This window comes from Garra rufa, chromosome 14, assembly GCF_049309525.1.
Source record: "Garra rufa chromosome 14, GarRuf1.0, whole genome shotgun sequence".
Lineage (NCBI taxonomy): Eukaryota > Metazoa > Chordata > Actinopteri > Cypriniformes > Cyprinidae > Garra > Garra rufa.
The window spans coordinates 11,032,102-11,176,280 of record NC_133374.1 but is presented as its reverse complement, the minus strand read 5'-3'; the positions used below and the strand labels follow the sequence as shown (position 1 = coordinate 11,176,280).

At 36.0% G+C, this 144,179-nt stretch overlaps 3 protein-coding genes across 3 annotated transcripts; 1 reads left to right on the top strand and 2 right to left on the bottom strand.

Moving 5' to 3' along the window:
* Positions 1-39,161: 39,161 nt before the first annotated feature.
* Positions 39,162-78,632, bottom strand: irs1 (insulin receptor substrate 1). The gene is made up of 2 exons (XM_073818107.1): positions 74,801-78,632; positions 39,162-42,308 (listed from the first exon to the last, which is right to left on the bottom strand). Exons 1-2 carry the CDS (start codon positions 78,054-78,056, stop codon positions 42,304-42,306), a joined length of 3,261 nt encoding a protein of 1,086 aa, XP_073674208.1. The 5' UTR covers positions 78,057-78,632; the 3' UTR covers positions 39,162-42,303.
* Positions 78,633-80,603: 1,971 nt separating this feature from the next.
* Positions 80,604-87,166, top strand: rhbdd1 (rhomboid domain containing 1). Its single transcript, XM_073818223.1, has 8 exons — positions 80,604-80,746; positions 82,200-82,352; positions 82,531-82,810; positions 83,263-83,395; positions 83,532-83,620; positions 86,094-86,150; positions 86,308-86,508; positions 86,593-87,166. The coding sequence occupies exons 1-8, from the start codon at positions 80,744-80,746 to the stop codon at positions 86,691-86,693; spliced, it is 1,017 nt and encodes a 338-aa protein (XP_073674324.1). The 5' UTR covers positions 80,604-80,743; the 3' UTR covers positions 86,694-87,166.
* A 4,559-nt stretch (positions 87,167-91,725) lies between these two features.
* col4a4 (collagen, type IV, alpha 4) lies at positions 91,726-135,540 on the bottom strand. Its single transcript, XM_073818362.1, has 44 exons — positions 135,511-135,540; positions 135,242-135,313; positions 123,677-123,811; positions 123,551-123,595; positions 123,342-123,458; positions 123,138-123,206; positions 121,596-121,631; positions 121,405-121,467; positions 120,926-120,967; positions 119,890-119,970; positions 118,007-118,069; positions 115,718-115,762; positions 115,561-115,614; positions 115,392-115,452; positions 115,131-115,235; positions 114,946-115,038; positions 112,186-112,248; positions 111,438-111,527; positions 109,330-109,490; positions 109,094-109,166; positions 108,698-108,804; positions 107,542-107,725; positions 107,214-107,282; positions 106,744-106,851; positions 106,337-106,555; positions 106,028-106,189; positions 105,787-105,954; positions 104,710-104,853; positions 104,481-104,588; positions 104,218-104,399; positions 103,486-103,549; positions 102,873-102,947; positions 102,640-102,747; positions 102,443-102,550; positions 102,270-102,341; positions 102,044-102,172; positions 101,053-101,160; positions 100,416-100,571; positions 100,215-100,322; positions 99,975-100,115; positions 98,269-98,385; positions 97,896-98,075; positions 95,532-95,824; positions 91,726-95,420 (listed from the first exon to the last, which is right to left on the bottom strand). Exons 1-44 carry the CDS (start codon positions 135,538-135,540, stop codon positions 95,163-95,165), a joined length of 4,866 nt encoding a protein of 1,621 aa, XP_073674463.1. The 3' UTR covers positions 91,726-95,162.
* Between the last annotated feature and the right edge of the window lie 8,639 nt (positions 135,541-144,179).

The window sequence follows — 144,179 nt, the reverse complement described above, 5'->3', positions numbered from 1 at the left end:
ATGTCTTATCTAGCGAAAAAATGTCTAATTTTCAAAAAAAAAACAAAAAAAAAACCGTAACATTTTATATACTTTTTTAACCACAAATCGTTGTGGAAGCACATCGCAGAGCTAGTGTGAGATGAGTTTTTAATTTTTTTAGAAAATGACTCATTGTTTCGCTAGATAAGACCCTTATTCCTTTGCTGGGATTGTGTAGAGCCCTTTGAAGCTGTACTGAAACTACAATTTGGACCTTCAACCCATTGATCCCCATTGAAGTCCACTATATGGAGAAAAATCCTGGAATGTTTTCCTCAAAAACCGACTGAAGAAAACATCTTGGATGACATGGGGATAAGTAAATTATCAGGAAATTTTTATTCTGGAAGTGAACTAATGCGTTAAATGCTATAAAGACGAAAAGCCAAAATGGGAATATTCAGGTTTCTGGGGGAATCTGAAACCATTTACATCTTTGTATTGTGAGTTTAGAACAGTTTGAGATCTTAGTAGCAGACGTATATCACTCAACACAGTTAGTGATTTCCCAGAGTCACATTCATGGAACCTGAAATGAAGCCAGACAGGTTCTAGAACACTTGTGATGCAAATGTTCTTTGATGCATTCTGATTTCTGTCGTGAAATGTTCTAGAATACGGGTTTTCGTGGCATACCTTGAGAATGCTTTGGGGGTTTGTTCTTTTACCAACCTACAACGAAAGAGCCAATTATTGTTCCTCCAGAGTCATTTGCAGTAATTTTTCCAGTGCACTTATATTTTACCCATACAAAGGGATCTTCTGACTTACAGTATGAAATGTTTAGTTTCCTAGATGTTGGAGAAAAAAAATAAGAAAATGATTCAGTATGTATACATCATAATTCAAAAGAATGAAAAAAAAAAAAAACATTTAAAATAGTGGCTGACACAAACGCTCTCATTCACACACAATCTCTTTGCAGTTTTGGATTTTTGCAGTGTGTAAATATTCTCTAGTTTAATCAGTGGACGCATTCGTTGCACTATGAAAGTGTAACATAAGCACAGTGGTGTCCGAGTGTGTGTGCGTATGTGTGTGTGTCTCTTTTGCACTCAGAGTGTTGCAGTCTTTACCTTTTCTAGTATTTTTATTTTAGAATGTCAAAAAAAGAGAACAAATGAAAAGAGTATGCTTATTGTATCACTGTCTTTCTTTTGAATTATTTACAGAGTATGACAGAAATAAATACATATGTTTTTGCATATCGCTGTTGTATGTCTGGTCATTCAAGTCTCATATGCTCACCAAAGCTGCATTTAATTGATAGAGTAAAACAGTAATACTGTAAAACATTATTAAAATTTTAAATAAGTTTTCTATTTTAATATACACTACCAGTCAAAAGCTTTTTGAACAGTAAGATTTGTAATGTTTTTTAAAGAGTTCTCTTCTGCTCACCAAGCCTGCATTTATTTGATCCAAAGTACAGCAAAAACAGTAAATGTTTGAAATATGTTTACTATTTAATTATTTTAATTTTTGACTGGTAGTGTATTTAAAAATGTAATTTATTTGTGCTGAATTTTCATGATTTGCTGCTCAAGAAACATTTATATTATTAATATTTAAATCAGTTGTGCTTCTTAATAATTTTGAATACTTTTTTTCAGGATTCTTTGATAAATATAAATGTTTAAATAAATAACATTTATTTAAAATCAGTTGTTGTTTTTAATCTATATTTAGCTCAACATCATAACATTCTAACACTGAAACTAATATAATAATAATCAATATCAACAAGCACACTTCATATAAAAATCTACAAGGGTTCTATAACCTGATACCACAGGAAAATAATTGTATAATCTTATTTTTCACTAGTTCTCTATTAAACATATCTGTTGCTTATCAATAACAGGGAAAACAGGCCTAAAAACAATACATGTTAACAACAGAAATCTGTGAGAATCTACCAACCTTGTGTGGACAAGAATTATTCAATATTTCATCTCCAGTTATGTCCATATTCAGCAGGTGTTGTGTCAAACCCATTTAGATCCTCACTAGCAGACTAAATGTCTTTGGGTACTTTATTCAGTGCCTGAAAAGAAACCCCACAATATCAAGGCGTTATCAATCGGCCATATTGGCGGCACAGAATGTAAACAATGCCACTCAACAAAACTGGCATATTTTGCTGATTAATTCTGCTGAAAATGGTCAGTTATTGTCATGTCTTGGGCTGTACTAATCGGTCGGAATGGCAAAAACATCTGGAGTGCTACAGACTGACAAAAGTTACAACAAATCAAGAAGAAGAGAGCGAAAAACTGTCTGAGGAACAAAAGGTGAACAAAAAACTGAATCAGGATTTCCAGAGCAAAAATCTTGACAACATTCATGTTTGTTCTTATCATTTTCGGTCAGGTAGGAGAAAAATTAGGCTAATATCTTAACTAATACTGCTTGTGCGTATCTTTACCACCTATTAACTTTAGTTTGTCAAAATATTGCACCATTTCCCGCTTACTAAGTCCTTCTCTATATGATTTAGCAGCTTCCCCATGCTTTTTTTTTTTTTTTGCCTTTCTTCCGCTTAGACAGCATAAATTAGTAGAAAAACATTTTCAGTAGTACATTAACCATGCAATCCATGCTGTTGTTTACATCCGAGTATCGCCAATATGGCCTCGCATCTTGGTAACTGACCAAATCGTGATGTACAAACTCTCTATTACAGTGAAAACAGGCCTAAAAATGACAACAGAAATGTCTCAGAATCTACCAACCTTGTCTGGGCAAGAATTATTCTATATTTCATCTCCAGTCTTGACCATATTCAGCAGGTGTTGTGTCAAATCCACTGAGATCCTCACTGGCTGATTAAACGTCTACTATTCGTTGTCTGAATAGAAAGCCCCCAATATTACTTAAGCATATATGTGACCCTGGTCCACAAAACCAGTCTTAAGTCGCTGGGGTATATTTGTAGCAATAGCCAAAAATACATTGTATGGGTCAAAATTATTGATTTTTTTTTAATGCCAAAAATCATTAGGAAATTAAGTAAAGATCATGTTCCATGAAGATTTTTTTTGTAAAATCCCTACTATAAATATATCAAAATGTAATTTTTGATTAGTAATATGCATTGTTAAGAACTTAATTTGGAGAACTTTAAAGGTGATTTTCTCAGTATTTTGATTTTTTTTTGCACCCTCAGATTCCAGATTTTCAAATGGATCTTGGCCAAATATCGTCCTGTCCTAACAAACCATACATCAATAGAAAGATATGTATATATCTCAGTTTTGTAAAATTTAACCTTATGACTGGTTTTGTGGTCCAGGGTCATATGTTGTCCTACCCAATAAAATGTGACCCTGGACCACAAAACCAGTCATAAGAGTCAATGTTTTAAAATTGAGATTTATAAATCATCTTCATAAGCTGAATAACTAAGCTTTCCATTGATGCATGGTTTGTTAGAATACCTGAAGGTGCTAAAAATTAAAAAAAATATTGAGAAAATCGCCTTGAAAATGAAGTTTTTAGCAAGTACAACTCAAAAATTAAGTTTCGATATATTTGTGGTAGGAAATTTACAAACTATCTTCATGGAACATGATCTTTACTTAATATCCTAATGATTTTTGACATGAAAGAAAAATCGACAAGTTTAACCCATACAATGTATTTTTGGCTATTGTATACCCGCTACTTAAGACTGGTTTTGTGGTCCAGGGTCACAGATATGACAGTGTTTTATATCACATTACAGTTAAAGCAATTATCTTTTCAGAATTAGGTTGTAATAAGCTAGCTAATTAGCCTGTTAGCGTAGCATATACAGTTAATGAGTAGCCTGCTAGTTTAATAAAGAATTAGCCTGATTATCATCACATTAAATTAACTGCCTGATTGCTTAGCTTATCGCTAACGAAACCCAGCTTTATGTCAGTAACGCATAAATGTTTTAAATTATATAACTACTTTATAAACGTTACATTTATAGTCTATTTATAAATTATTATATCAATTTACCCCCCCCAGAAACTATATTTACTTTGTATTCGCGTCAAGAAGGTGAATGTTTTGGAGAATCAACACTGCCGCGATGGAACACAAGATGGCGGTGTACTTTATCAAACAGCATAATTCTCAAACGTTAGAAGCTATCGCCACAGTACAAACGCATGTGAAGCGCGAAGTGTGCGCTAGTGAGCGTTCGTGCATGCAGTCCGGTGCTGATATGACCACCAGGTGTAGGTTACATGGAAAATATCCTGTCAGCGATCACATACCAGCATGCACTTTTAACAGCACACGCTTATTTCCCTCCACAGACCGAGTGTTTCCACTGTAAGTGCAGAAAGTGTGTGCGCGGTCCCATCAAATGCGTGTACCTCAGGGCAAAAGCCTGTTATTCACTTTATAAGGGCATTCCTTCGCTTACACCTCCACCAGGAGAAGCTATTCATACATTCTCCCATACGTTACCTCTCTTTCTCATTCTCTCTTCCTTTCTTTTTGCTTCTGACCTCTCACAGCATGTCTGTCTCCATCCCTTTCTTCTATTATTCATCTCTCTTTCATTCATCACTCTCTCCATTTTCTACTTCGGCGTTCATACCCCCTCCCAAGTCCCCAACAGCAACTCAAAAACCCCATGCGAGTAGAAAAAAGTGAGAGAGTTTAGGGCAACATGAGGCAAGGGACCGTTTCCCCCCTCCAAACTTCAGTTCTGAACCCACTGACCCCCTCATACCCGCCCCACACACACACACACACCCGGCGGACTAATCCAGGCATTTATCAGCCCAAATAGAGGCACAGATAATCATTCCACCCCCATGAGATCACCTCGCTACCACCCCTGCGAGTGTGTGTAGATGCATTTGTGTGTTTGTCTTCCCCTCGAAACTCAGAGCGCCACACAAAGGACACAGGAAAAGACATGACATCTCCCTAAAACAGAGCGCTGGGCCTCCAAATGAGCCTTAGACTCCTGTAGGAGTCTGCAGAGAGAGACTATAGAACAAAGACGTGGCTTATTCACTGAGAGTTGCAGAATTCTGAGTGTCTTACAGCATTGAGATAATATGAAGACTCTATCTTTACTCCCTGGATACAACATAATCTTAGCCTACTTTTGTTTTTGTTTTGTTTTTCTTACTTCATTTTTCCCCCTTTCTTCAAACTTACATTTGTTTTCTAAATCAAACAGTTATAACAAGCTAAATTTAACGTAAATGCAAAACTGCATAAGATATTACTGAGACTTTTCAGAGATACATGTGTTTTAAGTGATATAGTGTATTTTGTCTTTCGTTTTAATTTAGATATATAATAAACACTGATGAGTGTTATTCATGCAGGAAAATTTCAGTAAAATGTATTTATGTTTATCTAATTAATATGATTTTTTTGCAAATTACGTAAATAATCAATTGTAAATATTTTGTATTTTTAATATTTATTGTTTTTAATTAAATTAATTTTAATATCCATTTTTTTTGCAATTTATGATTTCTTTTATTTATATTTTTGTAAATATTTTGTATTTTTAAAAAAAATTTTCATAATTATTTTTACTTTTATTTAATTTTATAATTATTATAATGAATAATACTAACGCTCATCATAACCACAAACAAGCTAAATTTATTTCACAGTAAATATGGCCACTAAAACTGAATTTTGGTTAAAAATAATAGCAAAAATCACTCAAACATTCATTATTTTGTGTGTTTATTTTTCATATTCATTATTTTAAGTGTCTTAAGTGTCCTTAAATGTTTCAATTTAATGCTATTGCTGTCAATGAAAAACAATTTAAATATGAAAAAAAAATTAGAATTATTTTTTTATAATGCGTTTTCAAATTTTCATAATTCTAATTTCAATTTTCTCATTCAATCGTAGGATTTGTTGTAAGCATTAACCTTACAGTGTTGCTTCTTTTGTAATATACAAAACACATAGTATATAATTTTAAAATGCTACATTTATTTATTTACATTTTATTGTACATATTATTGTGCTACTGTCCAACAGGGAGCATGGACAATGAAAATGTTTAATTTTATTGAATAATATCCATTTAATAATATCACACATATTTTTTTTTATTAATTTTAAATATACATTTATTTTGATTATTATATTATATTATAATATACAACACAAATACATATTTATTAGATTTATTTTATATTTATTTTATTAATTTTTTTTTTTAATTTTACATTTACTGTACTGATTAATACTACCTTTAATCCTAACCATAAAATGCAGTTATTACCTTACTTAAGTAAATTATTTATTTTATTTTACATGTATTGTAATGATTAATACCAACTTTAATCCTAACCATAAAATGCAGTTATTCCCTCACTAAAGTTATTTATTTATTTATTTATTTTATATTTATTGTAATGATTAATACTAACTTTAAACCTAAAATTAAAATGCGGTTATTACCTCACTAAAGTTATTTATTTATTTATTTATTTCCGTTTTTATTTAACATTTATTGTAATGATTAATACTACCATACTACCTTTAATCCTAAAAATTAAAACGCGGTTATTACCTAATTGAAGTTATTTAATTATTTATTTTATTTTACATTTATTGTAATGACTAATACTAACTTTAATCCTGACCATAAAATGCAGTTATTACCTCACTAAAGTTATTTATTTATGTATTTATTTTATTTTTATTTTACATTTATTATAATGACTAATACTAACTTTAATCCTAAAAATAAAATGCAGTTCTTACTTCACTAAAGTGATTTATTTATTTGTTATTTATTTATTTATTTTACATTTATTGTAATGATTAATACTAACTTTAATCCTTAAATTAAAATGCAGTTATTACCTCACTAAAGTAATTTATTTATTTTTATTTTATTTTTTTATTTTACATTTATTGTAATGATTAATACTACCTTTAATCCTGACCATGAAATGCAGTTATTACCTCACTAAAGTTATTTATTTATGTATTTATTTTATTTTTATTTTACATTTATTATAATGACTAATACTAACTTTAATCCTAAAAATAAAATGCAGTTCTTACTTCACTAAAGTAATTTATTTATTTGTTATTTATTTATTTATTTTACATTTATTGTAATGATTAATACTAACTTTAATCCTAAAAATGAAATGCAGTTATTACCTCACTAAAGTAATTTTTTTATTTTTTTTTATTTTTTTTTTTTTATTTTACATTTATTGTAATGATTAATACTACCTTTAATCCTGACCATGAAATGCAGTTATTACCTCACTAAAGTTACTTATTTCTTTATTTCTTTATTTTATTTTTATTTTACTTTACATTTATTATAATTACTAACACTAACTTTAATCCTAACCATAAAAAGCAGTTATTACCTCGCTAAAGTTATTTATTTATGCATTTATTTTATTTTATATTTATTGTAATGACTAATACTAACTGTAATCTTAACCATAAAATGCAGTTATTGCCTCACTAAAGTTATTTATTTATTTTTATTTTATTTTACATGTATTGTAACGACTAATAATAACTTTAATCCTAACCATAAAATGCAGTTATCTCACTAAAGTTATTTATTTATGTTTTTATTTTATTTTTATTTTACATTTATTATAATGAGTAATACTAACAGTATCCTAACCATAAAATGCAATTCTTACCTCGCTAAAGTTATTGAATTGATTTGACATGTATTGTAATGATTATTACTAACTTTAATCCTAACCATAAAACACAGTTATTACCTCACTAAAGTAAATCTGGACTTAAAACCACCATTAAAACTGACTTTGTGACCGTTTAGTAATAATTGCGAACAAATCTCAGAAAAGTTAGTTCTGAGCAGATGCCACTTGGTTTGCACCAAAATTCAACTGGAAGTTGTCTTAAGTGTCTAAGTACTTTTTAACCCACCCTAGCCTACAGATGTGAACCGCTAGCTGAGAAAGAGCTATAAAACACATTAACCTTAGACAAAAGTCAGCAAGACAGTGAGCATGTGTGTCTGAGTAAAACGATTGAGAGAAACACTAAAGGTTTTACTTCCACACAAACAAGTCTCTCTGTCGCTCATAAACACAGACACTTAAAAACAAAAACACTCAGCGTTGCCAGCCAGAGGACTCGGTCCTTTGTAAGTCCTCTCTGTCATCTGCTGGCAAACTCCCTGCCTCGACATCACATTTTATTAGACAAAGCTAACCCCCCTCACGCAAACCACACACACACACACACACTGTTGAATGGTCTGCCTGCGCTTTGATCTGTTAGGCTGTCAGTGCCACTTGTCCAGGGTTATGGGTGGAAGTAATGACCACAGAGAGTTCACTCCAGGAAGGGCACCCCTCCGCCCCATCCACACACACTCACATCAGCGGGGTCATACGGGACAATGGGGTCAGCCCTACCACATCCACACACACATACACACACACACCGACTTCCAAAACATGGAACTGACTCCCTATAAAAGAGGCTGCGGGCCGTGATGAGGAAACTCGTCAAACACTTCCAGATCCCACACTGAGTCACACACAATCTCTTTATCTCATTATGGCCAATAACTGATACAATGAATGATTTTATTCAAAATGTATGGTTTTGGCCTCATAGTGAAGCTGTGATCTAGGATTGTACATGATTTCAGTGAAATCAGGAATAATAACATGATGTAGAAAAGATTAATGGCTGTTACTAACTGAAATTAAGTAATCAAATACTATGATGAAAAAACACTAATACTGGCCAATACAATCATTTAAAAGCAATGATTCTAAGTAAAACAAAACTAATGTTAATCAACTAATGTTCATGTACATGTCAATATCAATTAATAAAAACTCTAATATTAATTTTATATTGACAATAACTAAAAAAACAAGTAAATGCACCAATTCAGTAATTAAAAACATTAATATTGACCAAAGGCAAAAACACTAATTTGGTCTAATTCTGGTTATTTTAAAAAGCACTAAAACTGACAGGTATAATAATAAAAAATAAAATAAATATATATATATTGACAAATATGAAATTAAATACCAATCATTTCAAAAAGCACTAAAATTGACAAAAAACATTCGTTAAAAAACACAATGCTGAACAAAATGAAAAATTATATATATATATATATATATATATATATATATATATATACACTTTGTAAAAAACACACCAATAATCCTAATAAGCAGTAATATTAACAAACAGAACATTAAAAATAATAATAATAATAATAATAATAATAATAATAATAATAATAATAATAATAATAATATTTATTTATTTTTACAATAAAAAAAACACAAATATTAACCAATACCAATTATTTACAAAAACAAAAAAACCTGAACGGTATAATAACAATAATAATAAAAAAATAATATTGACCAATATGAAATTTAATATCCACAATTTTAAAAAGCAATGAAATTGACAGAACATTCATTAAAAAACACACAAAAATAAACAAAATGTAAAATTAAAAGACCAATACTTTTAAAAAACACAGAAATTGACCAAAAATATTAATTAAAAAACACAAAATACTGAACAAAATGGGAAAAATATATATTAACATTTAACATTGATTGGTACAATTATTAAAATATAAAAGACAAATATTGACCAATACCAATTATAATATATATATATATATATATATATATATATATATATATATTTTTTTTTTTTTTAATTTTTTTTTTTAATAATATACACCAATAATTGTAATAAGCAATTATTTAACAAACACATTCATTTAAAAACACTAGTGAGCAAAACAGAACATTAAAAAAATACTAATGTTGTTATTACAATAAAAAACTTACAAAACAACAAATATTAACCAATACAAATTATTTACAAAAAAACTCAAAAAACAACAACAACTGACCAGTATAATAATAATAATAATAATAATAATAATAATAATAATAATAATAATAATAATAATAATAATAATAAACTAATATTGACCAATATGAAATTTAATATCCACAATTTTAAAAAGCACTGAAATTGACAAAACATTAATTAAAAAAACACAAAATACTGAACAAAATGGAAAAAAATAGTAATATTGATTGGTACAATTAATAAAATATAAAATAGACACAAATATTGACCAATACCAATTATTAAAAAAAACATTATAAAACAGACCAATAAACAATAAATAAAACATAAACACTGACCAAAATGGTATAAAAAACATTAATATTGTTGAAAAATACTAATAATTGTAAAATGCAGTAATATTAACAAACACATTAATTAACAAAACACTACTACTGAACAAAACAGGAAGTAAAACAACATTAATATGTATTATTACAATATAAATTAAATATTTATCAATACCAATTATTAAAAAAAACACTAAAACAGACCAATTAATAATAAATAAATCATGAATGCTGACCAATGTTATAAAAAAACACTAATATTGACAAATACCTTTGTACAAAGCAGTAATATTAATAAACACATTCATTAAAAACACTACTACTGAACAAAACAGAAAATAAAAAACACTAATATTTGTTATTAAAATTACTCTTTAAATACACTATAAATATTGACCAATATGAAATTTAATACAAATAATTTTAACAAGCATTAACAATGACAAAAACACTAATAAAACACACAAAAAAAGTAAAAAAAAAAATAATTTTTATACTGATTGGTACAAATATTAAAATATAAAAGAGACACAAATATTGACCAATACCTATTATAAAAAAAAAACATAAATAAATCATAAATAAAACATAAATACTGACCAATATGTTATTAAAAACAATAATATTGTTGACAAATACCAATAATTGTAAAAAGCAGTAATATTAACAAACACATTAATTTAAAAAACACTACTTAACAAAACAGAAAATCAAAAATACTAATATTTATTAATAATAACACAAACAGACCAATAAATACTAATATTGACAAATACCAAAAATTGTAAAAAAAAAGTAATTACCAAAAACACATCAAATAAACACTACTACGGAACAAAACATAAATAAAAAATACTAATATTTATTTAACAATAAAAAATACTTACAAACAAAACATAATAAAAACACTAATATTTATTTAACAATAAAAAAACAAATACTTACCAGTAACAATTATTAAAAAAAACACCACAAACAGACTAATAAATACTAATATTAACAAATACCAGTAATTGTATAAAAAAAGTAATATTACCACAAACAATATAAAAATAAAATAAAAAAACGCTTCTGCTGAACAAAACATAAATAGAAAACACTAATATTTATTAAACAATAAAAAACAAATACTTACCAATACCAATTATATTTATAAAAACCCACCACAAACAGACCAATTGTAAAAAAGTAATATTAACAAAAACACATTAAAAAAACACTACTACTGAACAAAACATAAAAAACACTAATTAATAAACCCTAATAAATAAACACTAATAAATACTAAATAAATGACAAATACTGACCAATTGTCACGCGGGTGTGCAGGACGAGACGAGACGATAGACGAGATTAACAATCAACAATAAATTTAATAGAAATCTCCAAGATGAACAAGGCAGGAACAGGCAGGAACACAGAGGGCTTTCACACACATCCAGGAAACGTTAAAGACCGACCAAAGACTAAACTCAAAGACAGACTTATAAAGGGCAACTAATTATCAAACACAGGTGACACAGATGACTAATGATACAAGGACAGGTGAAACAGATAATGGCTAAACACAGGGCTAAACCAAATGAACACAGAATGGCAGGGGAAGACAATGGGAGAAACCAATGACAGACGGGGTTGTGACATCACGCCCCCCTCCGGAAAGGCGCGTCCTCGCGCCGTGGAGAAAACGAGAGGGGCGGAAGAACAGAGTACATAAGGGAGGAGGCTTGGGCGGAGGACGGTACCCCTGGAGGGGGACAACAAACAAAGTCAACAGAGTCCAGGGGGGCGACGAAGGTGGGAGGAGCCAGGGAGGAAACAGGAGGGACCTGAAGCAGGAAGAACTGACCCAGACCACAGCCATGATGACGGCCCACGGTGGAGCCGACGGAGGGAGGAACCATGGTGGAGGAAGGCGTGCCGACTCCATGGGGCCGACCGACAGAGGCGGAGCAGATGGTGGAGGAGCCCGAGGCGGAGACGGAGAGCCGATGATCCGGGGTGACGCCGAGGATCCGGAGGGCCAAGGTGGAACAGGCTCTGGCGCCCGAGGCGGAGGCGGAGTCCCGGAGATCCGCGGCGGAGCCGGAGCGACAGAGGATGGAGGCTGTGCCCGCAGGAAGGAGGAGTCCCAAGGAGCCGGTGGGACGGCGCGACGAGGCACAGCCGGAGGAGCAGAGTCCTGAGGAGCCGATGGGGTGACGACTGACCAGGGCGGAGCCGGAAAGACGATGGAGCCCGGTGGAGCTGGTGGATCGACGGGCGACGGTGGAGAGGAGGGCGTCGAGAGCCGAGGTGGAACCGCGGGGTCGAAGGGCCGAGGCGGAGTCCAGGACTCGGAGGCTGGAGGCGGAGCTGAGGAATCCTCCAGCCGAGACGCCGATGGAAGCTGGCAGTCCCGCGGCGAGCCCACTGCACAGGTGGATGACTGAGGGTGAGCAGGGGGACTGACAGGTGATAGCGGAGATTCAGGAAGGCTGGGCGAAATCAGCGATGACTCTGGACGACTGGACGGAACCAGCGGAGATTCAGGACGGCTGGACGGGACCAGCGGAGATTCAGGATGGCTGGACGGGACCAGCGGAGACTCAGGATGGCTGGACGGGACCAGCGGAGACTCAGGCATAGGCAGAAGAGGGCGGGTGGGTGGGAAGTTCAGGCAGGTCAGTGGTTCTGTGGAAAAGTCTATTAAGTCCCCAGAGTGTTGCTCATTCTCACCCCCAGTGGTGGTGCAGTGGGCAGGGCTCTCTGTAGCCCTCTCTTGCTCCACGTCACACTCCACCGTCGCGGATGTAGCAGTCGGCTCTCGCACCTGGTCCGATGGGTCCGGCTCTGGCTCTGTCGCTCTCGGCTCGGGCTCTCCATCGTCGGTGGGCTCGGGCTGCAACTCCGCTTGTCGGGGTGATGTTGGGCTGGGTTCTGGGTCTGGAGTGGGGCTGGTGTCATCCTTCGCGGTCAACGAAGCTCTGCTGGACACCAGCACCCACTCGATGTAGTCGGCGAGGCTCTCTCGAGGACCCTCCCCGGACAGCTGCCTCTGGATGTTATCATTAAGTCCCACGCGGTAGAACGTGCATAGGCAACTGTCCGGGTAGTGCGTAAACGGGGCGAGGAATATAAAGTCTCTGGTGTGGTCCTCGAGAGAGCGGTTCCCCTGCTTCAGGAGGAGGATGAGGACGGCGGGATCGTTCATGACGGGGGGGAAAAAAAAAAAAAAACTAAACACTGATACAAAAAAAACGGAAAATAAACGCAGGGGAAGACGCCGTGAATTTTTTTTTTGGGTCGGTCTTTCTGTCACGCGGGTGTGCAGGACGAGACGAGACGATAGACGAGATTAACAATCAACAATAAATTTAATAGAAATCTCCAAGATGAACAAGGCAGGAACAGGCAGGAACACAGAGGGCTTTCACACACATCCAGGAAACGTTAAAGACCGACCAAAGACTAAACTCAAAGACAGACTTATAAAGGGCAACTAATTATCAAACACAGGTGACACAGATGACTAATGATACAAGGACAGGTGAAACAGATAATGGCTAAACACAGGGCTAAACCAAATGAACACAGAATGGCAGGGGAAGACAATGGGAGAAACCAATGACAGACGGGGTTGTGACACCAATACAATAAAATCGTCTGATAATATAATACTGACTAATAAAATTAACAAATAATAGTAATATTGACTAACAACAAAACTTTCAATAAACACTAATCCTGGTAAATAAATTAAATTTAAAACAACTCTAATACTGAACAATATAAAAAATGACCCCAAAAAGCACTAAAATTGATCAATGCTGACCAATACCAAATTAATGAATGAATAAATACAACACTCATTGACCAATAGTAGCATGGTCATCAATATTTCATGTTTCTCTTCTCTTTGACATTTGAAAGCAGTAGAGTTTGTCTACAGCAACAGTTTCTCTCTAGAAAAAGATCCAAGCGGAAGACTCCAGCAACTGCTGTCACAGAGAAACAACTAAGACACCAAATGTGTCTTTTCTCTGGGACTCTGAAACTTTCTCGACCCTAAAGTATCTACAACTTTAGCTAACATTTTCTCTTCAGTCCTTAGCTTTTCCCATGGTCAAAACCTTCTAACATGTGTCCTCAAAAGCTCCGTGATTCATGTGCTGAATTACAGATATTAGAAAACACAGACACACCTTCACAAACACACAGACACACATAAATTATGTGTTCCTGGACTTTCCGTTTCGGTCACATACACACACACACACACACACACACACCGGTTGGATGCTCTAAAGTAGTGTGCGTTATGTAAGAGCGTGTGTGTGTGTGTGTGTGTGTGTGTGTGTGTGTGTGTATGTAGGTCAGTTGTAGCCCGTCTCCACACGGCGTCAGACTGTGTAATGAGTCCTGCTGTTCTGTCTGTACTGGGCATTACATCATCCCAAGCTAAGCGGCCACACACAAACAGCTCTCCAAACAGACTTGCTCATGTCTGCTGCGCGTTCATACGTCCAGTAAACAGGACGGCACTTGTTGTTTTACTATTAAAAGAGTGACGCTTGCTCTTGAACCTCGATTGGCGATTACGCCGTGACGCACAACGACACGCAATCGCACCGCATATACCCTCATGTTTGGATTTATGTGTATTTATTTGTAAGAATCCAGAAATGAAGGTCGTTTAGTGAGCTTGCGCATGCATGCGTATGAGTGTTTGACTACTTTGAAGCAAAACACATGAAAATGAATGTCAGAATTAGGGTCAGGGTTCAGAGGTCATAGGTGATGGGGCACGGCAGGTCTTTGATTACTGTTTCTATTTGAAGCGGCATGTGAGAACGCAGAGGAAACTCACACATCCACACACAAATAGACACACAGACACATAAACATTCTTTTCCCATGCTTTCATTGTGGAAGAAAATCACTTAATAGACAGTTTCATATAATTGGCAGCCTTCAAATTCTTTTTTTTTTAAGGTGCTTTATGAAGTTTCCGAGGTATTAGTGGCACCAAGAGTCCCAAACCAAAATATAACATTAAAAAGTGTATAAATCACTAGTTTTTCAAAAGAACCATTCTCCAACAGTGACACCAGCAGGTAAAGTTACAGCGGGAGTCGGGGAGTTCGGCTGTGATTGGTTCATGCAATAAATCCCGCCGCTTGTGTTTGTGTGCGTTCCGTATTCGCAAATCAGTCTGAATGAACAATATAATGGTGTTAATGGGAAGGCTAATTTAAAAAAGTAAGTAAACAATTCACACACTTAGATATAACCACTTTGTTGCGTCAAAATAAGAATTGAAATGGCATGATCTGTGGGAGTCTTTAGTGAGTAATCAGCTTGGTAAAATTTAAAATGAATCTCCATGTCTGTGACCAATATTTGTCAAGATTTAATGACTGATGAGCTGAAAATTAAAAAAAAAAAGTTAAAAGTTAATTATTAAAAAGAATAGCTGAACATTAAGAATGCTTTTGAGATCCATCTTTTCACACTGAGGACAACTGAGGGGCTCATATGCAACTACAGTTTTTTTTAATTGGTTTGGCGCAGTTTTCACAAGCAATTGGTACATTTTCAAAACTCTTAGTACTTATATCACAACAGATCATCAAAAGTGCACTTTTTTCAAACATTTAAGCATATTTTCAATTGTGTTAGCACAATACACATAATCACAAAATATCCTTTTCACTACACAAAATACGTGTTTCATCTAAATAAATGTTTCATTCACAGTAACTGCCTTTCATAATGTTATCACTATCAAAGTTTTGATTTTCATCTCTTATCATTCAGTTGAATACATTTGTCTGTCATTTAATTCAACTGATCTTAATGTTTAATCAATGAATCATTCATTATGTCCATGCATTTTCAACTTGACTGATTGTTGTCTTAAGTCTTAAGTCGCTGGGGTATATTTGTAGCAATAGCCAAAAATACATTGCATGGGTCAAAATTATTGATTTTTCTTTTATGCCAAAAATCATTAGGGGATTAAGTAAAGATCATGTTCCATGAAGATTTTTTGTAAAATTCCTACTATAAATATATCAAAATGTAATTTTTGATTAGTAATATGCATTGTAAAGAACCTAATTTGGACAACTTTAAAGGTGATTTTCTCAGTATTTTGATTTTTTTGCACCCTCAGATTCCAGATTTTCAAATAGATGTATCTCGGCCAAATATTGTCCTATCCTAACAAACCATACATCAATAGAAAGCTTATTTATTGAGCTTTCGTATGATGTATACATCTCAGTTTTGTCAAATTTAACCTTATGACTGGTTTTGTGGTCCAGGGTCACAAATGTCAGGGCATGTCAAAACTTCTGCAGGACCCCAAAACACCCTCAGACTCCAGAGGGTTAACACCTGAAGTGGTCATTTTGTAGCCAAAGGTCCTGAAATTTACATTTTCCTGGTATGTTTACCTAAGTTAACAGGTACAGCCTGGTGACTGAATTTGGCCAAAGTGATTGCCAGTTGACAAGCGGGAAGGGAATAAAATGGTGCTGAAAAAGAGCCTAACCATAACAATAGGCCAAACGCGTGAAAGTGCGATGTAAGTGCAAACCCTCTATATATATATAGACATTACTAAATTTGCAGTAATACATCTATAGTGCACATATGCTTTCCCAGACTCACATAATCCAAATAGTATAAAAATCTGTGTATAAAAGAAATAATAATAATATAATAATAACAATAATTAAATAATTTAAACAAAAATTTACCTAAAATGACAAAATGCTGAAAATGTACTCACCCTCATGTAGTTTATGCAAGATATAGACGAGTTTGTTTCTTCATCACAACAGATTTGGAGAAATTTACCATTACATCACTTGCTCACCAACAGATCCTCTGCAGTGAATGGGTGCCGCCAGAATGAGAGTCCAAACAGCTGATAAAAACATCACAATAATCAACAAGTGATGCACACATCTCCAGTCAATCAATTGACGTCTTGTTAAGTGAAAAACTACAAGCTTTGCTTTCTCCAGTGAAAAAGTCGTCTCATCTGAATCAGAAAAGAAATATGCACAGATCAAGCACTGTTTACAAGCAGAAATGGATTTTGATGTGAGCGACAACAGGTGATGAACTGTTTCACTGGAAGAAGTGTTTTTATGGATTACAGACTTCATAGACATCCAGTATTTTAACTGGAAGCAATGACTTAAAGTTAAAAAGGTCTTCATAATGCATTTGTTTATTACAAACATGCAGCTTTTCACTTCAATTGTTCAATTTTGGGGGAACTATTTCTTCAAACATTTAAGGGGGTTTATATAATACAAGCTTCAAGAAATAAATCAATGTTTTCAAATGTACTTTTCTCAAAAGGAGAAAAAAGCACTTGTGTGGGCCCACTAATAAGTCATAACGGCAAACACCAACATTTATTAACAGTACTTAGCAGTATTTATATAACTGCTTGAGTAAAGACACATAGTGAAATCATTGTGTTTCTAGTAATTTGCTGACCGTGTCCCTCCACGGGTCGCGGCCCCGCATGTATTAGTCCATTTATTGAATTCTAACTGTGTGTTTGTTTTTGAGTGGACATGTGAGCGTGTGTGCGTACGTGCTGGAGGAAGTGTCTCCACCAGGAACGTGTTAAAGGGTTAAAGAGCCGGACTGTGTTGTTGGCATGGAGGTTGTCGTGGTAACAGGAGTGGAATGTTGAGACCCGTTGTCCCTGGTGGGGCCGCACTCAGAGCAGCCGTTTGTGTGGGTGTATGTGTGTGTGTGTGTGTGTGTACGTTACTGAAGTGCACAGGCCAGGGGTAACACATGCCTGGCGGTCGTCCTGGAAATCGTCCCACCATCCCGAAGGACTCCCGAAGGACTTAAACACACATACGCATTGATATTGCATTCGCAGAACATATACACTCACAGTTGAGGAAAGAAAGCATATTTAGTATTTCCTTTTGTACTTTTTCAATATACCTTTCTTGGGAGGATTAAACAGACAATGTTAAAACATATGCAGAATTCTACATAAAGCTCTAAACCTGTAAGAGCTTCGTACATCTTCGGAACACTAATTAAGATATTTTTGATGAAATCCGAAACTTTCTAAGCCTGCACAGACAGCAACGGAATCACGTTCAAGGATCAGAAAGGTAGTAAGGACATGGTTAAAATAGTCCATGTGACATCAGTGGTTCAACCTTGATGTTATGAAGCTATGAGAATATATGCAAAGAAAACAAAAATTATTTTATTCAACAATTTCTTCTCTTTCGTGTCTTCAAAGCACATTCAAGAGGCTTTAATTGAAAACAAGGCTCTCGGATATCATCAAAAATATCTTAATTTGTATTCTGAAGATGATTGAAAATCTTACAGGTTTGGAAAGACATGAGGGTGAGTAATTATTGACAGAACTTTCACCAGTCAAAAGTTTTTGAACAGTAAGATTTTTAAAGTTTTTTAAAAACGTCTCTTCTGCTCATTAAGCCTGCATTTATTTGATTCAAAGTACAGCAAAAACAGTAAAATTTTGAAATATTTTTACTATCTAAAATAACTGCTTTCCATTTGAATACATTTTAAAACTTCATTTATCGTGATCAAAGATAAATTTTCATCATCATTACTCCAGTCTTTAGTGTCACGTGATCCGTCAGAAATCATTCTAATATGCTGATTTGCTGTTCAAGAAACATTTTTTATTATTACTATCAATATTTATAACAGTTGAGTGCATTTTTTCAGGATTCTTTGATAAATAGAAAGATCCAAAGATCAGCATTTATCTGAAATAAAAAGCTTTTGTAACATTATACACTATACCATTCAAAAGCTTGCAGTAAGTTTTGGGGAAGAAATCATATAAATTAATACTTTTATTTAGCAAGAATGCTTTAAATTGATCAAAAGTTATACTAATTAGACATTTATATTGTTACAAAAGATTTCTATTTCAAATAAATGTTGTTCTTCTGAACATTCTATTCATCAAAGAAACCTGAAAAAAATTCTGCTCCACTTTTTTTAACATAATGATTATAATAAATGTTTTTTGAGCGGCAAATCAGAATATTAGAATGATTTCTGAAGGATCATGTGACTGGAGTATTGATGCTAAAACATCAGCTTTGAAATCACAGGAATAAATTACATTTTAAAACATATTCAAATAGAAAAAAGTTATTTTAAATAGTCAAAATATAAAAAAAAATGTTACTGTTTTTGCTGTACTTTGGATCAAATAAATGCAGGCTTGGTAAGCAGAAGAAACTTTACAAAAAAAAAAAACATTACTGTTCAAAAACTTTTGACTGGTAGTTTAAAGGCAAAGTCAAATTATCTTACACCGGATTTTAATTTTCTTTTAAATGGAAATGAGTGTATGCAAACAGTTCTATTCCCATTAAGATTTAGGATTTCTAATCACATCTTTAACATATGTTGAATAGTATTTTGAATGTCACTAATGAATTTTCCTCGTGCCATAGATTGGCAGTTATACACAATGCAACTATTATGAATAATAATATAAATTACATTCATTATTATGAAAACGGCATCCAGAAATGTGTGTAAATAGAAAACAAATATATCACAGATACCATCATAATGAAACAAAAGAATAGCCTAATATATTTACACATAACTATAAAACATTCAACATGTTCAAGTCGACCGCATTACTCTGGCAACATTGTTGTTTGCTCTATTCTTTGTACTAGCTCCTCCTTTCCCTGAGGGCACTATTAAATGTTTCCCTGTTCTTTCTTGTTCTCATGACACCTTTTTACCTGTCATGAACAGAGGAGTTGCTATAAGAATTGCTATAGACATGCACTGCATGGAGGGGAGTTTAGAATAAGCTTGATTCTTATTGCTAAAGTCTTAAACCCCATGAAATCGAAAAATGCGTTTTGTTATGGTTAGACCTTGTTATCAGTGACTTTTAGACCACGTCTGTTAGCTCAGAGGTCGTCTATATGCTAGCGTAGTCTTAAAAAGTTGTCAAAATAAAAGCTTAGCATCTACACACGCAAGCGAAATTGACATCCTTTGTCTTCCAAGAAAAATGGACCAAAATATTGATAATTCTTCCTCACGGAAGTGTACAAATATTTTCCAATGGAATGTTCTCTAGAACAAGGACATGCTTTTTATATATATATATATATATCCTACCCCAAACATTCTGCTTTAATAGGAAATACTTTAAAATAAATGATATAAATTCTATATGTGTGTGCTCGTATGTGCTTACGCTCATTATGGCTGCTTATATTTGATCAAAAATGCAGTAAAAATTGTAATATTGTGAAATATTATTATAATTTTAAATAACAGTTTTCTATTTAGGTATATTTTAAAATTTGATTCATTCCTGTGATGCAAAGCTGAATTTTTAGCATTCATTACTCCATTCTTTAGTGTCACATGGTCCTTCAGAAATCATTCTAATATGCTGATTTGCTCAGGAAACATTTATTATTATCAATGTTGAAAAAAGCCATGCTGCTTAATATTTTGTGGAAACCATGATACTTTTATTCAGGATTATTTGATGAATAGGAAGTTCAAAACAAAATAATTTTGAAATAAACACTACAAGTCAAAAGTTTTTGAACAGTAAGATTTTGAATCTTTTTTCTTATCTTCTGCTCACCAAGCCTGCAGTTATTTGATCCAAGCAAAAACAGTAAAAATTTGAAATATTTTTTTCTATTTAAAATAACTGTTTTCTATTTGAACCTATTTTAAAATGTATTTATTCCTGTGATTTCAAAGCTGAATTTTAAGCATCATTACTCCAGTCACACGATCCTTCAGAAATCATTGTAATATTATGATCTGCTGCTCAAAACCCATTTTTTATTATTTTTGTTAAAAACAGCTGAGCAGATTTCGTTCAGGTTTCTTTGATGAATAGACAGTTCAGAAGAACAGCATTTATCTGAATCTTTTGTAACATTATAAATGCCTTTATCTAGGGCTGGGCGATTTGGTCTAAAATCAAAATCTCGATTAATTGAACATTTTAACCCGATTACGATTAATGAACGATTATTTTATTCATTAATTAAATTATATTAAATTATATTTAAATAATTTTTTTTTTTTTTGCCCTCATAGTTCACTGACAAGTTTTGTACAGTAAATATGTGCACATATTACAAGTGAGAGATTTTTGAATGAAGGGTTTACACAATATCTACTATCTATGATTATTTATTGAACATCAGTGTTAAACAACTGAAATTAAAGCACACATTGCTTAAAATGAAAAGTCACAAAAATAAATAACTTGCACTTTTGGAAACAAAATAAATTATTTATAAAATAATAATAAATATTAAAAGTAGAAAATAAGCAGTATCTCTTCTAAATAAAATTACTCTTGTATATCCTGTAAATACTTTTTACTGTATAAATACTGTTTAAGCTCTCCATCGACATGTCTGCGGAATAACGCAGCGTAACAGAGCGGGGTCACGTGACTGTTTTTAAAGGGAAAGTAATTGAAATAATTGACCTGGAAAAATTTGATCGATTATAGGTTCTGAATGTCGATTTCGATTACTTTTCGATTAATCGCCCAGCCCTACCTTTATCATCACTTTTGATCAATTTAAAAGCATTCTTGCTAAATAAAAGTATTAACTTTGGATCTTTCTATCCATCAAAGAATCCTAATCAAATGTACTCGGCTGTTTTAAATATTGATAATAATAAGAAAACTCTTAAACAGCAAAGCAACATATTAGAATGATTTCTGAAGGATCATGTGACACTGAAAACTGAAGTAATGCTGAAAATTTAGCTTTGATTACAGCAATAAATTACATTTGAAAATATATTCAAATAGAAAGCAGTTATTTTAAATAGTAAAAATATTTCACAATATTACTGCTTTTGCTGTATTTTAGATCAAATAAATGCAGGCTTAGTGAGCAGAAGAAAAAAACATTAAAAATCTTGAACCCTTGATCAACTTAAATGCATCCTTGCTGAATAAAAAAAAAAATATATATATATATATATATATATAATTTTTTTTTTTTTTTTTTTGCATAGTAGTGCATAAACCGTATTATAAAACGAATCTAAATATTTTCCCTGTTACAATTTACACACTATTTATATACTGATTTATCTCATGAAACTAGATATGCAACTAAATCTTGCTGAAGTGTTTTGCAAGAGTGTGATGTATAAAAGCATCACTTCTGCTGGCCTGGCTTACCCATCAGTGACTCAAATTACCCTCATGCCGTTCGACCACAGCTGTCAATCAAACACACCCACAAGCTTATACTAAAATTCCCATCTCTTTCTCTGTCACACACACACACATATTGAGGTGTGGAATGTGGCTTGTGATCAGATCAAAGCCTTTACACTCTCGCTCAACAACACACACTACAGTGCTGTATGTGTTTGCTCATACGCGTGTCTGTACTTTCTAACATCGTGACCCAGAGAACGCAAAGGTCAGTAGATCACAGCCGTTATACAACTCGCACGCAACATGTTTATCAGAGCGAGCGTGTATATTAGTTCATGAAATGTCAAAGGCAGTGTAACATATCCTAAATGTCACTGTGTGTGTGTATATGTTTATCTATGAAGGCTCAGACTCAATGTTAAAGTAATATTTAGCTAATGATATACGGCAACACATAGTGCCAAGAATAACAGCATGCTGCATACGCTCATATACGTACGCTGTATATACCTTGCATTTTTATGACATCACTAGGGCAAAGGTCAGTGACTTCTAATGCGGCTCTGTTGCGTCATAACTTGAAAGGCAGCAACATGTTCCCTTGTGGTTTTGTAACGTTTAACGTTGGCTACTTATGCCTGTGTATATTAACATATAAACAAACCTAGATTATGATTCAATCCAACGTCATTATCCCAGTTGCGCAACGGATGCGTGCATCAAACGCAAGCAGTTGAGAACATGCAGGTTTTGTTTTTAGCTCTAACTATTGCAGATACTTGATTTCTGTAAGCTATTGTGATGTATTGAGACTTGGGATTCTTAAGGAGTTAAAGCAGCTTCTGTCTGCAACAGTCACCCCTCTTTCTGTCTCTGACAATTTCTCTTTGTTCAAGAGTGAATCTTGAGTACAAAAATATCTATACCTGTTGTAGTAGTGTTTACTCATATTCCACTGAATGAAAACACAGGCAAGTATTTTCCATACAAGGATAACCTTGGTAAAAATAGTTTCTGCACTGAGAAAGCTTGATTCAACCTGCTTCAGAACTTTTTGAATACAGTCAACTTAACAATTAAAGTTGGTCTGTGCTTTCATCAAACAGTCATCAGTCCTCTATATAACAATAATTTACTTATGAATCCAAGCTCAGTAAGCTTGTAATTTAAATTCATCTTAGCATTAACATTGCATTAAAAATGAACTCCTTTGGTTATAACTTGCAAACTGAAATAGATCTATAAAAATGTAAGTGCATCAAGAGTGATCAAACTGAGCACGTTCAGCTCAGTTAGTTAGACCCACACCACTGCAAATTTAATTTAATTTTGAATGCAATGCCAAATTTTTCTACATTTGATAGTTCAATGAACCTTTAAAATAGAGGGTTTGCACTTGCGTCATGGTTTGGTCAGTTACCCAGATGCACAGCCATATTGGACATACTCAGATGTAAACAACAGCATGGATCGTATGGTTAATGTACTACTGAATACGTTGTTCTTCGAATTTATGTTGTCTAAATGTGTGGAAGCTGCTAAATCATATAGAGAAGGACTTAGTAAGCAAGGAAGGGCGCGGTATTTTGACAAACTAAAGTTAATAGGTGGTAAAGATACGCATGAGGAGTATTAATTAAGATATTAGCCTAATATTTCACCTACCTGACCGGAAATGATAAGAACAAACACAAATGTTGTCATGATTCTTGCCCTGAAAATCCTGGTTCAGTTTGGCCAACCACAAACGCCTTCTTCCCTCAGACAGCCTTGTGCACTGTTCTTCTAGATATGTTATAACTTTTAGCCGTCTGTAGTACTCCCAATGTTTTTTCCGGTCCGACCAAATAGTACAGCCCGAAACGTGACAATAATGAACCATTTTCAGCAGCAGGAATCAAATTTGCAAGTTCCATTTGGCTCAGTGGCATTGTTTCCATTCCATTTCGCCAATATGGCCGATTGATGACGCGTTGTGAAAACAGTACATTTACTTCAGAAAAAAAAAAGGTGACAAATAAGAAATATATCAACTAAGAAAGTGCCAGACCATTTAAGGACTTCAATACAAACAACAAAACCATAAATTTAACTCTGTATCTTCCAACCGATTGAGAGACACAAAAATGAATGTAATGTGTTTTCGTCTACAGACTCCAGCTAAAAATCTGGCTGCGGCATTTTGAAGCATTTGAAGCAGTAACAGGGAAGACTGTGGTAATCCAACGTACAGTTGAGGTCAAAAGTTTACATCCCCCTTTCAGAATCTGCAAAATGTAAATAGTTTTAGCAAAATAAGAGGGATAATATAAAATGCATGTTATGGTTTATTTAGTACTGACCTGAATACGATGTTTACATATAGTCCACAAAGAGAAAATAATAGTTGAATTTATAAAAATGACCCGGTTTAAAAGTTCACATCCCCTTGATTTTTGATTCACAGCTGTGTTTTTTTGTTTAGCGATAGTTTCTCATGGGCCCCTCGTTTGTTCTGAACAGTAAAACTGCCTGCCATTCTTCAGAAACATCCTTTAGGTCCCACAAATTCTTTGGTTTTCCAGCATTTCTGTATATTTGAACCCTTTCCAACAATGACGGTATGATTTTGAGATCCATCTTTTCACACTGAGGACAACCGAGGGACTCATATGCAACTATTACAAAAGGTTCAAATTCTCATTGATGTTCCAGAAGGATAAACGATGCATTAAGAGTCTTAAAACATAAGAGCAAATTTAACTTATTTTGTCTTCTGGGAAACATGTATGTATCTTCTGTAGCCTCTGAAGGGCAGTACTAAATGAAAAATACGGTATTTAGGCAAAATAAGAAAAATGTACACATCTCCATTCTGAAGGGGGATGTAAACTTTTGACCTCAACTGTACAAGGAGTTACAATACTCCAATATACATCCAAGATCTTATATCAGCTAAACATGCAAGCGAGGTTTCTAAACCCTTCTTTCCATTGTATTTCAAAGGTAAATAGATTTAGAGTCATCTGCGTAAAAAAAAAAATATATATATAAAAAAACATAAAACATAAAAAAAACACTCCATGCTTCCTAAAAATTGAACAAAGAAGACAAGATGGGAGGCAAAATAGAGCCTTGAGGAAAACCACACAAATGAAACCAGTGACCAATGCCTACTAAAAAGGTTCTGTTAGTAAGATAAGATCTGAAGTCGATAGGATTGTGAAATGTCATTTAATACTTTTAAAAGAGCAGATTTAGTACTGTGATTTTTCATTAAAATCAAGAATACTGTTTGTGTCCATAAAGTATGCAAGGAATGGAACAGGGCATCTGTTTACTGACTCACCATGCCATGTTGCATCCAGTGTAGACAGAATCATTGATTAAAGAGGAAGATACAAAAAGATCTCTTCCCTAAAAGTATTTCACATGCTGTTTACAGTCACATCTTATTCTTAACAGACTATGGTTCAGTAATGGAGCCGTTACCTTCGAGGACTTCACTGGCATTTCTACTGCAGCACAAACACATTCACACAGATGATTTATTGTGCGCATGGCCTACACTGACTCGACACCCTGTGTGCCCGGTAAATCTCTATAGCTCACAACCGCTGAGGAATCCTTTGACATTACAGAGCTCAGAGAGGAAGTCCTGTGAGGACAGAAGGTCTTGGGTATTAGCAGAAGTACAATGTTCTTTCAATGACCCTTAACCAACTGTAAGATAAACACATAACAGCCTTATCACAGAAGGTCTGCTATAAATCTCAAAAGTGAAGCTGAGAGAAAGCAACTCAGTGTGTAATCTGCCTGTATAGAATTGCATACTAGTGTTCTTTTCGTTCACATAATTTCACAATGATGCCACAAAGCATGCTACTCTGTTTTTCTCTGCACTGGTTCTAGTCTTTATCAACTCACCTTTTTGCATAAACTATAAGAAACCATAAAGAAACTAGTTCATCTAGCTCTAAAAAGAAATGTTATAAAGGAGGATTCATTTGTGACCCTATCATCACAAAACCAGTCATAAGGATACATTGAAATTTTCATTTTAAATTAAAAGACAGCTGAATAAATAAGCTTTCCATTGATATATGATTTGTTAGTATAGGACAATATCTGGAATTTCAGGGTGCATATTGCAAAAATCTCCTTTAAAGTTGTCCAAATTAAGTTCTTAGCAATGCATATTACTAATTAAAAATGACATTGATATATATTTGATATATCTACAGTAGGAAATTTACTAAATATCTTCATGGAACATGATCTTTGCTTAATATTCTGACTTTTGGCAAAAAAGAAAAATCTATCATTTTGACCCATACAATGTATCGTTGGTTATTGCTACAAATATACCCATGCTACTTATGACTGGTTTTGTGGTTCAGGGTCACATTTGTGAAACAGACATCAGTACCGTGTACTGTATTTCTGCAGTATCTAGTATGCATATTGTGCTTTCATGTAAAAATTGTTGTATGCACAGATTGGCTCACATTTCTTTGTGATGGAGAAACCAGAACAATAATAAAAACAAAACAGATGAACTACCATGACATAATTCATTTAGATTATACAAAATTAAATATAAACCCCCCCCCCAAGATAATAACACATTATGTGACAACAAATTTGCATACGTTTATCATTGCATAAAACACACTGTTTTACAAAGTATGTGTGTTTAAATATAGCTCATATAGTTGGAGTCATAATTCATATATTGCATCTGCCCTGTTTACTCATTTGGTGCAAAAAAGAAAAGAAAAGAAAAGAAAATCTAGGGCAATTCTACAGAATTGGTCCAAAGGCAGAGTTGGAAACTCTTCAAAAAAAGTTTTGTCTTCTTCCAAAAAAAAAAATGCATATATGCAAATTGTATAATATCCAAGGTACACATTTCTAGTAATGGCCATTAATTCTCAATTATTTATGTATTTTCAGAAAGTTTTGGAATATTTATCCTCTCCCCAAATTTGTCACTAACAAAACAGAGTAATATATAGTTTAATTAGAAGCATTATATTGACCTAGTAAGATTTTGCTTACATCTACATTGTTTTTTTTTTGTTTTTTTTTTGGTATTTTATTAAATTTTTTTCATAGGCGAATCAATAAAAATGACATTTTAAAAATTTGTTGTATTTTGAATCACTTTTTCTTTGTAAAAGGCAAAGTTGATCATACCGAGCAAAGTTAAGGATTTATTATTTTAAATATACATTGAACCAAAAAATACCATAACATTTTAGTTGATAATTCAGTATACTGTATACTTTTAACAAAACATCCCATGTCTCGGTAGTGACCGCACATATTTATTCAGTAGTGACAGTAATGCTTTGGTAGTGACCACATCACATTATAGAATATTAACTTGCAACCTAAAACACTGCTTAAGCATACTAAAATACACAAAAAATGCATAACTGTACTAATATTGTATTTATTTCCCCCAAATATGAGGATTATGTGTTGCCTTTTGTCACTACCGAAAAAATCATGACATATTATGGTCGTGACTGTTTTGGTAGTGTCAATGTTAGAGAATAACACCCAAAAAAACAAAGATGTCCCTACCAAAACTCCACTAAATGTTTCGGTAGTGACAATTTTAGATACTTCTGAATCCAGCTCAAAGATGCCAATCAGCACATGGTTAGCTAGCACAGTTCTGAACAGTTGCACACATATAAAAACAAAATGTTATGCAAAAACTCCCAAAAAATTCATTGCAGAAAAAAAGGTGTTCGGTAGTGACTTTCCTTAAAGTTACACTCAGATTTTTCAGACCTTTAACACATTTACCTCAAAATGATGGGGCATATCTACTCACACCTTGTAGCTATGAGAGAGGGGGACACAGGAATATTTGATGATCATAAATTTAGGGGTTTAGTTAAAATCAGTCTCAGCCAACTGATTAAAACATACACGATTTCAGTAGTGACATGAAAAACACGAGACACTTTTTTTGACATGAAGTTTCCTAATTTACAAATTAATAATTTTGAAATTCACTTTTTAAAACAAGCAAAAAGCTACTTTTAAAAACAACAATGAAAAAAATAAAATTTCAATATTATTTTCATAAGTTGAAATTTAAAGGTTAGGGTTTAGGATAGCCACCTCTCAATTGAAAGTACCCAATAAATTATGCTTTTAATTATATTAAGCTTTAGCCTGGGTGTCCCCATGCTGCCTTCCGCGCAGCGCGATTTTATTCACGCTGGAAGGCAGCAAGGAAACCATGGACCAAATTTTCACCTCAGATAGGGAACCAATCACAGAACGGGGAGGGAGCAGCAAGACGATGACGCCTTCTATGCGACTCACCGAAGCAGTTTGTTTATAACTATGGATCCAGCATGGCAGCAAGTTATCATTCGATGCAGCCGTTCACATGTCGTGCCTAAAAACGCGTGGAAAACGCTAGGCGCGTCGCTTTCTCCTTTCCAAACCGCTCTGTAGCTTGCGCATGGAAAACGCAAGCGCGTCGCAAGCGCGTCGCTTCCATTATGCGCGCGCATACCGCGCGTCTACATTTGAAATAACGCAAAAGACGCGACATGTAAACGGCCCCTTAGATAATGTTCTAAGTAGTTTAGAACGCAAGTTTATTTTGAAAAAAGAGCAACTTTTGGCGTTAAACCATCGCTCTGTATACGTCATCCGGTATGATTGAAACGATTGGCTATGAGCTACGCACAGGCGCATTTGATAGACATTCGTAGCGCCCAATAAACGCCTCTGGGCATTCGTAAACCACGCCTCAAATACGAGAAAATGAACATGTTAGTGATGGGAAGTTCGGATCATTTTACCGACTCGGATCTTTGAGTCTCGTTCAGCAAAATGAACGAATCTTTTTTCGAGTCATTTCGTTCATTTTACCAAAATATAATTAAAAAGCTACGTGTTACTTCCATAACACATGTACTGCTTGTACAAACGTTGATTACACTACAAACAAGACAAAACTATAATACTATTAGAAAAAGAAAAGTTTAATTCATTGTTTACCTGGGTCTTCAGTCTATGATTAGCTCCCTCACCTCTATCTGTACAGGTTTGAGTCGTTCGTTTATTAGTTCATCTCTCGAGTCATCGGGTTTGAGTCGTTCGTTCATCACGTGACAGCCCCATACGCTTTACCTATGCTGCCTGAGCCGGAAACAGAATTGATTAGTTCATTTCTCGAGTCTTCGGGTTTGAGTCGTTCGTTCATAGTTGCGCAATTGCGCATGCGCGACTGAACAAATCACTCCCCGAGACGACTCGTTCTTCCCGAGTCACATTAAAGATTCGTTCAAAATGAACGAATCGTTCAAGAACGACCCATCACTAGAATATGTGGTTCCCAGACCACGAATCATGACGAAGTCATAACATGGTCTGGCGTTAGCCAGGCTAATTAAGCTTGCTAATATTTAAAATATTATTGTGGGTTTCAATATATAATAGAAGGATCTTAGGAAATATCTACAATTTGAATACGTCAATGCTTTTTAAATATATTTTTCACTATTTCTGTAGAATGGGCCATTAATACTATAATTATTCATTGGCTTGACTAAAGAGATTTTTTATTCAAAAGTCATGTGACAAGTCAAAATTTATTACTGCATAAAACCTGCAGTTTTGCACGCTATTAAAAAAAAAACTATTGCACAGAGTTCATACTGTGCAGTACAGCAATATTTCATTCTTTCATAACTAGAAACTTGAATGACCTCTGTGTGCAGTTGCCTATTCATCCCTCATAATGAAAGAAATTGGCTAATGTCATACAGCAGGCAGGGGTTTGAGGTCAGATGAGTCTTTAGCTTCACACAGGATGTCTTGGATTAAGCGGGATCATTTTGTTTCTCTGACCCTGAAAGGTGAAAGAACATCCCGTCTCTAGCAAATAAGCGACTTCTCAAACGCTGTCCTCAGTGCGATACATATCACCTTTTCAGACCACGCACTAATCCCGTGTTTACGACTTTGAGCTGAATGCTTGCATTCTACAGTGTATCCCTTACCTAATCTGAGTCACACACGCTGAAACTGAATTACCCCTGAAACGTCCCGCGTCCTGCTTCAGATGAGCGCCGCATGACCGCCGCAGTATTTTTGGACTGTTTGTACCCAAAACGCCTGATTAGCATCCGAGTTCACCGAGCTATATTTAGAGACAAGCACACAGAAAAGGGAGTTTGACTCAAAGATCACGAATGGGTTGAGGGAAAGCAACTTCGCGACCCACTCCTCCTCCGAAGAAACCACATCTAACGTCCATTCAGAGAAAAGCGGCAGCGAAATTATTGGCGTGCGCGCAGCTGTTTCAACTGTATGTATCAAAATGATTTAAAACGCTTGACAGCGTGGCTCGGCTTCCAACCAAAATTGTTTTTGTTCCCGCTATTGAAGTGTGCTTTAAAACTAGCAGAGGCCTGCCTCTAAATACGTCTGATTATTCCGAAGTTTCATGTGGCTGCAAACCGATCGCTCCAAACGTTTGGACTTTTAAAGCTATAGCTAAGGAAGCTAGCTGTCAGTGCAGAGATCGGGGCTACAGTCACCGCTTAATGACTGTTTATCAGTGGTTTCGGCCTTACTGTTAATGAAAGGGTGGCCTACCACCTCAAGAGCCTTGTCATCTCCTCTTGGCCTCTGATAAAAGCACCCGACTCGCTGGGCTTTGATAATTTTACCCTAAAAAAGCTAAAAAGTAGGACTTGGCAGTCAAAGAAGCTGCACAACAGACTTTGTCAGACCACTTGTTGTGCCTTCAGGCTTGAAAGGCGTTTTAAGAGGCCAGATACTTGGCTGAATTAACGGTGCGTTTGGTGTCGAGCCTTTGAGGTGACCCACCGACTTACTGGAACTGGCTTTCCCCCTTTTCACGTTTAATTAGCAATTAGCACATTGGGAATTCTTTGGAATTTTGATCCGCTGTACAATTATGTAAAGCCTGATCCTGAAACGGTCAGTTGGTCGTAGACAGACACACACGGTATGAACGTTCTCCCCTCCGTCTGAGTTCAGCGCTACCCTTCTCAGAGTCAGATAAGGACACATCTGCTGAGTATTATCCCCCAGACTGCCGTGGGGCCCCTTTATACATCAACCCTTCACATACTGCACACACACATACATGTACACATGCTCACACCCCTTCGTGGTTTTCTTCCACACTTCTGGTCTTTGTTTTCTCCATCTTTTTCTGGTCTTTTAGCCTTATTTTTTGATTATCAGAGCTTTTGCTAGTGAGCTACCCTTCTCTGGTCACTTTTCATTTTTCGCTCATATGTCCTGCCTTTAGGCCTGGAGGTCTAGGATAGCCCTGGCCCACCCAAAAAGGAGTTCGACCCACCCTGATAACTACCTCCTTATCTTACCAAAAGTACTGTACCAGTGGCACCATGGTGCAATGACAAAAACAGAGTAGTGCCATGGCACTTTAGTTTCCTATACTTTTTTATACAGCTCTCCTACTCTGAATCCCTCCTGTTGCATATTAAATACACTCTTTTTTTAATTAATCATTCTTGCATTAAACTCCGTTATAAATAAAAAATATGGTAAATATGACCATAAATTAGCAAATTAGCATTTCCAGTTTTGTGATTGTTAACTAAAACTATTTAAATATTTAATATTTTTATTTTAAATATTTACATTTTAAATATAAGATAAAAATTTTACTTGAAAAACTCAAATTTTCTAACGATCATTAAAATGTTGCCATGTTATGTGAAATAAATTAAGTTAAAGGGATAGTTCACCCAAAAAGGAATTAACTCACCCTCAAGCCATCTTAGGTGTATAAGACTTTCTTCCTCTTCGAATACAATCGGTGTTGTATTAAAAAATTCCCTGGCTTTTCCGAGCTTTATAATGGAAGTGAATGGGTGTTAAGATTTTGAAGCCCAAAAAAGTGTATCCATCTATCATGAAAAGTAATCCACACGGCTCCGGGGAGTTAATGAAGGCCTTCTAAAGTAAAGGGAAGCATTTGTGTAAAAAAAAAAACATATTTAAAACTTTATAAACTATAATCTCTAGTTTCCACAAACTGTCCTATGCATGTTCATGAGAGTCTCCTCTTGGCTTACATAAAATCCTCCATCATTTTTCTTTACAAATCATGAATTAGAAGTACAAAGCTAGAGATTAAAGTTTGAAATATGGATATTGTTCTTACAGAAATGCATCGCTTCACATTAGAAGGCTTTATTAGCCCCCCAGAGCCGTGCGGAGTACTTTTTATGATAGATAGGCGCACTTTTTTGGGCTTCAAAATCTCAACACCCATTCACTGCCATTATAAAGCTTGGAAGCTTTTGTATATTTTTTATATTTTAATATAACTCCAATTGTATTCGTCTAAAGTGTAAAGTCATACATACCTAGGACGGCTTGAGGTTGAGTAAATCATGGGGTAATTTCCATATGTTAGTGAACTGTCCCTTTAAACTGACTAAAACTAAATAGAAACTAAATAAAACTTAAACTAAATTAAACTAAAATTAAAAAAAGAAATGAAAAATAAAAGCTGCTTCAAAATTTTCCTTAATACTATAATAGCACATAAATAATACTAAAATAACACAGATAGACACTAACAGGAAAACAGACTCAGAGTCTTTCCGTTGGAGAGTGTAAACTTACACAGCTGATTTCTGATACGAGTGCTTTGTGTTTATCTGCTGGATAATGTAAAGCTAAATAGAAAGATGATTTTGACTGTCCTGGCTCTTCCAAGCTTTATAATGGAAGTGAATGGGTGTTAAGATTTTGAAGCCCAAAAAAGTGTGTCCATCCATCATAAAAATCAATGCATTTGTGTATCTGTGTGCACTGATTTGTGACCAGGTTTTGTTTTGCTCTGGTTTATGGTTTATAAAGTTTTAAATGTGGATATTTTTCTCACACAAACACATCGCTTCAATTCAGATGGCCTTTATTAACCGCCTAGAGCTCTGTGGAGTACTTTTTATTATGGAGAGGCGCACTTGTTTGGGCTTCAAAATCTTAACACCCATTCACTGCCATTATAAAAGCTTAGAAGAGCCAGGACATTTTTAAATATAACTCCAACTGTATTCATCTGAAAGAAGAAAGTCATATACACCTAGTATGACTTGAGCGTGAGTAAATCATGGGGTAATTTTTATTTTTCGGTGAACTATCCCTTTAAACTGTCTATAATTACTCAAACTAAATCCGAATTAAATAGAAATAATTGAAAAAAAAAACAAATAAACATTAAATTAAAATGACAACTGCTTCAAAGTATTCATAGATACTATAATAGCACATAGGAAAAACAGACTCTGAGTCTTTCCGTTGGAGAGTGTAAACTTACACAGCTGATATCTGATACAAGTGCTTTGTGTTTATCTGCTGGATAATACGAAGCTAAACAGAAAGCTGATTTTAACTGTGTTTAGTTTAACAGCTGGGACCCTCTGCTCTCTGAGTGCTTTAAAACCTGCTGGATTCTGCAGAGTAAGTGTGTACGCTTGTGATGGAGATGAAACTTTACCATAGCAAAGCAGAGAGATCCGATTATACCACCCTACAACAAAGACAACACTGAAAATGTGCGCTTTAAAAAAGCCATTGTGTGTTTGCACGTTCTGGTATTGGACCCCTGTCATTCTCTTTGCCTAATGAGAGACCATGACTACATGTCTGGCATTCCTGTCAGTCAGCTACCTGGTTACCTATAAACACTTTATAAACCAGGTGTGTGTGTGTCTGCAAGGAGGAAGGGTGGTGGTGGTGTGTGTGTGTGTGTGTGTGTGGGGGGGGGGGGTTAAAGACTTTAAAAGCTTGCTTTGTTACTGCATGTCGGTTTCATTGTTTCAATATTGTTCATTGTGCTTTGTCAAATATTTATGGCCATTAGCCATGCTGTGCCATTTGTGCTACAAAGATGAATGTGACCCTGGACCACAAAACCAGTCCTAAGTCGCATAGGTATATTTGTAGCAATAGCCAACAATTTTTCTTTTATGCCAAAAATCATTAGGATATTAAATAAAGATCATGTTCCATGAAGATATTTAGTAAATTTTCTACCATAAATATTTAAAAACATATTTTTGATATATGCATTGCTAAGAACTTCATTTGGACAACTTTAAAGACTTAATATTTCGATTTTTTGTGCAGTTGTATCTCAGCTAAGTATTGTTTATAATATTATCCTAAAAAACATACATCAATGGAAAGCTTATTTATTCAGTATAAATCTCAATTTCAAAAAACGTCCCTTAAAATTGACCCTTATGACTGGTTTTGTGGTCCACAAATGATGCCTCAAATCAAGCGGTTTGTTAAGGTGTGCTTTTATCTTTCAAGTGATCAGACTTTTTTCACAAAGATGATAACAAAACACACTTAATATAAAGCTGATGCCACTGAACCGAACAAAACTCACATATATTGCTGCTGAAAATGGTTAATTATAGTCATGTTTTGGGCTGTACTAATCGGTCGGACCAGAAAAAATGTTTGCAATACTATAGACTGCCAAAAGTTAGAACAAAGGAAAGGGTGCAACAAAAAAAATAAAAAATAAATAAATAAATAAAAAACTGTCTGAGGAACAAAAGGCGTTTGTGGTTGGCTACACTGAACCAGGATTTCCAGGGCAAGAATCTTGACAACATTTGTGTTCGTTAATTCTTATCATTTCCCGTCAGATAGGTGAAATATTAGGCTAATGTCTTAATTAACACTGCTTGTACGTATCTTTACCACATATTAACTTTTTACTTAGTCCTGGTCTATATGGTTTAGCAGCTTCCAAGCGTTTTTTACGTGGTTTAGACAGCACAAATTAGCAGAACACTGTGTCTATAGACTAATAAATACATATAAAAATCTGATTGTGAGCTCTAAACAACCACTGAAAACACCATTGCAAACGCAGCAACTCGCTAAAAACACTACAAACACCTTAACTCCGTAGAAAATCTCTAAAAACCCCTCTGAACACCCTTTAGGGCTGAGTAACGATTTTGATCGACCCTCATTTTTACGAAATATGTGCTTTGTTAGCCTACTTTTGATATGAAACAAGTCTCAAATTATGTCATCATTATTCAAACAATAAATGCCGTTTTGGCGCTGTTTAATGTGGAGTTACTGACCTGTAGCGCCTCAGTTCAAGAGAAGCGCTTTAAAACCAGTTTTAGCACGAAATAAACATGAATAAACATCCAACAATAAGTCAAAAGAAAGTGTGCAATTTACCAAAATCCGCATCTTGTCTCTTGTAATCGCTTAATCAGTGTTTCAACCGCGAAAAAACGTCAATATGTAAACAATACGTCACGTAAAGTCAAATTTACCACAGAAAAAAAAAACATAAACTCGTTAGTCAGCTAGACAAATGGTCTCTAAAGAGGAGCATTTTGCTAAATATATGCACCATATAACAACATTCACGATCATTTTCACGGTTCTTCAAAATCCAATTTAGTTATGTTTGAATCCTATGACAGCCAGCCACCAATTAAATATTAAATATTTCAACCAACGAACTAGAGTAGAAATATAATTATGTAGTTGTAACTTTATTATCATGAAAGCTTGAGTGTAATTTAAGCGTTTGCATACAAATCAGTTAATTTTAAACTTAGCTATTATAGTAATGCAGTTCCAACTAATTCTCATGTATATTTTACAGCTTAGTTGAGAGTTTTTTTTCCTTGGGAAAATCTGGTATGTACTGTACCTGATATATATCCTAAATATTGATATCGAATTGAATTGCAAGCTTTTGATTTACAATTTTGTCAAAACCCAGCCCTACTTGCAACTGCAAAGCAACTTGCTGAAAACCACTTTGAACCATTAACTGCTCTGCAACTTTCTAAAAACCCTTCTAAACATTTTAGCAACTTCATAAAAATCACTCTATCAGCAAATAGTGACACCCTGGCAACATGGCAAGTTTTGTACGAGTGAATACCAAATACATTTTCCTCCTATAGTGTGAAAATGTAGCATTTCCCTACCTTGCAATACTGAGTAAGGTGAACGAATGGAAGTAAAGTAATTATTTTTATTTGATTATACTAACACAATACACATAAGCCAAGCAATTTAACAACAGTTGTCAATCAGTCTGAAGTACATAAGTTTCGCTTCTGTTCACAGTTGCTTTAATATGTCTGAACCTGCGCATCACTAATCTGAAACAGTGAATGGCACACAGACGAGTTTACTGAGGCTAATTGAGTTAAAGGGGAGTATCCGAGGACAACCGTCCCCAGCGAGAGCGCTTACAATCTGGACTGGTGAAAGCAAGGACACTGCCTTGTCATGCGGCACTTTTTGTCAGGCTGCATGATCTAATCTCATTAAATACTAAATACAATCAGGGTAAAATCCCAAGAGCTAGCAGGTTAAGGTCTCAAGTGTGTGTATATCTACCTGAGTTCCTCCAAATCCCACACAAATTGACCCCGTATACACACACACACACACACACACACACACACACACACACACACACACACACACACACACACACAGTAAGGAGATCCTTTTGTCTGCTGCTGGCCCGTCACTGAGCTCCTGCTGAAGGAATGTCTGTGGAGAACTTCACTGATGAGGTACAACCTCATGTCATTCTTTCCTTCTCCACATTCTGAAAGACTTTCCATATGTTGCAGGCCTCTAGAGTCTAGTCTACGTGCCACAAATCCAGACTCTCCCGTTGAGCACCTGACTATGGAAACAAAAGCCAAGAAGTAGTAAAATACAACTAGAGGACGGATGTATAGGTAAAAACACGAAATTATGAAACCACTATGCAAAAGTTTTTAACGAACGTCACAACCGAACACCTTTTTTCTGCAATTAAGCCCACTTTTTTGGGTGTTATTGCATAAAATTTAGTTTTTACGTGTGTACAACTGTTCAGAACTGTGTTAGCTAGCCATGTGCTGATTACCATCTTTGAGCTAGGTCAAAAGTATGTAAAACTGTCACTACCAAAGCAGTCGCAGCCTAAACATTTGAAGTTTCGGTAGTGACATCAATGTCTTTTGTGGGTGCTATTCCATAAAATTTAGTTGTTATGTGTGTACAACTGTTTAGAACTCTGCTAGCTAACCATGTGGTGATTAGCATCTTTGAGCTAGGTTTAAAAGTATCTAAAATTGTCTCTACCAAAATAGTCACAACCAAAATATTTGCTGAAGTTTCAGTAGAAATGTAGTTGTTATGTGAGTACAACTGTTAAGAACTGTGCTAGCTAACCATGTGATGATTAGCATCTTTGAGCTAGATTCAAAAGTATCTCATATTGTCACTACTGAAATATTTGGGTAGTTCTGATGCTGGTTAGGTATGTTTTGATGCTGGTTTAACACTGGTCCTGGTTGTTTGCTGGTCCTTGACCAGCACATGACCAGCATAAACCAGCAAAGGACCAGCATAAACCAGCATCAAAACCTACCCAACCTGCATCCCAGCATCAAAACCTACCTAACCAGCATATGCTGTTTTTTTCAACAGTGGTAACATCGTTTTTTGTGTGTTATCCCATAAAATTTAGTTTTTATGTCTATACAACTGTTCAGAACTGCTCCGGGTGTGTGTTCACGGTGTGTGTGTGTGTGTGTTCACTACTGTGTGTGTGCACTTGGATGGGTTAAATGCAGAGCACAAATTCCTAGTATGGGTCACCATACTTGGCCTCACTTCACCTCCTTTCCTTTCCTTTCCTTTCCTTTCCTTTCCTTTTCCTTTCCTGTTCAGAACTGTGTTAGCTAGCCATGTGCTGATTAGCATATTTGAGCTAGGTTCAAAAGTATCTAAAATTGTCACTACCAAAATAGTCACGACCAAAATAGTTGGTGAAGTTTCGCCAGAGAGTCCATTGGTTTTTGGGTGTTATCCCATAAAATTTAGTTTTTATATGTGTATAACTGTTTAGAACTGTGCTAGCTAACCATGTGCTGATTAGCGTCTTTGAGTTAGGCTCAAAAGTATCTAAAATTGTCACTACCGTAACAGTCACAACCAAATCATGTCATCATTGTTTCGGCAGTGACTAAAGGAAGCACAATCTTTTATTTGGGAGAAATAAACAACATTATGTAAATTTTTAGTATTTTAGTATGTTTTTGTAGTGTTTTAATATGAGTTAAAATACTGTAATGTGATATATTCACTATTATTACATTCCTGTCACTATCGTAACATGGGATGTTTTGTCAAAATTAAAGTATACTGAATTATCAACTAAGATGTTATATTTTTTGGTTTAATGTATATTCAAACTAATGAATCCTTAACTTTAAAATCAGTGTGATCAACTTTATGCCTTTTACAAAATAAGATTGGATTCAGAATTGAACAAATGTCATAATTCACTCTTGAAATATTGCTAAAATTGTAATCGTTGTTGAATTACGTCTGAAAACTTTTTTTATAAAATAGCAAAAATATATATTTACAGGAAAATCTTAATAGGTCAATGTAACCCTTCTTATTCAATTATATATTAGTGTGTTTCGGTAGTGACAAATTTGGGGAGAGAAATACTCCAAAACATTCTTAAAACACAATATAAGAATTAACAGCACAATTACTAAAATGTGTAGTTTGGATATTATACAATTTGCATACATACAAAATTTGTGGAATTCTTTTTTTTTTGTTGCACCAATTGTATATAATGGCTCATATACAGCCATGTTTTCTCATGTTGCATGCATTGTGTCATAAAGAGTACAGGAAACAAGTTCAGAAAAGATAAGCGCTTCTACTTTATTACACGTCAAGGTTCCAGAAGATACCATTCTTCTAAAAAGGGGGCGGGGAGGGGTTTTACACAGCCCTCTCCTTACTGCTGGTCATTTCATTTGTTGAAAACAAACATATTTGTTTACATGTGTTCATACATCCATTCATCTGTACATACACTCATATTGTTTACATGTTTCAATTAGTTCAAGAGGACCAATCATCTGCTTGCTTTGAGCATCCATAAAACCAAAACATCCCCGCTCAGTCCAATATCCACCAATCAACATTGTACATTATTTACAAAGGAGAACAAGTTTGGTTGAGATGTTGAAGGTTTGGCCACATAATGGTGGGAAGAGTGATGCCCCACACCCTGTATCGCAACACAACCGCAGGGTGCTAAATCGACAACTGCAACCTATCGAATGACAGGCAACCTTTAGAACGGCCTATCAGGTTACAGGAACACCACTGTCACCGCCAATCAGAGTTTAGGGAAACGTGAGTGTAACAGGTTTCCAAAAGCAATTCCATCCGGAGTTAGCGGGGGGGAAAGGGAAGTCCCTGATGTGCGTGTTACATTAATAAGCATCTTTTACAAAATTAAGGATTTAACTCTATAGAACCGTACCTTTCTCTCAAAAAAGTTGGATTACATATTTTACTAAAAAAGCAAATATTCCCCACAAAAAGATTGAACTTAAGAACAGTGGACGTGTTTTAAAAAAAATACACGTCGAGATTCTAAAGGCAAAAAAAAAAATTATACTGAAACACCAACCATGAATGTTAAATAAATGTTTAACTCTTAAAAGAGAACCAAGAACATTTCTATATATTCAATAATTTACAGATTGTTCATTGTTTGTTTCATTTCAGCAGCAAACATGAGACATTGAGTTTTTTTTTCTTTTTCAAACCTGTTGCCGTGAGCTTACCATCGCTCCAGCAAGAGTTATTTTAAGCAAAAATAAACCATATGAAATAAAACATACAACTGTAATGAAATAAAACAGCCTAAACAACTTTGACTGGCTTCCAAGGCTTAACAGCAGGATGCTCGAAAATGAAATTACCAGTACTGCTGCATGTAAAATCAACTCGCGCTACAAGGTTTAGAAGTTTATGTATCGTACTGAAGTGTTACGGCACATCCTTGTGCGAGTTTTTGTTCAGTTTGACCAACTACTGGTGATACAATCTGATCAGAAATGTTAGTTCGGTCATGGGTTTTACACACCCATGAATGAGCTTGAATAAGCTCTTTATTGAGCCCAAAAAGGGCTGTAAGGCCTCTATTCATTTGTGACAATAATAATAATAATAAAATAAAAATGTCCACCCCTCATCATTTGCAAAATCTCAACTGTATAGTTCATCAGGTAACCAGGTAATAATAAAAAATGCGATCTACAGTAACCAAACCTATGGAAGCCTGTTTCCCCCACTGAGATTTAAAAAAAAAAAATGTTATTGCAACTTCTCACAATTCTGACTTTTTATAGAGATATAAACTCACAATTGAGAGTTACAAAATCTGAATTGCAAGATATAAACTTGCAATTCTGAGAAAGTCAAATTTGCGAGATACAAACTCCAAATTGCGAGAAAAAAAGTCAGAATTGCAAGATGCGTCGCAATTGTGAGACAAATAGTCTCACAATTGACTTTATAACTCGCAATTGTGCATTTATATCTCAGTTCTGAGGAAAAAAATCAGAATTGCGCAGTTCTGAGAAATAAAGTCGCAACTGCGTGATATGAACTCATAATTGTAAGTTATAAAGTCAGAATTGCGAGTTATAAAGTCAGAATTTCAAGATACAAACTCGCAATTCTGTGAACAGTCAGAACTGGACCTTATAATTTGCAATTGCGAGTTTATATTTTACAATCCTGAGAAAAAAGTCAGAATTACGAGATACAAATTTGCAATTGTGAGATTAAAAGTTTTGAGTTTATATCTCGCAATTCTGATTTTCATTCTTGCAATTGTGAGTTTATATCCCACAATTCCGACTTTATAACTCGCAATTGTGCAGTTCTGAGGAAAAAAAAGTCGGAATTGTGAGATTAAAAATTGCAATTACCTTTTCGATTTTTTATTCAGTGGCGGAAATGGGCTTTAATATAAACCTGTGCATATATCATAAAAAAAAACTGTACCAAAATGAGTTTTTTTGGATGGGCTCTAAAAATATAAAAAAAATTACATAAAATAAAATAAAAATAATTAAATAAAAAAAAGAAAAGGAATAGTACCAAGATGTTAAAAAAAAGAAATAAATGTAAAAAAAAAAAAAGAAAATTATTAAAATAAAATAACAAAAAATTGGGTGGAGTTCTGTTTGGATGCCAATATAAACTCCACCAGATACACGTTTATTATTACAATTACACGGGATATAATGTGACCGAGTATGAAATGAAACACGGGTTTGACAGACATCACAGTGTGTGTTTGGCAGCATGAGGTCAGTCATGGCTCACAGTGCTGAAACACAGTGTGTGTGTGTAAACGCTTTCGTAAAATCCTGAGGTGAAGTCGGGGTGTTTGAGGTTGTTCGTACTGGGTGTATGAAAGTGTCTAATTGAGAGCTTTATCGCAAACGTGTAATCCCATATTCAATGGAAATGTCTGGCAGTACTAGTACAATCAACACTGTTGGGGACTGTCGTACAAACCCAACACAATATGGCTGCTTCGTAAAGCATCCCTGTACCAAAAATATTGTCGTACGTCTATTACATAAATATTATTAACGTAACATTGCTTGAGAAGCTACAACTACTACTGCAGTACCGCGAAAGGTGCCGTTTTACCACGTTTGATGGTCGTGTACCGAGTCCGTAACAGTTGGACAGTAACGTCTGGTAATGTCTGAAGAGGTGCGCACAGTGAAAGTCCGGTTGCGGGAGATTTATGGTTAGTGGAATCCAGCATTTGTGAGGTCCGGATATGCGATGCTACGAGGTCTGTTTTGTCCATATGCTTGTGGTAGCGTCCGGGTGATAATGTGGTTCTGGAAAATGAGGTTAGTGAGTTTACTGAGGTCCAGTTTTCTGAGGTCCGGCTTGTGGCGATCGGGGGAGAGATTTTCAATCTCGGTGCTTGAAGAAGCGGCGGCTTTCTACTCTTCATTCTGGTGGAAAAAAGGAGAAACGGACGTTAGTCAGATCAAAAACACAACACAAAATAAATCCTAACAGCACTATTTAGAGTAGAAACACACTGTTAATCTGCTTTTTTAAGAACACGCTCGTCTCTAGCGCCCTCTCGGACGCGAAAACAAACAAATCCTCCCTTTCTTCGTTTATTTGAAAACACCACTCTTTTTTTGGATCCTTCCATCGGCCTGAGGAGTAACTGACCTTGCCAACGGTTGATAAACAAGCATCATTGTTTCCCTGGAAACCTTCAACACAGATTTGAACAGCCTGAGAGGAGCCAAAAGCTTTATGACATCATCGCTCGGCAGAAATACACACACACAGAGAGAGAGAGAGATGCAGACAATCTGCTCCCTTTCTGTTCGCCTGCCTTTATCCATTCACAAGCGTATGTGAGCCTCATCCGAAAGTGGCGTTCCTGACTCCTGCCCTGTTCAATCGCTCGTCTAATCCACTCAGACGCACACAAACAACTACGAGCTGTTTTCATTATATAACACTCTCGCTGACTGTGATTAAAAGATCAGAACGTAGACAGTCAGCATTAGCACACACACCTGTTCACTATCAATTCTGAAGAAAAAAAAAAAAAATATGTCATTCATGTGCTGTAATTCTGGGTTTATGATTGGTCATGACTTCAGGAACAGGGTTTAAAGTCAACATGAAAAGACTGAAACTGGATATTTGATTTGTGTTGTGTTGTTTTCAACCTGTAGGACATCTGTGTAAAGGTGCAGTCACATTTACTGTTGCTCTGTGAAATTTTGCAGGCGTAATCCAGTCATTTCAATAGAAATCTGCACAATTGGGAGTTTAACGTGAGCTGCTTGGTTTGAAAGTGACTTGTTCTTTGTACATCACTACAGTATTAAAAGGAATAGTTCACCCAAAAATAAAAATTCTGTCAATAATTACTCACCCTCATGTTGTTTCAAACCCCTAAGACCTTTTGTTTATCTTCAGAACACAACTTTTATGAAATCTGAGAGCTTTCTGACCCAGACAGCAACGCAAATGACACGTTCAAGGCTCAGAAAGGTAGTGAGGACATTGTTAAAATAGTCCATGTGACATCAGTGGTTCAACCGTAATTTAATTAAGCTACGAGAATAGCTTTTGTGCACAAAGGAAACAAAAATAATGACTTTATTGAATTTCTTTTCTTCTGTGTCAGTCTTCGACACGTGTTCACAAGAGTGTTAAATAACAACATTTTTGTGTTTTTTGTGCACTAAGGAGTATCCTCATAGCCAGTGTTGGAAAAAAAAAATACTTTTAAAAATGAAATCAACATTGTGTTATTCCCTAAAAAAGTAACTAATTATGTTACTTAGTTACTTTTAATGCAAAGTAATGCATTACGTTACTTTTTAAATCTGGGCAGTGCCTCCTTGTTTGTTTTTAGTATAAAAGTTCTATTTTTGGCAAATGTAAAAGCCCTTTCACACCAAAAGCCTCAGGCTGAAAGACATTACTATATTGCGTTACTTCCTAAAAAGGTAACCATTTACGTTAGTTACTTTTTATGGAGATTAATGCGTTACGTTACTTTTGCGTTACTAATTTTTAAATCTGGGCAGGGCTTGCTTGTTTATTTTTATAGTATAAAAGTTCTATTTTTGGCAATTGTAAAAGCCCTTTCACACCAAAAGCCTCAGGCTGAATAACATTAATAGGGAACTTTTTACGTTACTTAGTTACTTTTGATAGAGAAGAATGTATTGCATTACTTTTGCGTTACTTTTTAAATCTGGCCAGGGCTTGCTTGTTTGTGTTTAATATAGAAGTTCTATTTTTGGCAAATGTAAAAGCCCTTTCAAACCTACAGGCTCAGGCTGAAGGAAAAGTAAATTCACATCAGTACAGTGGAACGCTGAGGAGTTCAAAACTCTTCAGCAATAATAATAAAAAAAAGAGAACAACAAATGTTAGTTTATCTGGAGTTTTTTTGCTTATTATTATGGTAGAATTGGATCATCGAAGGTCAGCAGCAAAGACATTTGTATTTAACACTTCATTATTGCAGGTTTGCATCTTATTCTGAGTTGCATTTTACCGTTATTATTCATTTTGAGTAATACTGAATCTTTTTTTTTTGTAAGTGAGATGAATTAATGCATGTTCACATTTATTCTAGAACTAAACTGACATCTTTCTCCTGATTTCTCTCAACATGGGGACAGGAGAGCTTTCAATCAATGAATGGGGAAAAAATTAACTGGCGTAAATTTAACAAAGTAATGCGTTACTTTACTAGTTACTTGAAAAAGTAATCTGATTACATAATTTGCATTACTTGTAAAAAAAATTGCAGTTGAACCACTGATGTCAACATTTTAACAATGTCCTTACCACCTTTCTTTGTCTTCAACGTGGTAGTTGCTGTCTACGCTGTCAGATTTTATCAAAAAATATCTTAATTTGTGTTATGAAGATGAACAAAGGTCTAACATGTTTGGAACGACATGAGGGTGAGTAATGACAGTAATGACACCTATAACTTTAAGAATAGGTAATGGATGCTGAAATTTCCCAATTAAACGATTGATTCAAAAGATCCATTTAAAAAGAATGATGTGTTCACGAGCCACACAAGCTGTAAAGACTACTTTGATGGTGCTTCTGCATCTTGAATGCTCCACTCCCTCATCTTTTTATTTATTCATCACAGAAGAAAGAGAGAAAGAAAGAAAGAAAAGTAAATGAGGTCAGTGCTGACGTTCACTTTTACTAAGTGTTTGTATCTGTGTACAGTATTTCTGTACAAACCACTGCCCTCTTTCCATCCATCTGACATTATTCTGACACCAGCTCTGCCCTGGAATACACAACCCCGCCTGTATCGGAGTGAGCTTATTTGTTTAGACTGGTCTGATTTTATTCCCGAACCTTTTACCTGAAGCTGTCGTTGCTTTGGACGCAGTCGTCACGACGTCATACATGAAAGCGAACTAGCCATTACAACACGGAACGTCTGAGCTGATTTGTTATTTACATTCAAAACAAATACAGATTCAATTCCTCACTTAACCTCTGAAACCAATCCTGGGATACTTTTCCATTACTTACTTTAATTGCACACAGAGAGCATGACAGTAGGCCCTGTGATGGAGCTGCCGAGAAGTAGGCCCCAGCACGGAGCTCACCCGGTTTAAATCTACGGGAAGGACTGGGCCTGAGCTCAGAGCTGAAGAGGCAGTGGCTTGAGAAAAACCTCAGCTATAAATACAGCGCTGTGCAGCAGCGGAGCAGAGAGCCGCAGGTCTAATAGCGCAACGCTGAGAACATGAAAGCCCCCTCACATGTCCGCAGCAACCCCTACGTCAAGCACTTTTATAGTGCGGCCATTTTTAGGGCCTCTTTCCTCTTTACTTAGAAAACCAGAGAGATGGAGAAAATTGCAGAGGGTGAAATTATAAGCTGCCGGACTGTGCAAACACGTAGCGTGGGAAATAAAAAAAAAAAGACGACACTCAAAAATGTCGCTCCCGGAAGTCACAGCATCCCGGAATGAGGGGGAGGAGCTACTGGTAGAATTCAGCATTTCCAGAATTCAGATTCTAAAATTCTATTCCTGGAATTAGTGCATTACAGTATGGATGATGTGTCGATTACACAATCGTCTTTATGATGCCAAAAAAGACAAGACTACAAAACTGTTTAGCCATTTGTGTATGAATCTACTTGAATGATTCCAGTGTATGTCACGGCAAAAATACATTAATACCAAAATCTTTAGGATATTAAGTAAAGATCATGTTCCATGAAGATATTTTGTAAACTTCCTACCGTAAATATATATAAACGTAATTTTTGATTAGTAATATTCTTCATTTGGACAACTTTCAAGATGATTTTCTCAATATTTCGATTTTTTTTGCACCCTCAGATTCCAGATTTTCAAATAGTTGTATCTTGGACAAATAATGTCCTATCTTAACAAACCATACATCAATGAAAAAGGTATTTATTCAGCTTTCAGAATAAAAAAAACGACCCTTATGATTGGCTTCATGATTTGCCCAAGCATTTTACACATATGGAAATCACAAAATGCACTAAAATGCAGAAGTTTTATCCAAGATGGTGGACTCAATCTCAGATTTACTCTACTGAGTAGTGAAAACTACAATTTCCAAATGATAGAAAATATACGACCAGAGCTGGGTAGATTACTTACAAAATGTAGTCCATTACTGATTATAGACTACATGATGAAAACTTTAGTTAGAAACGTAATCTTGGTTACTCACGTAATCTGACTACTTCTTAGATTACTTTTTGTATCCAACTCGTTTTAAACTTAACTAAGCATACCTTACTGATATAAAAAGGAAAAAACTAAGAAATTTTTTTACATTTTTTCAAATATCAACGTCTTAAACTGCATTAAACATTACATTAAACCAAGATTTCCCAAACTGGGCTTAATGTAAGAACTGCAGTGGGTAATAATGAATCAAATCATAAAAATGTACATGACATTTACACAACCATTCTATATTGTAAATAGAGTCTAAATGGTATGACACTGTAAGGGCTTTAGAAAGGACAATTTAAGAGAAAAAAGCAGAATTAGGGAGAATCAAAAAATTAAGAATGATTTACTGCCATTATGTGAATATGTAATCATGTAATCCATAAAAAAATAACAGTAATCTGATTATGCGCATTATAAAATGTAATCTAATTACGAGTACTTGATTTTTGGAATCTGATGTAATCCAGATTACATGTAATCAGTTAATACCCAGCTCTGTATACTTTACTTTTTTATATACTTTTATTCAACAAGGACACATTAAACTGACTAAAAGTGACTGTAAAGACATGTATAATGTTACAAAAGATGTCTACGTCAAATAAATGCTGTTTACAGGAATAAAAAAAATGCACCTGTCAATTTTTTGTTTTTTTGGCTTTTCATGAAGCATTTTTTCAGACTAATAGAAACAAAACATCCAAAATACACCTTTAAGTGTTTCTTTTATAGCACTTAATCCATTTCTGCCTGTAGATTTCTATTACATTAAATGTATCTTGAAAGGCTGTTTTCTAAAAATGAGATTTGTCTCCTGCACTGAGCCAAAAATTTAATGTTACTTAAGTAACACTTACATACAACCAAACTTTACAGTTGTATCTATATTCTGAAGGTTTTTACAGAGGGGTTTGTTCATATATAAACTGCCTGGTCTAATACAAAAAAAAAAAAAAAAGGGCTGTTTGCTGGCATGATTTTTTTTTTGTTTTTATGGCTTTTTTATGTAGTGATAAAAAGAGATATCAAAAATCCCCTTTGTAAAAACCTTTGAGTCTAATATGTCAACAAAATGAAACAAGAATTTTAAAAATATAAAGCCATCCAATGTTGAGATGTTTTTGAGAACTGATGCAAATTAGTGCATATTTAATAAGATAACATCTTTGCATATTTCAACACAGCATTTCAGAAAACGTAATACAATTTTTTTTGCAATAATTAATGTAATCAATCAACTATTTAAGTATAGTGATATCTATTATATTATAGTTAATATTTTACACTATTTACCTGGGGTGTCTTGCCTTAAAATATATTACAACAGAAAATATTACTGTTTTTACTGTGTTTTTGATCAAATAAATGCAAACTTGTTGAGCATAAGAGACTTCTTTCAAAATACTGAAATCTTACTGACTCCAAACTTTTGAACAGTAGTGTATTTCTATACTAAAGAAATAGCTGTTACGCTGTTTCCCTTGTTTCCTGTTTGCCTTGCTGCAGAGTGGTCTGTGTTTGTAGCTCCCTGTAACTTCGTTTTTCTGTTGGATTCTCTATCTTATTGTTAATTCTGCTGTTTTAACTTGATAGATATACCTTAACTTCCACCAAATTTCTGATATTATCCATCAAACTAATCTGACTAATTTGATCGTTTGCCTTATTCTATAATTGCAAGTGCAGCACGTTAGCCTTCCATTTAGCCGGTTAACTTGCCGCCCGCACTCCATTCATGCCTTTAAGTCTTGTTTTACTATCGTTAGCATTGCGTTAGCCGGTTAGCTTGCCATCCGTGTTCCATTCACGGTTTTTTTTCTCTCGTATTAAATATCGTTAGTAAGTTACTCCTTTAGCTGGTTCCGTTACGTTTTTTCTCTCCCTGTTCTTCAGGAATTCATCCAACAACATTGGTAAGTTGGAATCATTCTACAATCACGGTGAGTAATGTCTTCTTCTCCTACAATTGTTGTCTGCACCGCTTGCCACATGTATAGCTTATCTATCTCTGTCAGCAGTGAGCCTTATACATGTGATAAATGCAGGAATATAGTCAGGCTGACAGAGAAGATTTCAGAACTAGAATCACGCGTCCAAACTTTAATGGAAGATAGTAAGAATGTGAGGGCCTTAGATACGGTTTTGGATGCGACTAGCTCAGAAAGCCCTGTACATTGTTCGGTTCCGGTAACAACGCCCATGCAGCAGGGCAACTGGGTGACTGTGAGACGGCATAGTCACGGGTCAAAACACCGCTCTTCCGTTCCGATCAGAACATCAAACAGGTTCTCCCCACTCAGTGACGCACCCACTGAGAAACCTGATGAAAGTGCTCTAGTAATTGGCGATTCTATTGTACGGAACGTGAAAATAGAGACTCCAGCCACCATAGTCCAGTGTTTACCGGGAGCCAGAGCGCCTGACATCTTGGCAAATTTAAAAGTGCTGGCTAATGCTAAACGTAAATTCAGTAAGATTGTTATTCACGTCGGCACTAATGACGTTCGACTTCGCCAGTCGGAGATCACTAAAAATAATGTTAAAGAGGTGTGTGAACTTGCAAGTACGATGTCAGACACTGTAATATGCTCTGGTCCCCTCCCTGCTTACCGTGGTGATGAGATACATAGTAGATTGTCATCATTAAACGGCTGGATGTCAAAGTGGTGCCCGCGAAATAACATAGGTTTCATAGACAATTGGACGAGTTTTTGGGGCAGACCTGACCTGTTGAAAAGAGATGGTCTTCATCCCTCCGGATGTGGAGCATCTCTCCTATCTAGAAATATGGCACATAGTCTTAGAGTTTGCACTTGACTAACTGGGGCCCAGGTCAGGAAGCAGACAGACTGACTAAACCGACCGTCTGCTAGCCGCCTCACGTCACAGAAATCAGTTAATTCTCAACACATAGAGACACTTTCACCTAGATATCACACTATAGAGACTGTGTCTGTCCCCCGAGCTAGAAAATACAAAAAATGCCTGAACCAAATCAAGACTAACAATTTAATTGATGTTCAACAAATAATATATATATATATATATAAATAAAATACAGAGTAGGGGTGTAAATATTAATCGATTCGTATCGATGCATCGATTATGCAGCCGCCGATTCAATGCATCGATTCGTCCGCAAGAGTATCGATTAATGTGTTTATTTTGCCGCCTGTTTGTTCACTTGTCTATTTTTAGAATCCGTTCCGACCTATATTTTACTGTCTATGGCTCCGACGTAAGCGTACTACCTACTCCTAAGCTGCGGGTGGCGCTAACCTCATTATTGTCTTCTACTTCAGACGTGTTACTTTCGTTTCACAGTCCATCTATGATGTTGTTCATGTTCACACACCTCACGTTGTTGTCTGACTTTCAAGAGCGATGATTTTGAACTGATTTTGTGGAGAAATATTCTATTTGCAGTTAATCTACTGCAAAGGATGTGTGACCATTACCTCTTAATAAGATGCAAATTGTATTTTCAAAATGTAACCAATTTTGTATAAATGAAACTTTTTAAAACAGTGAATAGGCTAATTGGCCATAGTAGACCTGCACTATAAGCATTAGCCTTTTTTTTTCTAATTACAATTTATCTGATTGCACTTTGTAGATGCAGTAACTTGTATTTGCTGTTCTATCTGCAGTGCATTGAGCACAACTGCTTTAGTGTAACATACACATTATGTGAATAGAATACTGTTTCTGTATTCTCAATAAAAGGCAAATTATTTACTATTTTTGTTGATTTATTTGAAACTTAATAGATATCAGGTAAAAATATCTAGTATTGAATCGAATCGGATCGAATCGCATCGTATCACAGGGAATTCTGAAGTATCGAAAATAATCGAATCGTTGGCTTAAGAAATCGGTATCGTATCGAATCGTCTTGAAGGCTCCGATTTACACCCCTAATACAGAGAAACAATTGATAAAGCTTGGCATATTGAATCACTGATCATAACCTAGATGTGCTCTGTTTGACAGAAACCTGGCTAAAACCAGACGATTACATTATTTTAAACGAGTCCACCCCCCAAGATTACTGTTATAAACATGAACCGCGTCTAAAAGGTAAGGGGGGAGGTGTTTCTACTATTTATAGCAATATTCTCAATGTCTCTCAGAGAACGGGCTTCAAATATAACTCGTTTGAAGTAATGGTGCTTCATATAGCATTATCCAGAGAAACAAGTGCTAATGATAAATCCGCCGTGACGTTTGTACTGGCTACTGTATACAGGCTGTATACAAAATACTGCAGCAAAGCGATATCATCTCAGATCATTATCTAGTCTCTTGTATACTCCAGATAGCTAAAACTGTAAATTCAACTCCTTGCTACAAGTATGGTAGAACCATCACTTCCACTACAAAAGACTGCTTTGTAAGTAATCTTCCTGACTTATCTGAATTCTTCAGCATATCCAATAGCTCAGAAAAACTTGATAATGTAATAGAAACTATGGACTTATAAAACAGTGTAACACCGTGGTATAACGATCACACTCGCGCCCTAAAGAGAAAAGCACGGAAAATGGAACGCAGCTGGAGGAAAACAAAACTAGAGGTTTTTCGTACTGCTTGGTGTGAATGTAACTTATCTTATAGAAAAGCTTTAAAAACTGCCAGATCGGATTACTTTTCGTCTCTCTTAGAAGAAAACAAACATAACCCTATGTATTTGTTCAATACCGTGGTTAAATTAACGAAAAATATAGCAGCAACAGGTGCAGACATTTCCCAACAGCATAGCAGTAATGAATTTATGATGTACTTTACCTCCAAGATAGACACTATTAGAGATAAAATTGTAACCATACAGCCGCCCGCTACAGTATCGCATCAGATAATGCGCTGTAGATCTCCTGAGAAACAATTCCACTCATTCTCTATTATAGGAGAGGAAGAATTGTATAAATGTTAAATCATCTAAACCCACAACATGCATGTTAGACCCTATTACATCTAATCTACTAAAGGAGGTACTTCCAGAAGTCATAGATCCTCTTCTGAATATTATTAATCCGTCACTATCGTTAGGATATGTCCCCAAAATCTTCAAACTGGCTGTTATTAAGCCACTCATTAAAAAAAACCACAACTTGACCCCACTGAATTAATTAATTACAGACCAATTTTGAATCTCCCCTTTCTGTCAAAGATACTAGAAAAGGTAGTATCCTCACAATTATGCTCCTTCTTAGAGAAAAATGGTATCTGTGAGGATTTCCAGTCAGGTTTTAGACCGTATCATAGCACTGAGACTGCTCTTATTAGAGTTACAAATAACCTGCTCTTGTCAACCGATCGTGGTTGCAACTCTCTATTAGTGCTACTGGATCTTAGTGCTGCATTTGATACTATTGACCACAACATTCTTTTAAACAGACTTGAAAATTATGTAGGCATTAATGGTAGTGCACTGGCATGGTTCAAATCGTACTTATCTGACCGTCATCAGTTTGTGGCAATAAATGAAGAGGTATCATTTAAATCGCAAGTGCAGTATGGAGTACCTCAAGGCTCAGTACTAGGGCCATTACTTTTTACGCTTTACATGTTACCCTTGGGAGATATCATCAGGAAACATGGTGTTAGCTTTCATTGTTACGCTGATGATACTCAGCTCTATATTTCTTCATTGCCCGGCGAAACATACCAATTTGAAAAACTAACAGAATGCATAGCTGATATTAAACAATGGATGGCGAATAACTTCTTACTGTTAAATTCTGAAAAAACAGAGGTGTTAATTATTGGACCTAAAACCTCCACAAGCAATAACCTAGAACACAGTCTGAATACTAGATGGCTCCTCTGTAAATTCGTCGGCATCAGTTAGGAACCTAGGTGTGCTATTCGATAGCAATCTCTCCTTTGAAAGGCACATTTCTAGCATTTGCAAAACCTCATTTTTCCATCTTAAAAATATATCGAAATTACGACCTATGCTATCAATGTCAAATGCCTAAACATTAATTCATGCATTCATGACCTCAAGGGTAATTATTGTTCTGCACGCTTAATAAATAAACTCCAGCTGGTCCAAAATGCAGCAGCTAGAGTTCTTACTAGAACTAGAAAGCATGACCACATTAGCCCGGTTCTGTCAACACTACACTGGCTCCTTATAAAACATCGTATAGATTTTAAAATCTTGCTAATTACTTATAAAGCCCTCAATGGTTTAGCTCCTCAGTACTTGAGCGAGATCCTATCGCATTATAGTCCCTCACGTCCGCTGCGTTCTCAAAATTCTGGCAATTTGATAATACCTAGAATATCAAAATCAACTGCCGGTGGCAGATCATTTTCTTATCTAGCGCCTAAACTCTGAAACAATCTACCTACCACTGTTCGGGAGGCAGACACACTCAGTTTAAATCTAGATTAAAGACACATCTCTTTAACCTGGCTTACACATAAAAACATTAACACATTCCTATAATTCAAATCCGTTAAAGGATTGTTAAGCTGCATTAACCGGAACCAAAAACACTTCCCATAACACCTGATGTACTCGTTGCATCGTAAAAAGAATGGTATCTACGCTAATATTAGTCTGTTTCATTCTTATTCCGAGGTCACCGTAGCCACCAGACCCAGCCTGTATCCGGATCAGATGGTCACTGCAGTCCCCCGGATCCAGTCCGTACCCAGCTTAGATCATGGATCACCACCTGGAGATGTCTTCTATAGCCCTGAATGTCAACCAGATGAGCTCCAGAGACAGATCATCACTAAAGACCTCACCAACCTAGACGGCCATCGGCGCTACTCCACAGGAACCTGATGAGTTCTCTACAATCGGACATTGGTACAAACTGTTGGTTTCGTCTGGCCAGAGGAGAACTGGTCCCCCGACTGAGCCTGGTTTCTCCCAAGGTTCTTTTCTCCATATCTGTCACCTGTGGAGTTTTGGTTCCTTGCCGCTGTCACCTCTGGCTTGCTTAGTTGGGGACACTTTCCAGCGATATCGTATACTATTTGAACTGAACTGACGATGATATCACTGAATTCATTGATGAACTGCCTTTAACTGAAAATTGATTGTTTACAATAATGCGTTACTTACACACACTATTGTGCTGTTTAAATACTGTGCAGTTGCTTTGACACAATCTGTATTGTTGAAAGCGCTATATAAATAAAGGTGATTTGACTTGACTAAACAAAAAGTTATATTAATAACACCTTTTAAAAAAAGTAAAGTGTGTGATTTCTGCACCACTAATGTCACAAAACTTAATTACAAACTGTTTCCAAACAGGTAGTCCCATACCAAAGCTCACACCACTGATCCAGTTGGGCTACTAAAACTTACTACAAGTCCATTTGGTGTTGCTATTGGCATTCATATCTCGCACTTCACCTTCACATCCCTTTACACTTCAAGGTTTTCCATGATCGTGACTGTGGGAACCCTGTGGGACTGTGGGAATATTTAGGTCTCTTAACAGCACTGATAATAATATCAACAGCTTGACTTTCCCAAAGCTGGGACGTGTGCCTCCTCCGTGCCTCCAACATATTACATGCATCACATGCATGTGTTAAAATAAGAACATGTAATAGAAGCCAGCATTACAGCGTACCGTAACGTCACGCGCACTCCCACACTACAGTAAGTTATCTGCACACTCATACAGCGTCTGCTGAGGTGGGATTTGGAGCTTTACTCTGCAGAGAACCTTATAAGGCCACGAGTGAGGGGTGGTGCTCATCTACCATCAGCTCAATGAACTAACGTCATTCAGCCGTGTAACACACACACACACAGGCGTGCTGTGCCAGGACCCGGGAGAGTGGGGACATTTTTAGCCCACTGAAACTTCCACACACATCCATCCCCACGCGCTGCGAGGGATACGGTTACAGATGTGTGCCGCAGTGTGCGCTGTGATTCGGCACGACTGACGTCAGTACACAGGTCGTATTCGCTGAGAGAGAACATTCAACGCTGATGCCAACACACACACAAACACACCACAGGCTCTTGATGAATTCAATCCTAGTGAAGTGAGAAGTGCTTACTTAAAAGAGATAGATCAGCCGAAATACTAATTGCCTTCATTTACTCACCCTCTTGTCATTCCAAAACCCATGATACTTTAGTTAATCTTGGAGATTAAGTTATTTTTAGTGAAACTTAAGTTGTAACCAAAATATAAAAAAAGGTTACAAATAACAGCCAACAATAAAAAACAGCTGATGATCAGGTAGGTTTATATTCTTTAAATCAAAAGGGGTCACAAAACAGTAGGCAAAAAGTATCCAGATAACTTATTATTTCCGGACAGACTATTAAGACCTGACGTAATTGTGGAATCCAGTCATAATACTTGAATTTACTGTATATTGTGGAAATGGCACGGAATTTATCAAATTTTGGATGAATAAATTAAAAGTAGGTCAGTACAAATGAAACTTTTGTTTTTTGGACGCATACGCGCTGCTAAATATATTTATGCTGGATTCACTCTTGAAATAGCAATGACACAGTGAAAAACATCAATGGACAGGACAAAAATATATGTGAGAAAGCCCTCAGTGATTCAATTTTGGAACCAGGCCTGGCCAAGCCTTCACAGACGCTGTGCATTCAGAGCGGGACCCAGTTTCTGGATCAAAAATGTGTTTGAGATTTGGACATATCAACCATATGGGGCCGTTTAGAGCCATTTGAAGCTGTTTAAACTGCATTTTGGAAGTACAAACTTGGGGGCACCATAGAAGTCCATTATATGGAGAGAAATCCTAGAATGTTTTCCTCAAAAAAACAATTTCTTTACGACTGAAGAAAGACAGACATGAACATCTTGGATGACAAGGGGGTGAGTACATTTTTTGTAAATTTTGTTCTGAAAGTGAACTAATCCTTTAACTTCAATTCTAGTAACGACGGCAGAAAGTTCAGGAATGGATGGTTAATGCGATGTAAGACTGGTTTAAATTAATTCCACAACTGATCTTTTTAGGGCTCGAGCCCAAAAGGGCGAAGGCCCTATTGTTCTTCTAAGGATTCTTATTTGTTTTTTTTTGTTTTTTTTTTTTTTGTTTTTTTTTTTTTTTTTCAACCGTTGGGGCACTTTTGGGGGCCTTAACATACTCAAAAACTCTTGAAAATTTGCACACACGTTGGAATCTGCCGTCGTCCGGACGCCACAGAGGCTGGGACCCGGGCGTGGTTCAGGGCATCTACAGCGCCCCCTGGAACACAGTTTGAAAACTTGATGTACTGCGCACACATACTTGCACGTATTGATATGAAACTCGGTACACATATAGAACTCATCGAGCTGAACAACTTTTGTACTCTATGTCATGGGCTCCACGCAACAGGAAGTGAGATATTTAGGGCTGTTTAAAAAGCGCATGCTCTGGAATTTAACGTACTCCTCCCAGGAATTCCATGGGATTGTCACCAAACTCGGTCAGCATGATCTCAAGACATTGGGGACGCTAAATTGCGAGAAGATTTTTGATATCTCGAATGGTTTGGCCGTGGCAAGGCGACAAAGTTATGGCGAGAAATGAGAAACAGGAAGTGTCTAATAACTGTTGCACACATTGCCTGATTCTGATGAAACTTCACCAGTTTGTTCCTTGTATGATGCCGATTCCATAAATGTGACTATTATGAGTCAAAGTTATAGCGCCACCAACTGGCAGCAGGAAACGTGTCATTTTCAAAATGCTTTGAAATCAGCCTCTTAATTTTACTCGATTTTCTTTAAACTTCATCAAAATCATGTCAAAACACGGCCGATAAGAATATGTAAAGGGGTCGATGATAAATCAAATGCTGTTGCCATGGCAACGTGTCAAACTTTAAAATTACATTCCTGTCTTTTCGAGGCAGATAACATGCTTAGAATTTCATGAAACTCAACACACACATCAATATTAATGATAGTTAGACACTGGCAAAAGGTCATAAATGGGCGTGGAGCAGGCACTCTATAGCGCCATCTTTTGACAAAAGTTGGGGGGTTAGTTTTTCCTACAGTCACCAAACTCTGTACATATATTGTTCTCATCAATCTGGACAACTTTCTAAATCAAACTCATTAGCTAAGACCAACAGAAAGCCGGCTATTTTGATTTGAAGGTGGATTTTTTGAAAAATCAGGTAGTAAACAAATTCACACTACTCCTAAGAACAACCAGCTGTTCACACCAAACTTTTTTAACATGAAGAGAAGATTCTGAAGATGTTAAATTGCGAGCGGATTTTGGATATCTCGAACGGTGTTGACGTGGTGATTTTTTTAAAGATATAGTAAAAAACATAACCCTAATTTTTTATATCTTTAAAGTGCAGCATCCAAACTCTTTAAAACTTTTTTCACACAGAGATCTAATCATTCTGAGCAAGTGCTGGAAATATAAATTTTATACAAGCTTCAATGAATTAAAGAAAATTAAAAAAATAACTCAGAAACCTGCTGTCACTCTGGTGAATGTCTCTACAGTATGTGTGTGCGTTCAGTCAGGCACAGAGAAGCTCATTATTGCAGGGGGGAGGGGTGAGAGGCAGAGAGGGTGACAGAGTAGAGAGCCATCCTACAGACCATCTTTGAACAAAAAATGCACATATGTATTGTAATTACATAAATATGTCTGATCTTTGAGAGTCTGATATTTTGAGAAAATATAAAGGGTCACTAAGTCTTTCATTGTTCGTATTTTGCAGTTGTTTTTTATTTATTTTTTTACTTAACTGTACCATGAATTTGTCCTATTCAGTCACATAGCAAAAGATTAAAAAAAATACAACTTTTTAGCATGATCAATTTATCTTCATTGATAGACAATATTTACATAGTGTTATTTATTGAATATAAAATAATAATAATAAAAAATTAAGACAAACTTTGACAACAAAACAAACGTTACTGTTATCTCTTCAAAACATCTGAAAACCATAATTTTAAACTTTATATGAATACTTCTTTTAGCTTAATATTAATTAACATTAATAAATGCTATTTATTTATTGGTCATGTTAACTAATATAGTTAATTTTAACAAATGAAACTGGATGGCAACATTTTATATTTTGTGTGTATGTGTCTGTGTGTTGATTTTAAAGTCTAACCCTTTCAATTCTGTAAACTTTAAATCCAAGCAGAGGGTTACTGTGAATGCATTTGCCAACTGGGCACCGTCTTCCTTATTGATTCTTAGTTATGTAGCGCTTAAGAGTGATGTCTTATAACAGGAGTCACCTGCAAAGCAATATCCACACAAAACTTGTACAGATAGGTAACAATGACATTTAAGCAGAAGTGATGGACGTAAAGCAAGCAATAATAACATTTTGTTATCATCATGAATCATGTTCTTATTATCATCATCAGAGTATAGGGAAAATTTTGCATATTGGTTCACAGTTGGCATTATCTGAAGTCCTTGCATTGATTGCATTTAATTAAATCAACATTATATTTGGTCAGTCTGATCTTGAGGCCTTAGAGATGTTAAATTGTGAAGATCTTGAGTTTTCATTGAGTTGTTATAACTTAGCCATAAAATGTCTGATCTGCCACAAAATTCACAGGTTTGGTAAGAGTCCTGGCCTGAAGACACCTAAAGACCAATATTCAGATATTATCATAGCGCCACCTGTTGGCAGCAGGATATATCATATCTTTCACTAACTCAAACATACCAAGGTCAATCTGCACCAAACTTCATATGTTTGATAATAGTGCTGGCCTGAACACATCTACATGCCAATAATCAGTTATAGGCATAGCGCCACCATCTGGCAGCGGCAAGTTTGGCACATTTAAATGACTTATGACATATTTTTTCTATATTTACTGTTTTAAAAGCATACTGCCCACCGTTTGCTGATTTCCTGAAGCCACCGGTCGGCGGTGAGCCCAGGTGCGAGGGCCCGTTCATCGCTGCTCGCAGCTTTAATTTTTTTTAACCTCCACGTGTCTCGGATTTGATGGCAATGAGTCCAAAATCCATGACTGGATTTGCAACTGGAAAAAAGACATATTTCCATTTGCATATTTCCGGGTAAAAATGAAAGACTACCACTGACACTTAAAACAAGAAGCATCACCATTCAAATCAGCACCAAGAGTCAAAACTAGTCCACAGTGTAGTTAACGTTGGCAACCTCTTTAAGTTATTCTTGACTGCATTGATGCAGTGCAATAAGGTAGAACATTTTTTTTTTTAATACTTATTGAAGATTTTTTTGGGCTTTTTTGGAGGGCTTAACGTAAATGTTAAGTCACCCATGCCAAATCTACTCATCATATAAAGAAATCACATCTCTTACAAGGCTTGGATCAAACCGTTGATTCATGTGGATTTGTTTTACGATGGCTTCACAATTATCTTCTGAGTTTTGTTTACCTGGACTTTCAATGGAGGGAAAGAAACCTTTCAGGTTGTGTTTCAAAGGTAAGATTAATCAAAGCCGTATCATGGGTTTGGATCAACATGAGAGTGAGTAAATGACAATTTTCATTTTTGTCTTTGACACAATCAAACCACACTGAGAAACCTCCACTCACACAGTCATAAAACGATGACTAGGAACCTCCCGACTACCTCACAATTGGAGAACTTCACGTTCTCACAGTACTGGGGGAGAAACCACACGCAAGACCACATCAGAGGTTTCCACAACACACTCTGAAGTAACACAGCAATGCAGAATTCAGATGCAGTTTGACTATCTGAGGAAAAACTGATAATAAATCAGGTTAAAAAGCATCCCGAAACAAAACGGGGATTAAATGTTGGTGTTTGTGACCAGCGAACACAATGGTGTGGCCCGTTTTGGGGGCCAGAGAAAAACAAAGCGGCTGTATCAGCTCTGTGTGTGTGTGATGTGGAAGAGACAGTGTGTGCCAAATACCATTCCCTTTAGCAAAGGAAAAACTTCCATCTCCCACACACACACCAGATGTTTTGCCTACTTCAGCAAGTTGAGACACACACACACACACTCGGTTTTCTCCTCCCCTCGCCGCTCCACTCATCCTAGGAGCTGTAAACTACAAGACTCAAAGCAGATTTTCCCCTCTGCCCAAGATGGCCGTCGACCGCTGGGCTCTCTTGATACGGACGTGAGGTGAAAGTGGCTGTTGCTGTTCGTCGTCTCTGACTCCTCGCATTCCTCCGGACGTGAGAAACGGCGGATCTTCAAAGAACTTATCAGAGGAGGCTTATGGAGACCCACTTCACACGGTTCACAAAGGCTCTCTTGTGTTCGGTCACACTTTGAACACGGTTACATGTCTTGATAAAAGCGTTTTTGAGGGGGAGAAAGGATATGACTTGTGACCTTCACAAAAATCCATGGTAGAATAAAGTATTTTAAAGAATAGCACTGTATTACCATGACACCATGTCCAAAAAACATGAAAAACTAGAGTACTTGTACATTTAAGTATCATATATAACCATGGTATTTGAATCCAGCAAATATATAGTTAAATTATGTGTCCGTGGACCACAAAACCAGTCATAAGGTTTAATTTTTCGATTTATACATAATCTGAAAGCTGAATTAATAAACTTTCTATTGATTTATGGTTTGACAATATTTGGTCGAGATACAACCATTTGAAAATCTGGAAACTGAGGGTGCAAAAAATCTTGTTGGCAATGCATATTACTAATCAAAAATTATGTTTTGATATATTTACAGTAGGAAATTTACAAAATATCTTCACGGATCATGATCTTTACTTAAAATCCTAATGATTTTTGGCATACAAGAAAATTTGACCTGTAATTTTGGCTATTTCTACAAATATACCCATGCTACTTAAGACTGGTTTTGTGGTCCAGGGTCACATATATCAAAAAGTAAAATGCTGTTACTATCATTTAACCACTTTTTCTGTAGGTGAAAATCATCTGAAAACATATTTTTTGGGGAGATTTTCATGTTTTTAAACATGGTAATACAATGTTTTTAGACATTACCATGATGAAATACTATGGGAAGACTTTGAAAGGTCTAAAGACTGAAAGACAAAAAGCACCATATTATGGATAATACCACAGTGGTAAATACTACAGTATTTACTGACGTCTAGCAAACTTTGAATTAAAAATATCTTGAAATACCATGAATGAGGTAATTACACTACTGTTCAAAAAGTCTGGCATCTGTAAGATATTTCTTTAAAATGTAATACTTTTAAGCACACATTAAATTGTGACCCTGGACCACAAAACCAGTCTTAAGTCGCTGGGGTATATTTGTAGCAATAGCCAAAAATACATTGTATGGGTCAAAATTATTGATTTTTCTTTTATGCCAAAAATCATTAGGAAATTAAGTAAAGATCATGTTCCATGAAGATTTTTTTTGTAAAATTCCTACTGTAAACCTATCAAAAGGTAATTTTTGATTAGTAATATGCATTGCTAAGAACTTAATTTGGACAACTTTAAAGGTGATTTTCTCAGTATTTTGATTTTTTGCACCCTTAGATTCCAGATTTTCAAATAGATGTATCTCAGTCAAATATTGTCCTATCCTAACAAACCATGCATCAATAGAAAGCTTATTTACTGAGCTTTCATATGATGTATATATCTCAGTTTTGTCAAATTTAACCTTATGACTGGTTTTGTGGTCCAGGGTCACAATTGATCAAAAGTGACAGAAAATACATTATATTACAAAATATTTCAGTTTTATATAAATGCTGACTTTTGAACTTTCTATTCATCAAAAAATCCTGAAAAAATTAATCAGAAAATATTAAGCAGCACAACACAGAAACAAAACATTTTGAATTGTAATAACATTTCAAAATATTACTGTTTTTACTGTATTTTTAATCAAATAAATGCAGCCTTAGTGAGCATCATCAAAAATCTCGTAGCATGTTTTTTGGACATGATACCATGTTTTTTAGAAATATCGTGGTACATGAATACATTAAACAAACAAAGTGTAACCAAAACATACGGGAAGACTTGGTTAAATTAAAAAGAGAAGACACATATGTGACCCTGGACCACAAAACTTAAGTAGCACAGGTATATTAATATATCAAAACTTATGTACAGGTATGTTAATATACCAAAACTTAATTTTTGATTAGTAATATGTGACCCTGGACCACAAAACCAGTCTTAAGTCGCTGGGGTATATTTGTAGCAATAGCCAAAAATACATTGCATGGGTCAAAATTTTTGATTTTTCTTTTATGCCAAAAATCATTAAGAAATTAAGTAAAGTTCATGTTCCATGAAGATTTTTTGTAAAATTCCTACTGTAAACGTATCAAAATGTAATTTTTGATTTGTAATATGCATTGTTAATAACCTAATTTGTACAACTTTAAAGGTGATTGATCGATCAATAGAAAGCTTATTTATTGAGCTTTCATATGATGTATAAATCTCAGTTTTGACAAATTTAACCTTATGACTGGTTTTGTAGTCCAGGGTCACATATGCGTTGCTAAGAACTTCATTTGGACAACTTTAAAGGCGATTTTCTCAATATTTTGATTTTGCACCCTCAGATTCCAGTCCTATCCTAAAAAAACCATACATCAATGGAGTGCTTATTTATTCAGTTTTCAGATGATGTATAAATCTCAATTTTGAAAAATCGACACTTATGACTGGTTTGGTGGTCCAGGGTCACATATGTGACCCTGGACCACGAAACCAGTCATAAGTGTAAATTTGTCGAAATTGAGATTCTTACGTCATCTGAAAGCTGAGTAAATAAGCTTTTCATTGATATATGGTTTGCTAAAATAGGACAATGTTTGTCTGAGATACAACTATTTGAATGCCTGGAATCAGAGGGTGCAAAAAAATCTAAATATTGAGAAAATCGCCTTAAAAGTTGTCCAAATGAAGTTCTTAGCAATGCACATTACTAATCAAAAATCAAGTTTGTATATATTTATGGTAGAAAATTTACAAAATATCTTCATGGAACATGATCTCTACTTAATATGCTAATGATTTTTGGCATAAAAGAAAAATCAATAATTTTGACCCATACAATTTATTTTTGGCTATTGCTACAAATATACCTGTGCTACTTAAGACTGGTTTTGTGGTCCAGGGTCACATATGGTGAAAAAAAGGGAAAAGTACCGAAACAAGTACCACAAGAGGCGAGAACTTTACCTGACAAGAGTCAAAACTCAATCCATGACCTTTCATTAGAAAACTCAGTGTCCCTGATAAGTGAGAGCAGCAGGACTCACTTACACACTTGCACGTGATGTGCCCTTAAACAAAAGGCGACTGACAACAAAGAGCTGGAACACACAACTCTGAAAGTGTTACACAGAAAAAAGGGGGCGAAAAAAAAGAGAGAAAGATGAAAATAAAAGGCGGCCCGCTTGAGGCGCAGGCATGCCTGAGCGGACTCACTTGAGAAACTTTCCACTGACGCTCTGACCTCAGCGACAAGGGCGCACATACACACACACACGCACACGCACACGCACACACAGACTTCACAACGAATCCAAAACTGACGGAGGCGACCTGTAAGCGCTCACGTAGTACGTAAGCCTCTCTGTGAAACACATCCCAGAACGGCTTTCGGCTCTGCTCCAAGGTCGCATTTACCGCCAGAAACGCAAACACAAACAAAAACAAATGTCAGTCAGTGAGTTTGCCACAGCTTCATTTGGATGGCGTCTACTATGTTGTTGTGGGGAGAGCCGAGAGGAGAAATGATTTACTGCCGTCCTCTAAAAGCAAATATAACATCGTAAAGAAGAATTCGGAGTCGTAAATATCGCACATCACCTAAAACAAGCGTTCTCGCTCACACACACACTGACGTCTTCCTGTCATATCTTTATGAACTCTCTGTTCTTGCATTGGCCTTGCCCCAACCCTGACCAGAGAGAGAGAGAGAGAAAGAAAAAGAGAGAGAAAACGAGTGTGTGTGGCTGGGGTGAAGTGAGGACATGAAGCTGACGGATCCAACTGGGCCATGAGGAACTCGTCCAGACCAACGGAGCTGGGCGGAGTGGAAGAACAGTACTGCTTCTCTCTCTCAAACACACACACAGGCTAAAAGACAGATCCAACGTACAAACAAAGACTCAGCACTTTTGCGCAAATGAACCAAACATAAATATCAAAGACACATGGAAACACGTACTAGGGATGTCATGATACCGAAATGTCAGTAGTGAATGTACAACCGCAAAAACAAATACACTATAAACAACCACTAACAATCATAAATAAGCATATTTTTTAGCAAATTATGGATTTTGTTTTTCGGGATCTGTTTTTGGATCACCTTTGCGGTCTAACTAATAGTGTTGTCACGATACTGGAATTTCTAACTTCGATACGATGCCTTGAAAAATATCGATATTCGATACTATTTTCGATACCACAGAGAAAAAAACTGCCACAATATTGAGGAGGTAAATTTCCCTTTTTAATGTAAAGATAAATATAGTCTAGAACATGACAATGAGGTATATGCTTATGTACACTGCTACAGCCCTGTTCTGATTCTAAGCTTCATTTGAGTTTGAGCTTCATACTTTATTTGCTGTTCAAATACAACTGGTAGTTTCATTTTAGACCACACTTTTAAAATTAACTGAAATATCTAACTAATCTTAGAACTTAAGTTAATGGTAAAAGATATTAGTTAACATGAATAAACAATGCAAAATACTTCCAAAAACATTTATTCATCTTAGTTAAAAGTTAATTTAAACTAAAATTTACTAATACATTAGTAAGTTATATCTGTTAATATTTTTTATTGGACCAGAGCTAACATGATCCCTATTTTTATTACCTACCGTTATCAAAGATTCAAATATTCGGTAACAAATGCATTGCTCGTTCATAAATGCTGGTTAATAGATTAACATTATTTGATGAACAGATTTTAATGCCAGATTCATAATCATAGATCCACACGAAATCATCACACACGAAAACAATGCTCAGTTGCTCACTGGATAGACATAAAGACAAATTGCAGAATTTAAGTAATGATTTTTTAAAATAAAGTTAAATAAGCGCAGTTAAGTATTTACTCGTCTAGATTCCTCGATCTGATTATATTAACGAACTACGGTAAAAAACGGGACAACACTCATATCAGCAACAATAATAGGCAATCTTATTTAATGATTCAGTCATGTTCAAATGAGAACAGTTCTTCTTTATATAGATCTGGGTGTCTGTCTTTCAGGTGCTTTGCGAAATTAGTGGTGTTAGCGCCTTTTGTTAGCACTGCTCTGTAGCAACTCTTACATATTGGCTTGCTTGTGTACTTCGACTTTCCATGTTCATTTGTTTCATATCCGAAATATTTCCAGATAGCATTCCCGCTGTGTTCTTTATCAAACAAAGCCGGTTCGCTTCACTTGAATGAGACGAGACAGGCGCTGCGGTCACGTGTGGTGTTTGTAAACTCACCTTTGTGGAGCTCGGCTAGTATCGATACTTCGGGAAATTAGTATTGGTACCGTTCAGATATTTCAGTATCAATATTTATCGAAATATTGATATTTTTGACAACACTAACTAACTAAGACTCACTTGTACTCTTTAGCAAATAACAAAATTAATATGTGACTCTGGACCACAAAACCATTTATAAGTAGCATGGGTATATTTGTAGCAATAGCCAACAATACATTGTATGGGTCAAAATTTTTCTTTTATGCCAAAAAATCATTAGGATAAAGTAAACATTACGTTCTATTGAGATATTTTGTAAATTTCCTACCATAAATATTAGCAAAACTTAATTTTTGATTAGTAATACGCTTTGCTAAGAACTTCATTTGGAAAATTTTAAAGGCGATTTTCGCAATATTTTGATTTTTTTTTTGCACCCTCAGATTCCAGATTTTCAAAAAGTTGTATCTCAGCCAAATATTGTCCAATCCTAACAGACCATACATCAATGGAAAGCTTTATTCAGCTCATTATTATTTCATATGATGTATAAATCTCAAAAAATGACCCTTATGACTGGTTTTGTAGTCTAGGGCCACATGTATATTACAATGTAGTAATGGTTACATTCACTGGTTTTTGGCATTTTAATACTCAAAAAAGTAAATAATTGTACTATTTATTGGGTGCCATAACATCAAAAACATATCTAATTAAAAAATAATAAAATACACTACCATTTAAGTTTGGGGTCGGTAACATTACACTCACTAAGGCTGTATTTATTTGATGAAAAATACGATAAAAACAGTAATATTGTGAAATATTTTTACAATTTAAAATACTACTCTTCTATTTTAATACATTTTAAAATGTAATTTATTACTGTGATGCAAAGCTGAATTTTCAGCATCATTACTCAAGTCTCCAGTGTCACATTATCCTTCAGAAATCATTCTAATATGCTGATTTAGTGCTCAAAAACATTATTATTGAAAACAGTGCTTCTTAATATTATATTTGTGGAAACTGAAATGTTTTGAAACATTATAAATATCTTTACTGTCAATCTTTCATACATTCCTTTGTTAAAAACTAAACTAAAAAAAAACGTACCAAACCCAAACCGACACGCATGACAAGTTTATTTGCAAAAACAGATAACTCAAAAATCATTTTTTATTGTGTTAGTTAGCTGTATTTTTTTATTACATTTTACAAAATTACATTTTACATCATTACAAAATAACCCACCTGCAGGTTGATTGAGATTAAATTAAATGCACAATGAAAAAACATGATTTCTGAAAATCGTTAAAAATGGAGTTATCCGTTTTTGTAAATGAACTCTTCAAGATGCAAAAACCTATAAATGCCATCTGAAATTGATCTAAAATACGCATTTTTATCAGGCTCATATGTATAGGTTCAGTAATTTTACTCTAATGGCAATGTGTAGGTCCTTTTCTATGCAATTAAAGTGAAATAACTGAACCTAAACATAGGAGGCTGATAAAAATACTCATTTTAGAAGAAAATTTCAGATGGCGCATATATATATATATATATATATATATATATATATATATATATATTTTTTTTTTTTTTTTTATTTTCCCCCCCTATTTTTTTAATTGAGATTTATACATCATCTTAAAGCTAAACAAAAGTTTATTAGGACAGAACAATACTTGGCCGAGATACAACTATTTGAAAAAATCTAAATATTGAGAAAATCGCATTTAAAATTGTCCAAATCAAGTTCTTAGCAATGCATATTACTAATCAAAAATTAAGGGTTGATATATTTACAGTAGGAAATTGACAAAATATCTTCATGGAACATGGTCTTTACTTAACACCCTAATGATTTTTGACATAAAAGAAAAATCGATCATTTTGACCCATGCAATGTATTTTTGGCTATTGCTGCAAATATACCCCAGCGACTTAAGACTGGTTTCTGTGCATCCCTATCTTTATTTTAGCATTAAAACATTTGACATCCTAACTTGTCTTGTTGGTATCTGAGGAGCAGCACATCTAGTGCTGTCAAAGAACAAAGCCTGCTCTATTAAAGCTATAGATAGCAAAGGTTCCACTTTCGTCTAGTCAGTCCAGACATTGTGATCTCCCAAAAACAGACCCCTATGTCCCGTCCAAGAGACCATATCGTTCCAGCTTGCGACCGGCAACTATCAGTGCCTGACAATGCGAAACACTCTGCTTTCATTCATCCATCCGTCTGGCCGTACAGTCAGTTCAAATGCCTGTCAAGCATTGGTGGAATAGTAGCACGGATCATTCCCTTACAAACCCCATGGCTCACGTCCACCCGTTTGATGCCAAGTCCCATGGTGGGAGCTGGAACACTCTGATACCTGGCCAAGCTCACCACATCCTTCCCTTCCGACCCTCACCCTAAATAGTCAGCAGCACATTAGCAGTGCGAGTACTCTGTGTGAAATTTCTGACAATCTTAGAAGGACTTTGAAGAACAAAAAGGGATGTGGGAGTTCATGTGGTTCTATCTTTGGCGGATAAAGATAAACGCAAAGGTCTGATGTGGAAATGATACAATAACCACATCATATTCAACATTATTGAGATAAACAAGAATAAGAGTAATCACATAGATATTTGACTTGACAACACCACGTCGAAACCGAGAGCTTCCGTTACTTTTATCAGCATTTCTAAAAAGCCAAAACCTTTTTGTTCTCCATTTGTGTCAATTGAAAACAATAATTCACAACTTGTATAATGTTCATCTGATGAATACAAGAATCACTCTTTCCAAGCTCTTTTCTGTACAGTGAAAGTGAATGCAACTTTGAGAACAGATGCGGTCATGCTCCAAAAACACACCAAACAAGAACCATGAAACTATTCCAAATAAAACAAGCTGTGCATATCAAACCTTATGAAGCCAAATGATATCTTTGTGTGAAGAAACTTAAGCTGTTTTAACTAGTTTATTCAATGAAATCTAGTTCTCAAAGCTTACATTCACATACAGTTGAAGTCAAAAGTTTACACACACCTTGCAGTGTCAGCTAAAATCTTAGCACTGACCTGAATAAGATATTTCACATAAAAAGCATTACATATAGTCCACAAGATAAAATGGTTGAACTTATAAAAATGACCCTGTACAAAAGTTTACATGCGCTTTATTCTTAATACTGTGTTGTTACCTGAATGATCCACAGCTGTGTTTTTTTTATTTAGTGATTTAGTTGTTCATGAGTCCCTTGTTTGTCCAGAACAGTTAAACTGGCCGCTGTTCTTCAGAACAAATCCCTCAGGTCCACAAATTCTTTGGTTTTTCAGCATTTTTGTATATTCTTTCCACACTGAGGACAACTGAGGGACTCATATGCAACTATTACAGAAGGTTCAAACGCTCACTTTTGCTTCAGAACGAAACACGATGCAATAACAGAAGGGGGGTGAAAAAATTTGGAATTTGGAGAGCAGGGTAAATTTAACTTATTTTGTCTTCTGGCAAACATGGAAGAATCTTCTGTAGCTTCTTAAGGGCAGTACTAAATGAAAAAGTACAATATTTAGGCAAAATAAGAAAACAGTAAACTTCATTCTTCATTCTGTTCAAAAGTTTTCACCCCCAGCTCTTAATGCATCGTGTTTCCTTCTGAAGCATCAGTGCGCGTTTGAACCTTCTGTAATAGTTGCATACGAGTCCCTCAGTTGTCCTCAGTGTGAAAAGATGGATCTTAAAATCATACAGTCATCATTGGAAAGAGTTCAAATACATAAACATGCTGAAAAACCAAAGAATTTGTGGGACCTGAAGGATTTTTCTGAAGAACAGCAGGCAGTTTAACTGTTCAGGACAAATAAGAAACACTAAAAAAAATACAGCTGTGGATCATTCAGGTAACACAGTATTAAGAATCAAGTGTACGTAAACTTTTGAACAGGGTCGTTTTTATGAATTCTAAAAACTATTATTTTCGCTTTTGGACTGTGCATATCAAACCTGTGCAGGGTCAGAAATCTCTCAGATTTCATTAAAAAATATCTTAATTCGTGATCCGAAGATGAACACTGTGAACACCCTTTGAGGGCGAATAATTAAATGACAGAATTTTCCTTTTTGAGTGAACTATCCCTTTAATTTCTACTTTTGTCTTTGGAACAAAGTCATAGGTTTAGAACATCATAAATGTTCAAAAAAGGAAAGAACTAACTTTTTCATTTAAATACATCATTCAGTACAAATTCTTACATGAAATACAGAACAATACAGAGTCTAAAGACAAAAACTTGAATAGAATACTTCAAATATTACAGATAAAGAACCGAGGAATCCATGCTTTCACACTGCTCAAATATTTGTGATTTCTGTTGGCATGTGTGCTCTGAGCATCTGCTAATATTTGACCTTGGGTACTAACAACACAATTTGTACGAATGCACGTGAGAGCATTTACTCTATGTTCTCAGCGCTGAAAGGCATAGGTTGTCCCTATTAAGCAAACATTTTACTTGCTGCCTTAAAACACTTCAAAGCAAAAACAAATCCTATGTGCTGTATGGAAATAGATGCCAGGGTCGTTCTACACGAAACTCTGATTGGAGAATTTCTGGTTCCCCTTATACATGGCCTTGATCAGTTAATCTCTTAAACCCTCCTTATTTCTCTCTGCTTCTCCTGCTGTGTGCCCCTTCCTACCTCTCTCTTTACTTCCTCTCTCTCCATATCTCTGCCTGTGTCTACTTTAACAAGCGGCTCTGTAAAACAGGCACAAAAGCTGCTGTTACATTCCAACCCTGGAGCTACTCTCTCACACACACACACACACACACACACACACACACACACACACACACACACACACACACACACACACACACACACACACACACACACACACACACACACACACACACACCTCATTTCCCTGTTCACACGCATTCCAAGGATCTCATCAAAGAACAGAGCACCAGACCTGCCAACCTCATCCCACTACTGATGACCTTGACAGTGATCTGTAATTTAGCCATTTTTATGAACCTGCTTCCTGCCTGATCTATCTGTGCTCATGCATCAACTAGAGATTTTCATATTCAGGTATAATTTAAATTGCTGATCAATTAAGTTGGCATTACTACAGACAATGAACTATTAATATTGGCCATACTAGTGCATTAGGAAAGAATAAAAAAAAAAGTGCTTCATAAATGCACAATTTGTACTCCAAACATGAATAATGAAATAACTCAAAAAGTGGAATTTATTGAGGAAATGTGTGCTTTTACGTCTTTATACATTCAGAATTAATATTTTTTCCCTGGTGAAGGATCAAACAGATGATTATTTTAAAAACAGAAACGATTTAAAATAGCTTTATTTACATTCCTCTGAATGATTTTCAGAATATTTCAAACTTGTATTGTTATTATTAATAATTTTCTGATTATAAATGATACTCATATAAATGTATGTTAATGTTTACCATTATAAACAACACCAGTTAAGAAATGTGAATATTTGCCTTTAATATTTATAAATATTCAGACATGCATTTACAATACCATTTAAAAGTTCAGGATCAGTAACACTTATTCTGCAAGCATGCAGAAAATTGACAGTAAAAGTGACATTACGTTGTTCCAAAATTGTTTAAAGTAAAATATTAAAATAGAAAACAGTTAAATTGCAATAATAATTCACAATGACGACTGTTTTCACTGTATTTTTTACTACTGTTCAAATAAATAGAACTTTGATGAGCAGAAGAGGCTTCTTTATAAAATACCTTACTGATCCCAAACCTTTGAACAGCAGTGTACATTTAGTATCAAATTAAAAGCATTAACATAAAATTACCATTAATATAGATTACCGAATTTGGTGTACAAGTGAATAAACCAACCATTCATAAGCTTCAAATTAATCAATGACAATTCAACAATAGCCTAAATTCAACTCAAAACAACTCCCTGTGATTTCATCCTGAACTGATGCTTTGGTACTACCCTGAATACCCATGATTCCTCTCTGATCTGCTCCCAGAGCTCCGCCCCTAACCGATCCTGCTGCTGCACAATACTTGGCACTTCAAATCTCCAAAAGGATGCAAGAAAGGGAGGGAAAGACAACAAAGAGGAAAACGTTGTTGAAACGGAGCAAAAGGGAGCGAGAGGGAGAAGGGGACAAGAAGCCACTCTGCAGGGTGACCCCATCACGGTGGCCTGAGGTGGGCTGGGCTTCTCATCGTCTCACTCTGACCAAACCCACCGAAGAACTCTGTCACCCCGCCCCACCCCACCACTGCCCAATGGTAATGCGGCTTTCTGAAGCCCCCGGCATCTCAGTCTGTGGCCCCTTAATCCACTGTGACATGGAGAAAAAAGCGCTGCGGCAAAAGGGTTACCATAGAGATGGGTGGCATTGGCGCGGAGCCACACAGGAGCATGCCATGGGCAGAACATGTGCCAGAAGAGGCAGATGAAATTAGGAAACTGGAGCCTTAGATAGACATCCTGCCAAAACTGACAACAACATATGCAATAAATGGACCAAAAATAACCCTCACACTAAAATACAACAAGAGGAGGCATTGCAGATGATGTCCGTATCATCACATCTCTTGTCTCCAGAGGAACACAGGGGGTTTTACTAGGGCAGGCACACACACACACACACACACACACACATACAAACACACAGGGCTTCCCAGAGTCAAAAAAACATTGGTTACGCAACACTGAAGCCCCTGTGCTCTCTCTCACCCCCCTGAATATCTCAAGCCAAGCGACCAATCCAAGTCAAGAATGCATATGGGTGCAGGTTCTCATCCCATCAAAACAAATGCTTCCTCAGAAAACACTAGGAAAATTCATTAAACTGATAATTCTGTCATCACTTACTTATGTCATTCTAAACCCTTTCTTTCCATCTTCTGCACAACACAAAAGAAGACATTCTTAAAAACATCTGTGTTTTTAAACCCCACTGACAGAGTATGAACAAAAACAGTTGAAACATTCTTCATAGCTTTTTTTGTCTTCTGCAGACGAGGAAAATAAATCATTAAGATTTGGAACCACATGTGGATTACACAATTACACAATTTTCTTTTTTGGGTGAACCATCCATAACAATATCCTCATTCGTTTTGGTAGAGAACATAACATCATTAAGAGCTAAAACAACACTTTTTGAAGTCAAAAGTTTACATACACCTTGCAGAATCTGCAAAATGTTAATTATTTTACCAAAACAAGAGGGATCATACAAAATGCATGTTATTTTATATTTAGTATTTCACATGAAAGAAGTTTACATATACATAGTGCATAAGAGAAAATAGTTAATAAAAAAAAAGACTGTTCAAAAGTTTACATACACTTGATTTTTCATATTGTGTTGTTATCTGAATGATCTACAGCTTCTTTTTTGTTTAGTAATAGTTTTTCTTGAGTCCCTTGTTTGTCCTGAGCAGTTAAAGGAACACTACACTTTTTTGGAAATAGGCTAATTCTCCAACTCCCCCCGAGTTAATAAGTTGATTTTTACCGTTTTGAAATCCATTCAGCCGTTCTCCTGTTCTGGCGATATCACTTTTAGCATAGCTTAGCATAGATCATTGAATCCTATTAGACCAATAGCATCGTGTTCAAAAATGACCAACGAGTTTCCATATTTGTTGTATTTAAAACTTGACTCTTCTGTAGTTATATCGTGTACTAAGACCGGTGGAAATGCAAAGCTGCGAGTTTCTAGGCTGATAAGATTAGGAACTACACTTCCATTCCGGCGTAATAGTCAAGGAAGTTTGCTGCCGTAATATGGCCGAAGCAGGCGGAGTATTATCAGAAATGAGTTCCCAGCTAGTTTAGCATTTGCACATGTGCTGCGTGGTATTACTGCTCCTGCTTCGGCCTTATTACAGCAGCAAACTTCCTTGACTATTACGCCGGAATGGGAGTGTAGTTCCTAATCTTATCAGCCTAGAAAATTGAAGCTTTGCATTCCCACCGGTCTTAGTACACGATATAACTACAGAAGAGTCAAGTTTTAAATAGGACAAATATGGAAACTCATTGGTCATTTTTGAACGTGATGCTATTGGTCTAATAGGATTCAATGATCTATGCTAAGCTATGCTAAAAGTGATATCGCCAGAACAGGAGAACGGCTGAATGGATTTCAAAATGGTAAAACTCAACTTATTAACTCGGGGGGAGTTGGAGAATGAGCCTATTTCCAAAAAAGTGGAGTGTTCCTTTAAACTGCCCACTGTTCTTCAGAAAAGTTCTTCAGGTCCCACAGATTCTTTGGTTTTTCAGCATTTTTATATATTTGAGCCCTTTCCAACAATGACTGATTTTGAGATCCATCTTTTCACACAGAGGACAACTGAGGGACTCATATTCAACTATTACAGAAGGTTCAAAAGCTCACTGGTGCTTCAGAAGGAAAAAAAAAAACGATGCATTAAAAGCCAGGGGTGTAAACTTTTGAACGGAATGAGGATGTGTACATTTTTCTTATTTTGCTGATATATCATATTTTTTTTTAATTTAGTACTGCCCTTCAGAAGCTACAGAAGATACTTGCATGTTTCCCAGAAGACAAAATAAGTTAAATTTACCTTGATCACCCAATTCAAAAAGTCCCTCAGTTGTTCTTAGTGTGGAAAAAAGGATCTCAAAAGTACAGTCATTGTTGAAAAGGGTTCAAATACACAAAAATGCTGAAAAAAAAAACAACAACTAAGAATCTGTGAGACCTGAAGGATTTTTCTGAAGAATAGCAGGCAGTTTAACTGTTCATGACGAACAAGGGGCTCATGAACAACTATTACTAAAAAAAAAAAAAAGCAAGAAAACCCCCCAGTATTAGGAATCAAGTGTATGTAAACTTTTGAACAGGGTCATTTTTATAAATTCAACTATTATTTCTCTTGTGGACTATATGTAAACGTCTTATGTAAAATGCCTTATTCAGATCAGTACTAATTAAAAAATAACTTGCATTTTGCATGATTCTTCTTATTTTAGAAAAATAATTAACATTGAAAAAAATAAAACCATTAAAAATGAACACAAATGATTCTCTGAACTGCTCTGCTTAAACTTGATATGCAATCATTAGGATACTCAAAAACACATCTGGGGAAAAAAAGAGAGTAGTAAAGGAAGGCCAAGAGGGTGGAAAACCCTACACTCGCTGAAGGGCAAGTAAATAAACTAAAACAACGATGATACAGAGTCAGCCAGGCATGACACACAAACCCTTGGGCGAAGTGGAGAATGCACAGTAGTGGCAGCCCTGTAGATCTCTCGCAGCGCTTGATTAATATCAAAGACAACTCTGAAGAGTTGACTCACACACTAAATAAACTCCCATTCAGGAAAAAGACATCCTATAAGCTGCTTAGTGACTCACAAACGCATATATGTGCTGTTTTTTCCTTTTGTCGCATTGGGAGCAAGTGTAGACATGCTAACCCTTTCTGCCTCCATTCACAAATATGTCCATTTATCAGCCTGAAGAGGCCCAGTCATCAGTGGGAGGGAATCTAAACCCCCTTAGCTCTCTCCTAAGATTTCAGAAAGGGATTTTCCAAGCTGCACAGATAAATGAGGGCTGTTTTTATAAATAATAACATGATATGCATATTACCTATTAAACACAAAAGACACTAAGAAATTTATAGCTCACACATGCCAATACTCAAGAACACAGCATTCTCAGATGCTCTTTTGATAACCGTTCTTAAACAAACACTTGGGTCTTACCTTCTCTGCTCGTGAGATTCCCTCTGGTCTCGTCTGATTTCTGGAAGTTTATACTGGCGTAGGCACGGAGCTCTTCTATACCTTCCACGGCTCCCAGCTCCACTGGCCGAGACTGGAACCCATTCCAATCTGGAACATGCTGCTCTCCATTCTGCACTAGATCCAGATCAATGTAGTTCAGGCCGTTCTGGTCATGGTTGGTTAATGTGGGAATTGGGCCCGAAGCGGTTTCCATTTGTCCGTTGGTTACTGTAGATGCAGGTGGAGCGGTAGAAGCAGCAGAGGCCTCGCCGGGTCTCAACCACACATTCTCGAAAGAGGCGGAGCTGTGGCGCTTCACCTCACCTGACTGGCAGGTGGCTGATGTGTCAACCGACCCTCTGGTCGCCGTCGAAGCAAAAGTTTCCGAACTATGTCGTCGTCGACCCTGGGGGTCAGCCCGGATTACTTTAGCCCCCTGATTCCGCCCAGAATTGGAGTTGACCCGTGTGAATGCACTAAGTCCTGACAAGGGGCCGATTAGAGCCGGTCTTCCAGGCGCACTACTTAACGGCGTTACATCAGAACAAGAAGGGGCATCTGCATCCGGCAAGGCCTCGGTCATCAGCATCATTTGAGTATCAGGAAAGCTAGTGCAGGATGCTAACTGCATGCTGATGTAGTCACGGTCACATATGCTCTCACACGGCAGCGGAGGAGAGGATACAGCGTTTGATGGAGTGATTATGGCATAGTCTGAACAGGAAGCGGATATTTGCATTTTTGGGCAGAGCCCACCAGCCTGCGACCCAAGCTGCATGTTCATGTATTCAGACGATGAAAGATCTGATGTGGCCTCAGCATCACTTCCAGAAAACACAGGTGGGAACAGCGACGCTAAGCTCGCCGAAAACGCCTTGTCGTTAAATTCAATGTTGACATACTCCCCAGGACTTTTGGGCTCTGTGGGGAAGGGACTCTCACGTGTTCGTGGAAGAGTACTAGCTTTGCTAGCATCCAGCGAGAGGCGTGTTGGACGTGTCAGCCTCCCGTTGCCCTCTGACCTTTTAGGTTTGACAGCAGACTGCTGCGAATTGCCCTGACCACCCAAGCTGTCGCTGCTCGCAGAAGACGACGAAGAGTCTGCGTACGCCAATCGACTCGAGCCCAGTGATATCCGAAGAGGGCTTTGGTCTTGCTTCCTGTTGGCGTGTTTGAAAGAACGCGGTAAAGAGAAGTAAGCGTACATTGGCCTGGGAGGATCTTCAACAGGGTTGAAAAAGCAGTCTGGAGGCGTACTGGTTGTTGAACAACTAGCTGGAGACATGTTTATGTAGTCTCCACAAGATGACACTTTCCCTTCCATGCTCTCCACGGAGAGCTTAGGGTTGACGCCATTAGTCCAGATCTTGCCATAGTTTGTTGTGCCATCTGGAGAGCAGCTGCCACTTGGTGACATCATCATGTAACCATTGGAGTCGACATGCGAGTGTTGCCGGGGGTTGATAATTTGCTGTGGTGCTGATACACTTTTTGGACTCATGGGCATGTAGTCACCGCTTTTCGCTGTTGGCGTCGCAGACGCAACACCTGGCTGCATGGGCATGTATCCGTCATCTTTGTGATCTGGTCTACTGTGGTCTTTAGCTTGTGAAGCATCGATACCTTCCTCTGGGTATGAATGCGTAGGCATAAACGAGTGCCTGTATGTTGACGACGATGACGATGCCGAACGGCTTCGTGGGTATGTGGGCATCATCACAGTGTATTCCTCTAGCGAATTAGCGGAAGATTGCGAGGGAGTCTTTTGATGGCACGGAGTTGGCGGCGATGCTCCAGAAGAATGCGTTCGCTTACGAAAGCATTTCTCAAGCTCGGGTTCCTCCAGTCTCGATGGCGTTCCCCTTCGCGATTGGAGTGAACCAGGCTTGGCCATACAGATGTAATTGTTAATCTCCTCCTCCCTGGCGGGTGGCGTGTGGCCGAGCGAGTCAGGAGTCACGCTACGGAAGGAGCTCCGAAAGTCGCAGGGGCTGGATCCGTATTCATCCGAGGAGATGAATCCGCCGTCACTGGGCGATCCAGATATAGAGGCGCTAGAGCGGCGTGGACAGAGGCAGTCGGACGTGGATCCATGGCCACTAGTGCTGCTGGAAGACAGGCTGACGGGGCTGATGGCTGAGGGGGAGCACCGTGAGGTGGGAGTGGGGATTGATCTGCTGTGATTGAGTGGCGGGTGAAGTCTGGATCCACCCCTGTGTCGTTGTGATTGAGGTCGGGCTGTGCTCGGACTGCTTGGGCTCCCATCCACAGATGCCGGTCTGGACATGGTGCCCTCTCCATCACTGGACGCTCTCACTCTAAACGAATGGCTGTGTTTGCCAGGTCTAACAGGAGAAGTGGCCGTCACGCTCTCAGCCCGAGAGCGCCTGCCTAGGCCAACTTGACTGGGTGGAGGATTGTTGTGATGATGCCTCCTGACTGGCACTGAGATGGGGTTTGAGCAGTTGGAAGATGACTGACTTTTGCTGCGGGGTCTGAACTCCTCACTCATGGCTTTCATGGCTTCTAATATAGTTTCATGCATGTTCTGAGCCACAACCGAGTCATCCACCTGCATCCAAAACTCCCCAGGCCCGGTCACAGCAGATCTCCCTACTTCAATAAAGAAGAAATTTTCAGAGTGACCACATCTCCTAATATTCATTAACTGCAGCACCACAGCGGCCGCATCAGAATTGAGTTTCACAAAACTGATAGTCTTATTGGTGAGGCATAATCTGTAAACGCCAATCAAGTTCTTTGTGTGACCCAGACCCTTTGGTTTCAAAATAACTTGCCAAACTTCTTTGAAGGCAGGTCCTGGCGTGGCCTCGCCGTAATTATCCTCTCCATCTCCGCGGCCCGCGGCAGTTTCGTGGACCTTACCTCTGTTATGAAGATCAACCAGAGATTGATACCATGACTCCTGCTCTAGCTCGCTGTCAGCAGCGATGGCGAAGTACTCATCCTTGGTATAAAGTGCGACGAGATGTTTGTTTTTAGAATCCGCTCTTTTGTTGATATTAAAGCAGCTCTCCAGCGGAATGGATCTTTTCGGCGCTCCAGACTTGTGTCTCCACTTCTTCTCGTTTTCGTAGTACTCCAAACGGGATGGTCCAGAGGCGCTCGCCACCCTCAGTACAAAAAACCTTTTGTGCATGCTTTTGGGTTTCCTTAAATAACCCACCTTTTTCACGTCGGAAAAACATCCTTGCTCTGTGGTCGGGCTTGCCATGGTATAAAAAAATATAATTTATAGAAAAATTGCAGGATTGAAAATCAAAGCTTTATGCATGTACTCTTTGCCAAACGTGAGCGCTGAGATAAAAACGGTTCCATTGAGTAAAAAATAGCACTTAAACCAGTCACTTCTGTGCGCTCCGTCAAGAGCTTGAATTATAAGAGTTCATCGATACCGTAGCACACTTGGCTTTTTTCAGCAGCATTACATTGTTACAACTAACGTTAAGTTTAAATAATCCATCGGACATCCTCGAAAAAAATATTGCAAGTACCGCCGGAAAGCACCAAGTTTATGTTGTAAAAAAATACAAAACAGTAAATATTACGAAACAGCGTCCTTTTCAGTCAGAAGATCCGAATGCATTATCAAAACAAGCGCAGTCAGCAGCGCACGACCCCGTTTACCCCGGAGATCAAAGCGCTGTCTGCAAAAATCCCCAAAGTGCAATTAACCGAAGCACGGGCGCAAACTATGCATCTGACCGTTATTTACAACGGAAACGTACCGAGTCGGCTTGAACCGCTGCATAAGTTCCTCCAAAAGTCGCCGAGTTTTCTTTTTAGCCAAGCCGTAACAGACCAAAACAAGGCACCGCTCGTGTATGTTTGTATGGAGGAGTTGAGACTGGGGGGTTGCAGCCTAGCTTGTTACGATACAACCAAGAATCCCGCCCCTTTTGGAACGCACCTTGTTGATTGGATGAATCTAATGTCAATCATCCCAGGGCTGTGAGAGACGTGTGATTCAAACCTAGTGGTAGGGATTTTGATTCTTCCCAGTGACTCGAATCTTTTGAGTTAGTTCACTAAAAAGATTCATAACAAGCCCGTTAAAAACGACTCGTTTACTTAAACGATTCTTTCATATGATTCATTCACAAGATAGTATTCACACCTATAAAGTTTTATTTAGTGGCGGTGATGAAAAGACGCGATGTAACTATGCGCTGATGTTATTTATAAGCACACAATTGTAAAATAGAAAGTCGGTGACATTTTACAGTGTTCATGTTACTGTCTAGTCTATTTATTTGCATAGATAAATATAGTGACTGACGAATGAACAATATGTACTGAGGAGTATTTGCATTGCGGGGGTGCTTTGACACTTTATTGTTGTTGCTGTTTTTATTACTGTGGACATTAATTATAGTTACATAATGTGTGTAACATGCAGCGTAGTGAAAAGGGGAATTGTTTTTCCACCTGGCGGAGAATCGGATAATTACCGTCCTAGACTAACCCAGTGTTGAAAAATGAGCTGAAAATGTATTTTTAACAGAAACAAGCAAATATAACATAACATTAATAGTTATTTGAAAAGAATCATACACTGTAAAATGTGGTAAGAATTGTACCTTAAAAATGTATTTCAACCTAACAGGATCATTAAAAAGAATCTAATTGATAAAATGAAATTCAAACACAAACAAATAAATGTACATATGAATAACCTACATATTTTGATCCTATTAAGAACATTTAGGGTTGTTTCCAAACGTTAATATGTTGAATCATTTGCTTTTTTATTCCCTATATTATTTATACAATAACATCATAATATCTTTAAAATAGATTTTGTAAAAGATTAGGGGTTAAAGGAAAATCATACAGTAATAAATTACCCAATAGTCAAATGTTCACTTACAAAGTAATTTAAATGAAGCACAGCCACTTTCATAATAAAGCATAAAATCACGTTTTACCTTTTCACACGGTAAAAACATTTTTTACCTCTAATTTAAGGTATTTTCTATTTTAAGAGCTAAATGTGTCACTACCTTGTTCATTTCTGCATTCATTGAGCAATACTGCCATCTGCAGTCAAACTACAAGAACATGTTATATGATACTTTTTGTCTATTTTTTTTTTTTTTTAATTGAGATCTATAAATCTGAATAAATAGGCTTTCCATTGATGTATGGTTTGAAATGATTGAGCAATATTTGGCAGAGATACAACTATTTGAAATCTGAGGGTGCACAAAATACCGAAATATTGAGAAAATCACCTTTAAAGTTGTCCAAATGAAGTTCTTAGTCATGCATATTACTAATCAAAAAAAAGTTTTGATATATTTATGGAAGAAAACTGACAAAATATCTAAATGGAACATGATTTTTACCTAATATCATAATGATTTTTGACATAAAAGAAGAATCAATCATTTTGACCTATGCTATGTATTGTTGGCTATTGCTACAAACATACCAGTGCTACTTAAGGCTGGTTTTGTGGTCCAGGGTCACATTTCTTTGCATTACATAGCTTTGGAATAGGCGTTTGATGTGTCAAAATAACTACAGTATATGCTACATTCTATGTTAATTTTATGTTAAATAATAGTTTATCAAACATAGGTTTCACAACAAAACATGGAATTGGTCTCTTATGCATATGGGCACAGTATTCATAGGCTGAACCAGTAAAACTTTCAAACGGTTTTCTACGAGAAAAGACTACAAACGTCAGGAGCGATGAGATCATGTGACCAGAAGCCCCAGTTGCACCACTTCCGTGTTTACAACCTGACGAAACATGGTGAAATGAAAGTAAAATCTGACGTGTCCTACTGTTGATACCTAATATTAGGACTCAGGAACTCTCATTTCACGCACAACACAACTTCATCATAAGGAACGTAAAGCCTTTCAGACCGAAGCTGTCATTCGGATATTATGGTAAGTGAGAAATGCGCAGTCATTGTGTTTTTGTAGTGTGTAACGTTAGTACATTTAACCTTACACTTCAAAATATGGAGCCTTTATGGAGTGCATGCATGATATTAAGCAGAATATTCTCTTAAATTGGCAGTTTAGTATGGATAATAGAGTCTTTATTGAAAGAAAGTGATCAATTTCTCGTTTTGATAATAGTTAAACGTTACTTAAAGGCTCTTGTGTGTGCACCACTACCCTATGAAAAAAAAACAAAAAAACTTTATGCCTTAGCTTTGGTGCTTTTTACACACCACATGTCATAAGTTTTTGAACAGTACGATTTTTTTTTTTTTTTTTACAGAAAGTCTCTTCTGCTCACCAAGCCTGCATTTATTTCATCCAATGTACAGCAGAAACAGTACATTTCTGAAATATTTGTACAATTTTAAAAATTTTCTATTTGAATATATTTTAAAATTGTATTCTTGTGATTTCTAAGTTGAATTTTTAGCATCATTATTCCAGTCTCACGATCTTTCAGAAATCATTCTAATATCCTGAATTGCTGTTCGGAAAACATTTATTATTACTATTATTATGTTGACTTATTATGTTATCTAACAGCTGATTAGATGTTTAAGAAACATTTTTTTCAGGTTTCTCGGATTAATAGAAAGAACATTTATCTGAAATAAAAATCTTTTGTAACATTATAAATGTCTTTATAATCATTTTTGATCAATTTAAAGCATCCTAACTAAATAAAAGTATTAATTTCTATATTTTCCCCCCAAAATATAACTAAATATATACTGACTACAAGCTTTTGAATGGTATAGTGTATAATGTTACGGAAGCTTTTGATTTTAGATTTTAGCTTTTAGATTTATCAAAGAATCTTGAAAAAAAAAAACATACTCAACTGTTTTAAATATTGATAAATAATAATGTTTCTTGCACAGCAAATCAGAATGATTTCTGAAGGATCATGTGACACTGGAGTAAAAATGCTGAAAATTTAGAAAGCAAATAAGCAGCTATTTTAAATAGTAAAAATATTTCACAATATTACTGCTTTTGCTGTACTTTGGATTAAATACATGCAGGCTTGGTGAGCAGAAGAAACTTGGAACATGAAAAATCCTACAGTTTAAAAACTTTTGACTGGTAGTGTATGCCTGGATATTTGTCAACAAATTGCAAACATGCACTTTTAAAATGTTATCCTCTTCCTGGAAATATTAATGACTCATCCTGCACTACAGTTTTAGTCCAATCAGATGTTCTCAAGAATGCAAATGCCCCTCCCCCAATACTACCTGCAACCGGCTAACCAGATCTCAGTCATGTTTAATGATTTGACATGTTCTGTAGACAGATGTGTACAAATTGTAACTGGAATGTTTCTTAACTAAATCCAAAACATTTATAAGCGAGTAGCAGTCTCACAAAAAAATGTAAAAATGTGTTTCAGATGCGTAACAGACATAGGGGATCCAATCTCGGCCTGCTCCTGCTGGCCTCCCAGGTTTTCCAGCTGGGAATCGACAACATCCCACCAGTCACTCTTGCAACGCTGGGCCTCAACGTCTATTTGTTCTTGTTTCCTGTCAAACCCCTCTTACAGGTATGTGTTATTATAAAAAATAGGTCACATCTGCCAATAGTGTGTTAGATAAACTGCTGGCTGATAAACTGCCAAATAAAAAAAAAAATCGAAAAAGCTGTAAGTTGCACAAGTTACAATAAAGGCAAGTTGTAGACAGTTCTTAAAGATTTTTCTGGTGTGTTTCACTGTTTCGCAGACATGTTTGAGTGTTCGAGAGGCATACTGGTACAAAGACTGGAATCGTCTGCTGCTGTCACCATTTCACCATGTTGACGACATGCACTTGTACTTCAACATGGCTTCACTTCTTTGGAAGGGCATCAAGCTGGAGAGGACACTGGGAGGCACCTGGTTTGCGTACCTGCTCTCCGTCTTCTCTGTGCTCACCGGATTTGTGTACCTGCTCCTGGAAACAGGACTGACACACATGACAGAAGACTCATCATATAGTTTACAGTGTGCAGTGGGCTTCTCAGGTGTGTTGGATCACCATAGATTGCACATGCTTTAAAATAAGTGTTTTCTATTTCAATATATTTCAAAAAAGATCCTGTATTGCAAAGCTGAAGTTTCAGCAGCCATTACTCTAGTCATCAGTGTCACATGATTCTTCAGAAATCATTCTAATAATTTTTTTTTTTTTTTTATGAAATAACAGCATTTATTTAAAATAGAAATGTATTTACTGTCACTTTTGTTCAGTTTAAAATATCCTTTCTCAATAAAAGTATTAACTTCTTTAGAAAAAGCCTTACTGCCCACAAACCTTTTTGTATCTTTTGCTATATTATTAATCATGTACAGTACATGCAGTTGGTGGAAAGAATAAAAAAATGAGCAGACAACAGAAATCAATTGATTCTTAGATGTCATTTTGAACTTTTTCTACCAAGAAATAACCACTGAAGCTGTTTGTGATTCATTTCAGGTGTTCTGTTTGGGCTGAAGGTGGTAAATAATCATTATCATCCAGGAGGGGCTACATACGTAATGGGGCTACCCATAGCCAATCGCTACGCCTGCTGGGTAGAGTTGGTCCTCATCCATATCATGAACCCTGGGTAGGCATGAAACACATTTCAAAGATGCTAAAGTTCATTTTCTCTTTTTTCATAAACATGTTTTAATTTGTAGCAGGCCTAGGATCTGGTTCACGGCCTGTATTAACACACATTCACATTCACATCTCTTTTGCAGGACGTCATTTGTGGGACACCTGGCTGGGATCCTGGTCGGTCTGCTCTACACGACTGGACCACTAAAGAGCCTCATGAAAACCTGTGCAGGTAAACAGCATTTTCAATGTTTTTAAGTGTGAATACACTACCATTCAATACATTCAGTATATTTTTGTAAGGAAATTATTGGTTTTATTTAGCATGGATGCATTAAATTGATTGAAAGTGACTGTAACAACATTTATAATGTTACAAAAGATTTCTGTTTGAAATAAAAAAAATTTTTTTACTTTTAGAGTCATAATTTCCACAAAAATATTAACAGTTTTCAACATTGATTTTAATAAATGTTTCTTGAACAGCAAATCCGATTGAAATCTGATCATATTTAGGTAGTCTGAACAGCAAACTACATGAAATCCGATTTGTGCAAATCCGTTTCAAGCTACATTCAAATGTGGTTTGGAATCCTATTCAAATCGGATTCCTGGAAATCCGTTTCAAGCCCCGTTCAGACTGTCAGACCAAATTCGATTTTGTCCATATCCGGAATCTGATTTAAATAACTGACTGTCCACACAGCGTGTCACAACTGTTCAATGCCGTTGCGTTGTTATGCCAACACTACAAACAACAATAACAGCGATACAGTTTGCAATATAGATGCTGTCTTGCGATATAACAACGTTGCCGTCGCGCTGAATTATATTCATCTTCTAAAGCAGCGGCAGAAATGCAGGAAGCTGGAATGTGTGACTTTATTCTGTGCTGCCGTCTCCGCTGGTTTCAAAACTCAAAGAGGTGCGTATACTAGCCGTATATTGTCTTCTCCCGCTTGACTTGCAGTTCGCAACAACACAAACTTGTTTCTGCAAAGACATTCGTTAGGTTTTCCACAAAAACGTCTTGATGTGTTTATGATCGTATTTCAATCGGATTTGCATACAAATCGGATTTGGGCTGACAGTCTGAATGAGGCTCAAATCCGATTTTTATGCAAATCCGATTGAAATCCGATCATATTTAGGTAGTCTGAACAGCAACGGACTACATTAAATCTGATTTGTGCAATTCCGTTTCAAGCTACATTCACATGTGGTTTGGAATCCTATTCAAATCGGATTCCTGGAAATCCGTTTCAGTCTGTTCGGATTTGGCATGTTTTCATGCCACGTAAAACGTAAACGCGTCAGACGTTTTTTGTGGAAAACATAATAAACGTCTTTGCAGAAACAAGCTTGTCAGTGTCCCGTGGATTTGGGCTACTTTAACTCTGTTTCAGCGGGTGGTTTTTCATGTCCGCGGGTTGAAACGACCCCAATAACATTATCTTTATCCCCTGGAATTCGAACTGTACAGGGGAACCCCTCAACAAAACGTGTATTGAGTAGCAATTAGGCGGGATTTGTTGTGAAAACCTGCAGGGGTGATAGCGTTCCGGCACCACGCCGGATTTCCGGCGTACTGTGGCTGCAGAAAAAAAATCAGGTTCGCGGATATTGATCTGACATTTCTCTAAATCTGAGATGCGCAGGTCAGAGAGCAGCTTTAGGTCAATGCATGCTCACTGCACGTTTCAAAGTCAAAACGCGGCACTGTTGTCTTTATATGAATGTATCTGAAGGGAACCGACTGTCCTCAGAAACGTGTCGTTGGCATTTTCATTTCATGCCTGATAAAACAGCGTTAAAGCAGCTTTGCTTTCAGCCATTACTAGGGAAACCGTAATATTTCAGCGCTCCTAAAGCGCCCCCTCGTGACAGAGAATTAATTTGCACGGTCAAATTTTCAGCTGTTTTTGGTCAGATTATTGCAAATCTCGACCAATGTTTTTTATGCAGCAAACACAGAGTTGTAAATGTGAAAGAAGTTAAAGTGCTTTCTAAAAACCTAAACAATTAGGACATTATGTTTTAAATAAATGTAATGCATTATATTACAGCTTGTATATTTTGCACCATTTGCATGTTTTGGACCAAAAACTACATTCAGAAAGGAAGAAATAAAGGGAAGGAGAAATGTTTTTTGTTAATCCCATACTGTCTTTTACGGTACATTTATTTATTATGGCTTTTCAGTTGAATGGTGCATATTTTGCAATTAAATTTGTTAAAGAAAAATGAATGTGTGTCCTTTTTATGTTCTTTAGATCTTTTTTTAGTTAATCAATTCCTGTGTACTTTGGAGTACTATTATTGCCACTTACTGACCTGTCTTGGTATGGCTGTAGCATTTACTTCCAGTGATTGTACTAAGATGGGTTAATAATGTCAATATAGGCACTGAAAATATTGAGAAGAAAATGCTGTGTTTTCTTGAATAATACTGAATAAAACAGCATCTATATTGCAAACCATGTCACTGTTATTGTTGTTTTTAGCAATGACATAACAACGCAACGGCATTGCCAAAGAAACCAACGCACATTCCGTGAAAAGAAAGAGCGCTTGAGTACGAGTATTTCTGAAGAATCATGTGACACTGAAAACTGCAGTAATGATGCTAAAAATTCAGCGTTGTATCACAGGAATAATTTACATTTGAAAATCATTAAAAGTAATTAAAAATCTTGTTATTTTAGGCGTTGTGACATCTAATGGGCGTTATGGAAGGCAGCAAACATACTACAATTCATCAGGTAAACGATTTTGCTCATTTTGTTTAATAGGGAAATATTCATTTAAGTATAAAGACTGCAATCTGATTTAAATCACTGCCAGCCTAGAAATGGCTCTGATTTTGAGAACTATTTGATGTCCTCCGGATCCATTATTTGTAAAAATCTGTGTTCACAGGATACAGTGGATATGGCGTTCCGTATCCTCCAAACTCCCATTATGGACAGCAGTCATTTAATCCCGGGAGCTATGGCGCCCCCTACAGAGAGCCGTACAACACACGCATGCCCTCTGCACCACCCCAGCATCCCTATACAGGAGGAATGACAGAAGAGGAGCAGTATGAGGCAGCTCTCAGAGCCAGCCTGAATGACAGAGGTCAGCAACTATTCATTAACTGAACCATTTTTTAAGGCACTAGCAGCTACAGTGTGTAACATTGATTGCTATTTTGTTTTGTAGGTGGCTACACGCAGGCTAGATCATCACGTGCCACTTATACCCACTCTAACCCAACTCCTGAAGAGATGCGCAATCGACGACTTCAGAGATTTAACAGCTGAACAGCTGGAGAATGTGACACAAAATGCTAATACTATTAGATTGTTTACACTAAACAGAGCACTAAACAACCAATCAGAGCTAGAGGAGAAGATTTCTCCACTGCTGATTGGTTGTCATTGAACAGTTTTATGATGTCATTAATGGGAGGTTTCCAAAGCTACTGCCTGTATTTCTATTCGCACAACAATTGTATATACATTTGCATTTGCGCTAAATGCGATCACTTTGTATTAATGTTAAAAGCTGAACATCCATGACACATGGTTGTGGATGAGACTTCCTTTCTGCAGTATGTTGAATGTACAGTAAGATGATTTTGTCAGTGTGCCGATAAGTCTTACTAAATGTATGTAAAACCTCTCAAGTTTGTAGCACTTGATTTTATCCAAACATTTCTTCCTGAGTAACTTATACTTTGTTTCTTAAGAAAAGCATATTTTTGTAAACAAACAATAAACTATTCTTATTCTGATTATGTTGTAGTTAGTTTTGCATTGGTTTCAAGACACGTCCTGTTCATATGATAAGATATTTAGTAATTCAAAGAAAAAATCAGGTTAATATTTACTTATAGTTGAAGTCAAAAGTTTACATACACCTTGCAGGATCTGCAAAATGTTAATTATTTTGCCAAAATAAGAGGGATCATAAAAAATGCATGTTATTTTTTATTTAGTACTGACCTGAATAAGATATTTCACATAAAAGATTCTTACAAGAGTTGAATTTATAAAAAATACCCTGTTCAAAAGTTTACATACGCTTGTTTCTTTATACTGTGTTGTTACCTGAATGATCCACAACTGTCTTTCAGGTCCCACAAATTAGTTTTGTCAGCATTTCTGTGTATTTGAACCCTTTCCAACAATGACTGTAGATTTTGAGATCCATCTTTTCACACTGAGGACAACTGAGGGACTCATATGCAACTATTACAGACGGTTCAAACGCTCACTGATGGTTTAGAAGGAAAAAACAATGCATTAAGAGCTGGGGGTGAAAACTTTTGAACAGAATGAAGATATTTTTCTTATTTTGTCTAAATATAATATTTAGACAAAATAAGAAAGTCCCATTGTGAAAAAATTGATCCTAAAGTCATACAGTCATTGTTGGAAAAGGTTCAAATACAAAATTTCAGAAAAAACACAGAATTTGTGGGACCTGAAGGATTTTTCTGAAGAACAGCAGGCAGTTTAACTGTTCAGGACAAACAAGGGACTCATGAACAACTATCACTAAACAAACAAACAAACAAACAAACAAACAAAAAAACAGCTGTGGTAACAACACATTATCAAAAATCAAGTGTATGTAAACTTGAAACAGGTCATTTTTTAAATTATTTTCTCTTGTGGACTAGCCTGGCTAACGCCAAACCACGTCATGACAATGAATAATATCGCGCTGCAAAAAACCCAGGCTACTTGTGGACTATATATATAAATGTATTTTATGTGAAATATCTTATTCAGGTCAGTACTAAATAAAAAAAATAACATGCATTTAGTATGAATCCATTTATTTTGGTAAAATAATTAACATTTTGCAGATCCTGCAAGGTGTATGTAAACTTTTGACCTCAACTGTATAATTAAATTGTTATTATTCAATTTACTCTGTGAAAGAGAATCCCTGCATTTATTACATATACAGTATACTACTATTCAATTTTTAAAGAAATTAATACTTTTATTTAGCAAGAATGTGTTAAATTGATCCAAATTAATAATAAAGATACTTGCAATGCTACAAAATATTGTCCAAATATGCAGTTTTCATCAGTTCCACAAAAAATATTAAGCAGCACAAGTGTTTTCAACATGGATAATAAGAAATGTTTCTTGAGCGGCAAATAGGTGTATTAGAATGATTTCTATTAGAAAGATCATGTGACACTGAAGACTGGAGTAATGATGCTGAATTTACAGCCTTGATAATCGTAAGAAAATATTTTACCCCAAACTTTCCAGTGGTAGTGTATTATATATATATATATATATATATATATATATATATATATATATATATATATATATATATATATATATTTCTTTACACAGTCCACAAATAAAAAGTGTTTATTTTATTTAGAATGCTGATTTTCTTTTTCTCAAAAGTGTTAGTTTAAATTATATGGATATATGCAATATATGGGGATAATATGGTTTTATTAGTGGGAAGAAGTGGTTTATGGAAAATTGAATGGAAAATGCTAAAGGGGTATCCTGTTGCATTTTGGCGAAAGGTTAAAATCCTAGAAATAGTGATATATGAGCTTCCACCCCTCTCCTAAAACTGTGTTAGATGTCTCATTTGGTTGAGTTTATATATATGCGTTCATCCAAGGTATTATTGCATGTTATACAAATATCAATTTATTAGACATTTAATACACAGTAAGAGCTGAACCTGATTGTTAAATGTAAAAATGCATGTGACACTGAACAAAAATCAAACTTCTTGGGAAAGCATTATAACAAATTTGTGTTGTCCTTAAGTGTACGGCCATGCTCAGTTCTAACAGTACAGTACTCGATGTACCCAAACACAGTGAAATTGCATTTCTAACCACAAAATCAGACAAAAATAATCACTTCTTTTTTTTAAAGGGAACACGTTTTTCATTCACTGTTAAGTTTTTCATTTCCATCCAAAATAGCACCAAAATATCTCTAGCTAAATAAATACTCTTGACATTTAGCAAAAATATAAAGCAAAGCTGTTCTGTCAACAGTGCAATCATATGTACACACAGAAGAATATATCATGTTCAGAACAAGCTTAGGACCCCTTATGTGAACTGTAAAATACTGAAGGTGTTAGTTTCATTTAATGGCTTGTGTTAGTTTAGGCAAGAGAGGAAAATATATATAAAAACTAAGAAGGAAAGATTTTCAAGTGTCCAATAATGATTAATGGGAAGTTCAATGGCAACAATTCTTTAACAAACACCAGAAGACACAGAAATTACTATTTTTTTTAGGATAACTACATTGAACAGTACTTTAAAGATGTGCCTATGGCCAGAAGGGTCTATTAGGAACTGTGTATGTAAAAAAAAAAAAGTTGAAATAAGGGGTTGTTTTAACATGTAGGGTTAACTAATGACTGAAGTCTTGTATCTTCCTATCATTCACACATACAACTATATTTACCTGCTAATGCTAGTCTTTGTTTGCCACTTGGAGATACATAACCTCTGGAAAGTCGAGACAACTCGACTTGAAGCGGTAGCGGCACTGCTAAACCGATCGGTAAATTATCGTTCCATGTGTTTACGCACGGAACCATAAAAACATTTAGCCGTCTTGTGGAAGTGAATACGAATTTGGTATCTACAATTTTTTGCCTATAGACTAATTATTGTCCGGCGATTTTAACTAAACTACCGCTGATAGACCTGCTGTGTTTTATGTTCGAGAAGCTGCTGTAAGTTACACAGCGCTGTCTTGCGGTTTTGCGGTGTGCTCGTATTTACAAACGCTGTTTGTCATGTTGTTTGGTCGTAACTCATAAAGCTAGCTACTTTACGGAGTTAATAAAGTGGTCTGTGGCAGATATGAGATATATGATTTTTTGGTGTGATAAAACAAAGCATTTGGGTGTTTTACTGTTTTTTTGTGCTTGTCCTTGTTTGTTTACTTCCCTGCAGGGCTGGTCAGCGCAACAAACCCCGTGTCCAACTGAATTAAGACTTTTTTCACGGTTATTTTCTTGCATCTCACATACAGACAAAGATTTCTGAAGCATATTTTTAATACGTCATTAAAAAGTTATTCAGTTCAGTTCTGTACACACTGCATTGAATTTCTGTAAATGCGGTTGTCACTCTGTATTTTTCGGGAGTTAAAGGAACACTCCACTTTTTTTGGAAATAGGCTCATTCTTCAACTCCCCCCGAGTTAATAAATTGAGTTTTACCGTTTTGAAATCCATTCAGCCGTTCTCTTGTTCTGGCTATATCACTTTTAGCATAGCTTAGCATAGATCATTGAGTAAGGAATAATTGACGACGGGGCGTAGAATTCTTAGAAAATAATGCACACCCGAGGTGGTGATGCGGTCACGACGCGAAGCGGAGTGGCCGTTACACCTCGGGTGTGCATTATTTTCATAGAATTCTACGGCCCGAAGTCAATTATTCCGCTTATACTACAGTTACCACACCTCAAGACAATCGATCAAATTATATATTTCCAAGACATTCGCCCCGTTTTATCCTTAAAACGCTATTGTGAGTAGGATTAATTTCTTACGCAGCTCATTCAACAGCTTCGTTGCTAGTTCCAAAACGTCATTTTAGAACTAGTAATGACGCTTGGGCTGTTAATAGCAAAATAATGCCGTTAATAATGAAGTTTAGACAGACCGACAGACAAGCAGACAGACGGAAAGAGTGAGGGAGAGAAACTAAGTGTATGACTTTACCTCTCTCATGTCTGTGTCTCTCAAGGGTGACTGGCAGCATCGTCTCTACTAACAGTTAAACTTTAAGTTCATTTTCTTCAAGACCACGCCATTGTTACCTCGCGTGTGAGAGCTGTCATGTCGTTTTTAAGTTGTTAATGGTCAGAGCAGCGCTAACAACATTAGCGCGAATGCTAACGCGAGTGCAAACTGTAATGTTATGTGTGTGCGTCTGTGAGGTGAGTGAGAGAGGACGAGAGAAATAGAGTTTGTGCTTTCCGTACATAATAAAACGTAATATATTGTGGAAAAAAACATGGAAATAATCTGTCGTTTTTATCCTGATGTTTACTGTATTTATTAGTTTGGCCAGTGTCATTGTGGGTTTTAGTTATTTTGCTGTTTTGGGCTGTAAGGACATTTGAAATAACTGAAATCGTATGGCGAAGTGATATAGACATGCACTGCGGTCTAAAGCTGCCTGGAACTACGTTCGCCGTGCGTTTCCCTGAATATAATGCACACCTCTAGAACGTTCGTCAGCCAATCAGATTCAAGCATTCAACGGCCCTGTAGTATAAATCCTATTATTACACGGCTTTTTGGAATGCTTGATTCTGATTGGTCAGTTGAGACATTTGCAGGTTCTTTCTTTTCAAATAATCACCTCTCCAAAGTAATAACGCATAGCCGGTACTACTTGTATGTTTAAAATCCCTCCGTGCCAACAAAGATTACCGTTTGGCGCCATCTTGTGACAAACACTGGACAACCACATTTAACAATGGAAAATTTCGACATTAATCTATTTAAATTGTCTTACTAACGTACATAGTTTGAATGTTAGTCACGTGGTACTATATCGTTTCGCGGAAGGATAAAAATGTTAATTTAAAACAAATATGCCAATAAAAGGTTTCAAATTCATATTCATGTCCAGTTTTTTCCTTATGTGGCAAGTAGCCGTGTAATAAGCGGGATAATGTACAGGCAGCCGGTAGTTATCGCGAAATAAGCCCCTTCAGTGTGATACAAGACTGATCCTGATCACACTGTCGGGGCTTATTTCTGCGATAACTACCGGCTGCCTGTACATTATCCCTTACTTAGACCAATAGCATCGCATTCAAAAATGACCAACGAGTTTCGAGTAGTTATATCGTGTACTAATACCGGCAGAAATGCAAAACTGCGATTTTCTAGGCTGATAAGATTAGGAGCTACACTCCCATTCCAGCGTAATCAAGGAAGTTTGCTGCCGTAACATGGCCGAAGCAGGCGGAGTAATATCACACAGCACAGGTGCAATTCTAACCTAGCTGGGAACTAATTTCAGGCGCTCGTGATATTATTCCGCCTGCTGCGTCCATATTAAGGTAGCAAACTTCCTTGACTATTTTCCTTTAATCAAGCAGCAACCTCCCGCTCTTTCTATTGAAACAAACACGGAAGTGACTTAAACTGCAATTCATCGACTGGCCGCTAGAGACTGGCTGCAAAAAAGAGTCAATCCCATTGACTCCCCATGTTAAAATGCCCAACTTTACAGCGGAACAAAAAGTGTTTACAGCCTGGTACAAAAAGTGGTTTTGCTCTATATAGCTAGTTTTGCCCTTCATGTCAATTGTGAGGGGGTGAATTTTTTTATAACTCATTCGTTTATGTTATATTAAGCCTTAAAGTTCAGCATAATTAAGGGCGTGGTCACTTGAGTGACAGGGGGATTGCTGCTGCTGTCACCACTGTCGCACTAGGCATGCGTTGTTTCAGCAACCAGCTCCACCCACGTACCGCCTTTTTGCCCATCCGGGAGTGACGCACGATGACGCAATTCCAAGATGGTGACGGTCGACTCCCGCCCACTATATGCTTCAGAAATGCTCTTCAGAAACCTACGAGTGACATCACAGACACTACGTCCATATTTGTTACAGTCTATGGAGTTAATGCGGTTGTTGACACTCCCATATTTTAGTGAATTAGATGTGTACAGAACGCGATTAAGGAGTATAAGGTGAACTGACAACCGAATTTAGCTGCAGTGTGTACGTGGTCCATATGTTGCCAAGTTGGGCTACTTTAACACTGTTGTCGCAGATTGAAGCGGCCCTTAATCACGTGATATTTAGCCCCTGGAATGCGAATTTTACCAAAATATTTAGTAAAATAAAAAAAAGGATTATACACCCCGACTGGTGGGGGACTCCCTCCGAAATGCGATTGGGCGGGTTTTGTTGTGGAAACCTGGCAACCCAAGCTGTCCACTCTGCAGTATATTGATGACACACACGAATCGGTCGGCGCATTGCCGCTTCAATCCAAACACACCTAATGTTAATCTAAAATGTTTGTTGGTTCATGATGTAGAATCTTAAAACAACTGAAATGCTAGTTTTCTAATCTTGTTGGCTAAAACAGCTAGCTAGCTAGTTGTAGCTCAATCCGCAGAGCATAGCATTATTCCCCACATGAAAATTAACCATGGTTCTATTATGGTATAATAGTAACCATGTTTTCACCCTCCAGATTGATTTCCATTTGTATAACCACCGTTTTACCTCACATACCATGGTTAAACTTTAGTTAGTGTGGCAAAATCATGTTTTTTTGGTTTTATTTGTATTTAAACAGCTGTTCATTTTCATAATGGGAATACTCATCACATTACTTGAATGTTGCTTAAGATGTGTCTGTCAAATGACTAAATCGTCCTAATAATTTCACAAATCAACAGCTAGGAAATGTTATCTTGGTTTCCTCTAGTTCCTTACTTCAGTTAAAGAGAAATAGAGTGTAAAAGTGTTGTCACATTAGCAATATTGTGGTAAAAAATTCTATTGTAAATAATGTAGCGATATTTAAAGCACAGCTCACACAAGTCACTTTCAAAACAAGTGGGTTTCTGTTGGTCATTGCAGTGGATTCTCTCACCTTAAAGTGAAATTGTTTTGACTGCTATTAAAATGACTGGATTTTTGCCCACAAAAATTAGCCAAACAATGATAAATGTTCACAGAAAAATGAAAATTCTGTCATTAATGAACCTCATCATCTTCAGAACACAAATTAAGACATTTTTGATGAAATCCGAGAGCTTTCTGATTCTGCAAACAGCGACACAACTACCACACTCAAGGCCCAGAAAGGTAGTAAGAACTTTGATATAACAGATCATGTGACATCAGTGGTTCAACCTTAATTTTATAAAGCTACGAGAATACTTTCTGTGTGCAAAGAAAACAAAAATAGCGACTTTATTGAATAATTTTATCTTCGACATGCGTTAATGAGAGTACCACAATGGAAGAAGTTGTTGAATAAAGTTGTTTTCTGTCACAAGTCACACGGTGTCAGTTGTGTTGCTTTAAATCCAGGGTCAGGAAGCTCTCGGATTTAATCAAAAATATCTTAATTTGTGTTCCGAAGATGAACGAAGGTCTTACGGGTTTGGAACGACATTAGGGTGAGTAATTAATGACAGAATTGTAATTTTTGGGTGAACCATGCTTTTAATTCTGCACAATACTTGGTTTATATTCAAGAAAATGATCAATTTAAGTGTAGAAAACTTTGGATAAACCAGTCATTTGTTGACTTCTATACAGAAAAAACTGCATCTGCTTGCCAAAAATTGCATTTACACTAACAGCAATAGCAAAGATTTCACTGGATCAAGGTTCACGTTTCATTTTGGTTGAAAATGTCACCATAGAGCTAAACTAGCGTTACAATACTGTGTTGATAATGATTTGATGCGGGCTAGCATAATACTTGCTGATACAAGGAACTAAGGAGAACATTGGTATATAGGAATTTGTGCAAATGGTCTTGGGTTTTGCTAGCACCAAAATGAAATAAAAATGAGAAGACATAAAGGAAGTGAGCTACGTGGGAACAAATCCAGTGAAGCAAAAAGTTCACAGCCTGTAGTTCAACAAAAACGGTCACCATTGATGTCCTTTTTATCTTCCCCCCCAAAAAGTGACCAAAAGCATCTCAATACTTATTGATGTGCATTCTCAGTGCAGTTTTTTTTAAGAAAGCACGAGAGACTTGTGTCAGTTGTTCTTCACGCAGACGCTGCATGTGCTGACGTTGTCGTGCAGGTTCTTTCCGTCGGGCACAGTATTTTGAGAAACGCCGTCAAAGTGCTGCGTGTTCACTCGAGTCAGCCAGAAACTTAAGAAGGTGGCAGAATATTGACATGTGCCATGCGAACCTTGGCACTCCACGAATGGCTGACTGCGGAAGTCCTGCAAACAGCTTCCTGTTGATGTCAGAGACTGTCCTCCTCCCTCGTCTCCTGATCCTGTGTGCTGGAACAAAGAAATGAAGTTGCATTGTGATTTGGTCAGAATGTAAAAAAGTTTAAAAAGTCCTTATGTTTTTGAAAAAAGTCTACTAGGGTTTGCAAAACAGTCCCTTACCATAAGGAATGAATATCCAGACCAGAGACTTCTCCAGTTGAATGGACACTGTGGTGAAGCCCCGTTTTGACTGTGTAATGTGATGGTTGGCGATGATGCCTCACACACCACACACCTGCTGATGTGTGGTTGAATTTCCTTCTCTCTCAGAATTCTCTCGGGATTCATGGGAATTGATGCATTTGTAGACAGCCAATAGGATTTGTCGTTGCGGCTGGCGTAATCACAGGTGTCCATATTGCAACAGGAGAAAGGCATGGTGCTGAACACACGTAAACATGAACCTGCTTGGCCTAGTGGAAATATAGGTTTGAAATTTATTGTTATCAGGGTTATTATAATTAGCTAAAACTTTGAATTGAAACTTTTAATAATAACTGAAATAAACATGAAATATTTTATTTTTTCAGCTAGTTGCCAAAGCAGCATTTCTTATATTTGTTTAGTTTAAGTTGACGCATTAAAATAACTAAAACTAAAACTGAAATAAAAATGAATAGACATTCTTAGACATCTTAAAAGAAAACCACTAATAAAACTGACAAAAACAACAAGACTACCATGCACAGTTAAAAGTTTTCACCAGTTTCAACTTAAAAACTTAAGTTTAGAAGCTGCCTTAAAATTTTAAGTTATATCCACTTAAGTCATTTCATCTCACAAGTTAAATCAACTCATTTTATTGTAATGAGTTAAAATGAATTGTAGTTTTAAGTCGATTTACCTTAAAATTTTAAGGCAACTGCTAAACTTAAGTTTTTAAGTTGAATCTGGTGAAAACGTTTAACAGTGTAGCTCTAATTAAATTAAAATGGAAAAAACTAAAATAGTACCCTAAAAACATTTGTTACTTGAAATACAATAAAAATTGAATATTAAAATCTAAAACTAAAGCAACATTTTTCATTTTCATTTAGTTTAACGTTATGCACTAAAATAACAAATTAAACTGAAATACAAATAAAACAAAAACTAATAAAAATGACAAAAATTAACCAAAAAATGTAAATAGAAAATAAAAAATAAAAACTTCAAAATCAATAAAAAAAAAACATTTTAATTACCTGAAATTAAATTAAATACAACAATTCCACAGAAACATTTCTCATTTTCATTTAGTTTATGTGAATAGATAATACAAAATAAAAGTATTTCAAATATTAATGCACTAAAATAACTAAAATTATAACTGAAATAACAATTAATAAAAAAATATATAGAAATACTTAAGATAAAACAAAAACTAATAAAAATGACAAAAAAACATTTTTTTTTTACAAAATAAAACTTTAACTTTGTTAAAATTGTGAATGGATAATACAAAATAAAAACTAATTTAAAATAATGAAAAGTCTCAAAATTAATAAAAACAAAATATTTTCTTTGAACATTACTTTACTTAAATGTTAACTGAAATTAAATTAAATATAAAAAATATAATTTTTAAAGTCTCAAAATTAATCTTCAAAACCATTTTCATTACTTCAAACAAACGTTAACAGAAATAAAATTACATACAGAAATGTTACTAGTTGATTTCACTAATTAAAAACCAGCCAAAGAAACATTTTAATTTACTTTAACTTGTTACACTAAAATAACTAAAATTAAAACTGAAATAACAATTATATAAAAGTATTCAAAATAAAAAAGACAAAAACACTATAACTAAAAAATATTTAAAATGTAAAAAAATAATTTAAATATTTTAAAAAGTCTCAAAATTCATCTTGAACATTTTCATTACTTGAAATAAACATTAACTAAAATCAAATTTAATTGTAAAATTCCATTGAATTGATTTGACTAGTTAAAATCTACCCAAAGAAACATTTAATTTTCATTTAGTTAAACTTAAAGGACTAAAATAACTAAAATTAAAAACTAAAATAAAATGTAAAAACTACACAGACATATAAAAAAAAAAAAAAATATATATATATATATATATATATATATATATATATATTTTTTTTTTTTTTTTTTTTTGTGGAAACAGTGATACATTTAGGATTATTATTTGATTAGAAAGAAGAACAAAACGTCTGTAAAATTATTGTCTTTATCTTCACTTATGATCAATTTAATGCCTCTTAATCAAAGTATTCATTTCTGTGGTTACTGTAGTAACTATAAGGCGTATAGTTTATTCTGACTAAAAGTATTAGTATGTTGCTAACATAAGAAAATAATATATAAAGATTTAAAAACAACAACAAAACAATAGTATTTCAATGATACTTAAATAACACTGGTTGTTCTATCATAGCTCTGTTCTAAAACCTATAGTCAGTTGTATACCTAGACAGCATTTTATGCAATCAAAGGTGCTTTTGAGTGTGAATGTGTGTATTAGCCACATACCCAGATCTTGAACGTGTGCTTTCTCCTGACCCTCCATATATAGTAGGCTGTAGCCGTTCCATAACTCTGTTAGACCAGCAGGACAAGTGGGCACTTTCGCAGTCTGGCTGTGCTTCACCAAAAGGAAGCCAGAGGAAAGTGGTCTAGATGGACCCTGATCTCCAACAGGTCCTGGGGGTCCTGGGATTGAAAAAAAAGAAATGTATGAACAAATGATTGTTTTGATGAATGAGTGACTCTGGATAAAAACATCTTCTAAATGAATGAATGCAAATGTAGTGGATGAATGATGGCAGGAGGAAAGAAGATACAACAGTGTCAGGCTCAGTTGAGTCAAAAATTACTTTGTTGTTTATGATACACACAAACATACCCTGAATGCCACTTTCTCCTCGCTCGCCAGTCTCTCCAGCGTTTCCAGGTGGTCCGTCTGGTCCTACTAGCCCACTAGGTCCAATTAATCCACTTTCTCCTTTTTGACCCTTTGCACCTGAACAAAAATAGGCAGTGTTCATCCAAACACAAACAATTCAGATTATTTACTTGCCACTGTTATGTGCTTATGTAATTTATATTCATATATATATATATATATATATATATATATATATATATATATATATATATATATATATACACACACACACACACACACACACACACACACACACACACACACACACACACACATATTGCTTATATTACTTTTACATTTACAAAACGGTGGTGGAGAATTCACTCAAAAATTGCTAATCACTTTCACAAATTATGAAATAAGTAACACTGAATTCAATATAAAATTCTGAAGTAGAAAGAATAAAATAGTATTTTCTTGCAAAAAGTACTTCAATAATCTTTGTTAATCATTTTTACAGTTTTTTAGTATATTTCTATTTTTCATTAAAGTTTATGATTTCTATGATTAATACATATATATAGCTTATATATATATATATATATATATATATAAACTTTAATTAATATATTTGTATTTTTCATTGAAGTTTAAGGTTTTTATGTAATATTTAAATTTTATTAATTTCAGTGATTAAAAAAATATATTTCAATAGTAATATTTATGTTGTATTTTAATTAATTTGAATCTAATAAAATATATATTTTATTATGAATATTATTTTATATTATTAATTTAATATAAAATAAAAAATTATATAAAAAACATCACAAAAAACTTTTTTTTGGAAATTCAATAAAAATTAAATATTAAAAAACTAAAACAATTTCTCTTCATTTAGTTTAACTGCACTGAAATAACTACAAATAAATCTGAAAAATAACACATTATATAGAAATATTTCAAATAAAACAAAAACTACTAAAAATGACAAAAACACAACAATTTCTAAATTTAACGAAAAACAAACACTAATTTAAAACATAAAAAATTAATAAAAAAACATTTTCATTACTTTAAATAAACGTTAACTGATATAAAATTAAATATACAAAAAAACACTAGCTGATTTCACTAGTTGAAAACCAAAGAAACATTTCTCATTTTCATTTAGCTTATCTTAAAATAACTAAAATTATAACGGATTTTTTTTTTTATAAAAATTATATAGAAATATTTAAAATAAGAAAACTAATAAAAAAAATCTCAAAATTAACCAAAAAAAAAAAAAAAAGTCAATACTTAAAGTAAATGTTAACTGAAATAAAATTATACATTAAAAATGGTTCATTTCACAATGATTCAGTTTTTTTATTTCCTTAAACTTGCTTACACTGGAAAACCATGGCGGTGAAAAAAATGTTGCTCAAAAATTGCTAGTCAATTTCACAAACAATTGCAAAAAAAAACAATTCACTGATATTTTCACATATTTTTTCTTTTAAAACGTGCTTAATCTACAAAGTAATCTTTGTTAATCATGTTTTGTTAAACATGATTTCTATTTTTCATTTAAGTTTAGGGTTTTTATCTAATATTTATTTATTTTAATTAATTTCAAACAGCAAGAATGATTTACAATTTAATTAACCATAACAACTCAAGAATGGGAGACATTTCATGATCCTATGAAATAAACACCCTGCTGTTAAACTGATTTGTACCTTTCGGACCCCCAATGCCATTAAATCCAGGTTCACCATCTTCACCATCTGGGCCAGGAGCACCACTAGCACCAGTAGGCCCCCGAGGAGGGTAGCAAGAAATATCAGGACGTCTGACAGACCCAGGCTCTCCTTTTAGTCCTACAAATGCAAAGAGAAAAAGAAATTGAACATGATGGTAAATCACAACATTACTGATTTACAAGATGGTTAGCTTGATGATCTGAAGGCTCCAATGACCTGGGTCCCCTTTGTCTCCTTTTGCACCATACAGTCCTGGGGGCCCACAATCACCTTTGGGGCCAGAAGGTCCCGGAAGGCCCATAAGTCCACACTGTCCTGTTTCACCTGTGGAATAATAATAATAGAACAACCTGATCAAGTGGCCCCCCAAAAATTTAAACTCATAAGCTAAACTTTTAATGAATGTTATTTTTTTACCTTTTGGACCTTCTAGGCCGTCAGACCCTCGCAGACCACTGGGCCCACGGGTTCCTCTTTCTCCTTTATTCCCTGGTGACCCAGGATAACCCGAGTCTCCAAAATCACCATTCTCTGTGAACACACTGCCTGACTCTCCTTCCTCTCCCTTGGGCCCTGGAACAGCAAAACATAAACCTTATGTGACCCTGGACCACAAAACCGTCGTAAGGGGTCAATTTTCTGAAATTGAGATTTATACATCATCATTATGATAGGACAATATTTGGCCGAGATACAACTATTTGAAAATCTGGAATCTGAGGATGCAAAAAAATCTAAAGATAACTGAACTCAGCTGTGATAAACCACAGTTATGTTTTAACAAGGGGGGGGGGGGATTTTTTTCCCCCTTCATAAAAAATCCCTTCATTTAAAGACTGCATGTTGTGTTTACTTGTGTTTTCTTTGATTAATATTTCAATTTGTTTGATGATCTGAAACATTAAAGTGTTACCAACATGCAAAAAATCAGGAAGGGGGCCAACACTTTTTCACACCACTGTACATAATACATAATTCTCTGCATAAACACATAGCCTAAATAGGCACATTACATCTTGTCCTTTTGATTTGCACACATCATGACCACACACACCTGGAAATCCATCTGGCCCAGTGTAACCCCGTTCTCCAAAAGGTCCAGGTTTAGGAGTTTTACATTCTTCACCGCGAAAACCTGCAGGACCCATTGGACCAGGGTCTCCTATTAAAAAAAGTAGAAAGGCAGTAAAAATTACAATGAATGTTTATATGGTGCATATGTTTAGCAAAATGCTCCTCTCTACAGTTTTTCTAGCTGAAGTTTATGGTCACTGAGGTAAATGTGACATTACATTATTTACAAGCTGTTACCGCAATGACCTGAATATAAGCCAACCCTGGTTATAAGACGACCCCCATTTATTAATAAAACACAAGATTTGGTTTTCAAAACGCCTTTTTCCAAAAGGTATATCTTAAGAAAAAACATATGGTTTTATATATTGAGCTAACGTACATTATGCATTATAACAAATGTCTGCAGAGGGCGCCAATGGCCTGACGATTATTTTTATACTTTGCTGCGTGATCTAATCCTTGTTTAATATTGACTTAACGACATTTAATTCAAAAGTCCACTTAATCTTTAATATTTAGCCATTTCTTTATGATAGAAAAGCTACAGCCACTGGCATTTGTTGAATATGTGAACATTGAAATGCAGAGTGAGGGTTTATTTTGAAATCACGATAAGCAGTTAGCATATTGAGAAAGATATCAGCACACATTGCGTTGCCAGATCAACGTTATAATAAACCCAAGCCCACAACAACATGCAAAGATGGAATTTGAGATGCTCCAAACATGTAAATGATAACTGTTTGTGAGTCGCTCTGACACGCACATACATAACCTGTGCACATGAAAATAATTAAAACACATATATTATATATATTTTGATTTCTTAATACCATTATGCTTTGTTAGTATTTTAAATGGGTTTAATATGCGGGATATGCCACTTCCGGTATTTTGCAGATTACTCGACATGGGCCAAATACTCAAATAGAATTGAGGAATTGTTGCAGCCCTAATGAGTTATGTACCGTTGAACCCATTCTGTCCTTTTGGACCTCGTACACCTGGTTGTGAAGGGCCTTGCAACCCTGGATCTCCTGGAATGCCCTTGTCTCCACTCCCACCTTTATCGCCCCTATCACCATTTATTTCTGGTCCTGAAGGACAATGAAAGACAGAGTGAAGGCCATGGATGTTTTCATGTTGGCAATCTCAAAAAAAAAACAAAAAAAAAAACAACTGAACGAATCTCACCTCGATATCCCTTTTCACCCTTGTCTCCCCTCAGGCCGTCCAGTCCATGGAGCCCTGGGGGCCCCGCAGGTCCTGAAAGTGAAAAAATTTAGTTTAAAATGTATACATGATTGTTCTAGTTTTAAAATTAGTGGCAGGATCAGTCTGTTTGTAAATAGCACAGGTAGTCAAACCTCGAAGACCACCACATCCTTGGTTTCCTTTAGGGCCTGGTGGACCTGGAGGCCCCACAGGACCTTCTGGACCATGTCTTCCACATGGACCTGGGGGCCCAACCACTCCTGGAAGGCAGAAGGTGCATCAGTGTGGATTTAAGAAGATGTTTATTCACAGTTGTGTGTATCTATCTATTTAACAATGGGTATTTTACCTTGAAGCCCAGTCAGACCATTGTTCCCAGGTGGTCCAGGTGGACCGGAGCTTCCTCTAGGCCCTTGCGGACCAGGGTCACCAAATTCTCCTTTGTCGCCAGGGGAAGCTATTGAGAAAAAGAGAAAATGAATGATTCTACAGCTTTGTTGTTTTTTTCCCCCATGCATTTCTGTATTATAGAAATACATATTACAGTACAAGAATGAAAGAGATCAATAGGGTGAACATTACCTGGTGCGCCTCTGTCTCCACGTGACCCTCTCTCACCTGATGGTCCTGGCTCACCAATGGATTCACCTTTGTCACCTATGACAAGGAGGTTTTGCAATAAATATCACTTATTTGGGGTTAAATGTGAAGATTTAATATAATATGATTGTGTAATTGTTTTATGGGTGATAGGTCTGAATATGTACATGCATACCATTCAAAGGTTTGGGGTCAGTACGATTTATTTTTTAAAGTAAGTAATACTGACCTTAATTTCTCACAAATGACAGTAAACACTTATACTTTGCTAGAAAAATATTATTAAGCAGCAAAACAATGATAATGTTTTCAACACAGATAATAATAAAAATTTTGTTTCTTGAGCATATTAAAATGATTTCTGAAGGATCATGTGGCTTTGCCATTGAAGGAATAGATTATATTTTAAAATATATTATAATAGAAAACACTTAAAATATCACGATATTAGCATTTTCTTAAATGTTTCATCAAATAAATGCAGCTTTGGTGAGCATAAGAGACTTCTTTCAAAAACATCAAAAATGTTACCAATCCTACATTTTTGAGGGTTGTTTTGGTTTGAGTATGTGAGGATTTAAGAATTGTATTTTACCTTTAGGACCATCAAACCCAGGGAAACCAGGGGTTCCTGGCAGACCAGACAATCCAGGATCACCCTACCAAGAAACAAGCATTAATAGGTATGGTTTACATACAGTCAAAACAAAATGTATTCAGACACCTTCAACATTTCTTAGATTATCACAGTTTATTTGCTATAGTTTAGAAAATGGTTATAAAATATGACACAGAGTTAAACTGTGTCAGAACAAATTCATCTTGATAATGTCAGATAACTTGGATAAAAAGGTATGTAATTGATTACAATCAACCGTTAGTATGACAATATTTACACAACTATCTACACTTTGTTGACCAGTTAACAAGCAATGCTTAATTTGTTCAGTCTGTGGTGTAAAAAGGTCACATTAGCAATAAAAAAAAAACTTAAGCAAAACAATTTTTAAGTTTAAAATTTCTTCAGTTTAACTGGTAGTCCAGTGTATGGGTATAACATGTCACATATAACTTTATTTTGTTATCCTCACTTACATAAATGAGTGTCCTGCACCCACTAGTAATAAATATCAAAAATATCAATCTCAATATCAAAAATTATATCTGGTTTCTGAATAATTTTTGGTTTGACTGTATAGTCACAGTTACATTAGTCCTGTTTATGTACGTCTGTCAGGACACTCAACCCAACAACAACATTCAAATAATTTGGCAAGAATTAACTTAAGATTCATATTTAAAAAAAAAAAAAAAAACTTCCACTCACTGAATCACCATTATCCCCTGGGAACCCTGCAATTCCCCTTGGTCCACGTTGCCCACGTGCGCCAGGCACACCGGCCTGCCCAGGAACACCTGGTAATCCACGCTGGCCACATTCAAACCCAGGAGGTCCATTACGTCCCGGATACCCTGGTTGTCCAGGTGGACCTAGGTCACCCTTATTACCTGCAAGTAAACCACATGATCTGGTGAAGTTTTTTTTTTCTCCCAACCAATATAGAATTTGAGTATCTGTTACAGATTTACCCCTTTCTCCAATGACACCATTCTGCCCATTAGATCCGGGTGGTCCTACATGGCCTTTCACTGGCACTGAAATCACATCTCCCGGAGGTCCTGGAGGCCCACAGCATCCTGTAAACAGTACAGAAAACATATAAGAACATGTATATTTGAAACATGCTATAACTGTCATCATCACATTAGACCTGACCTAAAGCATGCCAATACTGAATTTCACAGTGTTTTAAAGTACCTTTCTGGCCCTTGGTTCCGTTTATCCCTGGGCAACCTGGATGTCCATTGAGACCCCTAAAGCCTTTCGGTCCAGGAGCCCCTAAAGGGCCACTCTTTCCTAAGTTGCCAGGAAAGCCATCTTGCCCAGGAAATCCAGGCAAACCTGAGTTGCAATACCAGATAACAATTGAGAATCACATGACCCACTGATAGCCTCTTTGTATTTATCTCTAAATATCTCTAAAAATATTAAATTGGAAATTACAGAAGGTTGCTCCAGTAGGAAAAATGATGGATTAAAAGCAGGGGTTGTAAACTTCTTAACAGAATGAAGATGTGTAAATTTTTCTTATTTTGCCTGAATATAATTTTTTTGGCCATTTAGTACTGCCCTTCAGAAGTTACAGAATACTTACAGAAACTTACATGTTTCCCATAAGACAAAATAAGTTACATTTGCTCTGATCTTAAAATGAAAAAGTTTACACCCCTTATTGCATCATTTTTCTTTCTGAAGCATCAGTGAGCATTTGAACCTTCTGTAATAGTTGCATATGAGTCCCTCAGTTGTCCTCAGTGTGAAAAGATGGATCTCAAAAATCATACAGTCATTGATGGAAAGGGTACAAATACACAAAACGTTGAAAAACAGCAAACAACAAACAAACAGCGGGCAGTTTAACTGTTCAGGACAAACAAGGGACTCATGAACAACTATCACTAAACAAAAAAACAGCTGTGGATCATTCAGGTAAAATCAGTATTAAGAATCAAGTGTATGTAAACTTTTGAACAGGTTTTTTTTTATAAATTCAACTATGATTTTCTCTCGTGGACTATATGTAAATGTATTTTATGTGAAATATCTTATTCAGGTCAGTACTAAATAAAAAAAATAGCATGCATTTTGTATGATCCCTGTTATTTTGCTAAAATAATTAACATTTTGCAGATTCTACAAGGTGTATGTAAACGTTTGACCTCAACTGTATGTTCCAGTTAATCAAAATGTTAGCAATTTCTTTAAATGTCACATGACAGGTTACATTTATTGAATGAACATCCGCATATAGAGGCTTGTAGAAGGACTCTTTACCCTTTGGTCCAGGGTTTCCAGGGTTCCCACTATCCCCTTTTAGTCCTGAAGGTCCCTGAAGACCTGAGTGTCCTTGATTGCCTGGAAAACCAGGCTTACCACGTTCTCCTTTGGCTCCAATGCCTGGAGATCCAGCCTCCCCAGGTAATCCTCTCTCTCCAGCGCAGCCTAACACAGAAGTGTGACATTATTATGAGAATAATCTTAAAAACCTCCGGTTGACAAAGTGGTCTCTACTCACCTCTCTGTCCAGTGAAGCCTGGTGGTCCTTTATTACCAGGTGGCCCAGCTTGTCCTTTGGCACACTGCTCTGGTCTCCCACCTGGGCAACCAGGTGCTCCTGGTGTACCATTCAATCCCTTTTCCCCTTTTCTACCAGGAGGTCCAGGACTTCCAGATGAACCTGCAGAAAAAGTCAATTAATATGGATTATATTAGCAGTTAATGAGCTTCCTGTGATATTTTCAGGACTAAAGCCTAATAACCATTAAATAAAAATATGTTTTTTATATCCTGTTTATTATCAACTCTTAATGTTTCTATGTGGTACCTTGCAATCCAGTTGGTCCAGGAGGTCCAGGGACACCTTTAGGGCCCTGACATCCCTGCATCCCATAGGGCCCTATTGGTCCTGGAGCCCCTGTAACACTGTCTCCAAAAGACCCTTTCAGACCCTGGGGTCCACGATTACCAGGTGTGCCAGGTGAGCCATTAATACTGATGCCATCTGGGCCAGTTTCACCTGGATCTCCTGAAGATCCAACTGGACCTGCGGACGAGATTGCAGGGATATTAGATTTTTGTACTTCTTACCTTGATGTGCTTTAGTTGAGTTAATACTGTGGATAAATCTTGCTGATGAAGAATAATTAATAAATGCATGTTGAATAGAATCATATTTAGAATGTTAACAGAAATGTTTTTTAATACATCAAAATCTTATACTATATCCTCTACCTTGAAATCCTGCTACCCTACTATCCCCAGGGTTTCCACTCTCTCCCTTAGGACCACGTGGTCCACTTGGTCCTATGCTTCCTGGATTTCCAAGCTTACCTTTCTCACCTGGAAGAAAAAAAAGGTTTTGGTCACTGTATCTGATAACAGTCAACAGTGCCGCAATATTTCGCAGCCCTTTTATTTTTTATTTTTGTAGTTTAAGAAAAATGCTATTTATAGAAATTTATGAATCAAAAATAGTCTAGCTTTATTAGTTCAACACACATTTTGCTACAAAACATCAATAAGTAGATCACCAAGTCTGACTAATCATATTTACTAAGGGTGTCAATATTAGTGGAAGGCACTGTATGTATATATATATATATATATATATATATATATATATATATATATATATATATATATATATATATATTTGTGTATATAAATTTATTCTATATATAAATTGTTTAAATATATTTTACCGTTTAAACCACGCCTTCCTTTGGAACCAGGAGCTCCAGGTATGCCATGCCCACAAGGCAGTGTATCACCTACCAAAAAAAAGAAAAATATAATAAAATAAAAATCAACAGTTAAAACATGTGCCTCACTAAAAAGTATTTTTTTAAATTCTCAACTGACTCCAAACTTTTGAACAATATTGTACGTTACACATTAACAAATAGCAACATTCTTCATTGTGAAATTTGTTTTCAACAAAATGTATACTGTAAACAGCTGAAATTCTGGTTGGATAGTAATTTGTCATAGCAATAGAATATAAATCTTACTCTGCACTGTGACTCTTACCTTGAATGCCTTTAGGACCAGGGGGTCCCATCTGGCCTTGAGGTCCTGGCTCCCCTTGTTGCCCTCGTCGCCCAACTGACCCCATCATATTTGGGCCAGGAGGACCAGTCGGACCTCTGCAGCCTTTCACACCAGGAGCTCCTGGACACCCCCTGTCACCTAACGAACCGACAGTACTATCTCCCTGGAAAGGAAAAAAATATAAATAAATTAATGACTGTAAATTACTGTACATGTGTCAAAGATGTTAAGATGTCCACGTCAAAAGAAATTTACAAAAGTGATTTTATGTCCATAGAAAGCAAACTGAATGTAAGTAAAGTGTCTACTTTTAAATACGTTTTTGGAGAATGAAAAGTCAAAATTTGGTTGATATAATGTTACATTGTCATTCAGTGTAACACAATATTTATGTAAAAATTCAAACATGCTTATTCTGACTTGTACATACTAAAAAATATAAAAGTATAAGGAAGCAATATTAAATTTTATTGTCTTTTAAATGAGTAAAAAATTCTTACTGGCAATTGGGCAAAACCTAGGATAGTGGCAATTTTAAAAAATATAGAATTACAACTAATTCGTATTTGGGGTGAAAGTAATATGTTTTTTAATATGTCATAAATTGATTTTTGTTGTAAATATGCCTGACAAGACTGTTACACTGAATAACATTTTAGTGGGTATCTTCTGTGAATTAGGGCAAAATGTATGATATTTATTTTTTGCTCTGAAAAACAAAACAAAAATGCTATTAAATCAAACAGAAAACTTTTTATTATTTTATTTTTATAATTTATTATTTTAATATTTACACTTATTGTTTTTATGCTTAAACCCTTTTTCGTCTTTCACCCATATATAAATCATCTGAAATTAATATGAAAAGAAGGTTCAATAATAATGTCCATTACCATGACTTTAAGGCTGCATTTATTTGGTAAATATACAGTAAAATCAGTAATATTGTATAATATTTTTGCAATTCAAAATAACTGTTTTATATTTGAATATATTTTAAAATGCAATTTATTCCTGTGATGGTCTTCAGTGTTACATGATCTTCAGAAATCATTAATATGCACAGTGCACAACTATCTATGACTTATATATAATAAGTCATATAAATAATTTTATAACTCTTTACATGTCTTACCAGAGGTCCAGGATCTCCAGGGGTACCCATCTTCCCATCAGCCCCTTTCATCCCATTATACCCTGGTTTTCCAGATGGTCCTTCAGATCCTATGTCACCTTTCTCCCCTTTAACATAATGCAAAAAATCCATAACAAGTTCTAATAACTAAATGTCAGTTTGTATGCAAAATAAAGATGAGAGATTTGATAGATAATTTAGGAAAATCTGAAATGTAAAACTTTAAATCAAAATGATAAAGAAAATTCATTATAGTTTCTATATCAGGCATTTAACATCATAACAGTTCCTGCTGTATTATAATATAGACTTTATCCTTAGATGTTAGACCATTCTTTGTGCATCTTAAAATGTAAAAAAAATAAAAATAAAAATAAAACTGCAAATATGCTTCACCCTTTTTGGCCATCATCATAACCTCTCCTTTCTGTCCTTTAAGCCCTCTGACACCTGCAAAACCTCTGGGACCCTGAGAAACAACAAGGGACACAAACAAATAGAAATCATTAAATACACACACACACACACACACACACACACACACACACACACACACACACACACACACACACACACAAGCAAACACGATAAACTCTTTCTTCCCTACAAGAATTTTAACCAGGTTTACGTACAGTTACACCTGTTACACCCCTCTCTCCGCAGGGTCCGATATCACCACGAGGACCCTCGAACCCTTTTGGCCCAGGATCACCAGGGACACCCGGAGGCCCTTGCGGGCCAGGATCGCCAGGTAGATCACCAGGGGGCTCACATGCACATGCCCCATCAGGACCTGCAAGGATACTTGGGTTAGAAAAGATGCACCCTTTGCTGCCTTCTAATAGATACTGATGCACACCACACATAACTTTACAGTTGGGACAAAAGCGAAAAATAATCAGCACCATGGACAGCACCAGAAAAGATGCTCCTATGGCTCTGCACATTTATACCAATCATTCATACAGATTCCTTTGCCTGTGTGTTCAATTAATACATATTTCTGCTAACTTGATAATGCTTTCTTTGAAAACCCGTTTCCACCACTGAATTAAAAATAAAAAAGACAATTTCATCTTGCAATTCTGACTTTTTTTTCTCTTAAAACTGCATAACACAAACGTGCAATTCTGAATTTTTTTTCTCAGAATTAGCAAATTATAAAGTCAGAATTGTGATATAAACTCGAAATTGCAAGTTATGAAGTCAGATAGTTATAAACTTGCAATTGTGAGAAAAAAAGTCAGAATAATTTTTATCTTAAAATTCAGACTTTTTTCCTCGCAGTTTATATCATGCAATTCTGAGAAAAAAAGTCAGAATTGTGAGTTTATATCTCACAATTCTTACTTTATAACTCGCAATTGCAAGATTATGTCTCTCAGTTCTCGCAATTATGACTTTTTTCCTCAGAATTAGCATGTTATATAGTCAGAATTGTGAGATATAAACTCACAATTCTGAGAAATGAAGTCAGAATTGATATAAACTTGAAACTGCAAGTTATAAAGTTAAAACAGTTAGATATAAACTTGCAATTGTGGGGAAAAAAGTCAGAATTATTTTTTATCTTTATTTAGATTCTGACTTTATTTCTCGCAATTGAGTTTATATCATGCAATTCTGAGAAAAAAGGCAGAACTGTGTTTATATCTCCCAATTCTTACTTTATAACTCGCAATTGCAAGATTGTGTCTCTCAGTTCTTGCAATTCTGACCTTTTTTTCTCAAAACTACATGATACAAACTTGCAATTCTGACTTTTTTCTCAGAATTAGCGAGTTATAAAGTCAGAATTGTGAGATATAAACTCGCAATTCTGAGAAATAAAGTCAGAATTGTGATATAAACTTGAAATTGCAAGTTATATAGTCAGAAGATATAAGATATTAGATATAAACTTGCAATTGTGGGAAAAAAGTCAGAATGATTTTTATCCCGCAATTCTGACTTTAATTTATTTCTCACAATTGTGTTTATATCATGCAATTCTGAGAAAAAGTCAGAATTGTGAGTTTATATCTTACAATTCTGACTTTTTTTCTCAGAATTGCATGATTTTTTTCTCACAATTGCGAGAAATAAAGTCAGAATTGTGATATAAACTCGAAATTGCAAGTTTATATCTACCTATTCTGACTATGTAACTTGCAATTTCGAGTTTATATCACAATTCTGACTTTATTTCTCGCAATTGTGAGTTTATATCAGGCAATTCTGAGAAAAAAAAGTCAGAATTGTGAGTTTATATCTCACAATTTTTACTTTATAACTCGCAATTGCAAGATTATATCTGAGTTCTCGCAATTCTGACTTTTTTTCTCAAAACTGCATGATACAAACTTGCAATTCGGACTTTTTTTCTCAGAATTAGCGAGTTATAAAGTCAGAATAGTTAGATATAAATTTGCAAATGTGGGAAAAAGTCTGCAATTCTGACTTTGACTGATATTAGACATGTCTTTATTGTCACTTTTGTTCAGTGTATTATGGTATTAATTTCTTAAACTTTTGAACAGTAGTGTATACATCTACAAAAATCACATTGGGACCAGTTGATAAACAAAAAAGAAAAAGAAAAGAAAAAGCAAGAGGAAAAGAAGAAAAAGCTAGTTCTGAGGAAATAAACACGACACTGTTTCCAGACAACAGTCAGTTTGATATTTTGAATATAATGAAATAGCAATCACACATGTATATAAATCTTCATATAAATATATTTAATTGTATAAAAACTCACCTTTTCTTCCCTGAACACCTTTTAATCCAGGAGACCCTCTATTTCCAACCTGTCCAGCATCTCCACGCTCACCAGGCATGCAAGCGTAACCTATATCACAGACAGATTCTCTCATCACAGCTGTATTCCTTTAGAAGAATAGCTCTTAAACTGTCAAAGTTGCATGTCTTACATATTTATGTATGATGTATATGTTGTATGTTATGTGTATAGATAAATGTTTGTAGCATGTGACAGTCAAAACATTGTGCTCACCGCAAACTGTTCACTCGAAACACATGATGAGACAAATGTTGACACCATAACAGGATGGACAAACACACAAAGACATCATGCAAGCAGGCAAACAAAGAAGAATGACATGCTTTGAAAGACACACAGTAACTTCAGTGATGATGCACACACATGTACATTATCAATACTGTCAACAAAATGAGACATAGGTTAGTGTGTCGACACTAAACATGCTAATTTTTACTAAGATTAATAACAAATGAAATGAAAAGACTAAATATATTACCTCGATGAAAAAAGACAATCATAAAAGTAAACAAAGCATTATTGGAACTAAATAAAACACATGCTCTCAGTGTTTAATGGTTTTCATTTCTAACTAACATGCATTTTATACAGGTTTGTACAGATAGTTTGATGTGACTCAATCACATCTGTTTGTCAGGGCTAGTTAAGACAGACAATAAAAAATGTAACAATTTCTGAAAAAAGGAAAAAAAACATATCTACTCACCAGGATTCCCAGGAGTTCCTTTTAGTCCTTTGGGTCCAGGAGGGCCCCGTTTTCCAGGTTCCCCTAGAGGAGGAGTGATCATATGTTAATAAATTATATTACAAACCATAAAAATCTTCTCTCTCTGTTTTGACATTTAAATTAAAAGAGTGAGAAAAAAAGTACACTACTGTATTTTTTTTTTTTAGAAAATCGATTAAAGACATCAGAAAAGACATTGTTAACCCTCTGGGGTTCTTCGGTCACTTTTGACCGGAATTTTTTAAATAAAAAAATTTTAAAAATCGTAGCTTCATCGGAATGGTATGAAACCTGGTGACTTTTATGGTACTTGGTATATGAACACACAAAAAAATTGGGGACAGGATTGGAAAAGTCTAAGTGGTCGTAAAAAAAATAGTCACACTCGGGGTCTTCGGGTCAAAATGACCGGCCATAGGAAATGAATGGGAAATTGGCAAAAATATGAAAATACAGAGTTTTTTTGTGCATACAATCTACAAATCAGCCACAATCCAGAAAAAAAGCACACAACTGTGAAGGGGTGACTCTCTAAAACATCAAGAGTGCAAAACACTACAATACACTCACACACACACACACTTATACACACAAAAACACACGCACACACAAATGAATGTGTGTCATTTCAAAAGCTAATTTTGGGAAATGTGTGAAATAGAGGCAATCAATGTAAGAAATAAAGCACACAGCAATGAAAGCATGAGACTGTAAGCCATCAGAGTTCCAAAATAGACACACAGACACACATACACACACACACACACACACACACACACACACACACACACACAGGGAAATATGAGATTGGTGAGACTGTAACAGAGGAATGTGAGACTATGAATCAAATAAAAGGGAGACATTGGATCCAAAATCCAAAAGTCACACACCATGTCACACACACACACACACACACACACACACACACACGGAAAAAAGATTTCAAAACAAGCATCATTTGCTCAAAGTGCTATATGGAGACACTCTGTTGTGATTTGTCACAACCTGATCTGTAATCACAATTAGTATGTAAATAATATGTAATTATAGTTAGAATGATATTTAAAACAAACTTTTTTTTCCTCTATTTTTTTTATTTACTATTTGACAATTGTTATACTTTTCTGTTATTTTAGATTTATGTTCATAATTGCTGTTGCCTTTTGAATAAGAGTTACTGTTCATTGAATATGTAAAAAAAGAATGCACATAAAATGTAAATAGGGTTAGGATGATTTTTAAAATATTTTTATTTCTCTATTTTCCATTTAATGTTTGATAATTATACTTTTGCTGTTATTTTGTTGCCCATGCTGTTGCTGTTCATAATTCCTGTGTTAAATAAGAGTTATTGTTTATTGAATTTTACAAAAAATTATTTAAATCAAAATGTTCATTATAAAAAGGTTACAAAATAAAAAAAAATGGTATGACTGAAAGAACGGCATTTTTATTCAGTTAGAATTAACAATGCTTTCCATTGTTTCTCTTTCTAATGCAATGTTCTGGTTTGACTGTATTATAAAGTAAAACTGGCACTTCAAATTACCAGTTAAACCAATCAAACAAACAAAAAACTTGGCAAATAATAAAAAAATAGTCTTTGATAATCTAATTTTATATAATAAAATCCACAACCTGAAAAGGCATTGGCAAATATGTGCAAAAACAACTAGAATTCACAAATCCTTCTATAGAGAGCATTACATTCATCTAGTGGTTAAAATAGGATATTGCCTGGTAATTATGCTCACTACGCCACCAGATGGCACAAATCCGACTTCAAAAAATTATTTTCTATAGGCCAGGTATCTACTTTAAACTAAAATACAGCATTAATTAAAAAAGAATAAAAATTATATATATTAAAAAAAATTCTATTATATTCAATGGCAAAAAATAGATCATAATTGTAGCATAAATATTAATTATTATCATAAAATTCTGTCAAAACACGACAGAAAAAAAGAAAAAATATTATTGAACAAAAATACATTTGATTGATTTTACTGAAAAAAAGGAAATAATGATTTCAGGGCTCCGGTCACTTTTGACCGTGAGGGCCCTGAGTGTGACTGGTCGGGGAAGAACCCCAGAGGGTTAATGTACTTGTTAATGACATTGTAAAAATATACTATTTCAACGGTTTTAAAATTTCTATGTCTTGAATCCTGAAACAAACGTAAAACACTTTCCACAAACCAGTATATATGCATTATATATTTTTTTAATATGCAGATATTTAAATAGGATTATGAATAAATCCACATCTACCTACAGGTTTTGTATCCCTTAGTTATTTTTAAAAACATTTACAATTATAGACTTTTTAATCTCTACACAGAGTACACACTGAGCTAGACAAGATGAGCACTTGGGGTTAAAAAGTATATAAATTGTAATTTTTTTTTTAAATAACCAATCATTTTGCTAGATAAAACCCTTCTTTCCTCAGCTGTGATTTTTTTAGAGCCATTTTGGAAGTTCAAACTCAGGGGCACCATAGAAGTCCATTATATGGAGAGAAATCCTGAAATGTTTTCCTCAAAAAACATAATTTCCTTACAACTGAAGAAAGAAAGACATGAACATTTTGGGTGACAAGGGGATTAGTACATAATCTGTTTTGTTCTGAAAGTTACATTATAATACAATAATTCTTTTGAAGCATGATAATGTCTTTAATATGAGTATTGAAACTTATTTTGGCAAGCAACATAAAAAAATCTAAAATATTACCATAATTTAAAAGTGACCCGAATATTCTTCCGGGGTCACCTTTTTCTCCTTTGAGTCCATTAAGGCCCTGCAGACCAGATTCACCCACTTGACCTAAAAGCAGAGCAGTGTTAGAAAGATATTCGAGAAAAGAAAGAAAAACAGACACTAAGACCATAAAAGCAGACATTTAAGATCATTCACACCTGTTATAGATGCTCCTGGATCACCAGGGGGTCCAGGTATACCCATCCTCCCTCTATCCCCAGGTGGTCCGGCTGCACCAGAAAGCCCAGGATCTCCAGGTTGTCCTACAGTAGACAAAAAAACCCATTCAATTTTATAATACACAAAAGTGAATACTTTTTAAATTAAAAGATTAAAAGCAAGTAAAAACTAAAGTGACACACTCTTCATGGTACATGGCACATGTGTTTGTGTGCTTGTTCTAATGTTAGCTATATTACCCATCATTTGGTTGTAATAGTACTTTGGGCTTCCAGGAGGTCCAAAGTCACCTGGCAGGCCCTGTCACACATTCACAGCGGCATTGTCAGCGAGCAAATGACAATACACCGAAAGTAGATAAGCATTTATTTCATACAACGCATAATCTAGTCAGAATGAGTGTTTGACCTTTGGCCCTGGGTTGCCATATAGACCAGGGAGACCATTATCCCCACGTATCCCCTGTATATGTAAAAACATAACGTTAGACAGTGTAATTCAACAAACCTATCCATTTTAAATAAATAAATCAGTATTAATAATTGATATTGATTAATAGGTGCACCTTAAATCCTTGAAAGCCTTTTCTGCCTGGATATCCAGGCACGCCCTATTGTAAAAAAACAACAACAACAACACGCATAACTAGATGGTTATTGAAATGGTTATTAAATTAGTTCATTCATTAAATTAGATTATTGACTCTCTTTTAAAATGTAAGGGCTCGTGGATGCAGCTGTGTTTTAGGTTAAAAAACGCATTCGATCTGTAATAACAGACAAAGCAATAGTGACCACTAAAATAAAAAGCAGTTACTCACACTTGTTTTGTGCAACATTGCTATCGGATTTAATAAAGTTGACACTACATTATCTTTTAGTTTCAATCTTTATGAAAATCCTGTGTCGAATTGTGCTTTGCTTATAAACAAATCCGCAGTAAAATGAAGTGAACAAAGGACCAAGTTCTTACTGACGAATCTGGATCTTCATTAAAAATAACATTTTTAATATTAGGATCAGAAGAAAGGCAATGCAAAGACTGTGTTCTTGCTTGTGTGAGTGTTTTTAGACTAACAAGAAAGTTTTGAGGTCTTCAAATATACAGGATGTTTTTATAGTACAGTAACCTCTTACAGTGAGGGAAAGAAATAGTTGATCCTCTGCCGATTTTGTATGTTTGCCCACTGACAAAATGATCAGTCTATAATTTTAATGTGAGGTTTATTTGAACAGTGAGAGACAGAATAACAACAAAAAAATCCAGACAAATGCAAAAAAGTGATAAATTGATTTGCATTTTAATGAGTGAAAGAAGTCTTTGACCACTTTGCAAAACATAACTTAGTACTTGGTGGCAAAACCCTCGTTGGCAATCACAGAGGTCAGATGTTTCTTGTAGTTGGCCACCAGGTTTCCACAATCTCAGGAGGGATTGTCCCACTCTTCTTTGCAGATCCTCGAACCTTCAGCTCCCTCCATAGATTTTCTATGGAATTAAGGTCTGGAGACTGGCTAGTCCACTCCAGGACCTTAATGATTTCAGTCATTGTCATGCTGGAATACCCATTCACGAGGGAAGGAGGTTCTCGCCCCGTTTATTGTCCCTTTGATGCGGTGCAGTTGTCCTGTACCCTTAGCAGAACAGGACACCCTCATAGCATAATGTTTTCACCTCCATGTTTGATGGTGGGGATACTGCTCTTAGGGTCATAGGTAGCTCCTCCTCCAAACACCGCAAACTGAGTTGATGCCAAAGACCTTGATTTTGGTCTCATCGGACCACAATACTTTCACCCAGTTCTCCTCTGGCAAACTTCAGACGGGCATGTACATGTGCTTTCTTGAGCAGGGGGACCTTGTGGGCACTGCAGAATTTTAGTCTTTCACGGCGTAGTGTGTTACCAATTGTTTTCTTGGTGACTATGGTCCCAGTTGCCTTGAGATCACTGACAAGATCCTCTTCTGTAGTTCTGGGCTGATTCCTCACTGCTCTGATGATCACTGAAACTCCACAAGGTGAGATCTTGCATGGAGCCCCAGACCGAGGGAGATAGACAGTTATTTTGTGTTTCTTCCATTTGCAAATAATCGCACCAACCGTTGTCACCTTCTCACCAAGTTGCTTGCCGATGGTCTTATAGCCCATTCCAGCCTTGTGTAGGTCTACAATCTTGTCCCTGACATCCTTGGACAGCTCTTTGGTCTTGGCCATGGTGGAGAGAATTGAATCCGATTGATTGATTGACAGGTACATTATGCAGGTAACAAGCTGAGATTAGGAGCACTCCCTTTAAGAGATTGCTCCTCATCTCAGTTTGGTACCTGTTTAATAGACACCTGGGAGCTAGAAATCTTGCTGATTGATAGGGGATCAAATACTTATTTCACTCATTAAAATGCAAATCAATTTATAACTTTTTTAAATGCATTTTTCTGGAACTGCTAAAACAAGAACACTGTTAAAATAAACCTACCATTAAAATCATAGACTGACCATTTCTTTGTCAGTGGGCAAACGTACAAAATCAGATTTCTCAGTTCATGACCCCTTTAACTCATACTTGCATAATCTAAATATGTGAAATAAGGGAAATATGATGCTAGATACTCATACCAGCTATAGCATCTATATGTGAGGTGTTACTGGAATATTGTAATTGGTTAGTACAATGTTTTAAATTGATTGAGTTGATTTGAAATTCTATGTTTCTATGTTTGCTTTCGAGTGTTATGATTGGTTGAATTTTTGTTATCTTATAGTTTGTAGTCTTATCTGTTGGTTTGAGGTGTGGATCGTCTGGATTTTGGTGTTGGTTTGTTCAGTTTATTTGTAAACTTATGAATTATCTTACTCTTGGACCAGCTATTCCAGGTACGCCTTTCTCTCCTTTTTCTGCTGGAGGCCCAGCTAAACCCTGAGAAACACATAAATCAGGCATGTGATTGGCTAAGGACAAAAAAGCAGGAAAATATACTAAAATATACTACTTATTCTACACATTTAAATACTTTTTAAAGACCTGAACAAAATTTAATTAATAAATAAATAAATAATTAAAATGACTGTAAAAAGCATGAATTACAATTGAGATGCAGATTTCCCAAAACAAAAAAGATTTCTTAAATTATAAAATTCACATTCCAGCCTTCAAGAGTCAAAAGTATCAATTCTTATATTAATTTAAACAATTATTGTCAATCAAGTATTATATTAATTAACATATATTTTATTGCCTTGATTGTTTAAATTTGTATAACACATGATCTTGTCGATCCATCAGATAACATTTACAACTCTACGTGTTTGGTGCTTAAAACCATGGACTGATTTGTTTACATTGGTCTTTTTGACAACAGTAGACGTTCGAGCTGATAAAAAATCTCAGATCATTCTCTTCCAGCAGGAGGCGCTATCAGAATGATACACAAAGCAGCGCCGCAGCTGACTTTGAAACGTGCAGTGCTCATATTTATTCAATGGATAACCTTATAAAGTTCCATCGCAATTCTTGCCTTTTAGTCCCCACATTTAAGACCACCTGAAATAATTAGTCTTTCTTAACCCCTAATAACACTACAGTCATCAATAAATATGAAGAGCTTTATTTCAAGAACTGACTTCCAAAAACCCTTAGCCTACACAAAATATGTTTCTTTTTATTTTGCAGAAGAGAAATATTAGGGAAGTAAATTAATATCAGCATATGAAGTATATTCGTCTATCATTGTCTCTTAGAGAATGTGCACATTAGATGCTGAAAGCGCTGTTTTTACTTTCACTTTAATATATGCAGTTTTCACGTTGCTTGTGTGATATCCATTGGCTCACCGTCGTGGTTTAAAATATAAATATGTATAAAAATACAGTATAAAAAGATATATTTACAATATTTTGCGACGTAACCCCAAAATAATGCATTTTCCATCAACGTTTTTCACTCACTGAAAGCTACATCTGTCTGCCGATCTTTTCTCTCCTCACTGCACGGAAGATTGCACCCAAACGCTGACCATAGTGTGCTTGATATAAATGTATTTATTAGAAATAGCGTTTGGCATTTTTTTTATTATTATTATTATGTCAAAAGCTTTCACGGTCCGCATGGACGCATCTTGCGGTCCGGAATCATACTTCGCCATCCGCCATTTGCGAACGGTCGCAAATACGTGACATAGGTACATTTTCAGGTCGAAAAATCCGGAATTCCGGATTAATCCGGAAAAATCACATCCCTGATAAATGTCTGTAAAACCACATTAACCGAGCTTGAACTAAAATCAACCACATGTCAAGTTTTGCTACACTCTTGGAAATAAAGGTTCCAAAAGGGTGTTTTTGCAATGATGTGAAGAAACAATTTTGGTTCCCCAAAGAATCTTTCAGTGAACAGTTCCTAAAAAAACATTTTGAAAAACATAAAAAAACCTATAATAACAACTATAAAGAACCTTTTCTGCATTTGAATGGTTCCATGGATGTACAAGGTTCTTCATAGAACCACTGATGCCAATAAAGAACCTTTAATTTTAAGAGTGTGTGTTAGTTCAAGTTATTAGGACTAACATATTTAAATAAATATGCAGCAATACTCACATCTAGGCCAGGTGCTCCACAAATTCCTTTCTGTCCTTTCAACCCCTACAAAAAAGTTAGAAAAATCCACCATCATTGGATCCTTGGAAGCTGCCTGGCATCCTTATAAAATCTTAGTAATGAAAGTAATGAAAGTTCTACCTTATCGCCTTTTACGTAGTCTTCTGGTTTGGGCTCAACATATTCAAATGGACCTGGTTCACCCTTAATACCCTGGTCCCCCTGTAAGAGAATCATGGTGATATGTTAAACACTAGGGATGTAATGATATTAACAATATCGTGTTATCGCGATAGTGACAATATGAAACGATATAGGTATTCTGGGCAAAAAGTGTATATTTTAAAAATATTCTAACATAACAGGTCTTGTCCAAACAACTGTGTTTTGGACTATTATGCTTTGGCACAGTATCTGTCAAACAAACTTAAACCAAAAGCACAATATGGCTTAATCAGAACGGCTCCGTTCACAGTGAATGCAGTGAACTCGTTTACTGCATGTGATGTGAGTTTAATGCGCGTTTGGGAACGCAATGGCCACCAGATGTGCTTTATTTTCGTGGCAGATTATTACAGCATTTCACTAGATGTTTTTGTAAGTCTGTTTTCACTGAATTGGAGTTTTCCTTCAAAATAAAAGCTCTACTGCCATTTTCGTCAAAATAAAAGTGCAGAATGAATTTCTGCCATCTAGCAGTTTAAATGGGTAACGTTACTGCAGTCCAAATTCAAAATATCTCTTTCAAGTGTAGAAATGAGGAAAGAAGTATTCTAATGTCCCTGCTGTACTGTAAAGCAAAAATAATATATTTATGAAATATTTTTATTTTTTCATTTTTTACAGTGCAATTGCTTTACAATATATGGCTGTTTCTGTCATAGGAATAACAATAATATAAAATAATTAAAATAATTGTTGTTATTATTATATTTTATATATTATATTTGTTTGGCTTCTAAAACACCAGTGTGAATGTAATTTAGACTGAGACAGTATATCTCTAAAAAGTGGACTGAGTCCCCTTTAAAGTTCAGGTACAAGTCATTTCACTGACTTAAGTTTTGTAAGTTAAGAACATGGGTTGGAGCTCTTAATTTTGAACTCTAAAAATCCATTAGATAGAATAATTTTTCATGTATGATGTAAAGCCAGTACTGCCATGTGTGTTATTTACCTCAATTCCTTTTAGTCCAGGCAGTGATCTTCCGGGGTCTCCCTATGGAGAAACAGAACATGATATCATTCAAGAACACTTAAAATAATCTAATAGCAGTCAGAGAACAAGCAGAAGTGCATGTTAAATGAAAGATGCTAGAAGTCTCTTGAACAAAGATTTTCAAATCGAAGCTAATAAACTATAAACTTCAGATTCTCTCAGTGAATCTTCAGTTTCACATGCAAAACTCACCGGTAGGCCTCTTTCACCTGGTAGTCCTTGTAAGCCCTAACATTAAAAGGATGAGCATAAGAAACTTCTTAATTTTTTTTTTGAAAATTTTGAATATTGCAAAAAAAACTAAAAAAACTAAACAAAAACAGAAAGTCTCAGAAATTGTGACAATGAACAACTGTTGCTGAAATAAAAACCAAAAATATGGTCTACATAATAAAATGGATGAATCAAAAATAGTGAAGAGTAAATGCTTTTCTTACAAGTAATCCATCAGGTCCCACTCGTCCTGGTAGACCTTGTGGACCAATAACCCCTCTCAGTCCCTTTGTGCACAGGCAAACAGACACACACAAACAAAACAAACCTAACTAATAAATAAAACTGCACTGATAATTATTACACTAAATTAATACATTACAGCTCATATAAGAACTGCTTTTTTTGCACTTACTTGTGGTCCAGGTATTCCAGGTAGTCCATTAACACCCTGTAAATGAGGACAACAGAATTGTTGTGCAAGAAATCAACTGACACAGTGAAAGTTGTCACATAAGTAATTTTGGCATTGCTCACTCTGAATGCAGAATATAGTCAGTAGTAGAGTTGGGGTACTCGGACTTGTCACGGACTCGGATGCATTTTGACTAGGACTTGACTCGGACTCAAGCTTTCCGGACTCGGGAATTATTGCCGAGTCCAGGGACAGCTGATGGAAATTTTACCGACTCAGTGCATTATTACGAAAGTGACATTCAGTATTCGCACGTGTTTAAAAGTCTTGCCAGAACTTGAAATCCTGCTGGTTTCTTTGCATACACAAACACCCAATGTGTGCTCACCGAAAGCCTCTCAGTCAGCTTGCAAATGCTGCATTAAGTTTTCTTTTGCATTGCTACACACTTACACGAAAAGTTGTGAAAATGCATGAAAAATGTTCAAAAATGTCAAAATGTTATGTCTTGGAGAGTACTCATGCAAATGTAGTTGGTTTTGTCTTGAGTGAATTTAAACAGTTGGGAGAAATACAGATGTGTCACAATATATGATCTGTGCGTCTGGTCTTAAAGCAACAGCAACGTAAACCTGCTGCAGCAGACTGCGTCATATGAAATTTACCTATTTTATCTCACAATTCAGAATTTTTTTTAATATGTTGTTTATATGTTGTATTTTAGACTTCATAACTCAAATTAACTCAACAGAAGCAAGTCTGTCAGTTCTGAGGGGAAAAATGTCAGAAGTCAGAAGATTTAAACTCATGATTTTGAGTGGAAAAGGGAGAATGTCATTTCTTATCAAAATTGTGAGATATAATCTCGGAATTGTGAAAATAAAGTCAAAATTTCGAAATTTACTCTTTTATTCCGTGGCCTCCATAGACTGCTACTTAAAAACTGTCCCCTTACAGCCTCATTTTCATCCAAGAAAAAAAAAAATCTAAATGCCATCTACTCTGTCTAAGGTCTTACCATTCGTCATATAAAAACCAAAACACAGCCAAAATCAGAGATAAGAGGTGAATTTTCTGCTCCGCAGGTCTCATTCACTAAGCTTCCTACCCACCCCGTTGAATTTATACATTTACTATATAACAGCAAATAAAGTCCTGTCCTGCCCTATAATTTTTCACTCTGAAATATGTCACAATACATAAGTTATAACTTCTGTTACATGACTTTAAAGTTTGCTGAGCAGGACACTAATTATGAGATGGTGTGAAATCAAAAATCCAAATGGCAATATGCAATAGAGGTTTGCTTTTTTACATTTAAATTGTCATTGCCTTATTCTAGTTGTAAAGGTTAAAACAAGGTTAAGATACTGACAAACAGTAGTGTTTAGTTGGACTCGGACTTGAGTCCGACTCGGCCCATTTTGGACTCGGACTAGACTCGGACTCGAATGGTTAAAGACTCGGACTCGACTCGAACCCAACACTAGTCAGTAGTAATTCAATGTACAGAAAACACACAATTTTTGGCATTATACATACAGGTGTTCCAGGAGTAAAATATATTCTGGTAGAGGCGTCTCCTTTGTATCCTTTTAAGCCGGGTAGACCCTGAAACAAGCAAAAAAGGAAGATGAACCCAGTTAACATGAAAAATAAATTACAAGAATATAAAAGAATATAAAATCCAAATACTATGTAGATTCATTGTGTTTTAAGAAGAAATTCTTCCAACGTTTCTCATACCATGGGTCCTGGAAAGCCAGGTCGTCCTGTCTCACCACTCAACCCACGTTCGCCCCTGGTTCCATTACAGCCATCCTTCCCTGGAAGCCCAGGAAGACCACCAGGCCCTGGATGACCCTGGAAGATGATTACAATATAATATAAAATTATATAATATATTATATTATATTATATTATATTTTAATATATTATAATATAATGTCACTTACAGGCACTCCATCTAATCCAGTGTAACCTCTATCTCCTTGATTGCCCTAATACAAAAGAGTACAACAGAATTAAGATCCTTGCATTGAGTTTAATAAGAATCGGGTGGGTGTGGTGTTTGTATGTACTGGATCTCCTTTCGGGCCAGTGAGCCCAGGCATTCCTATGAGTCCATGTCGGCCCTTTTCACCTCGAAGTCCTTGGGGGCCAGGCAAACCTGGAGGCCCCTGTGGGCCCTGCCGTCCTAATGCACCAGGATTCCCCTTAAAAAAACAAGAGAAGAATAGTTAGAATATGTTACAAAAGATTTCTATTTCAGATAAATGCTGTTCTTCTGAAATTCTACTCAGCTGTTTTCAACATAATGATTAATTTTTAGCAGCAAATCAGAACATTAGAATGATTTCTGAAGGATCATGTGACTGGAGTAATGATCCTAAAAATTCAGCTTTGAAATCACAGGAATAAATGACATTTTAAAATAGAAAACTGTTATTTTAAATAGTAAAAATATTTCAAGATTGTATTGTTTTTGCTGTAATTTGGATCAAATAAATACAGGATTGGTGAGCAGAAGAGACATCTTTAAAAAGTGAATATATACATTGTAATTTTTCAGCTGTGATAGCAATCACATTTAAATCAGCAATTTGCTATAAAAGATGCAATAAAGTGACAGAAATAACCATCGTTACCAAGGATTTCTATTTTAAATAAATACTGCTCTTTTTAACTTTCTATTTAAAGAATCTTGAGGAATTGTGTCACGGTATCCACAAAAGAATTAAACTCACAAATGCTTTCAACAATTAAAATAATAAATGTTTACAGAAGAGAAAAAGCATTAGAATGATTTCTGCAGCATTAGAAGATCACATGACACTAAAGACTGGCATACTTAAAGCTGAAAATTCAGCATCACGGGAATAAATGACATTTTAAAATATTAAAATAAAAAAGTTACTTTAAATTTAAAGTAATAATTCACAATTTTACAACCATGCAATCTTGATGAGCATGAGAGACTTATTTCAAAAACATAAAATCTGACCGACCCAAGCTTTTGAACAGTAATGTACTTTTACAAAATCACCGCTAGGGTGTGACAAAACTCCAAGAACATTTTACATGCACTGCACTGTTGTGTGTCACCAGATGCTGCTCTACGCTTGAGAGCGATTCCTCAGTGACATTGAATGCTGTCCGAAGTCTAGAGTGTGACTGGTGAGTAACTGTTGTATATTTACTTTTGCATATAATTGTATATAACTACATGTGCTGTATAAAAACAACTGATAGCATCACATTTGATTAGTGCTATAAAAATATTTATTTAAAAAAAGGGATGATGCAAAAAAAAAAAAAAAAATACACTACCCTAAATACACATGCGTGAGAATGAATTAGTGAATTTCATGAGTGACTGACTATCTAAAAGAGCTTTGACTGAAAAAACACACACTGACGGGAACTGTGAGCACACACACATAGATGGGAACAGCGTTGGAGCACTGGGATTTAGTAGTGTTTATACACACACAGCAAAAATCCTCAAAACAGTACTGTGGCAAACAAGTGAAATATTTGACTGAAAGCAGTCCACGTGCACACACGTCCTGTCTTCAAGTACACGCTGTTGAACAGCCTCCCTGAATGGGAGGAAAGGATCATGTTAATTGCAGGTTCTTCCCACAGCTGGTTTATGACAGTTTCAGTTTCAAAGCACTTTTAATTAAAATACCAGGAAAGATTCTCTCTTTTTCGCTTTCTCTGGTCACTACCTTGAGCTGACACAGCCAAAAGGTTTCATCCTCTATTTATGCAAACACAGACATCCACACATTTTTTTTTTTGATGACTCCTTTGACCTGCAAGGCATTGGATTTGACTTTGATCAGACACAATATCAAAGCACAGACAGGACAAGTTAATGAGTAAAAAACAACAGACTAAAGTGTGTGTGTGTGTGTGTGTGTGTGTGTACCTGGTATTTATCACGTTATGGGGACCAAATGTCCCCACAAGGATAGTAATATCAGCAGATTTTGACCTTGTGGGGACATTTCTCAGGTCCCCATGAGGAAACAAGCTTATAAATCATGCACAATGAGTTTTTTTGAGGAAGTAAAAGTGTGCACAATCTCCTGTGAGGGCTATGTTTAGGTGTAGGGTAGGTGTAGGGCGATAGAAAGTACAGTTTGTACAGTATAAAAACCATTACGCCTATGGAATGTCCCCATAAAACATGTAAACTCAACATGTGTGTGTGTGTGTGTGTGTGTGTGTGTGTGTGTGTGTTTGCTAAAGGCATTGCAGTTTTTACTGTTTTCAAAATTGATAATAATAAAGGTTTCCGGAACAACAAATCAGCATATTAGAAAGATTTCTAATTTTAAAGATTTCTAATGTGTCACTGAAGAATTATGGCTGCTGAAAATTCAGGAATAAATTACATTTTAAAATATATATTATAATATATAAAACAGTTATTTTAAATGGTAATATTTCACAATATTGGTGTTCTTACTGTGTTTTAATCAAACAAATGCAGCTTTGGTGAGCATGAGAGCTTTTTTATATTACTAAACTGCGATATTTCTCTTCATGTAACTTTCAGACAAACATTTTAAATTTACCAACTAAACAAAACAGAGATCATCATATTTCATCATATTTTCCTTGACTTTGTGATGTGTTAAGCAGCATGCACTCAGTGGTTGTGACAGAGATAGATCAGTGTGTGTTGAGGGTGTTCACAGTCTTTCAGGGAATGCACTGACTGTGATAATTACTAAAGACCTAATGGATTCCCTCAGCAACACACACACACACACACACACACACACACACACACACACACACACACACACACACACACACACACACACACACACACACACACACACACACACACACACACACACACACACACACACACACATCCGTACACCTCTGTTTACGATTAGGGCTTGCACAGCAAAATACAGCTGTCCACACTATCACACACAACTCCTGAACCATATAGACATGTATTCACATGTAAAACTCATTTATAGATCACTAGAGATGTTCAGGTTGTTGTGATAAAAAACTGTTTAAAAATGGTTTAATCACAGCAGTTTCTGATTTATAAGTGAAAAAGCTAATGTTATTTAAAGAAACCTTCTTGTTTTGTTCTATACTGTTATATGTGGATTTTAAAACCGATGTATATACATCAAAAGCATACTAACAAGTGGCTATCAAGGTTTTTATCCTTAAAGGGATAGTTCACCCAAAAATTTAAATTAGGCTGTGATTTACTCACCCTCAAGCCATCCTAGGTCTATCCTAGGCAGACACAATCTGTCAGTTTAAATCTAGATTAAAGACACATCTCTTTAACCTGGCTTACACATAAAAACATTAACACATTCCTACAATTCAAATCCGTTAAAGGATTGTTAGGCTGCATTAATTAGGTCAACCGGAACCGAAAACACCTCCCATAACACCTGATGTACTCGTTGCATCGTAAAAAGAATGGCATCTATACGCTAATATTAGTCTGTTTTCATTCTTATTCCGAGGTCACCGTAGCCACCAGACCCAGCCTGTATCCGGATCAGATGGTCACTGCAGTCCCCCGGATCCAGTCCGTACCCAGCTTAGATCATGGATCACCACCTGGAGATGACTTCTATAGCCGTGGATGTCAACCAGATGAGCTCCAGAGACGGATCATCAATGAAGACCTCGCCAACCTAGACGGCCATCGGTGCCACACCACGGGATCCTGACGAGTTCTCTACAATCAGACATTGTTACAAACTGCTGGTTTCATCTGGCCAGAGGAGAACTGGTCCCCCGACTGAGCCTGGTTTCTCCCAAGGTTTTTTTCTCCATTTCTGTCACCTGTGGAGCTTTGGTTCCTTGCCGCTGTCGCCTCTGGCTTGCTTAGTTGGAGACACTTTCCAGCGATATCACTGAATTCATTGATGAACTGCCTTTAACTGAAAATTGATTATTTACAATAATGCGTTACTTACACACTATTGTGCTGTTTAAATACTGTGCAGTTGCTTTGACACAATCTGTATTGTTAAAAGCGCTATATAAATAAAGGTGACTTGACTTGACTTATTAAATTTTCTTCTTTCAGAACAGTACAATTGGAACCATATATAAAAATGTCCTGGCTGTTCCAGGCTTTATAATGGCAGTGAATGGTTGTTGAGAGTTTGAAGGCCAAAAAGTACATCCATCCATCATAAAAGTGCTCCACACAGCTCTGGGGTGTTATTAAAGGCCTTCTAAAGCGTATCGATTCGTTACAGTTTACAAAGTTTTAAATATGGCGATTTTTCTTATACAAACTCATCGCTTCAGAAGGCCTTTATTAACCCCTGGAGGGCTTTTTATAAAGAATGGATGCTTTTTTTGGGGCTTCAAAAAATCTCAGCGCCCATTCACTGCCATTATAAAGCTTGGAACAGCCAGGAGGCTTTTTAATATAAATCTGATTGTATTCATCTGAAAGAAAAAAGTCATATTACATCAAGGATGGCTTGAGGGTAAGTAAATCATGGGGTAATTTTCATTTTTGGGTGAAGTATACCTTTAACTACAACTATGAAAACATTTTCATTCCTTGAAATGAAATAAATATTGTTGCTACAGCATATATAAATAAATTAAGTTGCTTTGAATAAAAGTGTCAGCTAAATGCATAAGTGTATTGATTTATGTAATCTCATAATAAGAAGAGCTGTGGCTAAAACCTGCTTCAACCAGACCCCATAATCCCACTCATGCAAACATTCCACAGTTCTAATGACAGCCATGCAAATGTCCTTTAAAAACCTAGACTTCCGCTAGACCAACACATGTGATACACAGGGTAAAGTCTGAAATCACACAAACACACACACACAAACACAGCAGACACTTTCATTAAAGGCTGAGGTAGATCATTTAATTCAGTTAGATATACTTGAACATACTTAGTAGAGTGACTACATAGACATTTCCTGGCCAGGATTTCTTTTTTAGGCATTTAGGCAATTTAGGCAATTTAAATATTCCGGCCAGGACGTGTCCAGGTAAATGAGTACATATGGTAACCCTTTGTAGCCATGTGCTGTGTCCCAGCAGTGAACTCTGAGAGAAAGATAGGCGTCATGATGAACAGTATTATTATTTACACTAAAAACACACTGCAGTGCAAACCCACAGGAAAACGCACAAACACTCATACACACACACTTACACCTTTCATTAGAGAAAGTACTAGTTGTTAGCAGGTCAAAGTCTACAGACTCTGTGATTACGAGAGACAGAGAAAGTGTTTCAGATACATCCACATGCACAGACGCTGAGTTCTGCCTTATTAGTTTAGAGGTCAAAGACTAGACTAGCAGACATGAGGCCTGAGGCATGTGGACTACTGGCCTCATTTTGGAACAAGAGAACCAAGACATGAGAGACGACATAATATAACACAGAACACACACAAACAATTACTGGTTACTATAGTACTTCACTAGGACTCACTCACAGTATGTCAGAATGGAAGACTAGTTTATTATATACTGCATACATATTAAAAATAGCATGTACATCATTAAAGGGATTGTTCACCCAAAAATAAAAATTACGTTATTAATTACTCACTCTCATGTCATTCTAAACCAGTAAGACCTTTGTTCATCTTCGGAACACAAATTAAGATTTTGATGAAATCTCAGAGCTTCTGACCCTCAAAAACTATCATCAGAAATGTCTTAATTTGTGTTCTGAAGATTAATGAAGGACTTACAGGTTTGGAATTGGTGAGTAATTAATAATAGAATTTTCATTTTTGGGTGAGCTGTCCCTTTAAGCAACATATCATGGAAAAAGTTCAGCGTTTAATACGATTTTTTAAAATGTTTTTAAGCCTCTTATACTTACCACAGCTGCATTTATTTCATCAAAAAAAAAAGAGCCCAAATACTCATATCATGAAATATTATTTCAGGTTTTCAGGATTATTTGATGAATAGAAAATTCAAAACAACAGCACTTATTAGTTTTTTTGTAACATTATATGTGACCCTGGGCCACAAAACCAGTCTTAAGTCGCTGGGGTATATTTGTAGCAATAGCCAAAAATACATTGTATGGGTCAAAATTATTGATTTTTCTTTTATGTCAAAAATCATTAGGAAATTAAGTAAAGATCATGTTCCATGAAGATTTTTTTGTAAAATTCCTACTGTAAACCTATCAAAATGTAATTTTTGATTAGTAATATGCATTGCTAAGAACTTAATTTGCACAACTTTAAAGGTGATTTTCTCAGTATTTAGATTTTTTGCACCCTTAGATTTCAGATTTTCAAATGTATCTCGGCCAAATATTGTCCTATCCTAACAAACCATATATCAATAGAAAGCTTATTTATTGAGCTTTCGTATGATGTATAAATCTATAGTTTTGTAAAATTTAACCTTACGACTGGTTTTGTGGTCCAGGGTCACATATAGTAAATGCTGAATAAAAATAAAAATGTTCTTTCTTTCTCGTTTTACTTACTGAGCCTAATATATATAAAAAAGCTTTGTTAAATATGATTTTTTTTTTAACAATTGGGTATGATATAGACAAACAATTTACATACTGTTTACTACCTACTGTTATACATACTACATAATGTGGTAATGGTGGAGAAATTATTGAAATTATTACTTTATTTAGCAAGGATGCTTTCAATTGTTTAAAAGATGATGATAAAGACATTTATGATGTTACAAAGATTTCTAATGCTGTTCATCTGAACTTTCTATTCATAAAAGAAACCTGAAAAAACCTATTCAGCTGTTTTCAACATAATAATAGTAAAAAAATGTTGTTTTTTTGCAGCAAATCAGGATATTTCAATGATTTCTGAAGGATCATGTGACTGGAGTAATGATGCTAAAAATTCAGCTTTGAAATCACAGGAATAAATTACATTTTTAAATTTATTCAAATAGAAAATAGTTCTAAATAGTTTTAAATAGTAAAATATTTCAAAGTTTTATTGTTTCAGCTGTACTTTGGATCAAATAAATGCATGCTTTAGACTGGTAGTGTAGTTGTCATGTTTTCTTAGTGCCTTTCCCCCTTTGTTAATATGTTTTGGTTTCTCCCTTTGTTTCCCCTGTTGTTTTGGCTTATATGGTTCCTCCCTGGCCATATTTGGTACTTCCTCCCTTTAATTAGATAATTTGCCACACCTGTCCATGTGATTAGTCGACACCTTATAAGTTGGTTTGTTTGCATTGTTTTCTTGTCTGCCGTTGTTGTGTTTTGATGTTGTCTCCATATTTCCTAAGTTTTCCTTTGTTTTGCTTGGTTCAGTGTATTTTGTTTTCCGTTGTGTTTTGCCTGGTTTTATCATTAAACATCATTGACTTACTCCTTTTTCTCCTTCCCATTTGTGGACGCAGCCTGACAGTAGTATTCATTACAGTGCCATGCATAAGTGAACAGGGAGATTATTAAAAATAGAATGCATGAGAAAACTGTGTTCACATTTTGTTATGTTTATTGTTTAATGTGTGTGACTGCACTTAAGTGTGTATGCCTGTTATTTTCATTGGACATGACTTGGTTTTCATTAATTTATGAGTCCTCATCCCACCCCATTCCAAAAATTTCTGGGATAGCTCCAGTCCTCCAGTGACTGCATTTTGATTACAACAACTGAAGTGTTTATTATCTCAATACCAACAAACTATTCAAATTCATTTCAACAGAGTCTGATCTCCTCAAAAAAGACAAAAATGTCAGTTATGACAAATATTTCCAACATAGACAATTCACAGAATTCATCTGTTAGTCTGTGTGCTATAAGCAGCTGTGCACACTCTTGTAACTGCGCTCCTAACTGTTATTGGGCCGCTGGGATTTACGAGGTTGCAGTAAATTTGTCGCTCTTGTGCTAAAGACTATTATTATTTTGACTTAAGAGCTTTCGGCAGGGACACATTCACTCTCTCTCTACCACACAGACACACAAATCCACACCAACTTACATACTTGCCTAATTGTTTTCTTTTAGGTTCTGTCTTAAAAATGCATCCGGCTTCACATACTGAAGGAGTGCTTCCCAAAACATATATAAAAGTATGAAAGTCTGGGGTCAGTAAAATTTTACACTTTTTTTTTATACTTTTATTCAGCAAGGACACATTAAACAATCAAAACACTAAAGACATTTATAATGTTACAAAAGTTCAATCTGAAATAAATGCTGAATATTCTATTTATTTAAGAATCTTGAATCTTTTAAATTGTAATAATATGTCACAATATTAAAGTCTTTTCTGTATTTTTTAATCAAATAAATGCAGCCAGTGTGTGTGTGTGTGTGTGTGTGTGTGTTCAAGCCCAAAATTATTCATACTCCTGGCAAATTCTGACTTAAAGTTACTTTTATTTAGCCAGCAAGTTTTTTTTTTTTTTTTTTAGAAATTACACAGACGTCTCCCAGAAGATAATAAGACAATGTACAAGAGGCATCACTGTGGAATTTTTTTATTTATTTACATTTGAACAAAAAGTGGCATGTCCAAATTATTCATACCCTTCTCAATAATCAATAGAAAAGCCTTTATTGGCTATTACAGCAATCAAACACTTCCTATAGTTGCTGACCAGCTTTTTGCATGTCTCAACTGGTATTTTTGCCCATTCATCTTTAGCAATGAGCTCCAACTCTTTCAGGTTGGAGGGGTCTCCTTGCCATCACCCTGATCTTTAGCTCCCTCCACAGATTCTCAATTGGATTTAAGTCAGGACTCTGGCTGGGCCACTGCAAAACAATAATGTTTTTGTCTGCTAACCATTTCTTCACCACTTTTGCTGTGTGTTTTGGGTCGTTGTCGTGCTGAAATGTCAACTGGTGCCCAAGGCCAAGTTTCTCTGCAGACTGCCTGATGTTGTTGTTGAGAATTTTGATGTATTGCTCCTTTTTCATGGTGCAGTTTACTGTGATTAGGTTCCCAGGTCCACCGGTTGGAAACACCCCAAAACATTAGGTTCCCACCACCATGTTTGACAGTGGGAATGGTGTTCTTAGGGTTGAAGGCTACATCATTATGGCCAAACAATTAAATTTTTGTTTCATCTGACCATAACACAGAAGACCAGAAGTCCAGATGAGCATTTGCAAAGGCCAAGCGGGCTTTGTGTGCCTTATCTGGAGAAGTTGTGTTCCTTGGTCTGCGTTTGTGGAACACAACGGTGTGCAGTGTCAGTTGGACTGTCTGCCTTGAGATGTTGCCAACAGCACAGCCCAGATTCATCAGGATGGCCTTGGTGGTGATCCTTGGGTTCTTCTTTTACCTCTCACTATCCTCCTGGCCAGCACAGGTGTCACTTTTGGCTTCCGACCACGTCCTCTGAGTTTTTTTCACAGTGCAGAACGTCTTCTATTATTTAATAATACATTGCACTGTAACCACTGGAACTTCAAAACATTTAGATATGGTCTTATAGCCCTTTCCTGACTTGTGAGCAGCCACAATGCGCAGCCGCAGGTCCTCAGTGAGCTCTTTTGTCTTAGCCATGACTGTCCACAAACCAACAGCAGAGAGCTTCTGTTTTTCACCTGTTGAGTATTAAAACAGCTATTCCCAATGAATCAGGGTAATTAGGATGCTTTAGAACAGCTTGGACTATTTGGAATGGTATAGAACTTTGGATTTTCACATAGACTGTGACAGTTTGGAAAAGGTATGAATACATTTGGACATGCCACTTTTTTGTTCAAATGTAAATAAAAGCTGAGAAATATTTTTTTTCCACAATGATGCCTCTTGTGTCATTTCCGGTCAAAAAAACTTGCAGGCTGAATAAAAGTACCTTTAAGTCAGAATTTGCATATTTGTATGAATAATCTCGGGCTTGACTGTATATATCCCTCAGCCAATCAAAAGTTGTTGTTTGTTCTTTGCCGTCAATTCTTCAGAGTTATTTTTGTTCAGAGGGAGATGATGGTGCATGGTGGAGTGACAACATACAAAACTGACAGCATAATAACACTGCTGAAAAGTAAGTGCATACCTGATACACACACAGACACACACGTGAGGTACACACCCTGTAACATTCCATTGTAAAATTGTGCTTAATAGAAGTGAAGCATTCGTGTCTCTGAAATACTCATTAACACATTTAATCTTTTTTCCCGTCTTCTAAGAACAAGCCAAGAACTGCATTATGCCAGCACCTGGATGGAACTGCTCAGGTACAGACATGAATAGGCTTGTATCACTGGCATGAAACTGGGTCAGTGTGCCAGTGCGAGTGTGAGTGAATATGAACACATGTTGTGCAAAAACAGAATAAATAGGATTAGAGTGAGCCTTGTTAATGAGATTAAAGAGCTTCTGTAACAGGCGAAGACTTCTCGCATTTATACAAACAAATATAAACTGGGTTTCAAAACCTGTGCCCGGTTGCATAAAGCCCCTTAAGTGTAAATTTCCCTTAAGTTCTCCCTTAAATTTCCCTTACACTTAAGGGCGTTGCATAAAATATCCCTTAAATGTTACTTAAGGGTTTCTTTAGGTGAAACGTCATAAACCCTTAGAATTTCTCTTAAGTATCCCTTAAAATCCATTAAGTGTTGCATAAAGCCCCTTATCTGTCATTTCCCTAAGTATAACATAAGGTACGAAAAATGTTCCCTTAAGTGTTACACAGCACGCAGATTTAATCCAAAAATATTCTACCAGACACGATCGGCAACTTTATATGTTAAACAGATTTATTCACATGTACTCATTGATCAAACTGCTTGCACAGCTCAAATTTTGATTCTTCTATAATATTTTATTTCTGTATATTTCTGGGAGATGACTTTAAAAAGACACATAAACCATATATTGTCGCAATTGTGTATTTATTTTGTTTACCTTTCAGTTTAGCTTCTGCGATTTATGCTATATTCCATCATAGATGCTTCTATGAGTCGGGATTGACACAAGAGCGCCCTCCAGCTTCGAGTATGAATGAAATTTACACATGTTTAGCGCTTCATAATAAAATGTCACGTCATGCATGCAAGTATATCGTCTCTTTGTATTTAAATATAGATTTATTAAACCTTAAAAAGTGTAAATGGACAAAAGTAATGATAGATCTTTATTTGTTGTCCAAAGATGAAGGAAAGTTTAATGGGTTTTGAAAAAGAGTGAGTAAATAAAGACAGAATTCGGTTTTAAGTTAATTGTTGATTTAAGTTTACGTCTCGTCTGATGCTTCTCTTTTTGTTTTCTTTATCCATGTTATGGTTTTCTGTGAAAACTTACACCGCTATCTGCATTAACAAATAACGTATCCATGGCAACAGTAGATTTTTTTAACGGGAAAACCTGCGTCGCTGTTGTAAAACACTTAACGGTTTCCCTTAACCAAGGGCAGTGTTTAAGGGATTATATGCAACACCCTTAAGTCATTCCCTTAGGAAAGGGGAAATCATCCCTTAAGTGTCATACTTAAGGGAAAAACTTAAGGTGCTTTATGCAACCGGGCACTGGCCTTCAGGGAACAGCTGAACAAGTGTAAAGGCCAGTCAGTCAACATTAGAATCTTGTCTAGTGTTGAATGATGTCAAAATGAAGATTCCATAGTGTCTATGATGTCATAATGTCCACAAGGTCAAAATGATGTAATGGACTTACCCTCTCTCCCTTGGGGGGAAAACACTGGCAGATGCTGCAGTCTCGTCCATCGCACCTTTCTGTCTTGTCTCCCTAAAACACAGAAATATATTTTTAGAAAAGGAACACTCATATACATGAGCACACAAGCGCACTCACACCCTAAAGAGAGCAGCCCGGAAAATGGAGGTATTCTGTATTGCATGGAAGGAAAGTACTTTCTCCAGAAAAGCTTTAATAAACAAACACAAAACCAGGTATTAATTCAGTGGCTAAATTAACAGATATACCATCAATAAACCATCAACAGGCATCGACATTTCCTAACAGCACAGCAGTAATGACTTTATGAACTATTTTACTTTTAAGATCGATACTATTAGAGATACATTTGTAACCATGTAGCTGTCAGCTGCAGTATTGCAACAGATAGCGTAATACAGATCACCTGAGGAACAATTCCATTAATTATCTGCTATAGACGGTTTCATCGGGCGCACGCGCCTGGACCTAAGTTAACTTCCGGTCTGTGTTTGTTTATCTGTCTGGTTCGTGTCGCGGGCTACAAACGCAGCTAATAATGAGTAATGAAGTTGGTCTCAGGTTATTGTGCTGTGGTATGTGTTTCCCAAACATTTATTTATTTGTGGCGACCTGCCACGATATAAAAACCGACTGATTTTCCAATTGGAAATAATAGACTAATTCATTAATCTGTTAATAGACTTCGTTGAATAAACGTAATACACGTTTAAAAATCAAACCCAGGCGTGGGTGTTTTTATATCACTGTATTTCTGAAGAAAGACTGTCTTTAGAAAATGTCATTTTCATTTCATCCTGCATAAGGCAGCGTTTTTAAATTAAGAGCTGCTTTGTCTATAGCCATTACCGGGGAAACCTCGTTTCTCGTGCTTAAAGCACCTCCTACTGGGAAGTAATGAGTTTGCATTTTTAATAAATCAGTCTAATTTACGCAGCCAACATATTTAGCTTGTTATTAAAAAAATAATCTACTCTAGAAGGACTTAGCTGTTGTTATTGATTCTATTTGGATGTATACCGGAAGTTAAGTTTGGGCCACAAAAGCGCTCATGCGCAGTAACGTTTGTTTATGTTGTTGCCGTTGAAACCGTCTATAGGGGAGGAAGAATTGTAAAAACTTCAAAACCAACATGTATGTTAGACCATATACCATCTAAGCTACTAAAATAGGTGCTTCCAGAAATCATATATTCTCTTCTGAATATTATTAATTTGTCATTGTCATTAAGTAATGTCCCCAAAACCTACCTTCAAACTGGCTGTTGTTAAGCCTCTCATAACAAAAAAAAAAAAAAAAAAAAAAAAAAAAACAGCTTGACCCTAAAGAGTTAATTACAGACCAATCTCGAATCTCCCCATTCTGTCAAAGATACTGGAAAAGGTAGTATCCTCACAACTATGTTCCTTCTTGGAGAAAAACGGTATCTGTGAGGAGTCAGGATTTAGACCGAGAGTTACAAATGGCCTGCTCTTATTATCTGATCATGGTAGTATCTCTCTAATAGTGCTACTGGATAATTTAAATTAATTCATTGTTGACTGTTACATGAGACAAAGGATGTTTAAAACATCAATCCATTTAATATTTAATACTTTTTCCCCCTCAATTTCTCAATACTTTTTTTGTATATTACTTACAAATTATATTTACATTTACATTCAGTCATTTAGCAGATGTTTTTTATCCAAAGTGACTTACAAATTAGAACAACAGAAGCAATCAAAACCAAAAAAGAGCAATAATATTCAATAATATAGCAATAATCAGTGCTGTGACAAGTCTTGGTTAGTCTAATGCAGTAAACACATAGCACGTTTTTTATAATAAATAAAAAGAAAACAAGTAGATTGAATAGAAAGAGAACAGAAAATGCTGGAGTAAGATATATATATATATATATATATATAAAATATATAATATACAAATTATATTAAAAAATATAATATATAAATATTATTTTTTATTATAAATAAAAAGAAATCAGGTAGATATAATAGAAAAAGAATAGAGTGCAGAGGAAGAATAGAGTGTTAGAGGGTCAAGGTTTTTTTTTTTTTCAAATTAAAGAGCTTAAGATCAACTAGCTAAATGTGACCTACTTTGCAAGTTAAATATAACCTACTTATTAAGCATAGGTGATATCATGAAGAACCACATTTTACCATGCAAAACAGAACATTTATTCCAGCTACAATAGGTCAAGATCAGCCTAAAGCACTTAAGAATGACATGAATTGTACATGACAAATTGCCATGTTTATGATAGGTATCAGTATATGTGATGCCTGTCTCAGTCTCTATTCAAGAGCTTTTGACAGTATATTTCCATCCTTTCCACAGTCTGTGGCAAACCAGACTAGACGTTAGATATTGAGATCCACAGACATACACGTGACCTAACAAGCACAACGGCAGGAATGTAAACACGGAGATAATGAAAGAGAGAGAGAAAGAGACACAAAGACAAGAACAAGAGATAGGAGGTTCAGACTGAAAAATGTTAGTACATTAAGTCCAACTGGGAGAGGAAGTTTAGGTCAGACATGTTTTGTCTGTTTGGAAGTAGTCAACCACGTAAAGAAAGGAAGAGAGAGAGTGCAATCACTCAATCACTTGCTTGCAATCAGACACCATTCTTTAAGAAGGCACACTTATCGCACACACATGCACAGTACATCTCAAATGAACACAGATGCACAAAGAGGCACAATACCACTTTCCCAAAGTTTCACATTCACTCTTCCTCTATGGTTGAATGACCTGAGATGCCAAAATGTGCTTGTCCACACGGACAACACTTCAGTGGTCTCTTACATCAAGCGCCAAGAGGGTCTGCGCTCGCTTCCTCTTTACAGGCTGGAGTGCCAGTTCCTTCTGTGGTCCCAAGGGAAACTATTCTCAGTGAGGGCAGTATACATCACAGGACACCTCAATCAGGGAGCAGACATCCTGTCGAGGTAGAGGCTGAAGCCTGGGGAATGGAGGTGGTGGAGCAGATATGGAGGAAGTATTACAGAGCAGAAGTAGACCTGTTTGCGACTCAAGAGACTTTGCACTGTCTTCTCTGGTTTTCCCTCACTCACCCAGCTTCTCTTGGACTGGATGCTATGGTACAGACGTGGCCGAGGCTGCGCCCATGGCCCCTGAGAGGGCACAGCCTCCGCTCTTTCAACTGAGGTTGTGGAGACCACTCTCCATTCCAGAGCTCCCTCACAGAGGAAACTGTGTGGAGCAGACAGCCTGTCTAGGCTTGGCAGGGACTCCACCTGAGGGTGGCTTTCATTTGGAAGAAGTTTTGCCAGTCTTAGGGGGACTTGCTGCGACTGACTTCGCACTATCCCCTCTGGCCTCTCTGACTCACCTGATTACCTTGGACTGTTTCCTTTTGGTATACGGCCCTGGCCGATGCTTCATCTGCACCCCCTCCTATTGCCCTGCTCCAGGGAGTTCTGGAGCCCACTCCACCTTTTTAGTGGTGGTTTAGGTTGGTAGGTCCCCTCCCTTTTAGCACAATTCCTCCACGGAGGCTGTCGAAATGATTTCATATCCCTTGAGGGACCTGGCCGTGGTAGCGCGAGACTAACAGTTCAACACAGAGAGTGTTGGCGATCTTAGGCCCTCTGTAGCCCTTTCTTTTGGACTTGTGCCTGGTGGCCAAGCATTTCTGCTACCCCAATTAGGGTATTTGCCTATTGCTCCCTCTGTGCCATGGGCCGTCACAAGCTGGCCTGTGCCGCTTCCGTGAGGTCCTCAGTATCCGAGCCACTTCGGCTCCCTGTTTCCACCCTAGCTATTCTCACACACACTGGCCAGGGATTTGCAAGTCTGGAGACGTGGGCATCTCATTCCCAAAGTGTTCAACCAAGCGGCAACCTCCCGCTCTCTCTATTGAAACCAACACCGAAGTAATTTAGACTGCAATTCATCGACTGGCCGCTAGAGACTGGCTGCAATGAAGTAAACTCCCCATGTTAAAATGCCTAACTTTACAGCAGAAAAAAAAAAATGTTTACAGCCTGGTACAAAAAGTGGTTTTGGTTTATATAGCTAATTTTGCCCTTCATGTCAACTGTGACGTAGTCATGGAATCATCCGGAGACGTTGGATCCATTTGTACACACAGAGTAAACAAGCAAGGTTCAATACCGGCTGACTGGTGTGGTGAAGATAATCCGACAGGGGTAATGAGAGTCCGTGCAAAAGGTCGAGGCAGGCGGCAAGACAAAGGGGTAATCCGATAAACAGGCGAGGGTCGACAAAAGGCAGGCAGCAATGATTCACACACACGATAAACAGTCCGGTTCGTAACAGAAAGGCAGTCCGAAAAGAGAACGCTCAGGATTGGTAGCATAACTAGCAAAACTTCGCAAAGACTAAGACGCCAAACAGAGCTATAAATGGCCGCCGCGAGGGAAGTGACCCGGGGAACCCGGAACCGGAAATGATCGTCCCAGGCACGGGGTTGTGGGTAATGTAGTGAGTTAAAACTCAGGTGAGAGTTCCCGCTGGCGGAGGTTGGAGGGAGCCACAGAGACGGCGTTTGTGACATCAACTGTGAGAGGGGTGAATTTTATTATAACTCATCCGTTTAAGTTATATTAAGCTAAGTTAAATTATTATAGAAAATTTCTGCATAATTAAGGGCGCGGCCAGTTGAATGACAGGTGGATTTCAGCAACCAGCTCCACCCACGTCCCGCCTTATTGTCCATTTTCGATTATCCGGGAGTGACGCACGATGACGCGATTCCAAGATGGTGACGGCCGACTCCCGCCCACTATGAGCTTCAAAAACGCTCTTCAGAAACCTATGCGTTCAACGCAGCTTGAGTTCCTGAAGGGGAACGTCTCTAGGTTATGTATGTAACCCTAGTTTCCCGGGGAACGAGATGCTGTGTCTCATAGCCATCCATCCGGAATCCCTGCAGCGCTTGCTTCTCTAATCAGAAGCCGCCAGCTGCACGCACCGTGCATGGTTTTAAACTTCCTGATCTTCAAACTCTCACTTTTGGCCAAAAAGCTAAATCATATCAACATATCCATAATAACACTTTCTCCAGTGAAAAAATGTGTTCCTGTTGCTTTCTCACATCAAAATCTACACTCTAAAAATCGCTGGGATATTTTTTTAACCCAAATTCTGGGTTCAGCCAGTTGGGTCACTGGGTTATTTTTAAAGGGGTCATATGATGCGGTTTCTTGTTTTCCTTTGTCTTTGGAGTGTTACAAGCTGCATAGATAATATCTGTAAAGTTACAAAGCTTATAGTCTCAAACCCAAAGAGATATTTATTATAAAAGTTACGACTCAGCCTTCCTGTACACAAAGGGGTTAAGGCTATAAAGTGGGGGCAATTACACCATAAGTACGTTTTCATATTTGAAGAATTTGCTACTGACTATTCAAACGCGAGTTTTGAGCAGTGTAGAGTAGTGCTTGTTGTTTCTTGTTCTACGATTAAAAATGCAGACATGGTGTTATGTTTATGCGGCACGACGCAATGCAATGCGTAAAAAGATCATACGAGTCATTATAATCAGTAGTTATGTCTTGTTGCGCAGAGAAACGGCATCACAACATGATAAGGGGCATAGCATTTCCTTCACACGCTTGAGGTATTCAGCTAATCACAATGCACCGGATAGCTGGCCAATCAGAGAACACCTCGCTTTTCATCAACGATGAGTTTTGTAAAAATCATTTCAGAAAGGCGTACAGTATGTGGAAAATAATATGTTTTTTGAACCTCAAACCACATAAACACATTGCATTACACCAAATACACAAAATAATGTTTTCTTTTAGCAACATCATATGAGCCCTTTAATGTTTTTTATCCAGGTGCTGTGTAATTTTTTCTGTAACTGAGCTGCTGGGTCATTTTTAATGCTGGGTTTCATTTATTTTATTTCAGTATATTTGTAACTTAAGTAATGTAATTTTATTGACATTAGTATCTGTAATCAAATGACACATTTAAAATGTAATGCATTACTTTACTACCATTGGTGAGAAAGTCATGTAATGTTACATTTCTCCAAATTTGTTCTGATGAAGAAACAAACTCATTTACATCTTGAATGGCCTGAGTGTGATTAAATTTTCAGAATGTGTTTATATTTTTCATAACTATTTCCTGATTTAATGTTAACTCCTTAAATACAACAACTTCTTTGCTTTCATCATTTCTTAAATCCTTACCTGTTCTAACCTGTACGATTCTACACAATCGCTTTGTTATTTTATTCAGTTGTGAGGTGCTTTGAACAAAATAAGTGTTAAGTCACAGTTAAAATATTTCCTTCTGGATGCTTTTCAATTCAGAGTTCAGGGGAAAATTGTCACACTTTAACCAGGCTGAACAATAAACAGCTCGTCCACATTTTGGCAAGGAAACATATAGCGTGTTAAAATTTACCACAAGCAAAGTCATTTAAAAGGGTAAAATCTTTCACAACATAGATGAATGAACGTCTTAAGGGCACACAATGAATATGCATGCAACATATTAATTCAATTGCTTTTTGAGTTATTTACAGGAGAGAGCAGTTCTCAGCGTGCCGATTTGGTGCACTTCTTCAGTAAAATAAAGTTTTGTATAAATTTTATTTAGTTTCTAAAGTCTTTACTGTGATGTAAACTATATTATTTTACACAACACACAAGGATGAGATGTCAGTGATCTGCGTCAGCATTCTCTAATCTCAGTACTGTTTGTTTATGGGCAGGTTATGGAGTCAGTAATGGCATCTTTAAGGTTCAAGTGAAACACAAGGCGGTGGTCTGAGTTTCGAACTTCCCCAGGCAAACAACAGCCCAACACCGCCTCAGATTTCAGCGACACACTGATATGCAAATTAGCACTATTTACTGTAGTTGAAAAGTGATAACAAAGAATGGTTGAATGCACTTCAATTAAATTGCTACATTTTATATTTCTAGAATGCTTGTTGAACGAGTTAAAATGTATGTAATATGTGACCCTGGACCACAAAACCAGTCTTAAGTCGCTGGGGTATATTTGTAGCAATAGCCAAAAATACATTGCATGGGTCAAAATTTTTGATTTTTCTTTTATGCCAAAAATCATTAAGAAATTAAGTAAAGTTCATGTTCCATGAAGATTTTTGTAAAATTCCTACTGTAAACATATCAAAATGTAATTTTTGATTTGTAATATGCATTGTTAAGAACCTAATTTGTACAACTTTAAAGGTGATTTTCTCAGTCTTTTTGATTTTTTTGCATCCTCAGATTTCTGATTTCAAATAGATGTATCTCAGTCAAATATTGTCCTATCCTAACAAACCATACATCAATAGAAAGCTTATTTATTGAGCTTTCATATGATGTATAAATCTCAGTTTTCAGATTCTCAAATTTAACCGTATGACTGGTTTTGTGGTCCAGGGTCACATATTGTAAACCAAGCTGTGTTCACCCAAATTAATTTTCTTATATTTTTCTCCATGGGTGTTCTTGCTTAATAATAAATGTTCATCTTTTGATTATTGCTGTTGCCTCTAAAATTCTGAGTGTGATTTTCAATTTTCAGCCAATTTTAAGCCAGCAATATAATAATTTTTAAACAATAGTTGACTTAAATAAAACATAAAAACATTTGATGCTGGTTGGGTAAAAACATTTAACCCAACCAGCATCAAAATAACCCAGCATGTGTTCCATCCAATATTTATTTAGTGGTGGGTTGCCAAAAGTTGGGTTGTTTTTAACCCAGAATTTTAAATAGTGTATCAATATATTGTTTAGAACTGTTTTGAATGGTTTTCTTTAGTAAACTGTGCTTGATCTCTGCATATTTCTCTCCTGATTCGGGCGAGGTGACTTTTTTATTTATTTATTTTTTACAAATAAGCAGTTCACTTCATAAGATGTTATGTGTTGTGTAAATTACTTGTGGATCATATTATGTTTTTATCAGCTGTTATATATAGCTCTTATTCTGACGGCACCCATTCACTGTAGAGGATCCATTGGTGAGCAAGTGATGGCAATGCTAAATTTCTCCGAAATCTGTTCTGATGAAGAAATAAACTCATCTACATCTTGAATGGCCTGAAAGTGATTCAATTTTTTAGATTTTTTTTTTCATATTTGTTATAACTATTACTTTAATAGCTCATTTAACAATAGCTTTGCTATTTTATTCAGTTTTGTCAAAGTTAAAGGTGCTGTTACAGTTAAAATATTTCCTTCTGGATGCTTTTCGATTCAGAGATCAGGGAAAAACTGTTTAACCAGGCTGAACAACAAACAACTCTTTCACATTTTGGGCAAGGAGACACATATAGCATGTTACAATTTACCAAAAGTGATGTCATTTAAAAGGGCAAAAGGACAGTTTCTCACAACATACTGTAGACAAATGGAAGTCTAAAGGGCACCCAATAAATATGCATGCCACAAATTCACGCACTCAAAGTCATACAATATTTTACAAAGTAATTATATTCTTGCCAAAATCAACACACTGAGTATAAAGGAGAGAAGAGATTGGACTGAATCTTATTTCACAAAAAAGAAGGGACTTAGAATGACCTCTGAAGCATCATGTTACGCTGAAGACTTGAGTAATGGCTGCTGAAAATGACAATATTTCGAATGGTAGCATATATACTTTATAAGCATATGCAACACACATATAGCAGCTGTTTATAAGGGGTTGTGACCTGCACAGAAGTTAATGGTTTTAAATGTTAAGTGATGACATCAACTCTGGATTTGTGATGGTCCGTGCTGACGGGCTGATGAGCATAACTGCACGCTTCACTCCAAGTCAATCAGATGTACAAGACTAAGAGTTGGTACGATGGTTGCTGCATGACTGGGAGACACGCTTCCCTTATTCCCTCACGTCTTTATCCCTCTTTTTCTCATCCATCTTTCCCTCATGT

What these genes read in the sequence shown, in the direction of transcription:
- irs1 (XM_073818107.1), bottom strand. Translation starts at nt 78,056, where the DNA reads ATGGCAAGCCCGACCACAGAGCAAGGATGTTTTTCCGACGTGAAAAAG.
- rhbdd1 (XM_073818223.1), top strand. An exon ending in GTGTGCAGTGGGCTTCTCAG is followed by an intron (nt 82,811 to 83,262) that starts GTGTGTTGGATC and finishes GATTCATTTCAG; the next exon opens with GTGTTCTGTTTGGGCTGAAG. An exon ending in CCTCATGAAAACCTGTGCAG is followed by an intron (nt 83,621 to 86,093) that starts GTAAACAGCATT and finishes TTGTTATTTTAG; the next exon opens with GCGTTGTGACATCTAATGGG.
- col4a4 (XM_073818362.1), bottom strand. Translation starts at nt 135,540, where the DNA reads ATGTCGATGCCTGTTGATGGTTTATTGATG. An exon ending in CGGGTCACTTTTAAATTATG is followed by an intron (nt 112,249 to 114,945) that starts GTAATATTTTAG and finishes CTCCTCCTCTAG; the next exon opens with GGGAACCTGGAAAACGGGGC. An exon ending in TGGGCCAGATGGATTTCCAG is followed by an intron (nt 100,572 to 101,052) that starts GTGTGTGTGGTC and finishes TTGCTGTTCCAG; the next exon opens with GGCCCAAGGGAGAGGAAGGA.